The sequence below is a fragment of the Actinia tenebrosa genome, unplaced genomic scaffold, assembly GCF_029948245.1.
Source record: "Actinia tenebrosa isolate PJP-AT-01 unplaced genomic scaffold, QUT_ActTen_1.0 PGA_scaffold7__59_contigs__length_16204524, whole genome shotgun sequence".
Taxonomy (NCBI): domain Eukaryota; kingdom Metazoa; phylum Cnidaria; class Anthozoa; order Actiniaria; family Actiniidae; genus Actinia; species Actinia tenebrosa.
Window position 1 is genome coordinate 8,496,836 of NW_028292584.1, and position 110,375 is coordinate 8,607,210.

At 40.3% G+C, this 110,375-nt stretch overlaps 7 protein-coding genes and 1 long non-coding RNA gene across 9 annotated transcripts; 3 read left to right on the forward strand and 5 right to left on the reverse strand.

Annotated features, from left to right (window-relative positions):
- Positions 1 to 20,069: 20,069 nt before the first annotated feature.
- Positions 20,070 to 29,631, reverse strand: LOC148905499 (uncharacterized). The gene is made up of 2 exons (XR_016121780.1): positions 29,497 to 29,631; positions 20,070 to 20,119 (listed from the first exon to the last, which is right to left on the reverse strand). It is a non-coding gene; the product is annotated as an uncharacterized LOC148905499 (long non-coding RNA).
- A 2,653-nt stretch (positions 29,632 to 32,284) lies between these two features.
- Positions 32,285 to 33,529, forward strand: LOC116305887 (uncharacterized). The gene is made up of 2 exons (XM_031715884.2): positions 32,285 to 32,705; positions 33,051 to 33,529. The coding sequence occupies exons 1-2, from the start codon at positions 32,327 to 32,329 to the stop codon at positions 33,473 to 33,475; spliced, it is 804 nt and encodes a 267-aa protein (XP_031571744.2). The 5' UTR covers positions 32,285 to 32,326; the 3' UTR covers positions 33,476 to 33,529.
- A 1,003-nt stretch (positions 33,530 to 34,532) lies between these two features.
- LOC116305916 (3'-5' RNA nuclease TATDN2-like) lies at positions 34,533 to 37,169 on the reverse strand. Its single transcript, XM_031715918.2, has one exon. It carries the CDS (start codon positions 37,031 to 37,033, stop codon positions 35,990 to 35,992), a length of 1,044 nt encoding a protein of 347 aa, XP_031571778.2. The 5' UTR covers positions 37,034 to 37,169; the 3' UTR covers positions 34,533 to 35,989.
- A 43-nt stretch (positions 37,170 to 37,212) lies between these two features.
- Positions 37,213 to 39,650, forward strand: LOC116305917 (U6 snRNA-associated Sm-like protein LSm8). Its single transcript, XM_031715919.2, has 4 exons — positions 37,213 to 37,267; positions 37,560 to 37,600; positions 38,297 to 38,424; positions 38,905 to 39,650. Exons 1-4 carry the CDS (start codon positions 37,237 to 37,239, stop codon positions 38,993 to 38,995), a joined length of 291 nt encoding a protein of 96 aa, XP_031571779.1. The 5' UTR covers positions 37,213 to 37,236; the 3' UTR covers positions 38,996 to 39,650.
- A 4,329-nt stretch (positions 39,651 to 43,979) lies between these two features.
- LOC116305895 (chymotrypsin-C) lies at positions 43,980 to 48,193 on the forward strand. The gene is made up of 7 exons (XM_031715895.2): positions 43,980 to 44,099; positions 44,848 to 45,060; positions 45,528 to 45,737; positions 45,935 to 46,273; positions 47,076 to 47,114; positions 47,344 to 47,446; positions 48,126 to 48,193. The coding sequence occupies exons 1-7, from the start codon at positions 44,042 to 44,044 to the stop codon at positions 48,136 to 48,138; spliced, it is 975 nt and encodes a 324-aa protein (XP_031571755.1). The 5' UTR covers positions 43,980 to 44,041; the 3' UTR covers positions 48,139 to 48,193.
- A 481-nt stretch (positions 48,194 to 48,674) lies between these two features.
- On the reverse strand, positions 48,675 to 74,718 carry LOC116305894 (uncharacterized). 2 transcript variants are annotated; one of them, XM_031715891.2, is made up of 20 exons: positions 74,540 to 74,718; positions 71,057 to 71,195; positions 70,608 to 70,973; positions 69,377 to 69,489; positions 68,691 to 68,761; positions 67,320 to 67,462; positions 66,109 to 66,281; positions 64,883 to 65,180; positions 63,014 to 63,341; positions 62,318 to 62,472; positions 61,532 to 61,989; positions 60,495 to 60,665; positions 59,919 to 60,044; positions 58,927 to 59,100; positions 58,041 to 58,259; positions 55,917 to 57,641; positions 54,827 to 55,063; positions 52,979 to 54,421; positions 52,329 to 52,503; positions 48,675 to 51,655 (listed from the first exon to the last, which is right to left on the reverse strand). In XM_031715891.2, the coding sequence occupies exons 2-20, from the start codon at positions 71,160 to 71,162 to the stop codon at positions 50,268 to 50,270; spliced, it is 7,869 nt and encodes a 2,622-aa protein (XP_031571751.2). In that variant the 5' UTR covers positions 71,163 to 71,195; positions 74,540 to 74,718; the 3' UTR covers positions 48,675 to 50,267. The 2 variants fall into 2 exon arrangements, with proteins under 2 accessions (XP_031571751.2, XP_031571754.2); XM_031715894.2 differs by lacking the exon at positions 70,608 to 70,973 and having other exon boundaries at positions 74,540 to 74,717.
- Positions 74,719 to 75,949: 1,231 nt separating this feature from the next.
- On the reverse strand, positions 75,950 to 95,448 carry LOC116305929 (gamma-tubulin complex component 6). The gene is made up of 31 exons (XM_031715930.2): positions 95,112 to 95,448; positions 94,873 to 95,036; positions 94,141 to 94,241; positions 93,661 to 93,781; positions 93,048 to 93,175; positions 92,523 to 92,556; positions 92,282 to 92,442; positions 91,376 to 91,577; positions 90,535 to 90,760; positions 89,934 to 89,997; positions 89,480 to 89,552; positions 89,113 to 89,222; positions 88,742 to 88,833; positions 87,938 to 88,077; positions 87,416 to 87,565; positions 86,792 to 86,873; positions 86,186 to 86,274; positions 85,717 to 85,820; positions 83,427 to 85,369; positions 83,256 to 83,348; positions 82,976 to 83,035; positions 82,129 to 82,213; positions 81,358 to 81,499; positions 80,900 to 81,059; positions 80,137 to 80,174; positions 79,585 to 79,641; positions 78,952 to 79,027; positions 78,810 to 78,864; positions 78,473 to 78,572; positions 77,636 to 77,897; positions 75,950 to 77,112 (listed from the first exon to the last, which is right to left on the reverse strand). Exons 1-31 carry the CDS (start codon positions 95,437 to 95,439, stop codon positions 77,021 to 77,023), a joined length of 5,532 nt encoding a protein of 1,843 aa, XP_031571790.2. The 5' UTR covers positions 95,440 to 95,448; the 3' UTR covers positions 75,950 to 77,020.
- A 1,960-nt stretch (positions 95,449 to 97,408) lies between these two features.
- On the reverse strand, positions 97,409 to 99,466 carry LOC116305870 (galanin receptor type 1-like). Its single transcript, XM_031715849.2, has one exon. The coding sequence runs from the start codon at positions 99,130 to 99,132 to the stop codon at positions 97,885 to 97,887; it is 1,248 nt and encodes a 415-aa protein (XP_031571709.2). The 5' UTR covers positions 99,133 to 99,466; the 3' UTR covers positions 97,409 to 97,884.
- Between the last annotated feature and the right edge of the window lie 10,909 nt (positions 99,467 to 110,375).

Sequence of the window (110,375 nt, forward strand, 5' to 3'; positions counted from 1 at the left end):
GATAAGCCTTCATCGAGAACACCTCGTGCGTCTGACGACGACGATAAGCCACCAGTAACGTACCCAGATAAGATTAGCCCTTCATCTTCTTCAGGAGTACCACCCCAATAGCGACAACCAAGATCCAGACGTTATTCCCCACGAACTTCAACAGTTCTCCGCCGGTCCTAAGTGTCAGGCTAAGAACACTACCAAGCAGCCCAGGCAAGCCGGCTGCCATCTTTTTTCCCAAGTCCGTCAGCCCACTGCCTAATTTCTTTACGCCCGCGCCTGTAGCCTTAAGCGTGGATAGGATAACTCCTACTACGGTGCTAATAGCAACCGCAAATACCAGCGGCACTCCATACTTCACCAAAGCTCTTTTTATCTTTTCCTTGGCGGTAAGCCCTAATTCTCTTTCCAGGTTTTCCCTTTGCGCTTGTAATTCCGCAAGGCGTACCTCAAGGGCTTCTACTTCCTTCCTAGCAGCCTCCCTTTCCTCTTCGGAGCGAGTTTGGTCCTCGATTACTTCCTGCTGCCGCTCTATTCGACCCTGCAGGTCTTCGATGGTCTCCTGAAGTTGTCTTATTTCCAGATCCTTTTCAGCCATTTGTGCTATAATACGCCTTTCCCTGTCGTGACTCTCCACTAATTCATTTCCTATGCGTACTAGCTGCTCATCCTTACCAGCCAAGCGGCTAAAGGTATTCTGAAAGTCCTTCACGGCAGTGGTCTTTTCATCTAACAACTTAGATATCCGCTGCCGAAAGTCGGCAACTTCGGCGGCATGACTTTCAACAGTAGCTTGGTTTCCCCTCATGAATTCGTCTTCCATTTCCTTAAGTCTTTCTTCGAGGACGTCGTTTTCCAGCTCTAGATTCTGGAAAGACACCTTAAGAGCCGCCAAATCCTCACTTGCCCTTAAGAGGTCCTCGCGCTCCCTGGTGATTCGTTCTAAGTCGTTATTAACTGCCTCCGTTCGGTTAGTAATCTCGGCCAATTCTCGTTGCGCTTCCGCTAAATCATATGCAGAAGAGGCTTGCTCGGCAAGGCGTGCTGGTAAGGTCCGTATTTTATTTATCTTGGCCTCCAATTCCTGTTTTTGAGAGTTCAGCGTAGCAACTTCCTCTGTCGTGGTTTGGAGTGACTCACTTAGCGTTCCTACTTGCGCCCTTAATTCTTCGTATGTTCCATGGCCGCCTGCAAAGACCGGTAATTTAGCTGCCGCCTCAAAGATCTTACCGAAATCCAGTCGCATTTTCTCCCTAGTCGAGCCTCGCTGCGTGGTTAAGTTGGGTTCCCCTATGGCTTTTCTCAAGGTGGGGGGAATCTTAGGGTCACTAAAGTATCTACCTCTTTCATCTCTAATTACGTAAACTTTAGAGCCGCTCCTAGAAAGTCTGCCTACGATAATTTCCTTACCCCATTCGTTGCTGTCGTCGAATTCCAGCTGGGCTTTGTTGTGATCCCAGTCCGGCAGCAGCTCCACCAGTCGGTCAAAGTCAGGAGCTTCGTCTTCCGACAAGGATTCATCTAAGCGCGCGGTAACCGATTCCGCCCAAGTTTGTGTAGGTGGCTCTGGTACTGGACCTAAGTCTTCCATTCGCAAGTATTCTGGAATGGGTTTGTGTGGATTTTTGCGCGTAAACATACGATTTAAGGCGGCCTTGAACCTCCTCCACCTTCTACCGAACTTGTTTTCTAAGGCTGCGTCGTAAACTAGGGGGTCGGTATCCGCGCCTTTAGTCCATGCGTCGAATTCTTCGTCATTAATGTCGACTTGGCCTTCTTCGGTAAGGGGATCAAAATCCGTTCCTTCTACTTCCATTATATATGATAAGCTCAAAGTTAAATCCCAACGTATTACCTAAGCAGGTTGGCGGACTAAAGGCAGAACGCACCTTTCACCGGGTTACATTCACGCCCAGCAGCGCAAAGCCAGGAGAAACGCTGTATGTGGGCGTGCCCCGTCTAACGGATAACCTAGTATTGGTTCCCGGCACCTTGGCGCTAAGGTTCGACCTAGCGGTGCAGCCCAGCACTGTGGATGAAAGGTGTTGCGTCAATAACGTGGGCCGCAACCTTGTCTCTAAGATGAGAATTAAGTTTGCCGGGGAATCCCTTTTGGACTTAAATAGGTACGATCTGTATACCACCTATAAGGACCTATGGTTAACAGCCTTCGACCGCGCGCAAAGGATAGAACAAGGAATTGGTAGTCTCATCCTGCGTAAAGTCCGCACGCCTGTTAAGACGCAGCCCACGGACTCCAGCGGAGAAACCGCAGTAGCAGATGCGAAGCGAATAAAGACGGCCTATGGTAGCAAGTATATCATCCCGTTGGACTTCGAAGTGATTACGAGTCATGGCGTGTATTACCCAAGGCAGCTAAGTGAGTTACAGTTCGAAGTAACCTTGGCCGATACGACCAACATCCTTGGAGAGATGTCCACCGCAATTAGTGGAGCCGTTCACCCATACTCTATTACCAACTTAGAGCTACAGTACGAAACGGTATACAGCGAAGAGCTGGCCCGTAGCGCTGGCATGGAATACAGCTCCGGAAAGGCATTCCTTTACGACCACGTGGTGATGTATAAGACATTTAGCTTCTTGGATAAGACGGATGAGGTTATCAATCAAAGCATTAACCTCCCCCGAAGACGTCTCACGGGGTTAATGCTGGTGTTTGCCAAACCCTACGAAGCCGGTAAGCGCGACTCCGAAGCGTTCTTTAATCCTAACATTACTAACGTCGGCGTGAATATCAACGGCGTTCCAAACAAGGTCTACTCCCAGGGAATAAAACCTGAAGACGTCTACAGGGAGGCAAAGCGTAAGTTTGGCGACCAAATTAGCCCCGAGGAATTCTTTAATGATAAGTACGCGTTATGGATTGACATGCGCACCATTAACGACGAAGACCTACATGGCCAGGGTTTACGTCTAGTAAATACGCAGGATGGCATAACATTGGAGATCAAACGCACCAAGAACACCAGTGCCGGCGACATCGACAAAATAAACTGCTACGTCTTCGTCGTCTCAGACGCGCAGCTAAGCGTAGAAATGAACCAACTTAAAAGTGTTGCATATTAAGGTTAAAATATTTCTTAGATATACAATGCTACGCGTATTTGAAAACGACGAAACCAAACTGCAATGCATAGTGCAAGGCGAAACTTTGTACTTTAAGGGAAAAGAGGTGGCAGCTGCATTAGGATATGAAAAAACGAGAAACGCAATCAGGGAGCACGTTTCTGAGAAATACCAGAAAAGGTCGAGTGAGTTAGGAAGGGCCCTAAAACAGGGCGCTTCTACTATGCACCCACATTCTGTGTTCATATCTGAGCCAGGTTTGTATGAACTGATATTTAGCTCTAAGTTACCCCAAGCCGTTAAGTTTCGCGATTGGGTCTTCGAAGAAGTCCTTCCCGCGCTAAGGAAGACAGGTAAATATGAAAGGCGCTTTGATGGCCCAAACAAGTTGGTATTTAAAATAGAAAATGAATTTGACCTACATAAAAAGGTGGTGGACTACATCCGCAGGTTTTATCCTAAGATACTTTTAGCACCCGGTCTAGGTGAACTGCAGGATTCGGACGGCAAACGTATAAAGTGCTGGCAGAAAGGATATCAACGCGGCCAACCCGACTTAATGATCTTGAATGCGCACACACATTACCGCGGTTTCTGCATAGAGCTAAAGACCCCAAAAGGCAACGGCAGGTTATCTGAGGATCAGCAACTACTCTTACAGAAGCAGCAGGTAGGGGGACTCGCGATCGATGCCAAAGATATACGGGTTTAACTCGCGGATTTACGAAGACGGGTACAGCAGATTTACGGGATTTCCCGCGGTGTGTCCTTACTGCTGCTGTATTTGGGTACCGCAAACGGAGGTTAAAATTTTCCTTAGATATACATGGCCACCATCAACGACATTCAAAACAAAACTGTGCGCAGGCTCGGAAATCAGGTGATGGATAACTCAGACGCTGACTTTGTCTTCGCTACATTTATGGAGGGAAAGACAGACAAAACTATGAATCACAAAATGACTGAAAAGATAATCAACAGAATGCCGGCCGGCGATTACCGTTTAGAGTTGACATTCGTAAAGTACTTAGACGGCGAATGGATAATAGAAAAGGGTCGTAATCCTATCAGAGCGTCTGGTAAGCAGAACCTGTTCGTTTTGAATAAGCACACACGACCGGGAGCACTTGAGGGAATAGACATGCTCTTCTACGAGGTCGCTTACCCGGTTACCGTGGTCATCTACGGTGCATACGAAATTAAGAAGCCGGACGTTAAGAAGCTTAAACCAATGCGACATCCTGGTAACTGCGTTGGAAAGCTGGTTAGGGAGTTTTTCGAGGATTCCTCTCGGGGTGGTAAGCTTACGCCAAAAAGAAGAGAAGCCATCAGGAAATGGGAGCATTCTACTCGTAAAACTGGAGGAACCATCGAAAACATCAAGAAGTTGGAAACCACGTTAGGAAGGCGAATCCATGTGAAAGATATCACCGACGGCTTTATTTACCCAGGAACGCATAAATACGAAGGCAAAGGTGCTCCCATAGTCATTTACCAACACAACGCGCACGCGTGGAGGGAGTTGAGGTTCCCAAGAAAGAAGGAGACAAAGGTCTATAAGAATTCCCCATTGACAGAATTAGTTCATGAGAATTCTATTTGGTTAATGGATTCAGAAGGATGTCAATTCATGACGCAAGATGGTACTTTATACCGACCAGAAGTGGAACATCAACGCATTAAAAGCGCCTGCGAAACCCTTGGTGAGGACTTTTCAGACGAAGTGCTCAGCTCTCGCAGCTTGGACTTCTTAGCCGCGAAGAAAAGGAACGGCTGGAAACCTACCCCAAAAGAGTTCAAAGATATCTCCAAAGCTTGCGTAGAACACGGTCACGGCGGTCTTTGGAATATGGAGTACAACGAAGACGAGTACGTGTCGTTGGATATGAAACACTGTTACCCCGCCAGTTTCAAAGGCCTTGGGGATTGTAAGGAGTATTATGACCGTTACGGACATCCAGACTCCCAATTCTTTAGGGTGTCACTACCGGGTTACTACGACGCCCCAGCAACGGGGTTCATCAGACTGACCACCTGGGAGTTAGCAAAAGACTTACATCCCATAATTTACGCGTGGTATGGGAAGCACCTGCAGGAGAAAGAATGGATACCCATACCCCTACTGAAGTTCCTCGAAGAGCGCAAGCTTTTAAAATACACAGCGCATGAAGCCATACTCTGCCATAGCGCCTTTACACAATGGCTTCCAGAGCACAACCCCACAGCGCGTGTGGTCATAGGTAAATTCACACAGGGCGCAAAAGAAGGCGAAAAACACATGCAGCGACGCTTAATAACAGACGCCGGTGAGCTAAGCTTCCTCATAAAACGTGCACATGACCAAGGAACAATGGTATCCGTAGAGAAATGGGACTACTTCATAGAAGGTCAAAAAGAACAGAAATGGAATGCGCTGTGTTATTACCAAGACCATCGACCACAGTATTACCATCTGCGTGCCAGCATGCTAGCATATGCGCACATCAATCTCTTAGCAATGCTGCTACGGTTTGACAAAGAGGACATCCCACGCGTAGCCACGGATTCCTTGTATGTAAAGCCAGAAGTGTTAGAGAAGATGCAGGAGTTCTACACTGCCGATGAACTTGCAGAAAGTGGTCAATGGCGCGTTAAAGATGAGGAGATAAAAGCATGGAGAGAACGTGTAGAATATCACGGAGAACATCTTTGCGGTAGCGTGGAACCAACCGGGGAGCCACTGCCTTCAGTTGCTGATCCGATTTCTTACCAACGCTTCTCTTACCTCTATGGTACCGGCGGTAGCGGTAAGACGACGCGTGTGTTAGAACTCTTTCCAAAGATAAAGGTGTTAACGCCAACGCACCGTCTGGAAAGAGAATTAACGGAGATGGGTTACGACGCGCAGACCTACCACAGCTTCTTCCGCTGGAATGGTCAAAAGTGGGTACCAGAAGCCATCCACGACATACCCCCGGTGATACTTTGGGATGAGATTTGCACCGTTCCTTTAGAAATCCTGCAGGAATTTGTAGAATTTCTCCGTGGAAAGTGTCAAGTGATATTCGCCGGAGATCCTTGCCAGCCTCCTCCAATAACCGGAGAGATGCCCCATAAATGGTTAAAAGAAATGGTAGACCACTCCGAAGAAATTAACACCGACTACCGCAGTAAGGATCAAATAAGAAACCTGAAAGCAGAACTTCGGGGCCTTAGTGACGCGGAACAAAACAAGATACTACGCAAGAGGGTACGAGCGAAGAAATACGAGGACTTCCTTCACACATGGCATCCAAAGGATTTGGTGCTAAGCAGCAAACGCGCAGCACAGTCTCGCATACAGAAAGACTTGCTAAATATACACCGAGAGCGCTTTCCTACGCATTTGGTACCTGTTTCTTACAAACCCCACGACACCCGCATGCAAAAAAGAGACGTCTGGGTACCTGGTACCGACATCCAACTACAAAATGCTGTAACACATGATAAAGCCTGGGTACCCATAGAAAAGGTGGAAAAAATTACCTCCCACCCAGATTGGCGCTTAGGTTACTGCATGACAGTCCACAGCGCGCAGGGGCTTACCATAAAAGAAACCTTATGGATCATAGACCAGCGGCTGTGTTGGAGCAACCTTATCTACACCGCTGTAAGCCGTGTGGAGTACGCAAAACAGTTAAAAAGAGCCTGGGGGCCACAAATGCGTTACGACCGCACCCCAGAAGACATAGCAAAGGAGAACATTGCTAAGAAACTCCTTCGCCACAAGCGGCACGACGAAGAAAAGAGCAAAGATCCCCGCTATGCGGGGATAAAGTTTGACCTATGCGTGGACGACGTCTATAAGAAAGGGGCGCGGTGTGCCAAGTGTAACATACCTCTACTATGGAGGTTTGACCCGAATGATGATCAGCAGTTCTCCGTGGATCGTATCAACAACAAACGCGGGCATTGTAGAGGCAACGTAAGACTGACATGCCTAGAGTGTAATCGGGCGCGTGGTGCTGGGCTACTCTGAGTCTTTGGGGACTATGAGCAGCTCTTCCATGACAAATCCGCGACTTAGGCCATTTAGGTAATACAACACGGGTTGCCCTTCCTTGGTGACGGACTTCGAAATCTCATGCGTTTCCAAAGACCAGTTAGGATCTGTGGCTCTCTTACTGCCACCTTCGAGTTCCCCCGGCTGATAGAGGTATCTGACCACTATGTTGCGGGGTAGCTTTTTTTCCTTCAGTCCGACCGCCCTCGAACTTCTGACGTAGGACTTGTGTTCCACGTGTTTCTTCTTCATAGCATCCTTGGGTTTTATCCCCGTAGCCCTGGCCGCCTCGTTGTTCAAAGCCGCGACGACCTGGGGGAGCCTCTGGGTCCATTCCCTGTTGCGTTTGGAGGGATCTTCCAGCTCTTTCCAATACTGGTACCCAAAGAGACGCTCGGCCAGGGTCTTGTTGAATCTTTCGACGATGCTCTGACCCCTGTGGTACTCAGCTTCAGCTCTCCTAATCTTAGTGTCGTGGTCTTTCAGGGTCTTAGTAACGACGCCCATGAACTCCGTCCCCGCATCCACTTGCAGCAGCTTAGGCCATTTCAAGACGCGCTTATAAATCCTACCTAGGGCTTCTGCGACTTCCCCAGAATCCTTGCTGGTTATGGGTTCGGCGTCCTTGTATCTGCTTGCGATATCGACTACGGTCAAAGCGTACCTATAGGTCTTTTTTCTCACCTTGTCATGTGGTAAGAAAAGCAAATCCGCCTGATGAACTTCATTGGGGGCATTTACGGTAAAGCTGGGCCTGGGAATGTACTTAGGCACGGGAAGATAGACCTGCCAGAGGGTTTGTTTTTTCAACCAGTTCTTAGCCGTTTCTTCTGATACCCTGGCCGCGGTCGCGAGTTTCTTGATGGCCGACGCTCCTCTCCAATAGCCTTCAGGCCCATAGTAAATCCTCTTGAGTTTGTCCTCTACGCGGCCCATTATATGAATTCCAAAACAAGATTGATCTTTCGCCCGTTGAAATCCACCGTCTTTCCGTCCACTTTAATGGTGATGTTTATGCTTTCTACCAAATTAGACAAATCATAGCTCAAAGAAATGGGAGTGTATTCTTCTGAGTCAAATGGATTACCTTTGGGCAGAAACTTGGACATAAGAGAAGACTTTTCTCCATTGTTGTAACTATGAACCAAGTCGCAATAGACTTCGTAAGAGGATGCAACTTTCCAACTTACGGGAACTGCCGTGGTGGTAATTGCCTTTTTCGAGACATTTAATAAAGTTCCTAATGGTTCAAACTTTCCTAGGGTTACTGTAAAGTTCGTCATGTTATGTTTGAGGGTCATCTCATGGGGCAACCCTGTGGTGAGAGTATAACCGTGTTTTGCTAATTCCTTAGCAAGGGTGATTGGGGTGTAATGTCCATCGGGCAGCAATACGCCTTGATAATTGCTGCCGCCTTTATGCTCAGTGACCAAGGCATTGACTAAATTATACCAAGAATTGTACAAAGAGCAACTAACCAGCCGAACCTTATGGGCTTTGATGGGGGGATTCAGATAAGTCGTAAAGTTATTTTTATCGCTTTCCAAAAAGACGATCATATATTTCAGGAAACACAGTTTCCTTCTAGTGATCTGAGCGCAGCTCAGAGCAGATACGCCAAAGCTACGCCTCCCGCCAGCCCTGCGACTCCTACAAAGACCAATTCATTGTCTTTTTGTTTCTTAGAAGGCTGGTAGTAATTCTTGAACTGAGGCTTTCTCAATCCCATCGATGCCGCGGGGTGTGCTTGCGCATAAAGTTTAAAGGCGTAGTCTGTATTTTCAAAGTTCTTATCCGCCTGCATTTTGTCTTGGTAGTTCTTATCCAACCAATCCCTGTAAGCTTGTCTTTTTTCATTCCAAGCCGCCACGTCTCGCTGATATTTCTCCAGCGCTAAATCATGCCTCTTCCTCTCAGCGGTTAATTCTCCGCTTTTGTCACCTCTAACTAATCTATCCAAATACTGACCACCATAATTAGCTCCAGTGAATGCTAAAGCTGCAATGACTCCGCCTACGACTACGCTAGCCATATATATTACACCGTAGGCAGGTACTTTTCCTTTCGTAGGTAATCCTTTACCATGATAGCCCCGCCTACGGCAGCGGTCATTTTAGCAAAATTAGCGAAGCTCTTGCTTGGGTCTTCAGTAAAGTCTTCTTTGAGCACTTTCTTACCTACCCAACCAATACCCGCAACGATGGAAGTAATAATAGCTGCTTCTTCAACAGTTTTCAACAACGCGGTCGACATTATATTACAAAGCGAGAAGGAAAATCTAGGTCGCCACGGCACGTGGTGATAAATCTACTCCATTTCAGGGATCTTACTTTTTCTAACAGCCGGTTCCACAGGTGCGTGATATGTTGCGGCCTCCCACTTTACTTTTGGCTTCGTAGCCCGCCATTGTAAGTAGAGGCTGCCTGCTGCTATAGCGACTCCTAACGCGCCAATGACGTATCCCGGATTAATAAAGGATTCCTCTTCTTTTTCCTCCACCTTTTCTTCTTTTTTGGCTTTGTTCTTTTTATTCATCTCCGCGAGCTTCTTTCCGGCAGCGACTCTGCCTGGAGATTTAGCCTTGGTAATCTTGGTATCTTCTACGGGTGGTTGTTCTTCGGTGCCACTCATCTTATATTAAGGGACTTGAAGGACTTGACAAGTAACTTGATGACGACTTGACAATGACTTACGGACGACTTAATAATGACTTGACAACGACTTAACTAAGTACTTAAGGACGACTTGACAACGACTTGACAATGACTTAACTAAGTACTTGAGGACGACTTGACAATGACTTGACTAAGTACTTGAGGCGACTTGATCAGGTACCTCAGCAAGTGCCGCCTGGAAGACCTTTTCGACTTCTCTGTCCTTCTTGAAGTCCTTCCAAGACACCAGTACCTCCTTCAAGTCGACGTGCTGAGCTACGTGAAGTGCCGCAGAGGCGACTGCCATTAACTTACCGCACTTCAAAGACAACCACCCACAGGTTATCTTAAGTTCTTGAGCAATAACGTAGTCCTCGCTTATGTCCTTCCGCAGTTGCTCCACGTCGTCTATGGGCAGCGCAAGTCCAAGCAATTTAGTTGCAAGTCGGATAGCGGAGTCTGCTACGGCGTCCGTGGTCTTACTTGCAAGGGCGGCCTCGTACCTCTTATGGAACTTCTTAGCTTCCTCTTCTGACAACTTATTAACTTGCTCATGGGTAAGTTCCTTGCCTATCATTTCTTTACACTTCCCCGAAGACACAAGGATGTTAAGTTGTTCCTTGAGGTTACTTTCGTCTAACTGCGCGGGGACTTCATCTAAGAGCTGCTCAATGTCCATATACATTAGGAATCATAGATTCCAACCGTGTAGGGAAACCTCAAAGAGAAGATCATCTTGGAATGTTGGTGCGTTTTTAAATGCCGCATGTATTCATGCAACTGTTCCTTGCTTATCTCACCCCCGTAGTCGCTTAAGATGGTTTCCAGATCAGACTTACTGGGAGTATAAAATACGACAAGCGAACCTATGTTTTCCCTGAAGGGCTTGGAGACACTGGTAAGCTGCTGGGAGAGCAACCAAACGCTGATATTGTCGTGTCTACCGCTGAAGGCGAGCTTAACGAGCTCGGAGGTGCGCTTTTTTACGTCGTCCCCGCAGGCAATGTCATCCAGTATGAGTAGTGTCTGTGTATCTTTAGGGAATTGCTCGTGCCAGAACTTAAGATGGCTGGATAACTCGTTAGGGTCTAAGATATCTACAAAGAAGTCGTCGTCTTTCACTCCTATGCCCGTCCAGGTGCGGTTATTCACGTAGGTGGGGCATAATAGCACGATGTAGTCGAAGCGGTATCTAAAGGGTCCTAATAGCTGCTCTACTACGAATTGGGTCTTTCCGCAGCCGGTGGGTCCTACTATCAGAGCATTGCAGGGAATATGGTTCGGATCCATTATATATACGATGGACCCAGTGGACGCAGTAAGAAGGATTGCCGGCGACGCAAAAGATAAAAGAGACACCATAGAAATGCAAAGGGAGGAGATCGATCGGTTAAAAGAGCGCGTGCAGGAGTTGTACGATGAAATGTGTGGTCTGAAGCGCGCAGAAAGGTTTGGTGCGCTTTTGACGATGGCCGGTTGGGCAAAAGAGTCCGTTAAGGACTTCATGCGGTATCCCTTATAAGGGTTAATAAATTCTTATTATATAATGAAGTGTAAGGATTGCGACAGGGAGTTCAGTAGCAAACAGGCTTTGCAATATCACCAAAAAAAGAAGGTATGTTTTAAAGAGGTGGATAACGTCACCACCTGTGGCACTTGCAGCCGGCAGTTTAGCAGTAAACAGGCGCTGCGATATCACGTGGAAGGAAGGGTGTGTTTGAAGTCTAAGGAAAGATGTTGTGCTGATTGCAATCGGCTCTTTAGCACGCCCAAAATGTTGCAATACCACCAAGAAAATAGGGTGTGTTTAAAGGATGTGTGTGCGCGCTGCGGGGAGCTCTTAACCGACGCATGGCATCAACATAGATGTCGTGGTAATTATGATTTGGATGTCGTATGCGAGGAGCATGGCGATATCGCTGCGAGATGTTGCCCAGCGGAAACCATAAGGAAGTTAACTCTTCGTAAGAAAGAAATAGACCAACGCTTTACGGAGTTCGACCGCGCCGAAGGTACGCGCTGGGAGAACGCAGAGTATTGGAGTGCGCCCTGTGACGCGTGTGGCGGCTTAAGGAAAGGAGATGATCATATCTGGCAGTGTTTGTGCCCGCAACATCATCCCCGCGGTTTTAAGGAGTACTTGGATCATTTTGATGATTGGCATGCTCAAAACATGGAGGTAAGGAAAGCCCGTAAGTAAAGTAGGGTTTGCGCAAAGAGTCTCAAAATGCACTCTTATATTTATTAATATTCTTTGATTGTTTATTAAGAAGAAAAGAAGAAACATTAATAAATATAAGGACCCCTTTTGTAGAAGGTATGCAGAACTCAATAAGAAAAGAAGAAACATTAATAAAAATAGGGACCCCTTTTAAGGAAGGTCGTAGGATATATGCTAGCCTACGCAGCTGCCTTTCTGGGAGGCATTCTAATTACCCTTTCAATATATGGACTGTATTACTTGCGAACTACCTGCCGACTGCATTACCCCTCGTAAGCCGCGTAAAAAATACACCTGCCTTCATTGCGACAGGGTATTCTCCGAAGGATCCTTTGTGGGGCATTGGTGCTCCGCGGATTCTAAAGCGCAGCGGACTTTAGCAGACGCGCTTAACTACAAAGAGGAGATGGAGTGACTCTTCTTTCAATGTCAAACTTCCATCGGCCATTTACCTTACCATAGCTGCGTAAGTGGGTGAATTCCTCGCCCTGAATTACGTACCGCACGCAATCCGGCGCCCAAAGGGAATATTCCTTGCCTTCTAAGTCTTTGAGGACTAACCGTAAACGGTCGATGTCTTCGAAGACGACGTAATTTTTTATTTCGTATGCTTTACCGCAAATCAGGTCACGCCAGTGTATTTGGTTGACGATCATTATATCTATGAAATATTCTTAAATGCGTTGCCCTTGTCTCCGTAGTCTTGAAGCGTTTGCAGCACCACCGACAGGGAATACGGATGCCTTCCGCGTAGTTGCTAAGGGCACGACAGATGACGTCATAATCGTTGCTAACCATGGTCAGGTAACCATTCGCGTCATACTGCGAAATTATCTTGCGTTGGTCTGCGGAGAGTATGCCATTTCCTTTCGGCGTCTTTAATTCGATGCAAAGCCCTTCATACCTTAAATGCGCGTTCAGTATTAAGAGGTCGGGTTGACCCCTTTGATAACCCTTCTGCCAGCATTTTATGCGTTTGCTGTCAGAATCCTGCAATTCCCCTAAGCCGGGCGCTATGAGCATCTGTGGGTAGAAGCGGCGTATGTAGTCCACGACTTTCTTATGCAGGTCAAACTCATTTTCCATTTTGAAGACTAACTTGTTAGGACTATCGAACCGCCTTTCTATTTCATACTTACCTGTCTTTCTCAATGAGGGAAGAACGTCCTCGAGGACCCAATCCTGGAATGTCTCTGCCGTTGGCATCTTAGAGCTAAATATTAGTTGATACAACCCAGATTCGGTTACGTACAGGGAATTAGGCTGTGAATACGAGGGGAGGCGATTCACCTCCACTCTAAGTTCGCTAAGCTTTACCTTATACTTTTCACGAACATGCACCTTAATTGCATCTTTTGGGCGTTCGTAACCCAACGCCAGCGCCACTTCCTTTGCTTTGAAGTATAGTTTATCGCCTTGCACTATGCATTGCAGTTTGGTTTCGTTGTTTTCGAATACGCGAAGCATATTATGCGTAAGGGATATTTTTCTTTAGATTGGCTGAGGCAACGAAGTCATTAATAGGCAACGCTCTTTAGCTGATTCATTTCTACGCTCAGTTGCGCGTCAGACACGACGAAGACGTAGCAGTTTATTTTGTCGCCGTCGCCGGCATCGGTGTTCTTGGTGCGCTTGATCTCCAATGTTATACCATCCTGCGTATTTACTAGACGCAAACCCTGCCCATGTAGGTCTTCGTCGTTAATGGTGCGCACGTCAATCCATAACGCATATTTGTCCTTAAAGAATTCCTCGGGGCTAATTTGGTCGCCAAACTTGCGCATGGCCTCTCTGTACACGTCTGCGGGCTTTATCCCCTGGGAGTAAACCTTGTTTGGGACTCCGTTTATGTTGACCCCCACGTTAGTAATGTTGGGGTTGTGAAAGGCCTCGGAGTCGCGCTTGCCGGCCTCGTAGGGTTTGGCAAACACCAGCATCAACCCCGTGAGACTTCTTCGTGGGAGGTTAATGCTTTGGTTGATAACCTCATCCGTCTTATCCAGGAAGCTGAACGTCTTATACATCACTACGTGGTCGTAAAGGAATGCCTTTCCGGCGCTGTATTCCATGCCAGCGCTACGGGCCAGCTCTTCGCTGTACACCGTTTCGTACTGTAGCTCTAAGTTGGTAATAGAGTATGGGTGAACGGCTCCACTAATTGCGCTGTCCATTCCTCCTATGACGTTCCTAGTGTCCGCCAAGGTTACTTCAAACTGTAACTCGGATAACTGCCTGGGGTAGTACACACCATGACTCGTAATTACTTCGAAGTCCAAAGGGATAACGTACTTGCTACCATAGGCGGTCTTTACCCTTGTTGCGTCTGCTACTGCGGTTGCTCCACTGGAGTCCGTAGGCGCGGGGTTAGTATCGCTGCGAAGCTTACGAAGAATAACGCTTCCAATTCCCTGCTCTATCTTTTGTGCACGGTCAAAGGCTGTTAGCCACAGATCCTTATACGTGGTGTACAAATCGTACCTATTCAAATCCAAGAGGGATTCCCCTGCGAACTTGATTCTCATCTTAGAGACGAGGTTCCTGCCCACGTTATTGACGGTATAGCGCTTGTCCTTGGTGCTTGGTTGTATTGCTAGGTCAAACCTCAAAGCCAAGGTACCGGGTATTAGGACTAGGTTATCCGTTAGGCGGGGCACGCCTACGTACAGGGTTTCCCCTGGCTTTGCGCTGGATGGCGTGAATGTGACCCGGTGAAAGGTGCGTTCTGCTTTCAGCCCGCCAACCTGCTTAGGTAATACGTTGGGATTTAACTTTGAGCTTATCATATATAATGGAAGTAGAAGGAACGGATTTTGACCCCCTTACCGAAGAAGGCCAAGTAGACATTAACGACGAAGAATACGAGTCTTTACTTCCTAATGACAACGTAGACTCCCGAGGTCTCTTCGATAAGCTAAGACGCAAATATGGCAGCAGGGCCCGCGAGGCCTGGCGTTCCTTAAAGGACAAGTGGCAATCGAGGAACCCAGGGAGATCTATTCCGGAGTACTTGGAATTGCAAAACTTGGATTCCACGGACCTAAGAACTGAAATGCTAAGGGGGCTTTTAGACGACGTAAGGGAGAAATTTCCAAATGTGGACTTGGCCCGCCTTAATTTCCAAACCGGAGATAAGGGGCAAATTCAAATCCAGTACCAAGGAAGGGATAAGTGGTATAATCTCTACCAAAGGAGAGACTCCGGCAGGCTCACCAGTAATCTCCCAAAAGAAATCAAAGACGCATTAGGAAGACCTAATTTGGTGGAAAGACTAAGAGAAAACGATGAAAACACCAGCGAAGCCCTTGAAAATTTCAAGGCCCTAATGCAGCGGCAACAAAAAGGCATCGAAGCAATAAGGGAAGTCGAAGGACTAAAGGAAACGATGGACGAAAAGGATGCGGATTACGCGAAACAAAGCGAATTACTCTTCGATGCTCAAATGAGAGAACTTGACGACAAGGACAAGTCAATAACGGAACTCGTAGGACAAAGGGACGAAGCCAGGCGCGAAAGAGATCAAGCCCAAGTGGCCTTCGAACTTGCCCTGCGAGACGCAAACCTAAGCGAAGAAGAAGCTAAGGACTTACGTACCACCATTACCAACTCTTTGGAGGAACGGCGGCAGTTGGTTGCCGAAATCAACACCAAGGAAGAACAAATCCGGCAAAGAGATCAGGCTATCGAAGACCTGGAGGGGCAAATAGAGCGGCAGCAAGAAGTAGTTGCGGACCAAACTCGTCCCGAAGAAGAAAGGGAAGCAGCTCAAAGGGAATTAGAGGCTCTTCAGGAAAGACTGGCAGAGTTGCAGGCGCAAAAAGAAGGCCTGGAAAGGGAGCTGGGACTTACCACCAAGGAAAAGGTAAAAAGAGCCCTTTTGAAGTATGGCGTTCCACTGGCATTTGCGGTCGCTATTTCAAGCGTAGTAGGAGTTATCCTATCTACACTTAAGGATACGGGCGCAGGCGTAAAGAAATTAGGCAGTGGGCTAACGGACTTGGGAAAAAAGATGGCAGCCGGTCTTCCTGGGCTGCTTGGTAGCGTTCTTGGCCTGGCACTTAGGGCCGGCGGAGAACTGTTAAAGTTCGTGGGGAATAACATTTGGATCCTCGTAGTAGCTATTGGGGTGGTCCTCCTGAAGAAGATGAAGGGTTAATCTTATCCTTATGTATTATGTCGGGCTTATCGTCGTCGGGTGTCCGAGGTGTTCTCGACTGGGGATAAGTAAAGATAGTATTCGCACCGCCTTGATAATGCGGAACTAGCGGTATGGCAGTCATAGTGCTAATAGGCTTATGGCTCCAAGTAGCATCCGTCGGAGGAGTGTTGGATCCTGAATAAATAGCATTTATCGAAGTGTAAATAGTAAATTTAGTTGACGTACCGGTATTAATCTGAAGCTTTGCGTATTGGCAATTAGCTATCATGTGAAAAGTTACCGGCGTTATGTCTTCTGAGCCCACGCAGGGTTCATATGAAAAATGGGCTGGATCCCTTTTATTTTTTTTCGTCCTGTAAGGCAGCAACGGATGGTTATTCTCATCTACGATCCTAAACCCAATACCGTATTCATCCGCCACGCCAATGTTAATGGTGCATATAATCAATCCTAAACCCCCAACCTTCACCCACAATCCAGTGCCAACCCAATCATTGTTGGGTCCGTACCCCTCTTCCCTTAGGTAATGTAAAAACCAATCTTCCTTCGCGTGTGGGTTCATATATTTAAAGACTAAGCACCGTAAGAGTGCTAATGGTTGCGTGGTTATATTTTTCATCTCTCTGATTTTCTATGCTATTTATACAAACACTCCCCGTATCATCTACACGTATCTGCAGCTTTACCTTCCCATGGCAATCGGCGACCATGTGGAAAGTCCAAACCGATAGATTTTCGGCGCTGGCTGGGTTGGGCTCTACGGAAAAATGTACAGGCTCCCTGTTGTTTGTCTTATTTCTCATAGGCTGCAGTACGCCATTCTCATCCAGGAACCTAAAGCCGACGTTGGCGTGACTACTCGTGCCAATGCAAATACTACAAAGGATTAACTTCTTTCCCGAGTAGTTCAAATTCACGGACATGCCCGTGACATCAACCCAAGAGCTCTGGGTGTATTTTTTCTCGCCTGTGTAAGTCGTATAAACACAATCTACTCCAGCTACGTAGGGGTTGTTCATCGCCATATATAATAGCTCAGACCAATGCTTGCGGTGGCTAAGCCGGCTTTTAGTAAGTTATGGTCATATTCCTCAGGTATCGCAGGCAGGACCTTCTTCGATGGTTTCTTAACTACGGGTAGCTTCGTTTCGTGTGACTTTTTTGGCTTCTCTACGAAGTGAGGAATGTTCCTAAGAGTGTCAGAGTTCACGTCGTTCACCCCAAACTTCATATCCTTAGTAGCTCGTTGAAGTTTGTTGTTGTAACCCACGATGGAATCGGCGTTGATGACCAAATTACTTGGCATTAGCCAACAACCGGGCGACAAGGCGTAATCTAACCGCACTTTAGATTGCTGCACCGCAAGTTGATACCTTTGAACTGACTTAGAGATCTCATTCTCGATAACAGCGCTTTCGAAGAGGACAAGGAATACTTGTTGCGTTTCCTGCGACGCACCACTGGCATCTACGATGGGGCTGCGAGTACTAACCTGCGCTCCTAGAATGCAGTAAACAAAGGCCTCGATGCTTCGATTAATCCTTGCTAGGTTTTTCAGTCCAATGCCCTTTGCGGCAAAGAAAGGCGCCCAAGGATACTTCTCTTTACTTTGAATGAAGTAGATTAGATTACCCTTTGTTCCACTACCTCCTAAGTCTGAGAATTCGTAGAAGCTAGGATATCCCATGCCCGGCGTTTCTATGCTAGCACCAACATACGAAGCATAGGTGTAAGTCTCTCCTAAACCATGGGCGGCACCCTCTTTGTTGCGAAAATCAGGGTTGGTAAGCTTAAACTCATTCCTTAATCGCTCCCATGCGACTTTGTCATATTTGTTATCCTTTGGGTTAAAGACAGTGTCACCAGGAAGCGGCGCTCCTAACTCAAACAATATCCTACGAATAGTAACAGCAACGTGGAATCTTAGGAAAGGAATATGGAACATGTCCGCGGCTATACCACATCCTTTAGTAGCAGCCCAGACAGCAAAGTTTAACTGCTGCGGCCAATACCGCATGTTGGGACCTGATAACCATTCTCTGGATTCTTTCCCTGAGGTATGTTTCATGGCAGTTTCTCTAAAGATGTCTCTGACCTTTGTCTTAAACCTCGCAGGACCCACGGGGATTTCTAAGGAGGTAACCATCTTAGCAAAGTCATCCGCATCTTTGTTGTCGTAAAATGGGTAATCCTCTGTTGTCGGTAATAGATTCTCTGGAAAATTAGGTTGCCTTTCTTTATGCACGGGCTTGGCGGTCACCTTTGGCTCCAAGTCCGCATTGCTGTACATTCTGGAGCCTTGGTAATAAATACCGTCTGGTCTTCGCTCAAACTTACTAGGGTCTGCATGTGGAAACATCTTCCTAAAGGCCCTCCAGTTCGCATAATCCCTGTTGTCATGATGTGGCTGCTCCTCAATATCATTCCCAAAAGCGTCGTACATTAGTATATATAATGGATGTTATACCATCAGCACCTCAGTTGTACCCAGATGTTCCCAATTATCACACTACGGCACCAATAACGGATGCCGAAAACTTCAGGCTCAATAAAGCAAATTTAATCCTGGCTTACTTGGAAGGGCAAACACAACACTACGAAAAAGTCCGAAAAAAGTACGTCAGAGCCCGGAGTACGCTACATAAGATTTCGATAACTTCAGGATCCATATCCGTTGTGTTAACGGGCTCCGGCGTTGCTACTTCGCTTACTGGGCCGGGAATAATCGTTGGAGTTCCTTTGGCCGCCGTTGGGGCAGCCTGTGGTATTATTTCTGCTGTTGCTACGGGCATTATGAAACAGTTGTCAAGCAAAATATCCAAGCATGACACGACAATAGCTCTATCAAGGGCTAAAGTAAATACAATTACCGATCTTGTCTCAAAGGCTTTGCGTGACAGAAAGATAGACGACGTAGAATTCTCGCTTATTCTGACCGAAGAAGACAAATACGAGAAATTAAAGTCGGACATAAGAAATAAAAAAACAGTCGTAAAAGATCTTTCCGAGGAATCTCGCAAAAAGATCTACCAAGGAGCGAAAGAAGAGCTTCAAAGAAAGCTTGCTCAGTAAATATCGTGACAGGATTCTATTTACATATCGAACGTCAGTCTAGAAATTACGCGTAATATAAATTCAGTGAATTATTACGCGTAATATAAATTCAGTGAATTATTACGCGTAATATGAATTATTCAGTGAATTATTACGCGTAATATGAATTATTTGGCGAATTATTACGCGTAATATGAATTATTTGGCGAATTATTACGCGTAATATGAATTATTTGGCGAATTATTACGCGTAATATGAATTATTTACATAACCTTATTTGGCAAATTATTACGCGTAATATAAATTCATCGTATGAATTACGCGTAATATGTTATTGTCGCCTCGGAATCCATCCTAACAGGGGGTGGTTGGAGTCAATTTTGTCAAATATTTCGTAAATTACGTCAGGGTAATAAGGAATATCCTTATCCAGCCGACAAAACATCCACTCGGCTTTTGTCATATCAGAAACCTCAGGAATAGACTTACCGGTAATTTCAGACAAAATGTAAGAGATGTCTTTGTAATATTTCCCTAGCTTTAATTTTTTCAGCGTTTTCCGTAGACTTTGTGGGGTTGGCTCTTCTAAGTGGTCTATGATTTTCTTCTTTACTTCGTCGTTTAAATATACCGGTCGATAACCTTGGATATGGCTCATCCAGTCCCTAAAGTATTTTATTCTTTTGTATGGGGTCTTCTTACGACCTCCATTGGCGTAATACTGCTCTCTGGTAGCATTTGGTACGGCATTACGAATGTTTTTACCACACTCGTAACACTGTGCTGACGTGTCGTCTTCTATTTGCATTTTCTTACCACAACACCAGAAACCCCGAGGCTTGGGTATGTTAACTTTGGATCTTAGGCAAATTATACAGAAGTCATTGGTGAACTTTTTACATTCATGCATCGTATATCCGACAAATATTTTAACCTCCGTTTGCGGTACCCAAATACAGCAGCAGTAAGGACACACCGCGGGAAATCCCGTAAATCTGCTGTACCCGTCTTCGTAAATCCGCGAGTTAAACCCGTATATCTTTGGCATCAATCGCGAGTCCCCCTACCTGCTGCTTACAGAGGTATGAAGAAAACGGCTATAAGGTGCTCATAAGCAGCGACTACGACGAAATCTGCAGGGAGATCACTGCGTATGCTGAACACCTACGAATTCCCTGCAGGTGGTGTTGTAAGGTCTTTAAGACCTCGGAGACTTTGGCAACACACTTAAAGATATTTCATAGATTTGAGACTAGCGTCTGCTAAAGTCCGCTGCGCTTTAGGATCCGCGGAGCACCGATGCCCCACAAAGGATTCTTTGAGAAATGCACTGCCGCAATGAAGGCAGGTGTATTTTTTCTCCTCACGAATTACGGGGGTAATGCAATCGGCTGGTAGTTCACACGTAATACAGTCCATATATTGAAAGGGTGATTAGGAAGGGGTCCTTATTTTTATTGTTGTTTTGATGATACTTAACAAACAACAAGAATGGGATTTGAGACTCTTTGCACAAACCCCATTCTAAAAGGGTCTCAGAATGTTGAGTATAAGGTTGTTATATTGTTAAGGACGTTTATTTGTCGAGGCAGTTGAAGATATGTTCCTCTTCTCTGATGCAACCACAGCGGTCGCACTCTTGCCTCCAATACTCCCTTTTAGTCCACAGGACACCTTCGGCGCGTTCAAAAGAGGGGAAAGTACGGACTATCTTCTTATGGTAATCTATGCGATTCCTTAAGTAATCCTCTTTATGCGGGCAGCGACTCATCATATCCGCACATTGGTAGCAATCCACGCCTTCCAAGTCGTAGCTCCCAAAGAGAAATCGATAGTTGACTTCATGTGTTTTCCGATGCGTCTGTAAACGTTGACGACTGCTTAGTATCTTATTACAGAAACTACACTGTCTGCTTTGTTCACAGACGCCCCTTTTCAGGTGCTCGGAGGTGTTAGGAAATTCCTTATTACAGCCCTTGCAAAGCCCACAAATGCGTTTGTCTTGATGTTGTCGCATCTTTTGAACGGTGCTGAATTCTTTACCACAATCCTTACAAACTTTACTAATTGGTTTCTTTGTGCAAACGCCACGACGAACGTGGTATTGTAGTCTTTGCTTGGTGCTGAACACCTTCTTACACATTGAACAGTTCATTTATACTTAAGTGTACCTTAAGCACAATATAACGTATTTTCAACTTTATTGTTAACATTCTGCAGTGTCTTTTAAAATAGGTCTGCAGGAGCATATGCGTGTGTCGTTTAAAAGATGTCTTAAAATGTTAAGTATAAGGTTGTTAAATTGTTAAAGATATGCATGTTACTTTCAAAAGACACCTTAGAATGTTGAGTATAAGGTTGTTAAATTGTTAAGGATGTCTCGTATGAGTCATTTAAAAGATACATAAGAATGTTGAGTATAAGGTTGTTATATTGTTAAGGATGTCTCGTATGAGTCATTTAAAAGATACATAAGAATGTTGAGTATAAGGTTGTTATATTGTTAAAGATATACGTATGCTGTTTAAAAGACACCTAAGAATGTTAAAGATAAGGTTGTTAAATTGTTAAAGATGTCTTGCATGCTACTTTTAAAAGACACCTAAGAATGTTAAGTATAAGGTTGTTAAAGACTATTACTTTCCTAAGAAGATACCTAAGAATGAGGTTATTTCTTTCTTTAAGAAAAGTAGTATCCTTAACAATTTAACAACCTTATACTTAACATTCTGAAGTGTCTTTTAAAAGACTCACGTAGCATATCTTTAACAATATAACAACCTTATCTTTAACATTCTGAAGTGTCTTTTAAAGCAGCATACGCACACATCCTTAACAATTTAACGACCATACACTTAACATTCTGAAGTGTCTTTTAAACAGCATACGTATATCTTTAACAATTTAACAACCTTATCTTTAACATTCTAAGGTATCTTTTAAATGACTCATGCATATATCCTTAACAATTTAACAACCATACACTTAACATTCTAAGGTATCTTTTAAAGCAGCTCTACAGGGGATATCGCATAAAGTCCTTAACGCTTTCTTTTGCCCAACCGGCCATCGTCAACAAGGCGCCAAACCTTTCCGCGCGCTTCAGACTGCACATTTCATCATACAATTCCTGCACGCGCTCCCGCAGCCGATCGATCTCCTCCCTTTGCATTTCTATGGTGTCTCTTTTATCTTTTGCGTCGCCGGCAATCCTTCTTACTGCGTCCACTGGGTCCATCGTATATATAATGGATCCGAACCATATTCCCTGCAATGCTCTGATAGTAGGACCCACCGGCTGCGGCAAAACGCAGTTCGTAGTGGAGCAGCTATTAGGACCCTTTAGATACCGTTTCGACTACATAGTGCTATTATGCCCCACCTACGTGAATAACCGCACCTGGGAAGGCATAGGAGTGAAAGATGACGACTTCTTTGTGGATATCTTAGATCCTAATGAGTTATCCAGCCATTTGAAGTTTTGGCACAAACAATTCCCCAAGGACACGCAAACCCTCCTCATACTGGATGACATTGCCTGCGGGGACGACGTAAAAAGACGCACTTCCGAATTATTGAAGCTCGCTTTCAGCGGCAGACACGACAATATCAGCGTTTGGTTGCTTTCCCAGCAGCTTACCAGCGTCTCTAAGCCCTTCAGGGAAAACATAGGTTCACTTGTCGTATTTTATACTCCGAGTCGGAGTGACCTGGAAACCATCTTAAGCGACTACGGGGGTGAGATAAGCAAGGAACAGTTACACGAATACATGCGGCATTTAAAGACGCACCAACATTCCAAGATGATCTTCTCTTTGAGGTTTCCCTACACGGTTGGAATCTATGATTCCTAATGTATATGGATATTGAGCAGTTGATGGAAGTCCCCACGCAGCTAGATGAAAGTAACCTTAAGGAACAACTTAACATCCTTGTGTCTTCGGGGAAGTGCAAAGAAATGATAGGTAAGGAACTTACCCATGAGCAGGTTAATAAGTTGTCGGAAGAGGAAGTCAAAAAGTTCCATAAGAGGTATGAGGCCGCCCTTGCAAGTAAGACCACGGACGCCGTCGCAGACTCCGCTATCCGACTTGCCACCAAACTCCTCGGACTTGCACTGCCCATAGACGACGTGGAGCAACTGCGGAAGGACATAAGCGAGGACTATGTCATCGCCCAAGAACTTAAGATAACCTGCGGCTGGTTGTCCTTGAAGTGCGGTAAGTTAATGGCAGTCGCCTCTGTGGCTTTGCACGTAGCTCAGCATGTCGACTTGAAGGAGGTACTGGTGTCTTGGAAGGACTTCAAGAAGGACAGAGAAGTCGAAAAGGTCTTCCAGGCAGCACTTACTGAGGTACCTGATCAAGTCGCCTCAAGTACTTAGTCAAGTTATCCTTAAGTACTTAGTCAAGTCATTCTCAAGTACTTACTCAAGTACTTACTCAAGTCGTTGTCAAGTCACCTCAAGTACTTAGTCAAGTCATTCTCAAGTCACCTCAAGTACTTAGTCAAGTCGCCGTTAAGTCATTGCCAAGTCGTCATCAAGTTACTTGTTAAGTCCTTCAAGTCCTTAGATATAAGATGAGTGGCACCGAAGAACAACCAGAAGATACCAAGATTACCAAGGCTAAATCTCCAGGCAGAGTTGCCGCGGGAAAGAAGCTCGCAGAGATGAATAAAAAGAACAAAGCCAAAAAGGAAGAAAAGGTGGAGGAAGAGGAATCCTTTTGGAATCCCGGCTACGTCATCGGCGCGTTAGGAGTCGCTATAGCAGCAGGCAGCCTCTACTTACAATGGCGGGCAGCAAAAAAGGTAAAACCACCAACATATCACGCGCCCGTGCACACACCTGTGGAACAGGCTGTTAGAAAAAGTAAGATCCCTGAAATGGAATAACCTTCTCGCTTTGTAATATAATGTCGACCGCGTTGTTGAAAACTGTTGAAGAAGCAGCTATTATTACTTCCATCGTTGCGGGTATTGGTTGGGTAGGTAAGAAAGTGCTCAAAGAAGACTTTACTGAAGACCCAAGCAAGAGCTTCGCTAACTTTGCTAAGATGACCGCTGCCGTAGGCGGGGCTATCATGCTAAAGGATTACCTACGTAAGGAAAAGTACCTGCCTACGACATAAGCTTTGCTTGCGTCTAGTATAAATGGCTAGCGTGGTCGTAGGTGGAATTGTTGCAGCTTTAGCATTCACTGGAGCTAATTATGGTGGTCAGTATTTGGATAGATTAGTCAGAGGCGACAAGGCTGCAGAAGCAGCCGCCGAAAGGAAGAGACACGACTTAGCGCTGGAGAAATATCAGCGAGACGTGGCGGCTTGGAATGAAAAAAGACAAGCTTACAGGGATTGGTTGGACAAGAACTACCAAGACAAAATGCAGGCGGATAAGAACTTCGAAAACACAGACTACGCCTTTAAACTTTATGCGCAGGCACACCCCGACTTTAGGTTAAGAAAGCCTCAGTTTAAGGATTACTATCAGCCTTCTAAGAAACAAAAAGACAATGAGCTGGTATTTGTTGGCATCGCAGGGCTGGCGGGAGGCGTGGCTTTGGCGTATCTAATATAATGATCGTCTTTTTGGAAAGCGACAAGAATAACTTTACTACTTATCTGAATCCTCCCATCAAAGCCCATAAAGTTCGGTTGGTTAGTTGCTCTTTGTACAATTCTTGGTATAATTTAGTCAATGGCTTTGTCATGGGAACTTCCGGCACCAAACCAAAAATACCAGATTCCCATTACACCCCCATAACACTGGCTAAGGAGCTAGCAAAGCATGGATATACTCTTACCACAGGATTACCCCATGAAATGACATTCAAGAAAAATAGTGGAAGCGCTAATCTAAAGGACAGTTCATTGGTAGAACTCCTGGGCCTTACTAGTACCACGATAAATAGCGGCAGTACATATGATGTGAAATGGAAAGTCGCATCCTCTTACGAAGTCTATTGCGACTTGGTCCATAGTTACAACAATGGAGAAAAGTCTTCTCTTATGTCCAAGTTTCTGCCCAAAGGTAATCCATTTGACCTGGTAGAATACACTCCCATTTCTTTGAGCTATGACTTGTCTAATTTGGTAGAAAGCATAAACATCACCATTAAAGTGGACGGAAAGACGGTGGATTTTAACGGACGCAAGATTAATCTCGTTTTGGAATTCATATAATGGGCCGCGTAGAGGACAAACTAAAAAGGATTTACTATGAACCTGAAAGCTATTGGAAAGGAGCGTCAGCTATCAAGAAACTCGCGACCGCGGCCAGGGTATCAGAAGAAACGGCTAAGAACTGGCTAAGAAAACAAACCCTCTGGCAGGTTTATCTTCCCGTGCCTAAGTACATTCCCAGGCCCAGCTTCACCGTAAATACCCCTAATGAAGTTCATCAGGCAGATTTGCTCTTCTTGCCGCACGACAAGGTGAGAAAAAAGACCTACAGGTACGCTTTGACCGTAGTCGATATCGCAAGCAGATACAAGGACGCCGAACCCATAACCAGTAAGGATTCTGGGGAAGTCGCAGAAGCCCTAGGTAGGATTTATAAGCGCGTTTTGAAATGGCCTAAGCTGCTGCAAGTGGATGCGGGGACAGAGTTTATGGGCGTGGTTACCAAAACCCTGAAAGACTACGACACCAAAATTAGAAGAGCCGAAGCTGAGTACCACAGGGGTCAGAGCATCGTCGAAAGATTCAATAAGACCTTGGCCGAGTGTCTCTTTGGATACCAGTATTGGAAAGAGCTGGAAGATCCCTCCAAACGCAACAGGGAATGGACTCAGCGGCTCCCCCAGGTCGTCGCGGCTTTGAACAACGAGGCGGCCAGGGCTACGGGAATGACACCCAAGGATGCTATAAAAAAGAAACACGTGGAACACAAATCCTACGTCAGAAGTTCAAGGGCGGTCGGACTGAAGGAAAAAAAGCTACCCCGCGACATAGTGGTCAGATACCTCTATCAGCCGGGGGAACTCGAAGGTGGCAGTAAGAGAGCCACGGATCCTAACTGGTCTTTGGAAACGCATGAGATTTCGAAGTCCGTCACCAAGGAAGGGCAACCCGTGTTGTATTACCTAAATGGCCCAAGTCGCGGATTTGTCAAGGAAGAGCTGCTCATAGTCCCCAAAGACTCAGAGTAGTGCTGCTCCACGCGCCCGATTACACTCTAGGCATGTCAGTCTTACGTTGCCTCTGCAATGGCCGCGCTTGTTGTTGATACGATCCACGGAGAACTGCTGATCGTCATTCGGATCAAACCTCCATAGTAAAGGTATGTTACACTTTGCGCAGCGGGCGCCTTTCTTATAGACGTCGTCCACGCATAGGTCGAACGTCATATCTTTTTCTTCGTCGTGCCGCTTGTAGCGAAGGAGTTTCTTGGCAATGTTTTCCTTAGCTATGTCTTCTGGCGTCTTATCGTAACGCAGTTGCGGCCCCCAGCTTCTTTTCAACTGTTTGGCATACTCCACACGGCTTACGGCAGTGTAGATAAGGTTGCTCCAACACAGCCGCTGGTCTATGATCCATAAGGTTTCTTTTATGGTAAGCCCTTGCGCGCTGTGGACTGTCATGCAATAGCCTAAGCGCCAGTCTGGATGGGAGGTTATTTTTTCCACCTTTTCTATGGGCACCCAGGCTTTATCATGCGTTACTGCGTTCTGCAGTTGGATGTCGGTACCGGGTACCCAGACGTCTCTTTTTTGCATGCGGGTGTCGTGGGGTTTGTAGCAAACAGGTACGGGATGCGTAGGGAAGCGCTCTCGGTGTATATTTAGCAAATCCTTTTGTATGCGAGACTGTGCTGCGCGTTTGCTGCTCAGCACCAGATCCTTTGGATGCCACGTGTAAAGGAAGTCCTCGTAGGACTTCGCTCGTACACGTTTGCGCAGCGTCTTGCATTGCTCGGCGTCACTAAGGCCCCGAAGTTCTGCTTTCAGGTTCCTTATTTGATCCTTGCTGCGGTAATCTGCGTTAATTTCCTCCGCATGGTCTACGAAATCTTTTAGCCATTCGTGGGGCATTTCTCCGGCTATTGGAGGAGGCTGGCATGGATCTCCGGCGAATATTACTTGGCACTTTCCGCGGAGGAAGTCTACGAACTCCTGCAGGATTTCCAAAGGTACGGTGCAAATCTCATCCCAAAGTATCACCGGAGGTATGTCGCGGATGGCTTCCGGCACCCACTTTTGGCCATTCCAGCGAAAGAAGCTGTGGTAGGTTTGTGCGTCGTAACCCTGACTGCATAGTTCCCTTTCTAAACGATGCGTTGGCGTTAGCACTTTTATCTTAGGAAAGAGTTCCAAGACGCGCGTAGTCTTACCGCTGCCTCCCGTACCGTAAAGGTAAGAGAAGCGTTGGTAAGAAATGGGGTCCTTTACGGTTGGCATGGGCCTCATTGTGGGCATTACGACGCCCCAAGTATTTTCTCCGTGATATTCTACACGTTCTCTCCATGCTTTTATCTCCTCATCTTTAACGCGCCATTGACCACTTTCCGCCAACTCATCTTCGGTGTAGAATTCCTTCATCTTCTCTAACACTTCGGGCTTTACGTACGAGGAATCCGTAGCTACGCGCGGGATGTCCTCTTTGTCAAACCGCAGGAGCATCGCAAGTAGGTTAATATGCGCGTAGGCTAACATGCTGGCACGCAGATGATAATACTGCGGTCGATGGTCTTGGTAGTAACACAAAGCATTCCATTTGTGTAGTTTATCATCTACGAGGTAATCCCACTTTTCCACGGATACCATTGTTCCTTCATCATGCGCGCGCTTTATAAGGAAGCTTAGCTCACCTTCGTCTGTTATCAGGCGTCGCTGCATATGTTTTTCGCCTTCTTTTGCGCCCTGCGTGAATTTACCTATAACCACACGCGCTGTGGGGTTATGCTCCGGCAACCATTGCGTAAAGGCGCTATGACAAAGTATGGCTTCATGCGCTGTGTATTTTAAAAGTTTGCGCTCTTCAAAGAACTTCAATAGGGGTATGGATATCCATTCTTTCTCCTGCAGGTGCTTCCCGTACCACGCATAGATTATTGGATGTAAGTTTTTTGTAAATTTCCAGCTGGTTAACCGTACGAACCCCGTTGCTGGGGCGTCGTAGTGACCATCCAACGCAACACGAAAGAACTGTGAATCTGGATGTCCGTAACGGTCGTAATATTCCTTACAATCCCCTAGACCTTTAAAACTTGCAGGGTAACAGTGTTTCATATCCAGCGACACGTATTCGTATTCGTCGTATTCCATGTTCCAAAGACCACCGTGACCATGCTCTACACAAGATTTAGCTATGTCTTTGAACTCCTCCGGTGTGGATTTCCACCCGTTTCTCTTTTTGGCCGCTAAGAAGTCCAAACTGCGGGAGCTGAGGACCTCGTCTGAGAAGTCCTCACCAAGGGATTCACATGCACTTCGTATGCGCAGGTGTTCCATTTCCGGTCGGTATAAAGCACCATCTTGGGTCATAAACTGACACCCCTCCGCATCCATTAACCATATGGAATTCTCATGAACTAATTCTGTCAATGGTGACTTCTTATAGACCTTTGTCTCCTTCTTTTTAGGAAACCTTAACTCTCTCCATGCGTGTGCGTTGTGCTGATAAATGACTATAGGAGCACCTCTGCCTCCGTATTTGTGCGTTCCTGGGTAAATAAAGCCGTCGGTGATATCCTTGACGTGTATGCGCCTTTCTAACGCGGTTTCCAACTTCTTGATGTTTTCGATGGCTCCTCCGGTTTTACGAGTAGCATGCTCCCATTTCCTGATGGCTTCTCTTCTCTTTAAGGTTAATTTACCACCGCGGGAGGAATCTTCGAAGAACTCTCTAACCAGCTTCCCTACGCAGTTACCTGGATGGCGCATTGGTTTTAACTTCTTAACATCCGGCGCCTTTATCTTGTACGCACCGTAAATAACCACGGTAACCGGGTAAGCAACTTCGTAGAACAGCACGTCTATTCCCTCAAGTGCTCCCGGTCGCGTGTCCTTGTTTAAAACAAACAGGTCCTTCCTGCCAGACGCCCGTATTGGATTCCTGCCCTTTTCTATTATCCACTCGCCGTCTAAATACTTTATAAACGTCAACTCCAAACGGTAGTCACCTTCGGGCATCAAATTGATTATCCTTTCTGCTCTTTCCTCGTCCATCGTCTCGTCTGTATCTCCCTCCATAAATGTCGTGAAGGCAAAGTCGGCGTCTAAGCGGTCCAGCACCTGAGTTCTGAGCTTGCGCACAGTTTTATTTCTAATGCTTTTGATGGTATCCATCTATATATAAAGGATATTTTAACCTCCGTTTGCGGTACCCAACACAGCAGCAGTAAGGACTTGTCGCGCGGGAAATCCCGTAAATCTGCTGTACCCGCGTTCGGAATTCCGCGGGTTAAACCCGCAAATATACGGCATCGATCGCGAGTCCCCCTTACTGCTGCTAAACAACCTCCAAAATTCTACAAGCCATTAAAAACACAGCTATAACCGGAAGTGACGTCTACTGATAGCAATCTATATGGATAGTAGGTTTCATACTACTTCAGTAGGGGCAGTCAAAAAGCGGTGATGGTTACATATAGGGGCATTCAAAAAGGGGTGATGATGCACATAGGGGCATTCAAAAAGGGGTGATGATGTATATAGGGGCAGTCAAAAAGGGGTGATGATACATATAGGGGCAGTCAAAAAGGGGTGATGGTACATGTATGGGCAGTCAAAAAGGGGTGATGGTACATGTATGGGCAGTCAAAAAGGGGTGATGATGTATATAGGGGCAGTCAAAAAGGGGTGATGGTACATGTATGGGCAGTCAAAAAGGGGTGATGGTACATGTATGGGCAGTCAAAAAGGGGTGATGATACATATAGGGGCAGTCAAAAAGGGGTGATGGTACATGTATGGGCAGTCAAAAAGGGGTGATGGTACATGTATGGGCAGTCAAAAAGGGGTGATGATACATATAGGGGCATTCAAAAAGGGGTGATGGTACATGTATGGGCAGTCAAAAAGGGGTGATGATACATATAGGGGCAGTCAAAAAGGGGTGATGATACATATAGGGGCAGTCAAAAAGGGGTTATGATACATATAGGGGCAGTCAAAAAGGGGTGATGATACATATAGGGGCAGTCAAAAAGGGGTGATGATACATATAGGGGCAGTCAAAAAGGGGTGATGATACATATAGGGGCAGTCAAAAAGGGGTGATGATACATATAGGGGCAGTCAAAAAGGGTGATAATACAAATATGACAGCAAATAGAGGCAATTCTACGGTTAAGGGCGAAACAGCAACGTGCTTAGATTATCAATTAAGGAACATAAAATGAAAATCGAAATGCCGTACAAGGAAACGCCGCATCTGGGCATTGACAATATTATCAATAAAACGTTTGAAATGGACGTCAATCGAATTGTTTTGAAGACACTGTCGGGAAACGAAAGATTTTAATTAAAGGATATGAGCTTCTGAAATGTCATCTTCGTTACCAAAATGATTAATGGAACCACATTCTATTCCAGACGCAGTGGCGCAGCACGTAAAATTAATTTCATAACGCGTCAGATTTTTTAGCAAATAATAGCGCTCTTAAGAATCGTATAAATAGCTCAATTGTTTCAAATATCGAACCTACCGTTAGGTTTAATGAAATATTAAAATGAATTTAATTTTTAAACTTAAAGCGTTTTTATTAATGTTTGCAACATGAATTCATGCTAATGATAGCATTCGCTCTATCCATTGAAAACTATCGTCGAATATAAGGCAGCTTGAATAAGGTTATTTCGATCACAGATAAAGCTATATTTTAGAAAACCAACAAGGTAACTTCAAACGACGCAGGGTTAGTGTTGATAACCAGTTTTACTGACCTTTTCCATAAGTTGATTTTTCTACCAGAGGTAAGCAAAAATTCAAAATAATTAGATTCAATGAATATACTTACACGTAAATGGATTATGAAACATGCACGAATTTTTTTTTTTTTTTTTTTTTTTTTTTAATGTAATGATACTCATATACTTTTTTTTTATAGAAATTGGGAATATTCCTTCTCTTTAATATTTATGTTTCTTAATGTCAATGAGCTATTTAAGAGAATAATGAGTTATTAATATCTGATAGAACGAGAATCACCAGTGATTTTCCTGCTATTTTATTTAAAAAACAACACAACAACTTTATCCATGAATTTTAATATTACGCAAAACCGAGAAAGAAAAAAAAGCCAGCCCCTTTTGCTGGAAATTTTAGGCTTCTCCCAATGATACGCCTGCAACAAACAGGTTTAATTTTTTCTAACGAATCCTTTTACAAAAAGCAACCGAAAATCTTGTTTGGTTTGGGGATTGACCACAGAAAGAAAGTGTCCTTTTTGCGAGTACATGGGGTGTATTACGTCATGTCGCGATGGAGATCCTCACAGTTGAGATCTAATTCTTAATAATTTTCTCCCTGGTATTATCAAAGACAAACCACTTTTATAAAAGGAGTACATGAATAGGTATTATACTCTGTCGATTAAAACGTTTTGTCTTGTCTTTTATTTTGCGAAATCCTTCGCCCGCCAGTTCTCTTTCCTCAGAAATAGGTAACTCCTAAATTTCGATTCGAACAGCATGAAACGAGGGCCAAAGGCACGTTAGGCTCTGGCTTTTAAGTGCTTGTAAAACAAGGACCGTCTTAAATTTGATTGATGAATTGATTGATCAGTGATTTATTTTTATTTGAACTGAAGCAATGTCTAAATCATTTTTTCTTTTTTCGTTTTGCTACAGGAACTCCTGGTCTTCATGGAGTTGATCACGAACTATACAAATGGCTCACTAGAGATACCCAAACATCAATGGCCAAGAATAGAAACTTGTTCCAAAAAGACCATCAATAACTGGAAACTTTTCCGTCAAAATTCCAGCTTAATTTATGAACCTTTTCCATACCAAAGCGAGACACGAGCCCTAACAACTACATGGATAGTGATTGGAGTTCTCGGCATAATAGAAAACTCTTTCATCATATACGTTACAAGGGCTAGAAAAACGTTTCGTGGCCCAATCACGGACAAGGCCGGCCAAAGAAAGGCGTTGGTCTATTTTTTTATATACAACTTGGCTTATTCAGACATCATGACGTCAGTATCGTCCATTATCTTGGTGGTCCAGTTTCATTTTGATGTGTTTCTTGAAACATGGAGCTGTCGTTTGATCCGCTTTATCGGGTTTTTGTTTACCACCATTACAATGGAAATCCTGTTGGTAATCTCTGTTGAACGTTACTATGCAGTAGTTCATCCTTATCGATCTTTCGACATCGTAACTTCAAGGAGCCTTGTCCGTGGAGCCTGGTGTGTCGGGTTTTTGTTAACAGTTGTTGCCACGGTAACGTATGACGTCAAAAGGGTGTGTGTTACTTCTGTTGTTTACAGCATGGCATGTATTCCAGCCAATACCCCTGTCGCTAACACCCTGTCACTTCTCTTCGTCCTCCTCATCTATCTTATTCCAGGTATGTCTCGTTTCACACTAGCCATTTATAAAAAATAGGGGATACTGTACATGGACGGTGTCTATTCCCTGGACATTTCAAAATTTCAATAGAATGGGGGAGGGGAGGTTGGAAGGGACTGGTTCGATCAGGCGAACTACCAACCAACCCCCCAAAAAATCAAGATGATGTAGTCGGATAGTCTCCGTTGCAGACGTTTTATGTAAAGACGTCTGCAACGGAGGCTACTAGTCAGACGAACCCCTGCATCAAATTGCAGTAACATTGCTTGGGCTGCCTGTGACCCTCAGAGTTGACAGAAATACTAGTTATTTTCATGTTTTCCTTTCAATTACTGTTCTACAGGAGTTATCATAACTTTCACCACGTTATCTACAATCTGTAACATAAAATCCACCAATACTGTCAACATACTACCAAATGCAGCAGAACACCTACAGAAGATCCGAGCTACAAGAATTCTTTCTAGTGTAATTTTTTTCTTCATCGTACCATACTTGGGTCTTGTGGTATATACTGTAGCACTTAAGTATGGGAAACTGAAGAAGCTAGGGCACAAAACGATCCACCTTTTGGGATATGCTACTGCAATAATATGCTTTTCCAACTGTGTAATCAATCCTATTTTGTTGGTTTTCCATATGAAAAGTCTTCAACAGAAGTTAAAAGCCTTTTTTAAATTCAGGGCTGTAAGGATTCCCGAAAGTAGCCAAGGGGCTGATCCTGGGGTGACAATGAGCGCAACTGGTCACCCTCCTTTTGCACAATAAAAAATAAATTTCAAATTTCTCAAATTCCAATTTAAATTCAATTTGATACATTGTTTTCCCACCAATTTATGGGTTTCCTTTGTTCTTAGCACAAGCTACCCTGAAACAGACACCACCCTTTTAAAATGAAAGTTGACTCTGTCAATAGTTCCAAGCAAAAGTGGAGCATAGAAATATTTATATCGATTTTTTACTATTGTGTAGTTCCAGTCGAAATTATTCACACCCTCGATCCCTCTTTCCTACCACCCACAGAAATCCCAATTTTTTTCCATACAAACTCTGTAATTTTGTTCTTTCTCTGACCCCCTTACCCCTCGGAAATTCCAAATTGCTCTGTGGGGGGAGGGATTAAGAATGCTTTATGCAACCACAAGGACCATGGGAGGGGAAGCTATGATCAAGAGATGAAATGTAGCCAACAGTTTTAGAAACCTGACCTTTGGTGTATTGGTATCCTAGGATAATTATGACAAAAACTTTGACAACAGCTCTGAATTCAAAGGAAACAGAGGCACTTGTTCTTTTGGGGAAAAAATGTACTAAAATAATAAATCAAGAACTGGAAACTGGGGTGGTCAGAGGTGGATAGTGCAGTGCTGTAGCTACCCCCAGTTTTCTCCAGAAAAGTAACAATAAGTAATATTTATATCAAAAAAAATTTTTTTTTTGCGATCATGTGTTGTGAAGTAGCTTTGTCCCCTCCCCTTAATCTTGTATTCGTTTTAAAAAAAATTGGCATTGTAATATGATTCTTTGAATCACTTTCAGTAGATGTCACCCTCCTAGAGAGCAAACAAACCAATTTAAAAAGTATGAAAAGACCAAATCTGCTTGGGCATGATGTTTTTCCATAAGGGAAATTACATTATGCACAGGTGGATTCAGTCCATTGGTAAAAACATGTACAATGAATACATGTACAATCCGCCTTATATGTAATGTTCTAGTCATTCTGATACTATATTAATTGGCATAGTGAGGGGGGCAAGCCCCCTCTTCCCCTTCCCAAATTTTTGCTGAACCTCAGTAGATAATTAGAAGGAAACTCTAAAAATGAAATGCATATGGACGTTTTTAATGGAGAATGGTACATTGCTCATCTACAACCGAGACATTGCTAACCTTTTACTATATTGTAAATATGAAAGTCAACTTTTTTACATTACTTTTGATGCAACAAAAAAATCTCAAAACCCAGATTTTTGATATTGTTTAAAATTTGCTAACATTATTAATTATCATATGTAAATATGTAATTGTTCCTAAGGATTAATTTAGACCCCCCCTCCTCCTCCACTTTAAAAGGTTAGTGCCTCTTATAGCAGCCCATCTTTGAAAAAGAAATAAAAATAACTAACAAAAAAATAATTTCTCATTCTCCTTTAACCTACCATTGATAATGAATTAAGTATTTTAAAATCAATTTACTATTATTTTTTCTATATATCAATATGCTTGTTTTTAGTAAAATTAATTATGTCAATTATAATTTAACTTTATCAAGTTAAGTTTAAAACACTTTAGTTTAAAATATTAATTAGGAATTATAGTATACATGTACAAATATTTGAAATATAATGCATATGCTGATTGGCTGGCTACCGTGCTTATATCAGAGGACAGAGACAAATTTGCACAAAGTTCTCCAAAAATATTTAGTTTATGAAAGCAATATAAAATGGCTGCTTAGGTCTCTATATTGTCATATAAACACTGCGGGAGCTGCACAGCACTTGAAAAGCAAGAGAAACACTGGGCTATGCCTTGTATTTCTAAAGCTGTAAGCTTGCTTGTCTTGTGCTCTACAGCTCCCAGTGTGTGTTTATATCACAGTACAGAGACATGAAAGCGTTTTTTATATTCCTTAAATTAAAATGTCTCAGTATTTATCTCTTTAAGTAATATGCATTCAACTGAAAAGTCTTCGATTTTGAGTTGATTCTCAAGTCAGTCCTTTGTTGGACTCAAATAGAAATATAGAAGTGATGAATGACATAAAAAAGTTTTGAATTTTGAGTTGACGCTGAGTTGATTGGGGCAGTCCTTTCTTGGACTAAACTATGAATATAGAATTGCTGAATGACATAAAAACGTTTCGGACAAAAAGTGTAAGTGTATAATTGAATCATTGGAATAAAAGTGAAAAATATTGACATAAAAAATGTAGTTTACTGTATAAATGACATTTCCTGTGATTGTTGTTAGTAAATTAAAAGTTCCATCAATGCGTTAAGAATACAGAGCAATTATTCCTAATGGTGTCAAGATCCAAAATAACTTTTTGTGATAATTTCTACAAGTTCCCTTACTAAAATAATTTGAAAATTGAAGCAAAATGCCTGATTCAATGGAGGGGGCGTGAACCCCCAAGAAATTCATGACAGTATTTGCATATGGAGTAAAAAATGAAATTACAGGGAAAGTTACTGATAAAAAAAGACCTGGATGGCAGGGGAGGGTTGGGATACACATAATTATCGACCACCAATCTATCTCTTATAGATTTCCAAACTAAATACCATACGACTGCCGGGTGTTGCTTCTGGTAGCCTCCAGGACATCATCAATAGGGACCTTTTTGATTTCAGCAATTTTTTCGGCAACATAGATAGCCATTCCAGGATGACTCCACTTGTTGCTATTGGCAACAGCATTAGGTACAAAATAAGGCGCATCAGTTTCTAGAACAATTCTGTTCAGTGGGATGTCAAATGCTAACTCGTGAATTTCAGCAGCTTTAGCAAAGGTAACCAACCCAGCTATCCCAATGAAAAGATTAGGAAAAGCATTCAAGAATTTTGAAGCAAATGCAGAAGTGCCTGTAAAGCAATGTAAATGTATCTTCCAGTGGGCTGGCACTGTTTCCTGAAGAATTTTAAGTGTATCGGCTTCTGCTTCACGACAGTGGACAACCAGTGGTTTCCCCAGAGTGACTGCCCAAGTAGCTTGTTTTTTGAAAACTTCTTTCTGTATTTCTGGTTTTGAGCGAGACCTTTTGGAATAATCCAAACCAGTCTCACCCAGAGCAACAGCCTTGGGATTCTCTAGACACTGGATTATCTTTGCCTCTAAAGACTCTGTATAGTATTCTGCATTATGTGGATGGCAGCCAAATGCTCCCCATACTCTATCCTGAATGATAAGCTCCTCCCACATGCCAAATGCCGAGAAAGCAGCAGGGTCACAGAAAGTTGTCACACACCCTTCAAAGAATTCTGGGAATGGATGAATTGCTCTGAACTCCTCAAAACCCCTACTATGCCTGAATCTATCAAATACACACTCCAGATGACAATGCGTATCAATAAAATTCGTGTGACATTTTGGATAGAGCTGTAGCTTCTTGAATCTCCCTTGAAATTGGGAGCAGCCCTCGCTTGAATCAACTGCCCCTTCGCCTGAAGCAAAACTTGGACATTCCCTCTTCATATGGCCATGTTTTCCACAGGAAAAACATTTGATATTCGAGAGACTAATACGTTGTTTGTTTGGGCAGTCTTTTTTCAAGTGTCCTGTTTTTCCGCAACCAAAGCACTTCCTGGCATGATCGGCCATGTTGGGCTAATTTTCTCTGAACTTCAAACCCTTGAATTAATATCGCTACAAGAGAAAGAAAGAGAAATTGATATGTTTTTAAAAATAAAACGCAAGATTAAAGATAAAAGCAAAGCAGATGTTTTTCTGAGAAAATAAAAATATAAAGTCGGTCAGCTGATGTCCTTTTTGCGCGTGCTCAATACTACACATCATAATCCAAGATGGCGACATCCTTGGAGTCCTATGTGAATCGTATCCTTTGCGTTAATTTAGAAATAATTCTTCAGATCTCGACCTCTGTGCATAAAGAGAGTAGAATTGGCTCAAACTGATGCCCGTTTTATGAATTTGTTACGTAATTATTTACATTTATTACACAATTTAATTTATTAGTTAGGGTAACATGCCTCAACAGTTAAACAAGCTTTTTTCTGAAAGCTAAAGTCTCCTCAAGAGGAGCTATGTTTATAAATATAATAGACTTGATAGTTTAAAATCATGTAAGATTTTATGTATTACGTTGCCACCTTGATGAGTATTCTAGATACTGTAGCTGTTATAACACAGGACGGACGAATGATAGTGGTAAGTTATTTAATTTATTTTTCTATCAGCAATGCTGCGTTCTGATTGGATGATCTACTAGTAGGCTATAAGCTATACCCTACTAGTAGCGAAAAGTGCTTTGAAAATCAAAACTTATTTACATCTATATGTTCAACCGAATAGTTGTATTTGGCTAAGACAATTAGTCCTCTCAACCTCATTGCCTATGTATGAGTCAATAGCCCATTTGGTCTTTGGCCTTTTGGGCTGTTGACTCATAGCCCATTCTCACTCAAGGAAAAGTCTACAGAGTTCACTTGTTTATGAAAATATCAGTTAAGTTCCCAACCTTGGAAAGAACATTCAGAACTTTGTTTTGAACTCCAGTAATTTGATTCAAACTTTGTAACTAATATGCAAAGTTTGTCAGCAAACTTCCGAACTTCCAAACAAACTTCGGGACCTGATTGTCAAAAGTTATGTGAAATCCACTGTAACAGTTGTAAAAAGTCTTGCTAAATTTCTGGATTTTGGATAGCTGTATAACAATCAAAGCCTAGAGTTGGTTGGGATTCATGTAGAGGTCATGTGACCCTCTCCCTTAACTCAGGGAGTTATGTCAAAATGAACATCTCGACTTTAGGTAAAGGTGAAGATTCATAGTAGAATGAAGAAATGAAAAATGCTTATGCATTAGGTCTATTCATTATCTGAAATACCTGTTTTATTTATCAGGGCATCCTTAAAGGTTTTGACCAAACAGTAAATATTATACTGGATGAGAGCCATGAAAGAGTATTTTCCTCAGGCAGTGGAGTTGAACAAGTTCTTTTAGGACTATACATCATCAGAGGAGATAACATGTAAGTTATGTGAATCTACAACAGCCAAACTTCCAAATTACTCATCAAGTACTCTTTGAAATTATATTTTGCACTGATACATGTGTACTCTGCCTCCTCCCCCTCCCCCCTCCCCCCACTTTCACCCACTCACTAGCACTCCAAAATATCTCTTATGTTAAAGATGAAACTAATTTTCTCAAGAAAATAGAAATCGTCTTCGGCTATTCTGCACTGTAACTTTATACTTTATAAATTCCTATGTAATTTAAAGTCCTTCTTTCTATCTAACAGCCTAAGCAGGCTTTAAAAGAATCAGAAATTTGTAAATTTGATAGATAGAATGAGGGTTGTTCTTAATGAGGAATTCAGTATTATTTAAATCAAAGAAGGAAAAGGAGTTGATTTGCCCCCCCCCCCCCCCCCCCCCCCAAAGCTTAACTAGCTTAAAAAACCTTGTTGTCATTGTCATTGCTAATCATTGTCTGTCTTGCTCCTCAGAGCATTAATTGGAGAGATTGACGATGAAGTAGATGCAGCTATGGACTTATCAGATATTCGTGCAGATCCCCTGAACTCTGTTGTTTACTAATGCTAGAGCCAAGCTTAACTTTGTACTGTACATATGCTTGTATTCTCCAAGTTCATATCCACCTCCCTACTTCAGTCCTGATAGATCTTTTGCTCTAATGAAATGAAAATTTCATCCCACTTCAGCCCAACAAGAAGTGGAAAGCACACAAAATATCCTGTCCAATACTAATGGAGTCCTGTCATTGTCTTTGTTACCTGTTTTTTGTTGTTGTTGCTGTTGTCATTCTTTTGTTTGTTTGGCAACTTTATATTTCGAAAAGCAAAATATTGTTGATACTTGTAAAAATCCTGAAGTTAGATTTCATTTTCTAAACCTACAAATTGGCCATAGATCACAGAAGTACATTTTTAATGCTTTTAGGGAAAAAAAGACTTCTTTCTTTACTAAGATTTAGATATTCTAGTTCACACATTTTTATGTCAGAAAAAACTGAGTATCTATTAAGTAATAATAAATCATTATTTATTGTTTATAAAACTTAGGTTGTCAACGAAATTATTATATAAGAGCTATGGAGTATCCAAGGGGAGGGGCCAAATAGATCTCCTCCGCTTTAGGATTGAATTTGCTTGAGTTAAGTTGACCCTGTGGGCACTTCTTGGCTAAGTAGAAACGACAGATGAGAACTTGAATAATAAAAGGACATAGAGTAGATTTTTTTTTTCCTTTCCCTACTGGAGATTCATAGTTTGACAGTATGGAGACGTTTTTCTTGTTTAATTTACGCAAGCTTTAAACTTCACGGTTTTTTGTTTTTTGTTTTTTTTGCTTTGTTTTTGTTTTTTCTTGCTTCCATTGATCAAACTCATGCCAAGCCCAAAATACACTATGGGCGATGTCGAGAATCTAAGTTCAGTTCAGCGACCACGAATAAGCGGTTTACAAGTCGAGGTTGGAGTTATAGTTTCTTTCATATTTTTTATATTTAACTTGTAAAAGTTTCATGTTTATTTTTATATATATTACTAAGGCTAAATTACTGAAGCTTATTAGAATTATCGAATTATCTCTCACTCGTTCGCGTATCCAAGCCTCCATGAAATATTCTGTTTATTATATAATTATCCATAAAATCACCTTAATAAGCTTTTTGTTATTATAAAAAGTTTTTATTTGTAAGCTAATAGCTTAAATAAACAGATTGAACGATATTTTCACATGTGAAATATCAGTTTTTCGAAAAGGAGAAGTATAGGTATTTTATGGATAATTATATGATAAACATTATTATTATTTCATTATTATAACAAAACTTTAACCAACCTTTTTCGAAAATTATTTTTGAAAGATGGCAGCCAACTGAATCTAGAACGGGAAATTTCTTTGCGTCTAGAACTTTCTGGGTCGCGCAGAAAAAGCACTCTAATCTAGAATTGATAACTGAAGTAGTGGCAACACGAGTCAATAGACCACAGGAGTCTGTTAAAGTGCCTATGACACCTAGCTCAATATTTCCACTATTCTACATAAAGTGAATATTTGAATGGTAAAATATTTTGATATGATAGTTTGAGTGGTGCATCTTCATCGGAGATATCAAAGTTTATACTTCCAGTATGTTGATGAGTGTGCTGTCATAGGAGAACTCAATATTGAGTTAGTAGTATAGGCAATTTCATAAGTCTCTTTTAAAAGAGGCTTAACAAGCGTTTTTCCAAAATTCCTCATTTTCATGTTTTTCATTCCTTCATTCATTCATTTCAAAACGTCTAAGTTTGATCTATACTTTTAACTTAGAATTGGCAAATGAATTCTAAATGCGCGATAATTATAGGGTTTGTTTCTGGATTAATTCAGTTCCGTTTGATTGTTTTGGATCCCGCCATCGCGTCGCGGTCCTCGTAGAAATATATAAGCACTCAGTACTGCAAGCTGCTCACCGAGTGATTCACTTGTGAGATAGTTAAGCTCACACTCATCTAGGAGCGCCTGAACTTTATGGTCTAGAATATTGGTATAAACTTTAAAACCTTCAAAAAAAATCAAATCAATTTTTATCGTTATCCTGAAACAACCTCTGGGCTGATCAGGACCGGGCTATTCCACAGACCTATTTGGAATTTAGCTTGTTACGGTTTGTTACGGAGGGAGTAAAACCGAAGAACCTGGAGAAAAACCCTCAAATCGTGAGACCTAACCAGCTCTATATATTCACATGCATGCATATGATGCCCTGAGAGGAACTGAAAATCCGCCAGTATGATTTCGGAAAGACCAGAAGTAAAACTCGATGCCGATTCGTGTATGAATTTAAGTGAGATATACCTTAACAATTTGTCAGATGCTGAAAAGAACGTGTTCTTGGCTGGGCTAGTGCTCAACATTGTTTCGTCAATAGTATCTGTGATAATGAATGCTATGATTTTCTATATACTTTTAAAGATTTCTCAAGTCTATGATGTCGTTCATCCAATCCTTTGCAGTATTTGTGGCGCAGGCTTGTTTGCTGGAATTGTAGTACAGCCCTTACATGCCGTCAACAATTATCTAGATCCCAAAACGTTTCAGTACATCTGGCCATGCCATAAAATTCCAGCCGTTATTTTTGCTGCAGCATTTCATTTAACTGGTTATGGCGTACTAGCAAGTCTTGCTCTGCTAAGTTATTATCACCTACAAGCCGTGTCTGATCCTGCAAGGTTTCGAACAAGATATACCGTAAAGAAGTCTCGAAAGCACGTTGCATACTTGTGGATATCGGAAATCATCGTGACGTTCGGTTCTCAGGGGATTTTCTGGGAAGATACTAGAATTCTTGAAATGGTTTTCTACGTTGGAGCAAGTATACTTGCTTTAACAATAACTGCCTTCCAACTATGGACTTTTTTTGTCACTGAAAATACACAACAGTAATATGCTTAGCCCAGAGACAGATTCACTTCAAGTAGCTTTAGTCGTAAAACGCGCGAAAAAGATGTCTAAAACTAGTGCGATGATCTTCGTGGCATTAGTTCTTTCGTGCTTACCAGTAATAGTAGCATTTGTTAACCTTATCAACTCCAGAAGAGGCATAACTGCAAAGATATCTGCAAGAGAACGAAATACGACCAACAAAACTGTCCTACTTAATATGAAGATCTTAACGTTTCTATTCCCAGCAGTATATCCGTTCATTTTGCTCTTCATGAACAAAGATTTCGCCAAAGCAGCAACAACATTAGTAAAATCTTTTCATTGCGTAAAGACAGTCAGAACGGTTGATATTACAGTTACACCTGCCGGTCAAGTAACTGCTGCAAGTATAGGGGTAATCCCAATGCAAAACCGAAATGTCATTTTGGAACTACCAAAAGATGATGTTCCAAGCAAGCGTCTACAAATTTCCAGGGCGTTGGATGAGAGGAAATCACGATGAGTATTCAATGAAGCCTAATTGCAATTGCCTTGTCATTATGATTGAAATAGGTAAAGCATATGTATATGTGATTGTACTTCATTTTCAAAAAAAACAAACTCAATTCCCCATAAATGTTGCATAATACGGTATACACGAGGGCATAACTAGTGAACGCAAGTGATAATTCAAACAGCTAATAGAGCAGAACAATTTGTAAAATTTACGCCGGGCCCAGCAGTTAAAGATCGATTCCATGGTAATTGCCAATAAATGTAGATAAATTACATAATTTTATCTCGATATTGTCTCAAATGCAAAGAATTAGACAAGAAAAAAAGGAAGTAAGTTGATTCATTGTACCCCATACTGAATGGCAAATCAAACATGCCGAACGAACGTTTCCTAAAACAAGGTGTGTTTTTCATTAATCAACACTGAATACTAAAACCGAATTGAGGCACAAATCGTCGTGGCAACATTTTTTCGCCAAAGGCGAAGTGCATATCTTTGAATAGTTATCGAGACGTAGTCCAGCTATTCGAGGCTGCACATGAGAAGACACATGAATATGGATACAGCTTTAACGAAGGATAACTGATTTTGTCAAGCCGAGAATGACACATGGTGTCATTATGGGAAGGCATTATGCCCAAATAGAGATGTGTCAATAACCCCCCCCCCCCCCCCCCCCAAAGAACGTCTTGCTTTTGATGGAAAATGATTGTCCACCTTCAAAATACACCATTGATAAATAATATAAAATTGAAATCGTTTGATAGGTTTTCAACACAACTAAGGATGCAAATAAATATTTAATCCTGACTCTTTAATTTCCTGAGTGATACGTCTACGAAAAGAATGGTCATCCGATAGGAAACAATGTCAAGATTAGTCACTAAAGCTGAACCAAGAATGACAACTCAGCCATCCTTTACAAGACTTGTCAATATTTACCGTTCTATTGTACCATAACACAGAAGGCAGCTGCTACAAGGCTACAGAAACTAGGTTTGTTCAGTTTTATTGCTTGTACTTCATATTTTTGACTCCAACTAGGAAGGGGGGGAATGGTACTCAGTCTCCCTTAACAAAACTGGGATGAGATGGTGTGAAAGGGAATATAAGAATTAATTAGTGTCTTTGTGTTTCGTAAAACCAAGATTCATGTTAATACGATGATGGGCGTATTTTTGTCTCCATGCGAAACAGTTTCAGTTCAAAAACAATATATAATTTTAATAATATATTTTTCAAAAACAATACAAGTAGTGTTCGATATCTTTCAAAATTCGTGTATAGATTTATCGTGCCTTGAAGGCATTGCACTAGTTGAGTAAAAAATGACCGTCTTAGAATCAAACAGATGGTAGAGAAAATTATTTCGAAACCTTGAAAATATGGTTTACAACAGCCTCAAATTTGCCGGGTGTCCTCGTGTTCGGATAAGATCCCGTTTTTTTTATGTGACGCAGCTTCGGATTTTTAACCTTCTATTTAGGAAATGGAAAAGTCGATGAATGCATGCAAATTGGATTGAGTGGGTCAGTCTCTTAAACCCTGAAGGCACCCCTACTGTTCCGCCTTCTCGGGATGTTATTGATAACCTTGTTTGCCCAGGTTCCCACCTGCTTCTTTTTTGACAAACATCACGTATTCTGAAATAAGTGACTCTCTCGATAATCTGGTCATTCTGAAGAAAAGATTCGATGATGCTGAAGATTGTGATATTGTCGCTGTTTGCATTTGCGCCTGTCTTGATAGAAGGTAATATATAGATATACTTTTTGGCGTCCTTTCTTGAAGGTTTTTGTTAAGTTTACATGAAGTTAAGGAAATTTGATCATAGTGCTTAGCTTATCCCCCTTTACATTAGGATATATCTTACAGTATACTCCGCCCCAAACACGTCATGAGAGATGTTAATTTGTACGATTTGGGAGTAACGCCTTTGAATGTCTCTGTTAAAACCAACACCTATCTATTTCACCAAATTCCGCCATTTTTCCGTGGTATGTTCTCTTATTTAGCACAATTTTCGTCATCTAGCCGTCAAAATGTTGTGGACTCATGAGGCGTAGCCGAGACATACCATGGAAAAATGGAGAAATCTTCATTCCCCCTCGGCATATTTAACGAACTTTCCCTTAGATATTATTTTATACATCAATTTATAAACGAATGCACAATTACCACTATATGATTTGTAATTTGTTTACTTACCATTTACTATTCCATAGAAGTGTCCATATCATGGCAGGCACTGGCTTACATCGCGCTTTTCATTGCATCATATATCCATGCTGCAGGGTGTGATGTTCGTACCGCTGGTTGTCATGTTGTTAGCTCAATATTTCATCCATTATACTGCTCCTCTATCAATTTACATTACGTTACGTCCTATTTTCCGATTCTTGTGGTAATCATCCCGTGCGGGATCTCGTGTAGTTGCTGGCACTGATGCACTACCTAACAAATTGCTGTATTTTCATTGTATTAATTTTAAATTCTTCAGGATGTGGTAATCGTCCCGCGGGATCTCGTGTAGTTGCTGGCACTGATGCTTTACCCAACTCATGGCCCTGGCAAATCTCCCTTCAACGAAAATCCAGATACGGCGGTTTTTTCCACACATGCGGAGGATCTCTTATTACACCTGAACACGTAGTTACTGCTGCCCACTGTGTGTCTTCTGAATCACGCGTCGGCCAATATCGAGTTGTCTTGGGTAAGTAAATTATAAAATAAGAGAGTAAGATTTTTTTGATAATAACGATGCTCCCATTAGTTTTTGTAACCACACTTTGGCAAAAATTAGTCCGACCTTAGCTGCATCGATTTTTATACCAAAACTTAGATTATTACTCTACTAGATACAATGCTCCGCATATGAAATTTGAATAAAAAGTTTCCTCTATAAACTAAGAGGCTGGAACCATTATAGCCGTTCGGCACTGAAACGCTCCCACTCAATTTTAGAAATTCCAGCTTTAGAAGCTTCCTGATCAGTCTGCAATTACCCTGAGATAGCGGGACCGAAATATCCAGCGTAACCAGGTAACTAGTCATGAATGCTTTGCGCTAGCAGTACTTATGATGTTTGTAGGTGTGGGCCTGATTCAAAAACACGCGCAGTCTCCATAGGAGGACCCATTTGTTTGTTTCTTACTGCTAAATACTTTGAATAACTCGTAGGAGAGCACGATCGTAAAAAGCAAGATGGTGAGATAAGTGTGGCAGTTCACTCGATACAAGCACACGAGGGATTCAGCATGAAACATTTGAGAAATGACATCGCAGTGATTCGTCTTGCGAGGCCTGTTGTGTTGAACGGCAAAATAGGAACAGTTTGTCTGCCTCCAAAGGACTCTAGAGTTGTCGAAAACAAAAAATGCTTTATCACAGGTAAACTTCTTATTTCAGTCGTATTTAGTGATGTAATATAAGAGGGTGAGATTGATATTCCCCTGCATACATTGCTTGATGATCTGATGAGCAAGGGTATCTTTCCTTTGATTTATATGTGGTCAAGTCAGCCAATCAGCGTGCTTACTTCCCAAATATTCTGTAATACTTAATGATTACAAAATAATTTTCTCTAGGCTGGGGTCGAACCATTGGAGGAGGTAAGGCAGCAACAATTCTCCAACAAGCTGAGCTTCCAGTTGCCTCACATCAAAAATGCGATCAGGCAAACAGCAACTTGGTTCCTGTACACGAAGAATCTATGTTGTGTGCTGGATACGCTACGACAGGCATCCATGTCAGCGGTTGTCAAGGAGACAGTGGTGGACCCTTTGTTTGTGAGGAGGGTGGTAGGTGGGTGTTGAGAGGGGCGGTAAGCTGGGGGAACCCTAAGTGCCTGGCTGAGAATACGTACACGGTGTTTGCACGAGTGAGTTCGTACATTGACTGGATAAACCAGAGAACTAGTTCAGGAGGTAAGGAAAATATGAAACTGAACATTTTATCATTTAATTAGCTTCTGAAAACATTGCTTTAGAGTCTACAATGCATCTTAAAAGTGTTTTGAATGCGAGGTCGACATGGAAATACAAAAGAAATGCCACAAATTCCATCGAAAAGTGATTGTTTTTGTATTTTCATGTTAGCCTCGCATCCACTTTACTTTTGAGAAGAGTCCTTTCCTTACCTGATACAGTACACAATTTTTGTATGAGCTTGAGAATGAAATATATCGTAAACCATCAAGTCCAAAAAAACGGCTGTGTTAACTGTCAAAGCCGTAGGCTTTGACGGATAAAACAGCCCTTTTTATCGATACGGCAGCCATCTTGAATTTTGCTTGAATCATGACATTATAGGATGCCGAGGTAGCCTCCTTTGCAGACCTTATTCGTGTCTGACTCTTATCCCTAGGGGGGAGATAGAGGAGGAATAAGAGACCGACACGAATAATGAACGTCTGCAAAGGACGCTAATGCCAAGGGGTAAACTATTGGAAAATTTATAGACTGCATAACTGTCAGGGTGTCTTTATATAACTTTACCCTTTTCAATGGGAATCTCATCTGAAGAAAGCAATTAAATTTGCTGGTAGTTGGAAAAGTATCATGCGAAACACCAAGACTTTATATAATTTGAAAATGTAACTCCGCCACTCTATGCTTTATAAGTTTTCTACGTGTTTGCCCCCTCGGCATCCCATAATTCAAGATGGCCGCCATATTAGTACAAGGTCTATTATTGATAACTGATTAATAGTGAAACTTTTCCACACAGGTACTCTTCCACCTCTTCCTCCACCAACTAATCCACCAGGTAAGAAGTAAATAATCTTCATTTAATCAAAGCCTAAAACAACCTCTATGTTGAGTTGATCTAAGTCAGGGCACGGTTAACACGCACGGATCGAACATTAAAACAACCTCTGGGCTGATCAAAGTCAAAGCACGGCTAACTCACAGTTTGAATTAAAATTTAGCGTCTTAGTGTCAAGTGCAGACGATAATTTTTCTGTTTTAAATTTTTTTTTTCTTGTGATGTTTAGCTTGCAAAAACAAGTGGGGTGATGCAACATGTGACATCTACAAAGCGAATTGCAATTTCATTACGGTAAAGCTTGGGTGTCAGAAAATGTGCAACTTTTGTAGGTAAGCCATGTTCTGAATGATATTTTATACTTAATGGCTCTAGAGAAAAATGAAGTCGCCATCTTTGACATACGCCCTAAAACAAATCAAACGGACTGTAATGCCCAACTTGACCCAGTTTTTACCTCATCGAAATGGCTAATACAAAACATGTAGCCACATGTCTTTGGGAGAGCAAGATACTGCTGTAACAAAGAACATGTAATCGAATAGAGAATAGTGATCAAGCACAAAACATTCCAAGGCGAGCTGAGGTTTCATACAAAATAAAGAATAATCCCGATAACATTATTGTTTCCCCGGGGCCTCGGTGTGAAACGTTTTGTGCTTTACCACCCAACCAGAATATCGCCGGAAAGTTGGCCTCATATGTTAAGTTTTAGCATTTTGCGACGTTCTTTTGAATTCGAGTTTGAGGGCCAAAATCTGTATTTTATTAGCACGAAGACGTTTTTTGACGAACTTGAATATACACTACAGGTGGGCAGATGTTTTGCAGTGCTCTTGAGGAAAAATTTATAAACTGAACGAAATAGCAAAAAACTTATATTTGGATTAATAGTCACATGGTTAATAGAAGCCAAGAAAGTGACACTGTGTCGGGCTTACTTTGGTCTATTAATAGATTGATTTGCTCAAATCTAACGTTTGTACTGATTTTTTTCTTCTTAATTTTTAGAACCCAAGGATAGATTTAAGCAACAGGTTGCATTATAACTATGGATTAAAATAAAATAGTCACCATGACTCAGTCGTTTGTTGAATTAGCTGACAAAAATAGAAGAATAGTCTGTGGGAGTCTATGGGGGATTTACTTAGTTTCCGTGCACCATGTTGTACTTCCTACGTAAGAAAAAGAAAAAGAAAAAGAAAAAGAAAAAGAAAAAACCCCACAAAAACGAACCGGTAGTTGTGGAATGGTATAATTCAAAAAAACAAAAATCACTTCCCCTCTCTTAAAAACTTTTTCTTTCGGCAAGTGAAACCTTTACTTATTAAGCGAACATCCTTAAAAAAAGTTGACAACTTCTCTCGAGTGTCTCGGTACTCTAGCTACATGACCTACAAACCTTCCAACTCGCAAGGCATTCCATGTCATACTCTAGAACTTGCAAATTGCGCTTCGATTCCTAAGGGGATCTTGGTATTATACTCAGCACAGTGGCATTAAACTAAAAAAGACGCGCAAAATGATTTCACATAAACTCGCAAACTTATCTATACCAGCTGTCGTTAATGTTGCATTGCTTTATTGTTTTTGATATGGTACATATGCGTAATAATGTTGGATGATAATTACTAAATATTATACAAATATCAGTTTAATAACCCACTCTCGAAATATGCTTCGCTTGTCACGCACAAAGTTTTCAGTACGAGGCTACGTGCTAAATTAAATCTATTCTTTTCTTCTGTCACGAATTACTGAGCATTATGATGCACGAATCCTCACATTGAAACCCTTGTGCGTGACAAGCGAAGCATATCTCGGAAGTGGGCTTCGGGTTAATCGCTTACGGGGAGCGAGGAGCTAATGAGGATCAGTTAGTATAAACAAACTAGTCTTAATAGGAAAGGATAAAAAAAAAAAAACAGATTTCGATAGACTCTTTATCATTTCTTAACTGACAGATGCATAGGATTTTTGTTCAAACGTGGTGTATGAGTATTAGACCAATAGTACCTTAGCCAATTAGAACGCACGGTTTCCAATAGTCCACTACTTTTTTTGTAGAGCGGTATACAATCTATCAGTCTATCTCAATGATACAGTCCATCTCAATAATAATTTTAAAGGAGCACGGGGGCTTAAATAGTTGACCCGTGAAACTGCGACGCCTACTTGGATACTTATGTTGTAATTGACTGTCTGTGATTTATAAACGTGCAGCTCGCAAGAAAAATGTATAATGGTGTATAACTGAAAATCTCAGTGTGATCGGTGAGTGAATTAATACAGACCAGTACTAAAGCATGATGGATGTCATCTTTTGTTATATTTTTTCTTTATATCGCTTACATGCATCTTTGCTTTCTGCCTACATTTAGCAAGTGATTCTCATCCTTATCGTAAATTATTACTTCTCCCTCAGAGAAAAGAAAGCGAGTGATATAGAAAGAAGTGCAAGTAGCTCGGGGATTCATCTCCTTTTCTTCTGCAAATTTTCTTCGTTTTCCCTATGAAGAATTCTCAGAGATGACTGAAGTAAAGAAAGCAAGTGATATAGAAATAAATGCAACTACTTCCTCTTCTTTTGTTCTACGATTTTTTCCTTCGTTTTCGCTAAGAATAATATACTTTTATTAGGATTTCATGCCGATGGAGAAAAAATTCCTGCTTGTTTATTTGTTCAACTTTAGCACTCTGAGGTGGAAAAAACCTTACAGGTCTAGGACCCAAATACAAGGCAACCGATAGATTGGATTAGAATTTGGAAGTTGGTTTTTGCTTATTGTAATCATTATTTTGGACAGATCAATATCTAAAAATGGCACGTCTTTATTATGCCATAATTAAATCAATGGAATCTGGCACATTGGCTAAATAAACATTGGCTCCAGTTTCAGCAGTTCATAGACCAGAAATATTAATAGCTCGAAATCTACCTAAAACAACGACAGTAAGAAATTTTGGCGTTGCACAAATTGTGATTAACATGCCCTGCGGTAATAGATAAGAAACACCTCAAAGGTCCCCAAGTGTAAATATCTCTAATAAGTTGACTTTAACGATTCGTGTATAATCTTGTTTTACATGTTAATGCGAAATGACTCTAAATTAAGAGTGCCTTGCAAGGTGCAATTTTATGGAAGAATCCATTCAATAAAGAAAATAAGACACTTCGTTTTCCAGCTGCTTCAATCTCTTTTCCTCTCTTGTTTTTGCCATTTCCTTCTGACCCTTTAATCTTCTCCCTCTGCCTCTTCCCGGCTTTGATCGCATCTGTTTAAGGTCTCTTGAAATATCTTTCAAGGAGGACTTGAGATAGGCAGACATGAACGCGGCCATAATTGCTTCTTCGTTAGTGTCGTCTTCTATTTTCTTCGAGCCGTCGGCGTACGAATCGTTAAGAATGGAGACGAAGAAGTTCACCAAGAGAATGGTCGTGACGAAAAAGTAGCAAAGGATGAACAATGGTCCCAGTGTCGCTGTTATATCCTTGAGGTCATGAAAGAACAAACCTTTGCCCAAAGCCATCTGGAAAACATTGACGAAAGACCTCATAACGTTAGAATACATTAGGAGTTGTTGGCCAAATATCAAGTTCCCGCACTGCGCAAAGGCAGAAAACGCGACGAAAAAGAAAAATGCATATGAAGTCAGAAACGGTCGCGAAAGTTTCAACACTTGAACAAAAGTAAGAATCTTCTTATTGAAGTTGAGGAGCTTGAGTAGTTTTAGCGTTGCTAGGAAAACAACCAAAGAGGCCATAGTCTTCCAGACGTCTGTTCCATATTTGACATAATCGAAGCTCATCCTCGCGTAGGGGTTGTCCTGGATGGTCTTAATAAGATTTGCTACGTAAACATCCCTTACCAAGGTGAGAACCACCAAACCAATTGTAAATCCAAGCATTAATAGTTGATGTATGTTCCAGGCGTCTTTGAAGTAAGGAATTTTCAGCTTGACCATTTTGATGATTTCTTTAACCAAACATACTAAGATGAAAATGATTAAAATAAATTGAATGGCGAGAATGACAGAGTCCAAAGCCGAACTGCCCGTGCCATACAATGCATAAGGCTCAATAGACTTTGATGAAAAAAATGAACCGATTGATTTCTGTTCAAATATAAACCGAGCGAAGGCATAAAGTTTAGACGTCGGCTCAAATATGACAAATTCAACAAATACCCCCCTGGTTTGCCTTGTAATCCATTGATCTGCTTTGAGATTGACAATCACTTCACTAGCAGTTGAATTATCGTAGCCTAAATCTGCTACCATTCCGCTACCGGAGTATGTTGCGTCATCAGTTACTAGAGGAAGAGTACCCAGTTTGTCTGCGGACTGGACCATGAAGGGCTGCAAGCACATTCTCTCAAAGCCGATTTCCCCACTTAGTATACTATCATTTAGTGTAGACGCCTGTGGATTGGAAGAGGTTAAAGGCGACGATTCGTCTGCTTTCGACATTGAATAATCTGAATAACACTTTGGGAACATCTCATGGAGTTTTGGATAATCTCTGGTTGCAGTACATTCCTCTGTTGAAAAATATGGATGCAGTTCGTTATCAGATCTAAAGACTTTAGTGAAATTTTCAAGGCAACCAACTCAGTTTTGAATTTAAAATATATACCAGAAAGTAAACGACCAATGCATCATGAAAGGTGAAAATCATATTAAGCTATTGAAGAATTACGGATTCAGTAGGTGCTACATACATGGAAGCTTTTCGTTCAAAGAAGGATTATTTGGCACGAACTAAACAATGTCTCAGTATACGATTCGATGAGCTATTTGCAAAGAGCACCATAATTATAATCATCCCTTCAAAGTTTTTCCTTATAGAAAACCAAAAAAAATGAGGCACTGGCATTTGGCAAAATTGGTTACCTTACCGAATTAAAAAAACTGCGGTTTGAATACTCCAGTTTCGAATTCTATATGGAATTACTTTCCATGTCAAGCATTTCAGTGAAGGTCCGTGGAATGTGTTTGTGTTGTCGAAAATGTGCATTCTTTACCTTACCGGTTGGTAATCGTGAATATTTGAAATGAGGCTAGCCCTGTATAAATGAGTATGTGATAAAGGAACACAGCAGTATTTGACTAATTCGACGGCATCGAGAGATCTTATAATTTTCAAGCTAAAATGATAACGAAACCACCTATTGGAAGTTTAGATTTTACCTTGTAATTTTCAATCTGCCTTACCTGCTTTCACTCGTACTTGTCGCATTCTCGGCATGCTAATTAGAAGACCTTTCTTGTTTGAAATAAATCCTCCTCTCTCGTCGGTGAAATTTCGATCGTTATACCAGTCGTTGTCGTAAAGTCCTGGAATAAGAACTGTTTCACACCACGACCAGAATGTATCTGCAGTTGTTACCTGAAAGTACAGAAGACGCATCCAAGGTTAAATTTGTGTCGATGGGCGTTGAGGAAAAACTGGAATAGCAATGGAGAAACAAATAAGCGGAAGGTCATTTCTGCTGCCGTGCACGCTTCTTATTTCTCTCTCGTGCAGAAAGCGCAATGGACCAATTCTCCTTGGGTGTAATGTTTTCCCCATTTCAGACCACGTGTTATTCTGTTGAAAATAAGTTTATTTTTTTGAGTTGAAACCATATTCATGTGTCTTCTCATGGGCAACCGTTAAACGAAGAAATGATACTCTTGGAAATGACACGTGTCTAAACAGGAAAACATTACGTCTGAATGGATTTGGTCCAGTTTTGGTCTTATGCGAAGAACTGATCATACAGAGATGCATTTTTCTCAATGTACAGACATTTGAGCTTGCTGCAACCTTCAACATGACATCCTCTTGTGGAAAGATAACTCTGCAAGAAAATATAAAATACCTGTTCTGTTTTGGAAAAGACTTTATCCAAATGATCATGTAGTTTATAACGATGAGAAGACTGCGAGCCAAACACAGCCACTGACACCAGCAAAATAAACACTAAGTGCCATACGATTTCTTTTATTGTTGATCGTAGTGTATTCCTCTTATTCTGATAATCCTGTGCGTCTTCAACCTTCTCAGAATCTAATGGCTCGTATTGCTCTGGATTAATATCATGAAATTTGAATATATCACTACTGGTGCCAAAATCTTTTGGAGTTTGCTGCTCTGATTTCTGTTGTTGGGTATCCAATTCTTCTTCTGGGTCCTCTTCTGGTGGTTTTCGGAAAATGGCCGAAAGTATCATTGCCAAGATAACGACTTTCAACGGCTGAATTAAAAGTATGTCCTGAATGAGAGAAAGCAGGACAGAGGTAATCCATTCATTGGACTTTTCTGTGCCCCACATCATGCTGTAGAAAAGGACAAAAGTAGCTGAGACGAGAACACTAATGGCGCACAGGAAATATGCAATGTAAATACACCAGTGAGGAAAACCTTTCTTCTTAACTTTCTCTTTCCTTGTCTTATTAGTGTTGTCTGGGTCGCTTTTGCTAGATTTATCATTCCGCTTTTTTCCATCGTTCGGTTGGTCTTTTGGCGATGAATATTTTTCTTTGGTGTCATCCATCTGATCTGCTGCTGCTTTTGTCTTTGGTCGGGCTTTTCTAAACAGAGTTATGATGAGAACATTAACTGGAGCCACGATAAGACCGCTTTCGATTCCTATGATGATTTGTTTCAGGCTCAGCTTAAATGGGCCAACCTTCAAGGTATCTTCAGATCCTCCTCCATTTTGGTAGAACATCGCATTGGCCAACATTGCACAGAGAAGCAATGACAAGCAACATGTTACTCGCTGCACCCGAGTGAAAGGATTTGAGGGTGGCCGAAGAATTACAGAGATCCACAAGTGCTTATCGCTGAAGCTTTTCGCTGTATGGGAATAAAAGAGTGTCTTAAACTTCGACTTTTCGCTTTCACTTGCGGAGTAAATACGTCGATCGATTTTCCCGTCTGCTCTGTCAACAGCAAACCAATCGTTATGTAAGAAAAACCATTTCTTATTTGACACCACATCTCGAATAGTAATTTGCCTCATAAACCAAGCAGGATCGTTCCCTTTGTTATTGTGCCAGATTCGAATGTAGTTAATATCTCCGATATCTTCAGGGGTATTCACCATTAGGTACGCCACATTACCACGTGACAAAAGCTCTTCTGAACTACCAGTTTCATCGACAAGTGGAATTGTCTGACTTGTTCCTTTCTCGCCAATCATTGTAAGGGCTACATTAGCTGTTGTCCCTGACCCTCTGAAAGTTCCTGTGGAAACAGCAATCTCGTAATTCTGGCCTCCACATCTTGGATCTATGGAACCGACTCTTGTTTTGGAAACCTATAAAAAAGAACACTAAGGTTGTTAATTCTGCTTTAAAGTTTTGTTGTATTTTCTTGAATCTTTTTTTAGCTTTTTTAAAGACAGCCATTGAGGCGAGACCACCCTGATATTGAGAACATCGACCTGGTTGGGTATTTCCAGGGTATAAAATTATCACTATTGGCATTTTAAAAGATCTATAGCACGAAATCTGAAAACGAGTCACCACAAAGGGATGGCAATTAGTCATTCAATTAATTCCAATGGTCGAGAAATTTAAATATAACCCTTCACAACAGCCACCTCAACCCGCCTTTCACAGCCTGACGTTTAACAGTGATAGGTGCACAACATCTATCGAAATCGGACAGCTTGGCTAAGGGGGACTCAAATAAGAGGTGAGAAAGCAGTTTGTGTACCTACCAAAAGAACATCTCGCTTGTCTGCCCTTCGAGCCAAAACTACAGCAAGAGCATAGAGTAGAAAAAGACCAATGATGGTGAACATAACGGAGAAGTTGCCAGTTTCACCAAGGTTTGCAAAGTTTGCGAAGACCTCATCAAAGTCGATGGGGTTTGGAGCAACCAGCATGTCGGCGCCAAAGGAGGTCAGATGATTACACATGCATATGAGCAATGTTGGCGTTGAGTTTCTGTGGGGCTTGAGAAAACAATAAATAAATAAATATATAAATGGAACACGTTTGAGAGTATATATACTGCAATGAAATGAACTCTTCGTTCTTCTAATCTATATGGAAGATATATTTTCGAGTAATCGGTCCGGCTTGTATTATATTCCGTGCGACTATATATCGTCGGTATCATTGGATTTGCGAGACGAAACGAAAAATTGCGGCCTAGTTAAGAGTTGAGAAAGAATAACATAAATTATAAGGTAAGTTGTCAGAGCTGGACTTAAGATGACAACAACGGACGAAAATCTAAGTTGCCGTTCCTTTTCCCCCGGATAGTTTAGCATTAAATATCCCATGTTTTCTTTTTTGGAAAAATATATTTCTTGTCTCCAAGGATACGGTGGGAGCACAGTAAATTTGAGAGGACCAATTTCGCCCCAGAAAGCCATTTTGGTTCATTCAAAGTAGTGCTATTTTTTATTTTTTTAAATAGAACAATGCTATTTTGGCCCCACAGAAGTCATTTTGGTAGTGGTCTACTAGTAGTGTTTTGGAACCCTCACCTAGGCCAAATCAGGGGAAAAATCCATATAAGGGGCTAAAACAGTCCCAAAATCAGAGCTAAAAAAATGGCCCCTACCGGTAGTGCCAAAAATAGCCCTACTAGTACTTTAAGGAGGCCAATATAGGGTCAAAAACCGCCCTATCCGATTTCTGTGAGAGGTGATCGTAGATAGAGGAGCTATGTATACCCCCAACACACTCGAGTTTACGTTCGGGCTACTTCCTTGAAAGGTTTGGGCAAATTAAGTTAAGGCGGAGACCATAAAGAAAGAAAGAAAAGACAAAGCCTCAGGCTTTGATGTACCTTCTTACCTGACATCCGTTGGTGCTCCAGGATTCTGTTGTTGCATTCCAGAAGAGACACGTAAAAAGGTTGGTATCGAACGAGTAGTTCAAAGAAGAGCTCGCGTTGAATACTTGTGGCTTCACTGGAGGAAAATCAGTCGGTGGTGGAGGGGTGGTTGGGGCTGGCTTTTCTTCCACAACAGCACATTTTCGCGGCGTCGTTTCGCGGCGAGAGCGAATCAAAACTCTTGGTTCTGTATTCATCCCAAAGGCCCCACCATCATTAGAGTAAAATGCTTCTTCTTCGCTGTCCAGAAAAGCATCGTAATCATAATCTTTTTCTTCACTGAAGGTAGACAATTCTTTTTCTTTCCCATTGGATCTCACTTGGTTTTTAAAAGGCAAATAATTCTTAGTTTTCTCATCGATTGCTTTTATGGAATCATACGAATGCCCATCCAATGAATGTTTTAAAGTGAAATCTATGTCTCTATCAATTTTAAAAACGTCATGTTCAGTTGTGTCTTCTGTAACGTCTACTACATTCCCTTCATACGAATCCAGAATGTCATCCTTCATCCATTTCGTTTGATCTCTATTAAAAGACCTTTTCTTCCGATCCCTTTCCCCTTTCCCACGTCTTCGGCTACCCCCACCCCCACCACCATCACCATCACCATCGGCTTCTGTCGTCGGCACTCGAGTGGTTGGCACTTGAGTGGTTGGCTTTGGGGTCGTAGGTTTTGGAGTCGTTGGTACATGTTTCTGTCGGGCAGGATAACAAATTGATGCATAGTACCAACCCCCTTGTCGAAAAATGTCAAGGCCAAAGAATGTGCGATAAATATTTTCAGAGCAATTGTCGTATTTTCCGTAAATAAGTTTCTTCTTTGTTAAAAGTCCTTTGCATTTTTCGTACTTCTCCATGCTTGCGTTTTTGCAATAAAGAAAATCCTTCACTTTCTGACAAACATCTGTCTTGTTATTGCTCGTAGAGTTGTCGGAAGTATGATTACCATTAGTCAGATTGCCACAAAGACTACTGTGGTTTCCATTAATTGCAGCGATCTGACTGATGTTCTGTCCACTACTATTTCCACTACTGTTAAGATTGCATTCAACAACTGGGCATGTTACCGCATTGTGATAATCTATGCATGTTTCTTGGCCAAGTGTTAGGTTTGTGTTGTTGGAAAAGGGACCGATATTAGGAATTGTGACGTCTCCGCACCTCTCGTCGCTTAATTTCTCTGAAGTTCGGTTAAGACCCATGCATTCTGTAAAATCGAAGACCCCAGTGCAGTTGTCACGCTCGGGAGGCTCAACACACGAAGATAAATTTGGATGATGAAAAACATAATCATATTTTTCTTCAGTTGGTCTCATGTTGTGGCGCACGAAGACAGTCACGAACGTTTCTTCCACGGGATTTATGATCGTCTCAAAAGCAGTGTCATTGTTGGCGATGTAGAATTTATGCATCGCGCAGTCTGTATTCGGTGTCACGAAGTCTGGAAACTCGCTTGTCTTATTTGGTTTCGGAGTTGGCTTTGTTGGAATTGAGAGTTTAAAGTCAGTGTCTAGCCCTCCTACAGGTATTGTATCACCACCGTTCGTGAGATAATCAAGGCTTACCACCGGTGACTTTACCTCAAGGCTGCCGTTACCCCAAGTGTAGGGGTTGCTGTTCGAAAATAACATCTTTGTGCTGACAAAAGTATCAGCAGCCAGGCATATTTCATTTGAAGTACACTAAAGAAGGAAGGATATCACATGATTAAGAAATAATCAATTTATTCATGCATTCGTTCATCCATCCATCCATACATTCATCTATACCTTTCTTCCTTTTTTCAATCGTTTATTCATTGTGTCAGTCCGTCCGTCAGCCAGTCAGCCAGTCAGTCAGCCAGTCAGTCAGTCAGTCCGTCCGTCAGTCCGTCAGTCCGACAGTCCGTCAGTCCCTCATTCCGTCAGTCCGTCAGTCACAGTCAGCCCGTCAGTCAATCAGTCAGTCAGTCAGTCAGTCAGTCAGTTTGTCAGTCAGTCAGCCAGTCAGTCAGTCAGTCAGTCACTCTGCCTGCTTGGGCTAACCACTGAGTTAGTCAATCAGTGAAGCATTCGTTATTCTTAACTACACTTGACTTTTACCTCTGTGGCTTTACCAATCAGTGACTTCATGACTGGAGGAACATCAACACCTCCACCATTAACAGTATAGGTTTCAGGTAGCTTATCTGATTCGGTTTTGGAGATTTCTAGCCCGAGAGATGGAGTAAGAAAAGTTTTTGCTTTTTCTCCTCCCATCATTTTACCAATCAGCATCGAGGAGATGGTGTTGCTTGTATTTAGGGCAGTTTCTCCCAACGCCTTTCAATAAAAACAAAACGGCGCAGTCAGTAAAAAAGAGACATCTTTTTTTTACATTGCTCTACGACCAATTGTTTTTAAACTTGATGTAGCTTTAAGTTCACTCAGCTTCGAAACGCATTATCAATGTTCAGTATATGTGGTTGCAAGGCTTCAAAACCATGACTTTGTCGATGGTTATCTTTTACATCCCGCTCGCTTAATATATCTAACGCAAGGGAAAAACTGAATCCCACATAGGGATGAAGGGTAAGATCATAGTCGTGATACAAGAAATCGTTAATGTGCAGGAAAATAAAGAAAATTATGAGAAATAAATTTGAAATTGAAAAAAAGGGTAACTAATTAAAAAAGCAATATAAAAAATTAATGATGAGAGAAGAATTTTAAAGAAAGTAGAAAGAAAGGGAAAGAAAGGATAAAAAAGAATCCTTTACTCTCTCTAAACACCAAAACCAAAGAAAAGACAAACTCCTAAAGAAGGCATGGCAATGACCGTAATTTTTCCCATTTCAGACCATTTGTCATAACCTTGAACGAAAATAAAAGGCTTTTCTACAGTTTCCATATTCATGTATCTTCTCATGCGCAACCTTTAAACAAAGAAATGATACGGAATGACGTGGTCTAAAATGGGATAATATTATACCCCCAGGTCTAGTCGTACCTTGGCAGCGCCTGATTCTTTAGTGCTGGTGTTGTTCGTTGCTGCTCCATCAAGTACATTACCAGTCAAATGAAGTAAAGTGGTTCCAACTTGCTCGAATATCGCCGGGTCGTCAGTTGAATTGTCATTTTTAAGTGATTCTGACATACCAAAGGCTGCTTGGATGGATTGCATCTGAAACGCGATTTATTCGGAATTTTTAGTCATTATCAGTTTATATTATTTTTGAGTTGTAAAACCTGGTTTGATAAAAAACGCCTTATAAGGAAGTACATGGTATATTGTGGCTTTCAGTTTTGAAAGTTTTGCCATCCCATTCTCGACTTTCACATCCCCATAATGCCTTGCTTTTTTGGGGGTAACCAATCAAAAAACTGTCCCAAATTGAAAGGTTTCTTAATTGAATTTATACTATACCTGCTTTTATCTGTACAATACTGATTATCAGTTTATTCCAAGTTATTTTTGCGTGTACAGATCATCAAAGAGTTTTGTTTTACAAAAAATGTATTGACTTACGAAAAAATGTTTAAAATTTACCTTAAACGTCTTGAAGCTTCTATCTTTTTCTGTTTTTCTGATACCAAACAAGGTATTTTCAACATTGTCTGATCAGCCTTCAACAAAATTAGTGGATTTTTACCCTCTGGTTACCCCCCAAAGACGCAAAAGATTATGGGGATGCGAAAGTCGAGAATTGAGGAAATAAATTTACTACATGGTATTTGATATTTGTTGTCGATTGACGAAAAGGGCTCCGTGAACTGTTAAAGATAAGATGGCAATTGACGGAATTATCTATAGAAATATTTTCAATTACCAACAAATGGGCAAATTCTGGACGGGTACCACCACTTTTTCTGGACTTTTTATCAAGTTGGCGATGCTTCATTATTGTAAGCAGAATCGAGCGAAAATGTGAGCGAAAATATTTCCAAAACATGATAACACTAGGAATTTGTACTTATATATTATCAAAAGCGTCATCTTACTTGTCCTTCCGAGGAAAGCTCGTCTGTTTTCGAGGTTGAATCGATCAGGACCCCGGTGACTTGGCTGATACTTTGAGTGTCGTTTGCAGAAAAATTAGACATCTTGGAGATAATTGAGTTTCTTATCTGAAAACAATATTGCATGGTAAATATATACGATACGCATATATATTGGAACATTTTGGAGACAATGCTTGGAAATGCGAGCATGTTTTGAAAGACACAGGACACATAAACAAGCTTTGTCCACCTTCCGATAATTAATTGTCTATCCATGCATCCCTTCATGCATCCATCCGTCCGTCCATCCGTCCGTCCGTGCGCCTTTCAGTTACATTTGAGCTATCGTAGCTCACGATTGAGAGCGCAGAGAAAGGATCCTGTATTCAATTGTTTCCTCTCTCCCGCGTATAAATATAACCTTTACCGCCCTCGCTCCATGAGCAAAAAAGTAAGATCATTTTAAGCAACAACTTACCAGCTACTTGCCTAGTTTTAATTAAAGGGGAACGAAAAACGTCATTGTGTATTTCATTCGTTTTATCTGTTAAATATTTCAATGAATGTTTTACTTACTAGCGTTTTATTTTCTACTGAAATATTCGAGGCGAAGTTGTTTCCAAGTAAACTGAGAGTAGCGATACTCTTCTGCGCCGTTTCTTGTTCATTTGCATCTTCATCATCACCCTCTTGTCCTACCAAATTGAACATCGCACCGACAGGGTCGTCTACAATTGGTTCAATAACCTGCGAGAGAATATATTATTCATTAGATACAGACCAAGAAACATAAAAATGAATTAACAAAAAATAATAACAGTCCGCCGACTATACCAAACGACTAAAAAAGAGAAAGTAAGAGGATTTTTTGTTTTTCAATAATGAGCAATAATGGCAAAAAGCGCCAAAAACTAGACTTTCGTATGAGTTTTGATCCTTATTTTCGCTTTGGGTTAACACTCAAAAGCTTTTTTGAGCAGTTAGAAACTGATGTACTATGATAAAATGCCTGTTTGAAGCGGTATTTTCAATTGTACAAAAATTTTGTTGCATTTGTGTTAGAAAGTTGCTTTGTCAGGCTTTTTTATAGAAAATATATTGGAAATAAGCAAATGAAGGCCTAAACCTCATTTTCGAATAAAATTTTTGCTTTGGGTTAACTCTTTGATTCCACTTTCATCGGTCATCTCCACTTCCAAACAAGTTAAACTTTCTGAATAACAAGATTTTAGCCTTGTACAACAACCATTCTTCAAGAAAATAGTTTTTGGCGCTCACCGCTTGAATACGAAAAGAATTCTCTCTTAACCTATTAGCCATTCCCTTAGGAAAAACGTGGGTACAGTTGTCATTGCAGTGCATCGTGAGACAGTTTTAAAGTACATATTTCAAGATGACGTCACGTGGTCTATCGTGTCCACTAAAACCGTCACGCAATGCACTGTAATTCCAAATAGATCCAGCCTTTCACTCAAAATCGGAATGGCTAACAAACTGTCTGAAAGACGCATTTCAAAACCCAATGACGAAAATAAAGAAAAACGATCAAACTGACCAATAAGGGTCTCGCAGCCTGGTATAAGAACATTTGGTGTGAAAACTAGTATACTTACTGTGAAGTTCATAAAAAAGCTAGTGCTTTCATAAATGTCAAAGATCTTGATTTCCATCTGCAGTGTGAAATTATTCGCACTATCCCCTAATGGCAACCTCAGCTTGAATGAAGTAGAATTGCCAAAGTATACTAATCTAGGCTCAGTATTATGCGGTACGATCCAGGCTTCATAACTCAAGTAAGGCTGCTCATCAACCCAGTCTCTACAGGTGATATTCACAGTGTCTATTCCCGCTTGTAGTGTGGTTTTATCGGCCTCGCAGGTACCGGAGTGCGGGAAAGTGTTGGTTGTGAAATTGTAATTCGTTACTCGAATGCCACCTTTGTCGTTCTTCACGATATGCTGTGCTCTGTAAGTTTTGTTTTGTTCAAAACTCAGCTTGTCCACAACTATGTAAATGTTGGTGGTTTCAGTTAAAGTTTTCATGGCGTAATATGGTTGCCAGACACGTTCAGCTGCAAAAACAAGCCATTACAAACGTTTGGTTTCTAAGGGGAGTTAGGCGGTTTTTCTAAGTTAGGATGGGGGGAGGGAAGGAGGAAGGGAAGGAGACTGGGGAGGAGGGATTTTTAGGGAGCTGCCTCATAGGGTCGCAGGCTACGGGTTCTCCAGTTTTCCTGCCTCTGTAAAAATCAACATGTGCATAAAATAGTAATTAAATGTAGTGGTGGTGAGTGCGAATGAAAGCAGGCCCACATCAGCGTAAGCTGCCAAAATAAATTAACCTTCTCTTACAAATAAGACATTATTATGATTATGATTATATGAAGTGTAACCACTTACATGTTCCGTCTCCATTGTCTATCTCTCTCTCAGTGTCCACGAAGAACTTCCAGGAATGTACCAATTTAATACTACATCCTGCGGGATCTTCACAAACTGGTTCTAGTCCTATTCTTGCCGTTGTCTTCATCAGAGGGCCACAGTTAAACTTGCATCTGAAATAAAATATATATGATTGCAAATATTTATAGAATATTTGAGATGTAACGCGCGCGCTAATTGGCTGGCTACCGTGTTTATATCGGACAGAGACACGCAAAGACATACGCGCGCGTTTTATATTCCTTAATATATATATTTATTCTTCACTTTTTAACAGCTATTTTCATTAAAAGGAAAAATAGCAAATGAAGCAACAATCAATATTCGATGTCAACAAGCTGTCTTTTCCAATTTCCTGTCTTCCTTACACTTACTGTAGGTACTTCTTTCTGTCAATATGCTGTTACTCATAACAAAATCTATCTACCTGAGGACTATCTATACCCATATCTATCTACTATCCATTAGACCTGAAGTTAAGACTACGTATATCCATATCTATACTATCCATTAGACCTGAGGACTATCTATACCCATATCTATTTTCCCTAGTACTTTTTCAGAGCACTTCCTGTCTTCACTTATTCTCAATCGTCAGATATGTTATACACTAATATCTGTTACACTAGTGGTTACCGCATTAGATTTACCTACCGAACACCAAACTTTTCCGGTGCAGGGGTAATCAAACAGCTTTTAGTGACATAGGCGAAACGTTCACCTTTCTCAATGAACACCCTAAAATACACGTATTCACCAACAGTTAAATGACTGCTTTCAAAGTACGTGGCTCTGGTTGTCACTCTCAATCGACCTGGCCCATATCCAAAACAGCCCCCAGATCTTCCTAATATTGGGACACCGCTTTCAACGAAGGGAAGACTTCGTGCTTTCGTTGGGGTGGTAGCGGTCATTGAATCACCAGTCTTATAACAAACCCATGTATATCGGAGATCATTCGGATACCGGATTGCTTCTAGATCTGAAAGAGAGTAAGAGCCAATCAAAATTCGCAATCGTGCTTTAGGGAAAGTTCATTTAATACAATACAATATACAATTTATTTATTTTGCACCTTATACTTAAGAGTACATGGGTGTTTGGTTCAAAATATATTATAGGTATATATATATATACTATGTATTAGGTATTTTTCTTATTTGGTTTTCATGTATCAGCATACATTGATGAATGTATGCTGATATAGCTTTTTGTAGAGACGCTGATTTTGAATTGATTAAGAACAGAAAACGACTGCCAACGCTCATATTGTTGATATTAATGCTGGTGTTTTTTTCTATGAACTCTCTTAAATCGTTTCTGTGAGAGTCATATAGTGGACACCAAACTAGAAAGTTTTTTTGGCTTTCTACTCCCGACTTACACACTGGGCAAATCCTTTCATCGTAAATTAGATAAGGCCTCTTATACCTCCCCGTTTCTACTTCAAGCTTATGGTTGCTTATTCTTAAGTTTGTAAGCGCCACTCTGTGCTTAATATTGGTGACTTGACTCATATTCTTCAAAGTTACAATCCGTTTTGAACTGACGCAGTTTATTTTTATGTCTGTCGTCTTTCCTTTCATCATTGTGGAGGTTACTCCATAAAATTTGCCTCTCAATGTCATATATTCTTTGGGTTATTATTTTTCCATATTCCGATACCATCTTGAAGAAAGTTCATTTTGTTTCATCCAAATTATCCCCAATCCGAGTTGTTCTAAAGTAGTTTTAATTCTTATGCTCCAAAAGGCTTTTTTAGTTTCATTTTTAATATCTTGGTAGACTTAAGCTGAAAGCTTTTTTGGGTGTAGTTCCGACTTTATAATTTTTTTTAGAATGTAAAGCTTCTACTGCATGCTTTGCATTTTAGCGGAAACCTTCCTAACTCAGCTCTGCATGCAATGTTACAAGCATTTCTTGTCACTTTGTCATTTTGGAGCATTTTGCAAAATTTTAAGATGCCGAGGAAAATTTTAATATGCCGAGGAAAGGTGGTGGGAAGATTTCTGAAGGTTTCTCAGTGCAAAAGATCAGATTGCGTGTGAGTGGGACACTTGGAAACGGCTTCCTGGCGAATAGAGGTTTTGCACCATCACGTGACAGCAGCCATGTTAGATGGCAGGAACAATATAATTGTTTTACATAAGTAAGAATTTAATTCCCAAGAGGCAGTCCTAGCTGTATTATGGGCGTGGGAACATGATGGTACAACGCCTCTATTGTGGCCACCATCCATATGCTTTAACGTGGTCATGGTTACACTCTGTGACTGTATCAAGAAATCTGAAGCATTTTCGATGTTATATATGACATGCTTGGACACGGATACGGTAGCTTAAATGTGTTGAGTACAGTTTCATTTTTTATATGTTTTATATCGTGAAGGTTTTCTTCTTATTCACTTGTAGCTTTAAAACTTGGACTAACACGGCAAGCCAGAGTTTTAGAGGCGATCTGTTCTATTAAAATGACATAGTATCAAGTCTGCTTGTTTCGCACTAACCACAGTAGTTTTCTTACCTGTTGCAAAGGCATTTTTATCGTAGGAACCACTTGCATTGAGGTAGGATAGGATGCCCAGAACATGTACACAGCCAGTAGCCTCGGTTATGTGAGCAAATAACTCCCCCTTTGTAATGTTCATGAAGACGTAATCAAAACCATGCATGCTTGGATCTTGTGGCGTCCTTGCTTCACCGATTACATAATGCAACCCCTCGTTCAGCGAAAGTGGGGGAATTTGGCAAAAATGTGATAATGAGATTAGATTCAATAGCTCTGTACTGCAAAATGTTGTAAAGTTTGAGATGTAGCCGTCCTACGTATAAAAAAATAACAAAAATCCAAATTACATTTATGATATCATATTTGTTCAGCCATAGAGAAATAGCCAATCAGCAGGAAACATATTTTTATGTCTGTCCGTTTTTTTGCACGCAGATCATGTGAGCAATGCAGTCTTTTCACGGTTTTTGAGTTCGAAGGCATAGTTTTGATCCAAGCAGAGCGCGCGAAGCGTAATGACTACATAGGAAAAACGAAATTAAAGTAAAGTACATCTGAGAGACAACGAATACCTTTTACAGATAACATATTGTGTTATTGCTGATGAAAAAAGATTTCGTTTTGACGAGATAAATTGAAATTTAGTTTGCGCAGCTATGTTTGAATTCTGCGGGTGTCACGCAGTCACGCAGTCGCGGCCATGCAATCAGCAAAATTACAATCACACGGTCTCACGTTCACCCTCAACTTATATGTTTCCAATTTTCTAGCTTAGCTGAGGCTGGTTGAAATCGAGGCTCGTAACCGACTTATTCTCAAAGGTAGTTAGTCACGTGTACATAGTTACGCAGTGTCAGATTCACACTCGGTCATATCGTTACTTTCACGATCACCGTTACAGTCCCATAAGCACTTACATTTACAAAGTCAGTCATGCGTTTAATCACATTGAATTACCCAATGGTTCGATCGGATTCGAGAGTTCGGAGAATCCATCTTTAATTGTCATTATTAAAAGTTAAATCGTAAATTTTGTCTTTTGGGGTACAGTACAACTCCATCCATCCATCCATCCTTCCATCCCTCCCTCCCTCCCTCCCTCCCTCCCAACCTCCCTCCCTTCCAACCTCCCTCCCTCCATCCATCCATCACGATTACACAGACAGTTACAGAGGTGTCACACTTATAGTTACGGTCAGAAAATATGGACTGTACAAAGAAATATATGCTATCCAACCTACCTTCGAAATGCTAGCGATTTTTATGGTAACATTTGTACGAAGAGGCGTAACGCAGCTGCTAGAGACGCTATAACGTAGGGGGAAACCACTCCTCTTTTGAACAATAGGTGATGTAATGGAAGTTCCTCCGTTAAGATTTAGATATAACCTCCTATGGTCTTCTTTACAATTACCTGCAAGAAAATAAATGATGTAGATAAAAAAGGAAGAAAAGGGGACACGAAGGAAGGTCAAACAGACGGACGCGCGAATGGAATGAAGGATGGTAAGAAGGAAGGAGAGCACATACTTGAAAGAAATATGGGGCGTGGTAAAACGAGCTCCCTCAATGATTTCACCCCTGCTACGGGCCTGAGGAAGGAAGGAAGGAAGGAAGGAAAGAAAGAGTAAATAAATGAATGAATGAAAGAGAGAAAGAAAGAAAGGAAGAAAAAAAGAAAGGAAGGAAGGATGGAAGGAAGGAAGGAAGGAAGGAAGGAAGGAATGAAGGAAGGAAGGAAGATTAGTTATGTACTGTTGACGTCATATCGTGTTAAATAAGGACATACCACAATAAATCATTGAAAATCCTTTTTTTTTTTTACAAAAAATACAGATCGGTTTCAAACGCGCGCTGGCTATTTGAAGACGTAATTTTTTGGAATGTCCAAGTATTTATTTACATGGTACGATTTGCCACGCGCGACTTGACGTATACGGCAAAATCAGCCCAAAATCGGGTCGTGTAAATGGTCCTACGACAGACGTACGCGGCCTCAAGACTTGTCGTAGCATTTTAAACTTTGGCTTAAAACCCTACGACATGCCGTAGGAAAATGACGTAAAAATGACGTTTTTGACCGAGATTGGGACTGGAGCTAGTTGATTTCAAAACAAAATGGCGGATTTCCATGAAAACGTCTTTACCGGTAATTAAACGCGAAGTGCAAAAATTCTGAATGATCTCATCAAATAACAAGGAAGACATGATTATTTACTGCACTTCTCAACTGTGTATGGTGGCATTTTACAAGAAAATTTTGCTGTAATGACGAATGAAATGCTCGCGTTTTTTTCGTGCCGCGTGCGACAAGTTGTGCTCGTGTAAATGGTACCAACATTTGCCGTATACGTCAAGTCGCGCGCGGCAAATTGTGCCGTCTCTCGACAAATCAGAAAGCGAGAAAATTTACATTTGTGGTATATAACATAATTTATCAATCAACACCTACCACTGATCTGTCGAATGCTAAACTCTGTTACGTTCAACGTATGATAAGGAAAATGTTCCAATTTTTCGCGCACGATCGTTAAATTGAAAAAGGACACCATAAGTTGGAAATGCAACAGAATTGGACCTGGACCGTTCTTTGGTCTGTAACGAAATAAAGTATAATAAATTGATGGCGATGGTATTAGAAACGGTAAGGGTACTGGCAATAACATGCCGATGTGGATGGTGATGACAATTCACCTTTTCGGCGCTAGCCGTCACGTGGTATAAATTGTGTTGGATTGTGTTACGGTCACCAAGAAGTTCGGACTTTGTTCTCGGATTTCCGTAACGAATGTACTGACTTTAAGGCCCCGTCCACACTTACCTGGAAATTTTTGCCTCCGCAAATTTTTTTTGCGGGTACGAAAATAATCGCGTCCACACGCAGCGTATTCGAATCGTTTTCACTATCCACACGTATCCGGAAATTTCTTGATCCGCCCTGATGCACGCTAGTGCCTAGTCCCTTTGACGGATAGTTTTTCTTATTGAGCATGCGCAAAATCGTGTTTACGTCATCGTATTCGAAAATTTGCGGATACGACCGTCCACACGTATCCGTATTCGGAGCGTATTCGAAAATTTCCACTCTGGAGACCGTTTTCGAAAATTTCCGGATACGGATACAAAAATTTCCGGACACGTGTGGACGCAACCCTTATCCGCAAAAACAATTTGCGGATACAAAAATTTCCGGATACGTTTGGACGGGGCCTAAATGAACTATGACAAGGCTAATGGTAATGACTTGGGGATGAGGATGGCGAAGACAATTGTTAATAATGTCAATGACAAGGACAAGGCCAATGGTAATGGTAAGGTGTTATATCGGCCAAGAAAACTTTAGTTGAAAATTGACAAATTTACAGACGTCTGTATGTCTGGGAGTTTATCAATGGTGCTGACAATAACATGGCGATGGTAATGGTATTAGCAATTACAATAATGCTGATAATAACATAGCGATGGCGATGATAAAGGTAATAGCAATGACAATGGTGCTGACAATGACATGGCGATGGTATATATATATATATATGGTATATCATTTTTGGGTGCAAAGCGTATTACAATAGTCCCCTTCACAGTTCCCTGCGCCATTTTGAAAGGTAGCCGTGCTTTTGCATCGAAGAGACTTTTTAACACCTTGGACAATTATTCACATGTCTCTATCATTGCAAGCTCACTGTTCGTCTCGCTTCGATGCAAAGGCACGGCTACCTTTCAAAATGGCGCAGGGAACTGTGAAGGAGACTATTGGGACTTTTATTACACTTTGGGTGCAGTTATTACATTTGTGCCTTCTACGCCCATTTTTAATCCTTACCTGATGAATGCGGGACCAATGTTATTAAGATTAACTCCACATATTTTTGAGTCATTAACATATGCTTTAATCTTTAAAAAGTCAAAAAAGTTATTTCAAAACCTGTCCTAAAAGTTATGCGATCGAATTCAATTAATATCGATAGAAATGCAAAGTGAACCCCCACAAAGGCGGTTTCCACTTCATTCTACTATCAGTGAGCGTAAAACCACAATTAACTTCACAGACTCTTACAAAAGTTGGTTCCAAATCATTTTACTGTCAGTGAGCATAAAGACTTCACAAAATCTCACAAAGGTGGGAACCATGGAACCATCCCTGGTTCGCCACTGCATTACCGAAAGGGAGAAGAACTTAAGGGAATTTACGCTCGCAATAAGTGGGTTTACTCATTTTCGATCGTTTATTCTCCCTAACCCCATTAAATAAAAACCTCGCAAAGCAAACCTTGAAAAAATACTGTTTTTTCACTGTTTTATTGAGAAAGAATTTTGAAACATATGGGAAGGAAAAATATAAAAATGGGAGAGATTAGAAAGCACAGAAGAGAGAAAAGAGAAATAAGGTCAGGGTTAAATGATACTAATGGTACTTCTAAATGGTAATTTCTGACTCCCTTAATGTAATAAAAGGATTTGTGAAACTAGATCGTTTTTGTTTTTCTTTACTAAAATAAAAAGACTGACCGCTGACTTGTAGGTCTTGTACAGATCAATGTATTTTGGAGACGTTGCGTTAAACATCTCTACTGTGTTATTAAACACATCCTCAACTTCCAACCACATGCCTAGATAAGAACCTAGTGAAGATGAGAAAAAACTTTCGATTAGTTCAAGAATACAGTTAACTATATATTCACACATTTGGTAAAGCTGGCGCGTTCTTAGCCGAATGCTTTAGCATGCGAGTAAAACTTTCAATCGACATCTTTATAGTACACTCAACAAAATTACTCGACTGTGATTGGTCGACAGCGTTAATTGTACTCCGTAGGAGTACCGAATTAAGTCGCCATGGAAACACGGCCAAAACAATGTCAACAGCGGCAAAAAAAAAGAAAAGAAAAAAAAAAAAAGCCGTAAAAACTAATAAGAACTACTCTTTTTTATGCATTTCAGTTGCGCGATGGACTGAAAATCGGCCGCCAAATAGACAAAGATGAACGGCGTCGCTTCGCATTTTTTACTGAAATTTTGTTGAGTAAACTATAAACAAAAAATCGCACGACCTTCTCGTACAATTTAAAATTAATAGACACTCGTAATGTTTTGAAAGTTCTTGTAATTGCACGATCCTTTAGGCGAGTGCAATTAAATAACTTTCAAAACATTACTCGTGTCTATTAATTTCCAAATTGTACTCGAGATCGTGCGATTTCCTATACAAATTTGAGTCAAAAGAAGTAAGAAGGAAAAAGGTCAAAAAAATATAAAACATTTTACTTCAAAAACTACTTACTACTACTAATAATAATGTGTTGATGATGATGATGATGATGATAACTGTTATATACATCGGTAAATGATGATAATGATGATGATGATGAAGATTGTTATGACCAGTTTTTTTCATTAGTGGGTTGGATGGATGGATGGATGATTTTATTTATTTTATATTATATTAACATAGAAGAGCCACTACGTGGAAATGTTAATAAAGCCATTATCATTATTATTATTAGTATTATTATTATTATTATTAAACTGATGATGGACGATGGATATCGTCCGAGATATCTACTTAAGAAACTTCTAGTTATTCTTTTCGTTTATAAACTTTTAGCCCAAAGAAACATATTCACATTATCATTATTATTATTATTATTATTACTATTATTATTATTATTATTAATTTCATTACTATTATTATTACTATTACTATTATTATTATTATCATTATTATTATTATTATTATTACCGTAACTGGTGGAGACATGATAACGGTTGTAGTAGTTCGACTTTCCTAATCCACTGCTGGTGCCACATTGGCACGATGTTGTTAAATATCTTATACAAGGATAGGTTGGATTGCTGCAGCTGCCAGAAAATGTGTTATAACTACAACTAAAATAGCTATAAGTGCCGCCCACTTTACAGTTCCCACCATCTTTTAAGGAAAAGGACCGAAACCCTCTTCCTTGTGCCGCCTTGGCACAGAATAGTACTTTCTCAGAAGTCGTTCTCGAAGATAGAGGGTTCATTAAGAGCGGATCTTGACCTTCAAGGGAAATGGTGGTTGCTCCACTGATTAATGTGTAGCAATAAGATAGTCGAGAGGTTGTCACTACAAAAAAGGGACACTCAAAGGTTATATTTATGGTAAACGCCATGATGGTTCCCATAAAAAAATTGTAAAACCGAAGTTACCTGTCCTGTTGTTATAATACTCAGAGCAGTTCCAGTTAGCACTGCTTGAGAGGCACAGCCCTGCCTGACCAGCAATTAGCAATAAAAAGATTGAAAACTGGTGCATTGTATCAAGAGGCACCTATTACCAGCAAAAAACCTGCAAGAAATTAAGTCTTACTTAGTAAACAGTCCTGTTAAGGAGACTGGAAAGTTTTTTCTACTTTCACACAAGCTTACAATAATAACAAGGAAAACCTTATGACCTTAATATGAAGGTAACTCCATAAGCTTTTTCTTTTTATTATTGTTAAAAGCTCGGTAAGCCATAGACAGACATATTTATTTGGCGTTTTGCACATAGTTGCACATCAACTTAGTTCCAAATAAGTTATGTACAAAGTTTTTAAAAAAGTACAAAGTACAAAGTTATTTACAAAGTTTTTACTACTAGGAATGCGAGAAAAAGAGGGGTGGCTTGATGAGGATGATACTTAGAAATTTTTAGATCCACCCCTGCATATATCACAACGAACATTTAAAAAAAATTGAAGTATACATTTTGTCTTAAAAAGTTCCCTCTAACAGAATTTCTCCCCCTTCAATTTACTTAAAGGAAATCGCACCATGCACTCATACAATTTGTGATTACAACAACTTTCGAAACATTACTGCGAGTACTTATTAATTATGAATTGTATGAGAACGTCGTACAATCACTAAGAATTGCATAATGTTGAATGTTGAAGCCAAATAAATTATCTGTCTCTTTTGGCCAACTGTTTTCAAAAGAAAAAGAAAGAAAAAAGACTAATTAAGAACAATTAAAATGTCCAATAAAGGTGTTTTTCTTTTTTCTTTCGTTTTTTTCTCTCTAAATATTGTGTGTCATCGAGAACGAACGGCAAATCAATTGTCAAGCATTTTCGATTATTTTTAGTTCATGTTTGTCGCTATTGGCCGCATTTGCAGGCGTGTTTCTCATGGTAACATATTAGTTGCTCCCGCCTACGAAGCACGATATTATCGGTACCTTGTAATTTGAAACACTGAAAGTTTTAAAGACTTTTTTCTCTTTGTTACTGATATTTTCTTATAGGAAACCACAGTTTTTGTTTTTGAGTTCCTTATATTGTAGTTTTAGCGCTTTTCTTGTTGTTTCAAATACCATGAGGTATATTTTTCTCTCGCGCAATTATCCGGCTGTAATACAACTAGCAGTGTAATAACATCTATTTAAACTTTCATGGCCGTTTTGTCATTGTATGAAGACAAGTGTCATTAAGTTTCATCTGGATTGATAAACAAAGTTTCAATAGCATTTTAGGTTAATAGTAACAGTGAATTAGAAGCCACTGTAATCTTTCAAAAATCCGATCAATGCAGTGAGCTCAATATTATCCAATATGAAAATCATTCAAGACAAGACGGAGTATGCAAAGATAAAGCCCCCGTACGTAAAAGTGCCTGTAATCGAAGTATCGAGAAACACAATCACTGAAAACAACATCTTTATGTCAAACGGTTCACAATTTGTGAAAATTATTAAAACAATAGTCAGATAATTTCCCATTTAATTCATGAATGGGTTTCCCAGTGTGCTGGTCTATAGCAACAGTGATAAATTATGCGTTCGGCGTGTATAATGAAACGGAGAGAATAAGAGAAAAATATCAAATGCCCTTGGCAGGTCTATAGCAACGGCAACCCAGTAGAATATATATTTTTTTGAGTTGATAAGGAAGTCTTGTCCACTGAAACTTAATTTTTAATTTTCATTATTTGTCAGTGAATGGTCAAACTTGTCATAGGAGTTACTTAATAAAGCCTTCCCGTGTCTGTTGTTTTTAGAGTAATTTCTTTTGATCAAAAATAGATAAAAATAATTAGATTTTGGTATCTTACAGTTCGACTATATTAACTCCAAGGCCGACCGAACAAATTTTAAATCCAATTCACAAATAACAGATGAATGGTGAATTTGTATGAAAACTTGTCTGGGTGGCCTTGGTTGGTGTAGTTGCGCTGTAAAGAAAGTTCGCTGAATTGCGTATCTGACAAAGAGAAAATTTTAAAAAGAAAATTATGGAAGCTGATGGGGGAAAATGTGAATTTATGATGTATTATGATGTAACGGCCCATCAACAGATAACCGATTGTTTGTTCACTATAAGCCGCGAGTTTAAAGATTTCCTTATTCACTCACTTATTTTGCCGTTTTCTTTCCTCTCTCTCTCTCTTCTAATAAAACAGTGTAAGTTGTTTAAATACACTTGTTATCGCTAATCATCATCGCAAGTACAGCATTGCGCAGCTCAACGGTGTCGAACTGAAAGCATGTGAAGGTGCCTCTGCCAGCCACTATACAGTCCAAGTATGACCCCAGAGCACAGCTATGACCAGTTTGAAGTAGTAAGGGTTGATTTGAGAGAAAGGAGGAAAACCCGTCTGTAATAAACCCTTGGCGTGATAAAAAGAACCAAACAAATTAGCTCGCATGGATTCGAACCCCGGACCTCAGGGGAGAGAGACGATCGTTTCTCCACGACGTCATCCATGGCTCCACACATCGTTTAACAGTGGAGCTAAACTTCGGAATAGTCTTTCATTAATGAGGACTCAACGCAAAATTAACAATTTGATGTAGCAGTGTTTTTAGTTGTTAAGCCTTTTTTACCATACTCATAGCGATAAATCTATTATACCTATTGTAGTTTTACATTTGAAGTGAGAATGGAATGCAACTACCGTATGAAAATAAAGGAGTCTCTCATTTTTTCTTCCTTTTTTCTTTCTTTCTTTCTTGAAAGTTCAGAAAGTTCAGAAAGAATTTGAAACTATTGAAACTGTTGCCTTTTTCGCCAAGATTAAAGAAATCTAATCTGATCTGTTAATTCAAACCTGAGACTTGTTAAAAAAAACTCTAGCGCCTTGCCATCAAATTAACGTACAAAAACAAACTAATACGAAATTTAAACATTATTTCACGAAATACTAGTGAGATTATCTGAAAGCCTCAAGTGTCCTCGTTTTGCCAGTATTTATTTTTGAAAATAAGCTATTTATGTTCATTCAGTAGCAGTAAACGAAGAAGAAAGCGAAAAAGTGACCCGTTACGATAAAAATAAAAAATATCAACATTCTTGACTACGATTGACTCTTGTTAGATAACCAAGAATGGTCCATTAAAGCCTCAAATTGATTAGGAACTTAGAGCACTCTAAGCGGTATGATTTAAAAATTGTCGGGCAATTAAAACGGAGGATTGAACTAAAAAATTTTTATCGGTATTCTATGCTTATCTATTTTAGTTATTCACAAAAAAAAAAAAAACGTTCGACATTCGGTGAATAAAGGGAATATATCTTGAAATGGAGTTGGAGAAATTCTGCACCACTGCAGGTGATTTGCGTAACATAAAGTTAGTAAAGAATTGGAACCTTTGCTCATATTAATTCAAATTATTGGTGCAAAATAAAAGAAGAAAAAAGCTTAAGTACTTACACTTTACAGGAAAAATTGCTTCCGTCTTTAAACCATCTTGATCTGTATGAGCCCTAAAAAAGACTAGATACAATCGCTCAGAGGCTTTTAGAATACGTTTAGGATATTCTATGGTTATTATCATGAAGAAACCATTGTCTGATAGAGAAATTACAGCATAGCCAATGAAAACGTTCGCCTTTTCCACCAGTATGTTATCAGAATCTATTCTATTAGTTGCCTAGAGCCGGCGATAGCCCTATTCACATAGTGAGTCGGCTTAGAACTGTATCAATAATTAACTTGATCGCGCATACCAGTCAATTCAAAATATAAAAAACAAACGATGCATAGAAACAAAAATAGAAAAAGAAAACATGTCATATTTTGCGTTCGTTTTCCTTGAGGGTGTAGAGAGCTGCCAAAAATAAGTTTTTTTATCGACGCAGCAAAGTAATAATAAAATATAACTATAGTTCAATTTTTTTTAAAATAAATGTTTAACTTACCTTGATCCTAGCAAGAATTGATTGAATTTCTGGAAGCTTCTTAGGGAATTACTGATTGAGATCCAGTCTCTTCAATTGAAATAGTTGCTAATATCCTACTAACGCCAGAATATTGTGGTATATTATATTCTATAATAATGATCTTATCTTTTGAGAATATTGGTATAGATGTAAATTATCGAGCTACCCTTTTAATACATGTTTTCTTCGGAATTTAGATTTAGATTTCTTCCGAGTATAGATGATGTCACAGACTCCGGTAAAAGTTCAAAAAAAAAAAAAATTACTTCCCATCGGAATATAACATTTTTTTTACTGTTATATTTTTTCTCGGAGCGAGAAACGAGCGACAAAATATTACCCCTGGGTTCCAGGGCCGTAACCCGGGGGGAGGGGTGGGGGGGGGGGCACAGGGTGCTTAAGCTTAAGGTCCGCTCATCCATCTCCTTTTTTTTGGTTACCTTTTTTAGTTTTGGTTTTCTGCAAATCATTGCATGTGCACCTCCCTGCAAGATCCCTGGTTCAACACTGAGTTGGTAATAAAAACCGATCAATGGTCCGATTTTATTCGACGTGCACCCTCCTTGTAAAAGTTCTGGTTACGGCCCTGGGGTTCCCGAGGATGTGTTACAAGTTGAGTGAGAGTAAGTAGACTTTGAGTTGTGCAGGAATCTGTAGTAAAGTTAAACGTAGTGCCCTAAGAATTGGCGTATAATCCTATGATTTTTTTGGATTTCGAATAAATATCTCCTAAAATGTAGATAGAACAAATAGAGCTCCTTGGCTCGGATGTTTTCCCATTTCAGACCACGTTTCATTCCCTTGAGGATAAGATTCTTTGTTTGAGTTGCATCAATTTCATGTGCCTTCTCATTTGCAACCGAGCGCAAGCGTTAAACAAAGAAATGATACTCTAGGGAATGAATCGTGGTCTGGTCTGAAATGGGAAAACATTACGCCAGAGCCGAAGAGGTCTATTCAGAAATATTATCAAACAAAAGCATCCGTGTTTTTTTTCTTTTTCTTTTTTCTTTTTCTTTGGGTCGAAAATTAAGAGCTATTTTACAATTAATTTTACATGTCTGCAAATCTACTCGCCATGGCGCCACCAAGGCACAGGAGCCATTCAATGGAAACCTTTGAGAATTTTTTTTAGTTCTCGGAGCAGACGTCTACCTGAATCATTACCTAGTTAACTTACGTTTTTCTCATTACTAATGCATCGGATTTCGCTTCTGAACCTCGAGAGTATTCACGAGGAACCCTTTTGAAAGGTACCTTATTGTTACTTATTCTCGCGGGAATTTAATTTCGCGATTTGACAAGAAAATTACATAAAAGGAGACTAAATTTCGCGAAAACTGTTAAAATACTGATCTGCATTAACAACAGTGTTAGTAAGTGTATGTGAATATATATGAAATATATATTTTTACTGCGGTTGTAATGTATCAAATTGAGCTGATCCTCGGAGTATGTGAAGCAACTTATGGAGTTGCAAATTGAACGACTCGAACGGGACTCGAGTCTTGAACGGGATTTGAACCCGTGCCCTGGCGATTCCTGGCTCCATAAGTTGCCGGTATCGCCAGGGCATGGGTTCAAATCAATTTGCAGCCCCATAAGTTGCTTCACATACTGAGAGGATCAGCTCAATTTGAAACAGTTAGTAAGAGTTAGTAAGGAAAAGGGAAATGATTAACAAAGATTAACTTGTCGTGGCAAGTTACAAGGAGCCAGCTAGGAATTTGGTGTTCGACGACTGCACAAAGGACAATAATTACAATAATTGCAGCGATAAGATGTAAGTAACTAAGAAGAAGAGACTTAGAACGCCGAAAGTTAAATAGAGAAAATGGATAATTAACTATGTAGTAAACTGACGTTAACCTTGAATAAAGAATTATATAGCCATGCAACCCCCTTGGTGACAGCCATGGATCTCGGTACAATAGCGTTTTGACTTATATAATGATACCATGGTTGTTGTTGGTTATACCATCTGGTAAAAGTCATTGAAGTTGAGTCGAAGAAGGAAGTCTTGTAAATGAGACTGATACCCACGGCGAACCAGCTTACTCACGACTATAAAAATACAAATATTGATGAATTTAACTAAATATCCTAACTCTACTATACATGTATTTGTATATGGCGAAATAAATAAACAAATAAATGTAGTGCAATGGGGCAGATTTTATGATCCTGAAAAACCGATATAAAAATGCGCTGCAACCTAGATCGTGACGTGTTTTCGAGCATTTTGGTCAAACAAGCCAATACTCCATTTTACAGTTCCGTTCAGTGAGCATGAATAACAGTTCCAAACCGAGGTTGGAGTTTCCGCGCATAGCAAAACTATACTTTATATCATGCGCGGAAACTCCAGCCTGGACTTGGAACCACTATTCGTGGTCACACGTGGTCATTTGTGAAAGGAGTATTAATCTATAGCTCACTTTTGCTGTAATTGCTGGGCTGAAAAGATGTCGTAGCTTGTGTGCCATGCCGTGTCGTTTCACAGTCTTGCAATTATACTAATTACATATTTGGAAATGGGAATGTCGGTATACGGTGAGTTGTTCAAAGTCATTCTAATTTTGCTCACCTGTAAATAAGAATCCCGAATACTCCTTGAACGCTCTATGAGTTGCACACATGACGTCAAAGCGAGGATGGACCACGTGACCCCCCGCGCTATCCTGTTGCCATGGACACGACATTAACTGTGTGCGGAATTTGAGGACGAGGCTGAAGATATCGTTGATTATTTTCATGACCGGTGCGGCTTTCTTGCTGAGTAGCGACCTGAAGATTGCTTTGTTGAGGTATTCTGTGTGTCGGCGATGAAGGTCGTCTAGATTACGAACCTGGAACATGCACAAGAAATACAAACTCTTTTAGCTTTTCTTTCCTTACTTTTCTTTCCTTTTCTTTCCTTTCCACTCTTTTCACTTCATACAAATATAGTTCCTTAGTAAGGACACCCAAAAATGTCTCTGTCATCCATATTTCCAGTTTATTCGTAACACCTGGGGGGAAGCACCGGTGGCGTGCGCTGCCGATCTCGATGTCGTATTGAGTAGAGTTGTTTGTTGGTTCTCTCCCGTGCTTCGAGGGTTTTTCTCCGGGTTCTCCGGTTTTTTTCCCTCCTCAAAAATCAACACCTAAATTCTAATTTGATCTTTGTGCTTTCACCTAGTTTGGAGCCTAGCTCTGTTGTGATTTTCCAACGCTGTGATACAACAGCGAAAAGCTTTGTAGACCTGGTTCACAGGAAAAAACGCAAATGGAAGACCTTTTTTGTTATGAAGCACTACTGCCGGCACATGCCTACTTAATTTTCTTGAATTTGCGTTTCGAGTGTAAACATTTCTTGCGCATGCGTTATTGGTGTGAACCAGGCTTGAATGAAACACAAGTGTTATGTTCCTTTACTACTCACGTTTGTAGCCAATTCTTGTTGAAATTCAACCCATGTTACGTTAAGTATCTGGTTTGACAGATATCCATCGATATTTTGCAGAAAATGAAGCATTTCATGCCTAAGGAGAAAAAAAGAAGAAGAAAAAAAAAAAAGACACAGAGAGGGAAAAGTGTGAAATATTAGCCTTACCGAGGTTGAGAAAAAAACTGGGTCCAGTTGGCATTGCAGTGCATTGTGGGGCTGTATTAAGGGAAATATTTTCAAGATGGCGTCAGTTTTTTCCCCGACCTCGAATGGCTAATACTTCAAAAAATTTAATAACTTAATATACAGAATAGTTTCAAAAAAGAATTACCTGAATAACTGTAACTGTCTAAGTTGTGGTGATCCTGCAGCACGACGAGAAAACCCTTTGAAAAAAACGCAAAGTAAGAGTGCTGAATTAGTGTTACCATAGTTAGAAGATATAAAAATAAATATATAAATGAAAAACCTACCTATGTGTTTTAAGTGAAACCAAATTTCTCTTAGCACCCAGGCTACTCTCTTAAGTCGCAGCATAAACGAAAACACCTAGAACAGAGAACATGACGTTACAATATCACAGCAGCTTAACTATAAAGACAATATGATGGAGTTTATTTCTCTTGAAGGTTAAATTCTATTGGAAATATACTGTAGGGGGTCTATTGCTTTAGATAAATACTAAGTGAAATTCCTTTTTGAAGATTTGCCGATTCTTTCTTTTTATCTGCTCCCCTGGTTAAAAGCCCACTAGTCTGGTAACGCAAATACCCTTCCAGTTATAAGCTCCCCTGGTTACAAGCCCACTAGTCTGCTAACGCAAATACCCTTCCACCCCCTGTTTATAAGCCCACTAGTCTGCTAATGGAAATATCCTTCCAGTTATAAGCTCCCTGGTTACAAGCCCACTAGCCTGCTAATGGAAATATCCTTCCAGTTATTCCGGTTATACGCACCCCTGGTCATATAATAAGCCCACTAGTCTGCTAACGCAAATACCCTTCCAGTCTTAAGTCCCCCCCTCCCCCCCCCCCCCCCCCCCCCCCCCCGTTTATAAGCCCACTAGTCTGTTAACGCAAATAGTCTTACAGTATACAGTTACTGACTTTATTGTATTTGATGATAGAATTCTCAGTAATCACGACGTTTACTGGCCACTGAACCTAAAGATAACAAATACAAAGGCATAATTTAAGGACTTCTTATGGGTGTTTGACGCTTATGAGAGCACGCCTACGTATTCTGCCATACAAATGCTAATAAATTATTTGATTTTTTTACCATTTCCTTCTACTCTACTACTATCCTTCATCATAAGCCTCTACACCGTCGCTTTCCTACTAATATCTAGGTGTATATTTCACTTATTTCATTTCTGGTATTCATTTAGGCATAACTACCTTGTCTCGGGGATGAGATCATGAGTACTATTACCGCAAAATAACCTATATGCCACAACTTTGGTGAAAACATATCTTTTGTTTTTTGACTGGATGGCAACATTGGGAAGCCATTTCGATGTCACGCCACACCTCATACACAACACCAAAGTCAATATCGTGACATTTGTGCACAATTACAACGACCACTCTGCGCGGAAAGAATGCGCACGAATAATGTTTATGCTCTTCTATGCTATAGCACTGTTTTTTACTTACATGATAGCGTAACTCCAGGAAGTCTAGAGTGCCAATATCTATAAGAAAAAAATGTAAGCCATGCGATTAATCAATTCGAAATTAATTTATTGAACATTTTAATTAATTAAGTTAATTAATCTAATTCTGGGCACGACTAGCTAAGAGACTGAATTGGAATTTAGCTTGTTAGACTTTGCAGAGGGAGGAAAAATGGAAAACCCGGAGAACACTGAGCTCTCGTTTTACAGCCATTCTTAATCACACGCGCCCTCTAGAAATTGTTTATGTCGCGACGAAGAAGGTTTTGGTGGACGTCAATCACAAGGCGTTTCCATAACATTGTCGGAAAACACAAAGCTATAAGGGCACGTGCCTATAGGATGTCATGGAAACGTCTTGATTGACGTCCACCAAAAGCTTCTTCGTCGCAACAGAAACAATCGCTAGAGCGGCGCGTGTGATTGAGAACTCTGCTCGTGTAATGCCAAGTCTCGCCGAGTCTGGGAATGCAAACCGAGACCGTCCCCTGCGTTGAGTTTCGAGTACAGTGCCACTACACAATACTTGTGATAAAGTGGATAATAAAATAAGCTATTTCAATGTTACGGCCATTCTCGTACCCAAACCCTACTTACTTCTGAGTAAGCCTACGATTTGGCTATTGAGTAGGTCTGGGTACGACAATGCTTTAAAGCATGGCGAACCATGTTGTAGTAATCATTACTATGATTCGCAACTCATAACAGTTGTTCTAATAGTAGACATAGTATGTACACCTTACCATTTAGATTAAACATGTCTGGCATCGATTTTAGGGCAAATGAGAGTTGCTGTTCGTAACCAGTCTTATTCGCGAAGACCGAGAGCTGTAAGGCCCTGGTGACTATTCCATTCATCACAGTTGGTGAGCAAAATTCACGCGGGGTAACCCCTGTAGACAACTGTGAAAACACAAAATATCAAAGACTATGACCACAATCCCTTTCGATCTATTGTTCAAACTTCAAGTTCTGGTTAAGGAATTCACGGTAGGAATTGAAAATGAAGATTCCTTTAAAAAGCACGGTGCATTGCACCTATCAGTAGCGGGATCACCGCCTATCAACCTGTAAAAATGATGGCAGCCATACCGTCAAGGCACGGCACGTTCAAACCGTTATACGAAAAAAAGTCAACAAGTCAATAAGTTTTTTTTGCCGGTAACGAAATATAAATGACTTAATTATTAGAGAAGCGTACCCTTTCAAACATTTGGTCCGAAAGAGAGAGAGAAAATTCACCATCCTCCATGAATAAGAATTTCCTAAACACTTCAAATTGTTGCTGTAGCTCTAGTTCCTCCATAAAGTACTTTACTACAGCTGAGTTCACCAGGGAAATTCTGCAATAAAATTATTTCCATCCTGAGAAGAATCGCATAATTAAGATATCTATATAACCAAAGGCGATATACACCTATTAAAATAAAAGTTGTCATCGCCAAAGGCGATAGGCAACAGTCGATAGCCAAAAAGCGATAGGAAATAGGTCATTCCAAGATCCAAGAATAGCTAGAATGACTTGTGATTCTGCTTCTTATTCTCGTCAAGAACATGGACCTTAGTGTTGTGACTGATTCAATGTTTTTTGTATTCAAAGAAACCATTTCAATGTTGGAATGACCTATCGCATTTGGGGATGACAATGATTATTGAAACATGTGTATATTGTGTATCCTTAAGTACACAATGCTGTACAAGGCACACTTTACTGGAACCCACTTATACAGCAGAACCTCTATTAAGTCACCTATTAAGCGACCAACCTGCCCAGTTGTAAAAGTCACATTTTCGGTTTTATCTTTGGAAAATGGCCATAAAATAGAGGTTGCTCATTTAATAGATGGACGTCGTTTAATGGAGGTAGTTTTCAGTGGGAGAGAGAGAGGAATTTGGTTGGATGAAGAGCCACTCTGTGGGACCAGAATTCCCATTCATTTTAAAGGTATATTCTAGTTTGTGTAAGACTTACTGTGCGGTGAGGGGAGCTGTAACAGAACGGCGCATTAATACTGGTAATGACATCAACCGCGCAGCATCAATATCATCATCGTCATCTAAAACAAACGAGAAGTGATAAGTCGTTATTTCTGTCCGGTAAAAAAAACTAATGTTAATGTTACTCGATGACACATGAAAATCTAGTCTTCTATGCAGCCGCTATATAGCATTTTCACTCGTGACAAGGCAGCCATATTGGTGTATCAAACAATAGGAACTTTCTGCACAGTTGTTGGATAAAAATAGAGTTCAATTCCCTGAGGATAGAAAATGTATTGTTTTGGTACACCAACATGGACGTTGTGACGTCACATGGAAACGCTCTATTAGTGTCGTCACGCAACGCTTACTCCCCTAAGTAGCTTCCTACGTGACGACACTCGTAGCCGTTGCGTAGGAGATTACTAAAAATAACTCCAGTATCATATTTGGCAATATCTGAGTAAATTGTTGTATCTCAGTTTTGTGGTAGAGAGTCAACTAATAAAAACAATTGCTATATCTAAGCATGCAAATAATGAAACTTAAAATAAAACGTTTTTAACTAGTAGAACTCTAAATGCTGCTAATGAGAAGAAAGACAGGCACTGTCAAAAGAAACTAAAATATATTGTGACGTGAAAGAGAAAATAAAAAATAAATGAACTCTAGAACTCTAAATGCTGCTAATGAGAAGAAAGACAGGCACTGTCAAAAGAGGCTAAAATAAATTATGAAGTGAAAATAATAATAAAAAATTAACGAAATGACACTGGATAACTGAAAAAAGAAATGAAAAATGGGGGAAATATATCAAGTATTTGATTGGATAGTCTTACCTTGGTCCAGCATTAAAGGGCCAAGCGCACTTTTCAAAAGGTCTGTAGTAGGATGTTGGTCTGTAAAACGAACAGTAAAAAGTAACATCAGTTTACAGAATGCCCTCACATGATTGGAGCACACAAAAAGTCGTGATACGAACAGAAAACCATCATGTTTCAAAGAATACGTATAATTTTTCCTTTAAAACTGTCCCACAGTGCACTGCATTGCCAACTCGACAATTTTTTTTTCCATTGACTTCGGAGTGGCTAACAGAGTGTCAGTTAATATGAATACCTAAAATGTCAAAGTTGTCTTGAAGTGGTTGAACCAGTGATGCAACCCAGATGTCTTCGAATTGTAGAGGCTTCGCTGGTTCAGGTTCGATGTCTTAAAAAAATGAAAAATATAAAAATAAATGAAAGAACTTTTTATTAAAACAAGCAATTGAAACTACGTGCTACAAACCTTTCTCTTGTTCTTTGGGATACATCAGTTTTGTAATTGTCACAGCAGGTTCATGTCCACGAGTAGAGGTCCTTGTCCCCCCTGAAATACCGTCTCCTTCTCCTGGATATAACACACTCTTCGCCGAATCAGGAGGGGGAGCTCCACGGGTCGTTTCTGGATAAAGTATGTCCTGAACAACACTCGCAGGGGGAGTACCCCTAGTACCATGTTGTCCAATATCCGAAAGTGTTGATATATCCCCGAGTAGTTTTTGTACTTTACTATCAGAAGGGTGGCCCCAGTGACCCCTTGATGTATGTGCCAAGATATTCCTACTCGCAACCGAAAAGTTATCAACCAACTGTGAATCAGAAGGATGACCATATGCTGACCGATGTAAATGTGAAGGGGCCGCTATATCATTACCGCGGTACAAGACCTCCTGTGTAGTAGAGTCTGTAGGATGTCCGTGAACAGATTTAGGTGTTCCGTATGGCGTTAGACTATCTTGTTGAGCATATAACAAGTTCTGAGCGCTGGAGTCTGTGGGATGTCCATATATCGATTTTGGAGTCCCACGTGTTGACTGGGTTTCCTGTGTAATGTATAATAAGTTCTGAGCACTCGAATCTGTGGGGTGTCCATATATCGATTTTGGAGTCCCATGTGTTGACTGGGTTTCCTGTGTAATGTATAACACATTTTGAGCGCTGGAGTCAGCCGGATGACCAAACTGCGACCTTTCACGTAGCTCATCAGCGGCTCCTTCGATAGGAAAGAGTATATCTTGAGCGGTTGACTGAGTATGGTGGCCAAAGGGCGATGTCGCTCTTTTAATGCCCAGGCCTTTCTGTTCCTCGTCCGTATACTTTTGAAATGCTGTATTAGAAGGGTGACGAACTGAAGGTGGCTTCGTGACGTCTGTTGAAAGACTCCGAAGAAAATCTTGAATACCTGGATCAATATCTTTCGAAGGAGTGCTTAATTCGGGCAGTTCGGCAGTTTTCTCACCTTCTTTGTCTTCTGTAGAATCTGCGATTACAGATGCAGTGTTCGTTGGAGTAGCCACGCCCTGGCTTGACTCAGGGTATAGAGTGCTCTGTAAACTAGAGTCACTAGGATTTGGAGCAGCAGGAAGAACATTAGGACTAGATTTAATATTTAGTGGCGCATCACCATTCGTACAATCAGATTTTTTATCACCATACATCGCAAATTGAATAGAAGATTCAGATGGGTGTCCATGTGGAAATGGTGACTCTGCTAAATGCACCTCCCCAGCTGTTGGATCCCAAGTACGCCTGGATGTCGTAGTACTACTCTCGGCCTTCACATCATTCGATGTAATACCTTTAGAACTAGACCATTGCTTTCTCCCTCGTCCACTTGCTCCTGATGGAGCTGATATGCTTGAAGAAGCTTCAGAAGTATTAGTTTCATCATAGTCATCATGCTCAAGAGGAGGTACTGATCTAAGGGTGTGGTCATCATCATCTTCATCATTCATGACCCTACTTTCTGGAAAAGCAGTACCAGTAACTTTTGATCCAGGAATAAAACCAGAGTCTGAAGTATCATCAGTGTATTGGTTCACAGATTTTCTTGCCCGTGACTGGACCAGAGCGTCTGTTTTGACACCACTGGCGATAAGGGATACCAAGCTTGGACTAGGTGTAGATGGTGTTATACGTTCAGTGTGTTTTGCCTTAATGTTAGCTAGCGAATCAGTGCTTTTAACTGTGGTATATTCATCTTGCTTTGACCGCCCTTTAGCAGAAGGAAGATTTTCTGACTCTTTTTCTGAGGTTTCCTTGATCATTTGTTCAAGTTGAGCCTTTTCTCGTGCAAAGAACTCAATCCTAGTCTTGTTCAGTTCGTGTCGTTTGATGGTCCACTGAGCACGTTCCTCGCGTCTATCCATTTCTTCTGTTAATTTTTGGTAGTACTCTATAAGTTCTTGTCTGTAGAAAAATAAAATAAAAAATGCATTAGTTGCAGTAGCTCAAACTATAAACTGAATGTATCAGAAATGAAACTTCCTGATTGTAAAGACAGTTTTACTGAACTGTTAAGGCCGGTTTAGACGGTACGATTTTCGCCTACAACTATCGTATACAACACGCTCGCGCCATCCTACAGCTCGAGTCGTAGCGTGTAAATCAAGCCTACAACTCGCCTACAACAGACGCGAGCGTGTTGTATACGATAGTTGTAGGCGAAAATCGTACCGTCTAAACCCGCCTTTAGAATGTTCTATATATAGAAAGATAGCAAAAGAATATTTGACTGCAGGCTCTTGTTCCTTTACCTTGCCCTTTCCCTAACTCCATCTGCTTCATCAAAACGATGCATCGCTTCTTCCATGAATTTTCTGTCTTCATCCATTTCCCTTTCTTTTATGTCTTCTTTTTGCTAAAAATATAGTACGCAGATAGTGTTAGGCATTCATGGAAAAAAATAACAGCATCTCCCAATAGACTTGCAACTAGAGCATCAAAATAGGATTTCCCTGTTTAGTAAACTAAAAGCTAAGACGCACTGCACGGGATGTCGCTTGCAACAAAACTAAGGAGTCCCAGCCCAGATTTTAAAGAAAAATATTTTTTTGCTGTACCAATTTTACAGCAATTGTAAAAGTCGCAGGATGAAACTTGTTGCGTTTAATGTTTTAGATGTAGATACCGATTCCACTTCTACGATGTTGTCAGACATTCCGAGCAACAGTTGCACCTTACCCTGACATTAAGATAAAGAGAGATAAAGATATTTTACTGCACCTTTATGGCATCTTCCATCTGCTTTTTCAGCATTTGTAGATCTTCTTTCTTCTTTACGCTAATAGCTTCCTTTACTTTCTCGATCATTCCTGGAAGGAAAAATAACATGCCTAAACATCAGAATGACACCTGGCAAGTAATTACGGTGTGCGCTGCTAATGCGCTGTTTTTCACAGCTGTAGTCGTTGGTTTGATCATCGTACCACTATCTAAGGGTTAATAGTAGAACCATTTCCTATGTTTTGAAGTTTTTTCTCTGTAAACTCCGATTTTCCTCCCTCCAGACAACTCGTAAGTCCCACGTTTCCGTAATTATAAGACCACCTTGTAGTGAGACCGCAAGTCAAATTTTTGCATCGTGTTTCTTCATTTTGCAGCATATTTCATCTCAGAAAGACAAACAAAGTTTGTCGAACACAAGCTTAAAACGAACTTAATAAAAATACCCATACAGACAACATGCAGCTTATTCCCAGAGCAGCTCAATTCCATTGAAGAAAAAGGCAATAGAGATTTAGAATCCTCGAAAATGAGATTCCTTGTTTATTCCCTCACGTTTGAGCCGCATTATGAATTGCCTAAAGGGGTCTATAATGTTTTTCTCACCATTGATATCAGCTAGTGCTTTCTCAGCACGCTGTTTTTCCTCTAAAAGTGCCTTCTCTTTAGCTTCTGCTACGGCTAATTTCTAAAAACAACATATCATGCAAGAGATATTTAAGTAAAGAAGAACACGCTGTGGTGGTACAGTGAAGCATTTTACTGAATGATGAGAATAAGTGACCGTTGTGATTAGTTCTAAGGAAGTTTTCAATGGTGTACCGCGAGGGTTCCAAGTGCCACGTCCCTTGGCTTTATACAAAATCTGCCGTTTATGTCTTGACGGTTATAGAATCGCGCCAAAGCATTTTCATTGATTGAAAAGTGTTCTTTTGCGCCGTAACTGGTTCAACGACGTTGCAGTGCGCAAAGTAGACTCGCCCCAAGTCAATCTCTCTTGTCTCCCGAGGAGCTTCTTATTCGAGTTTTTTATTTAGTGAGAATTTGTTGAGCGTAGCGAGCGAGCGACGTAGTCGCACCCGAGTTAAGATGCACAAAGGGCGGTGGACTTTGCGAAAGTCTATGCGCAAAGCGACACTATTAAAAGTCTATTCTATGTAAGCAAACAAAACAATTGATGAAAAGAGGCATAAACTGTTGAAACTAGGGAGTCAAGCTATCCTCACGTACCTTCTTTTCTCTTTGTTCATCGATATTTTTCGCAATTGCCTCCATGGAATCGATATAAACACGGCAATTCTGGTCGATAGCTTTTAGTTTAGACATGGAAAATGTAACTTCCATTTTAGGAGGAAGAACACCAGAATCACACAAAAAATGCTGCAAAATAGAAAAATTAGAACACATATGGAATGTAACTCTTTCAAAATTGTCAAATATACGTTTCAATCACGCTGATAGTGATTTGTTTAGTCTCCCGAGCAGTGAGGCTTATGTATGTGAATAAAGCCAAATTTAAATGAAATTTAAAAGCTAATTTTAATGGAGTAAAAGGCGGAGAACTCGGGGAAATCCCCTTGAAGAACAGGAGAAAACAAACTTGTAAGCAAATTTGCTTTCATATGATAGCAGGTCCAGGTATCGAGCCCACGGCCATACAGTGATAGGAAGTGCACACCAACCCTGGTCTTATCTTAGTCGACCCCGAATCAGATATTAGATAAACCCTAGTTATCAAACACTAGTACATACATCAGGACAACATAGCTTTAAAAGGTTGATGGATTTGCCACAAACAAAGATATCATTTGCTAGTTCACTGAGGAAGAGGGGAACACATTCGAGCTTGTCTTTTTCAGCGATTACAAATCCATGACTCCAGAAATGCTTGTCTGAAATAAAAAAAAGCGGAGGATTCATGAAGTTCAGTAAAGTATCTGCAAAGATCTTGAGTCAAATGTTTTCTAATGGCACGACCAATGGCAGTTAAACGTTCCGTAGAGTTTTAAGGCCTATGTCTCTCACTATAGTGACGCAAGCCGTCGAAGACACAAGCACATGTCAACACGGGAGGAACAAAATATTATGTTTTCTTGCGCTCGCACTGCTTCTTTTCACAGAGATAACACGGAGTTGCGTCTGCTTGAGTCGGCCAGAATCGCTAGTGTTGGAAATCCTGGACCTTGTAAAGGAAAACTCTTTGATATGCATGAGGCTTGGGTACTCCTAGTGCTAGGGCAAGCCTTTTGACTCACGCTATTATCCATAGTCTGTACGACACTGAAACTTAGGTTTGGGAGTACCGTGCTGGGATTGGTTCAAATGGTATCGTAAATTTCGTGCCGTAAATGCGCCGTCAAATTAACTCTTTTAATTAGGTGACATTTAAGTCAAAAAGAGTTAGACCCATGCCGTCTAGCAGTAGGAACACCTTACCTACTTTTTCCGCATTAAGCAAGACGGGTGAAATCTGATACATGAGTAAGCAAGATGGGTCTAATTATAACAATTACAATTACAATATTAAAAAAAAGTTATAGTGTATTAATATTTTACCTCGATAAGCAAGGAACTGATCGTCTAGTTCAATGATGAATTCTCCATACAAGTCAATACATTTTCCTTGAAAGACCCATTGCTGGACAAACCTAATGAAATTATAAACATAACGATCAGATTGCAATACCCATTTTCCCCAAAAAGAGTCTGGATTTTAATGAAACAAATTAATCTGCCTTGACACAACGCTGGAATCAGAAGAATAAACGACAATGAACGAACAACTGCACACAATAAAGGAAGGAAGGAAGGAAGGAAGGAAGGGAGGGAGGGAGGGAGGGAGGAAGGAAGGAAGGGAGGGGAAATAGAATCAATAAAACAGGAATCGAATACAAAAAGTTCATGGAGCACTGATCAATATTACTCACGTAATGTATGGTGTACAACTATGCTTGAGTAATGATAGCAGCACCGGGTAGTGCTCTGAACTTGAATAGTCTATAGCCAGCTTGTATAAGTAAGAAAGTAACTTCACACCCTAGACGAAAAATATCAGATACAGCTGTTATTTAAAAACTATTTATAGACGTGATCTGCCAGGGCAGGGCAGGGCAGGGGCAGGGCAGGGGCAGGGTAGGGGCAGGGCAGGGGCAGGGTAGGGGCAAGGCAGGGGCAGGTGCTAGCTAACTGGAATAACCAAGGACAGGGGAGAGAGGAGAAGGAGAAGAGAAGATTACTATAGAGAGGAGGAGATCTATGCACAACTTTGATATAATAACTTCACAGGGAACTTACAGCTGGGAAGCCTTGCTTTGGGCTGGTTGGTGGTCTTGTTGTCTTCGAGCACATGCACATGTTTGATAAGAACCTGACAGAGTAAAACCAAAATCACAAAACTGCTTTCTTAGGTGAATCTGGGATTTGGCATTGAGGGAAATGGCCCCAGAAACAAACATCAAATGCATGTATATTTCCCAGAGATTTCAGAGATTATCAAAAGCATTCCTTTCCCTATGTTCCAGAGGCTCTCTCACTTCATTGCCTCTCATTCCTAAGTTTCATTGTCACCAAAGAACAAAACCTATGACAAAGAAGCAATGGAGAGAGAGAGCCTTTGAAACCCAGAGTAATTATGCATGGGCAAAGGAACACAGTAAAGTCTCTAATATTAAGGAATCATCAGATGTTTCTATTCAATAACAGATCTACAAGTATATAGCATTTTTAAAACATATTTTTATAGCAGTACCTCAATTGTTTACCAAGACTTTGAAATGTAAAGCTAAGCTGGAATGGGCTGTTTACTGTAGATGCTGAAATGAAAATCAAAATGCTGAAAGGTCACAACCTCAACTTAACTATTGCTAACAAAAAAATTTAAGAAGCAAAAACATTAAATACAAAAGTATTATTTTAATTTATTAATTTAGTTTACTGAAACAACCTATGAGCAAATTAGAAATTAATCTTGTTATGTTTTGGGAGGAAAACCAGAGAACCATAAACATTGCACACAAATTTCCCTTCAAATGTGGTAAGTTCCAGGTCAACAGGATTTATCGAAATTATTTGCCAATTGGCTTCTAAATCCATGACACATCACTTGTCAAAACCACGTCTCCGATTTTTTGTTTTTATTTCAAAAGTTATTCCTGTTTTGTTAGGTAGATTGCATTTTTTTGTACCTTCAATTTTAGATGCATATAAAAACTAGAACAAGGCCACAGAAAAATGGGGTATTCTGTATCCTTAAACATGAGAGGAACACAATCATGTTTATCAGTGCTTAGGTTAGCAACTGTTATGGTGTCACCCTCTCTGAATAAAGACAATTGTTGTTATGTTCTCACCATTGACACTTAGAACAGTAGCTCTATAACACTGCAAATAGTTTCTCAATCCTCCAAGAAATGCTTGCAGGACCAAACCTCTAGAGTGGCTCTCTCTATGAATGAACTTGACCAAGCGTACATAATCAGTGCCTATGACTGCTAGTTTACTCAGTACATTCTGTATTAGCTCGGGAGAACAGCCTGATAAACGCACATCAGGACTGACAATGAAACCAAGTGATTCCTGAAATAAGAGTTTGATAACTGGAAGTTTAGAAATATTTCACTAGAACAGGCGTTAAAATAATGGCCTCTCATAGGAAAATGTCCAGCCACGATTAGGGATTTTCCAGTCAAATCTTTTCCTTGCAAGTCATTTTAACAAATAAGATTGAGCCAGAAAGGAGGTATAGCCCAGCTAAAACTAATTTGACCAGTCATCATGACCAACTGTCCATTATTTTAAGGTGTGTAAGATGAAGTTTTGTTTTGTTTTGTTACTGAATGAATAAAATTTATTGAATGTGATAAGTGGATTGATGGATAAGTGCATTGATATATGGGTAAATGGATAGATGGAGAGTAGATGTATAAAAGAATGGATGGATATTGATATTGAATTGTTGCTTGTATTTTCAGATCCAACTGCTCACAAAATCACTAAAATAGAGCAAAAATTGTTCTCAATGATTCATTTTCCATTTTTCAATCTTGTCATGAAGAAAAAGTATAAAAAAATCTTGGTAGAATTGCTTTTTATTCTGGACCCAAAATAGAAGTTGTTTTTCCATTACAATTGACATCACACTTAAAACAAGGTCTATAGATTTATGGATCTAGAACCAATTTAAATACTCACAGTATTGACAAGGTATGTTGCTGAAGGGACACCAATAAGGACATCCAGAGAGTGGGTGACCAGTGTTGTCAAGGATACCATGGTGTAATGGCTGGGTGTCTTCACTAGATATGACAGCTGTCTAGACACCAGGTTATACAGTTCATCAAACACTGCAGGACCAGCTTCAGATATATATGGAAACTCTGTAAGCCCATCTCTCCTATAGATATTCAAAATACTAATCAGCTCAAAATACTACTTACAAGCATGTATAGTGGTTAGTAGTTGGGACTGCTTTAGTGTGTTGAATACTATGAGTGAATAAAAGGAAACTTAAATGGCACATAAAAAATGTTTGTAACAATACTGACACTTTGGACAAAGTCCTTTATCAGAGTCCACTTACTGGACTGCTGCTATGCACAAAATAAAAGCTAAAGAAAAAAAAAAGGAAAAATGAAAATTTTACCAATATTCCTTTCAACCAAACAAAGAGTTACTTAACAGATCAAAAACAGTTTTCGTGTTTGATACTCTGATCAAAACACACAGGATGTTGAGAGAACACAAGAGGAGCGTAGGAAACTATGACACATAGCAGAGTGGTTTCCAGCTTCTCAAGTGTTCTCTCAACATCCCAAGTGTTTTGATCAGAGTATCAAACACAAAACTGCTTTTGATCTGTTTTATAAAATAACAAACACGCCAAAAAACGAAAAAATATTGGATTATTCTGATGTATTTGTAAAGGCACCCTCATCACACATGGTTTTTGACCAATCGTAGCTTGCGTACCATTCCAATTAATTTATAAAAATCAACCAAACTAACATCTTCATTTTTATTATTTCAATTTGGGTTACCAGTGTCACTCCACAGGCAACCCAGCCATCCAGACCCAAATCATGCGATATATTTGCATACCTTCCTCCCATTTCCCATGTATAAAACTTTTGGGGGGGCAGTGCCAAAGCTGCTTCCCAAATATCTTCCCCACTTGTCTGCTGTGATGGAGAGGAGCTTGACGCCCTTGAAGATGTGATAGATGATTCAGTCAGTTCATGGAAGCCCTCATCATCTGGAGACTAAAAAATATTTAAACATCAATGAAAAGTTTAAAAACTATAACTTATATATATTAATTTGTAATAATTTAAGAGTATACCTGTGCTGTTGGCAAAGTTGATATGCCAAATGTTCTGCAAAAGAAAAAGGATTTAAAGAAAATTTAAAAATAGTAATCCTGGGCAGACTAATTCATGGCTGATTTAACATTTTAATTTTGCAATTATTTTTTAACAGGGACAAATTGTTTTGTACAAAAACATGTAGGATTAATCAATGATTTTGTACACTTCAAATGAGCCAAAAAATACTGTATTTGCTAACAGATTGTTACAGGATATGGAATGAGATAAGATATGAGATGAGGATGGGATGAGATAAGATGGTAAAGGAAGATATAAAAAAGAAGAAAATAGATATGATTGCATGAGCTAAAAAGATAAGATAAGATGAGATGAGAAGAGATTAGATGATATTATATGAAATGGGATGAAATGAGACGGGATGAGATTGGATGGGATGGGAAGGAACTAGAATGGGGAAATGCAGCTTTATGACTTCACAAATTAAGCAGCAAATAAAAACAAACTGATTAATCAAACCATTTAATGCAGTTTTTGCTTACTTTTGATGTGGTGATGAAGGCAACTCTGGAAGACCCAGTTTGACTTGCATATCTTCAGTATAACCATGGCTTAATGCTCCAAACACTGTTTTTCTTGTTTCCTTGTCATGTGGTGCTTCTCCTGCTTCCTGTCAACCAAGATGAAATAGTGGTTTAAGAAAAGAAACAATAGCCATTTATCAATATTCTGGATGAGCAATCAAGCAAAAAACAATCCCAGTTGAGGCCAAGGGTAACAACAATGTATTCATACTTATTCTTTTCTTTCCCCAGAGCTCCAACTCAAAATGTTTTGTGCTTGATCACTCAAAAAGAATATCGAAAGTTGGTTATTGCACACTAAACACTATCCTGTACATAGAGATTTTGCATGATTATGTTCCAGTGGTTACATTACATTTAGATTGGCAGAACAATAGAATCCCTTAGAGAATTAAAAATTATTTCTCATTATAATGTATTGTTCCTACCATACAACATGGCTACAATCATGTGTTCGCACAAAACCTCAAGATTGTACTGAAGCTACAGTATAGGTATACCACAATCTTCTTATGTCCTCTATCTCAGAAAACCTCTAGATAAGGACATTTATGTTCTATATTAGGCTAACCTGGAGAGCAAAGAACCTATTTCTTCCTTGTCCAGGACCAGTGACTTGGGAAAACATCTGAAGACTGGTAGTCTGGTTAAGCACATCCTGTCCAATGGTGGGAAGCCTCTCAAAAAGAGCACTGTGTTTGCAAAGGTAAGAAGATACCTTAACACAGCACTATTAGTCATTGCTAATAACTTAACCTACATAAAATACTGGCCAAGGAACAAGTCTTTCATTGTTTTTTTCATATTTTAGATTATGTCATTTCCTTGAGTGTTGTTTCTTTACTTACAAGTAACACTTGATTAGGTACATTATATGTATGGGGGGGGGGGGGAGGAATTTCATTTTCAAGGGAACAACAGGTAAAATCTCATACCCATAAAAGCTGCACTCTATTTTTACTAATTTGAAGGACAAATTTATGTAAATAAAGTCTTAGGTGAGTTAAGATTTGTTTTTTAGATGGCTGCATAATTATATCATTAGTGATACCTGGAATACTGGACATAGTGTTCAGCAAGAAGGGCTTCAGTTTTCAGTTTCAAACTATCAGTATTCAACAGTGGACCTTCTGGTAAATGGCTCTTGAAATCCTTAGAAGAAGTCATGCGTGAGATTTTAATCAGATACAAAATTACTCCATCACAGACATTGATCTCAAAAACTTTAACTTTAGACAAATCTCATCACTGAGTATACAAAACTAAATGAGAGGATGTATGGGTGCATGCTCCCAAAGAAATTCTTAAAATATGGATTCCAGAAATGCTATTTCCTGCACTTCTGATTCACTATTTTGGACAAAAAAGATGAATCCCAAAAAGGGGAAGATGCCCTTAGGAAATTTATAATGTAGTACACAGTCTCTGTATCCTGGTCGACATAATATAATTATTTCCATTATCTCATTTTGCATTTTGAGTATATATAAAAAATTCCATTTAGGAATTCCAAATACTGTATTTTATTTGTTAACTATAATAATATTCCAATAGACCCCTTCACCTTGACTGTAATGTTTTTCCATTTCAGACCATGTGTTATTCCCTTGAGTACCACTTCTTTGTTTAACAGTAGCCATGAGAAGACACATTAAAATGTTGGATACGACTCAAACAAAAAAAATTATTCTCAATAAAATAACACATGGTCTGAAAGTATTACACCCAAGCTAAAGAGGTGTATTTGATTTGACATTCATATTAAAAGCATGTTTATTGGCACCTTGTATTGCATATTATTAGCGAGAGGTTCCTCCTGGTGTCCAAGGGCAGGCAAGGGCTGTAGTGGTCCTGTGCCAGACAGTGCTACAACGAACCTCAATATGGCATCTGGTTCACTTATATAATCCCTAGGGCTTTTTATATCCACTGAATCTGTTGAAGTACCTAGCATTTAAAAATATACAATAAGCTTACATTTTTATTTTGCGTATTCGATTATTTACCACTACCTCCCCCTACCTAGTATAGCCCTCCATTTCGAAGTGCAATACTCCAAAAGGTCCGCTCTATCAAACTTCCGAGCTAATCTTAGCTGAAAAATAATCACTGCAATCTTTTCATATGGGTTTAAGCTTGTATTATCGTCTTTCTTCTCCTCAGACACAGACCAAGGTGCTTGAAGTTCATCAAACAATTTTTCATACAGCACAGTTTGGACTTTGAGTCTCCTGGCTTTTGTATATCGAATTCTCGTATATGCATCTTCTCTTTTGGCCGCCTCATGGAGGAAGGAAAGCTCGCAGAGCTTGTGGAAAAGAAGTGTTATTCCTTCGCTCTTATCATCCATGTTTATAGTCCGCCATGTTTTTCGATTATCCCGCCTGACCACACCCGCGAGGGCTCATGGTTACCTCTAACACAGGAACCCCATCATCATTTTGATAGTCACTTGTTGATAAATATTGATCGTATAACAGATGGCGGTTTTCATTCATTGAAAAGAAAATCTAAAAGGTATTGATATGTCTGTCACTTAGTAATAATCGGTTGATTGCTTTAAAAGTATGGAAGCGCAAGTACTTTCGTTACTCATGGAGTAGAAAAAATTGCGCACAAAAAGGGGCCGTTTGCGGCTTAGTGGGTCAAGTTGCAGTCATTGCTTTTCTTCTTTTTGCTATCAATGACTCAATGTACTGGTGGTGCACTTGATAAGCAACCATTGGATTGCTTTCTAAAGCCAGCTACATTGACCTTGTTATTGACCTTCATTTCACTGGGAAAACGCAACGTAAAAATCATTCTGTTCGCCATCAGAATGGTTCGCCATGATCGACACAAGCCAAATGAATGCGCGAGCTTCGGATAAACAATTTTTGCCAGAATGAGTATTACTAGTATTTTCATATGAGTGTGAAACAGTATGTGAAATTTGTAGCCCTAGGCCTACTGTAGCCGTGCCGTATCTACAATACCATAGCCATAACCACGCGTTATTTATGACTGGAAAATTTAAAAAGAAGATATAATAGAAGCCATTTCAATGTTATTACGCATTGTCTTACCGTGTTTGTACTGTAAGTCAGTATGTATAGTATTTTTCCCACTAATTCTTCGTTTGCACGTTACGTCATCGCGGCCATGTTGGTACCCTTAACAAAAGATTTCTCATTAGCATCCATTGTTAACGGTACCACAATGGCCGCCATGTTTTTGTCTTTTAACTCTCTTGGGAGTGCTTGCAACCTATCAATACGAAAACTCTATGCGTTTGACTCAACATACTTAATATTTAATCCTTCCTTTTTTCCCAGCCGATAGTAAACTCGACGCAAGTTGTTAAGTGGATCGCGCTATACCTCCTTATCAGAATGCCGACTCATTTAGCTTAGTGGACGCCGGAACCTCTCCTTGTGATTTATCGCTGGCGGCAATGTTTTACTATATCGAGGTTATTTTTCTAATACAAACAAAACGAATAATCGATAGTCAACTGCTGACTCGTTGGTAAATCCACTGGACATTTGTATCGTAAATACTGTGCTAGCTTTTGTGCATTGTTGAAGAAAAATACTCATTAGACTTTGTCTAATCAACTACTTCAAATTAAAAATAAGAAATTAAACAATTGGTATAGAGAGTGAGACAACTGAATCAAATGAGGAAGTCAGCCTATGACGTAAGGATGAATATCAAAAAGAACCGACGTACAATATAATCGTCGTTATATATGATTACTTTGTTATATGACCAAACCGCGCGGATGTTTGTTCAATGTTAGGATTATAGAACTTTTGAAAGAAGATCTTATGTTAATAAATAAACAAACATTATTATTTGTCATTAATATTAATAAAAATAAGGTTGGCAAAGTAATATATTTTTAAAAAAGCGTTAAATACATCCCTCCACGCTAAAAACGCTAAACCCACTAGAAACTGACTAAATTTGAAAATTTCGGCCAGCAAAAATGATAAAAATGTATAGTGAAACTTAAATGAATTCTTTTTAAGCCCCGTTTACACAGGCGATTTTTTTGCGGCGATTTTTGCGGCGATTTTTGTGGCAATTTTCGGAAATATGAAATCTTTTGTCTCATCCTTCAAAAGAGACATTCGTCTAGGAAAATCTTGGTATCCTGAATAAAACTTTACAAGTAAATTCTTTACCAATATTTATTATAAACAAAATCGCAAAAAAAAAAAAAAATCGCTACAAAAATCGCTATGTAAACGGGGCTTTACATGGAAATAATATATCAGTCATAAAACAGTTGCGCATCGATTTTATATCGGTATTAATAAGTGATTTCATCGAAATTAAGAAGGATTTTTTATTTATTTTATCGTGAGTATAAGCAATGTCAATCAGTATAAAATATATATGATAAAACTACCTTAGTAGGAGACCATTCCCTGCTGGTAAAGATATTAAATTTACCAAGCCATAACAGTCAAATGCATGCATAAAAACCATTACCAGCCCTTTTGCTAAGAGCAATCATTGAGGTTTCTATTTTTAATTATTAATCCCAACGAGCGTTTTATTTACTGAGCTGTGTCTAATGCGCGATTTCTTCTTCTCTTTTTAAAGTCAAGAAAAAAAAACTAAATGATGACTGGTTAATACCGTTTTCATAAATATGCGAAATCAGTAAAAAAAGAGCTGTACGCTGAAATTTGGCTTTTCCTCTGCCATCAGTCAAAACTAATCAGAACAAATTTCAGTGTGCAGCTCGCAAACTATCGAGTTCGCGCGCATGTTTATGAAAATGACGGTAAGAGATTTGTTTGGATCAGCAGTAGGTAGTTGCCTTATAGCACATCACGGTTAAAGTGTGCCCCGTCACGACATCTGTACTCGCACCACTCGCCAGTTTTATTTGCGTTTTTGTATCATTCGCGCTCGGGGAACGACGCGTCGAATTCCCCCTGTTGAAACTACCAGATGAACCAAGATAGCTACTGTTTGACTTTTTGCATAGCTTCAGAAATCCATACCTAAAGTCTGGACTAAAAAGTGCAAAAATGATGGGGTTACTGACGCAGTTGGCGTAGGTAAAAAGCCAACATGTAATCACTATCATCCCAAAAATGCTGCTTTTGTGACCACCACCAAAGTCTGACCACAACCAAACGACTTGATTCGGAAGCATGAAAATGGCAAATACTATGACGACTGTTATAAACATTTTAGTTGCTCGAATATTCGCATTGGTGCGTTCCTGGACTAGCGACTTGTTGCGAAAACTAACCGATCGCAACAAGGGTCGGGGTTTTTTCGTTGAATTTTTCCAGTGCTTGGGATCGGCGTTATTATTAGTTCTGGCCGATTTGAGTGGATTTGGGGATCTCATTTTTTGAGTTCTCCCAGACGAATGATATAGATTGACCAACGCTAGGGTATACATGACAGTCATGAAGGGCAGTGGAAGAGCGTACTGCACAAGAAAAAGAAACGCAGTATAAGCTTGTCTGTATGCGAACTTTCCCCACACCTCTCTACACTGATCACCATCTAAGCGTAGAACGTAGCTGTATGGAGCCACACATGCCGCTGAGAAAATATGTAAGCCGCCGATCGAGTATAAGATCTGCTTCGACGTCAGACGTGTTTTATATGGGTGCATAATGATTCTGTAGCGATCCAAAGAAATTACAGCCAAGCTCAACGCGGAGGAAGTGACGGTAAACGTCGCTGCTGGATAAATAAACTTACAAAGAAAACCCCTGTAGAACCACTTGTAATTGTTCTCTTCAAGAGCAAAGTCAAACGGGATGCTAAAAATCGGAGTCAAAAAATCGCAGACTGCCAGGTTGAAGATTAAGTAATTGGTGGCAGTTCTCATCTTTCGCGTCGAACAAATAATATAAATCAACATGCCGTTGCCAAAAGTACTCAAGACGAGAATAAGGAAGTAGAATACGATCTTGGCTGTCTTGAAGACACTTGGATTGGTTGTTGTGTCTGTTTCTCGGGTCGAGTTCATTGAAGGCGAAGGTGTTAGCCCACTTGGAAGGGCAGTTGGACCATCGCCATTCATCGTTGATCCAGACTGGCAAAGCACACAAGAAAATGCAAAAAATATATACTGGCGTATTATCTTGTCGTAAGCCGAATCAGGAGGACTGTCACAGCTTGCTTGCACATTCGTCACGTATTCAAAACTCTGTAATTATTTTATGTTTATATATTTGTCCAACGATAAACGATGTCCCACTGCGTTCTGTTCAAACACTCCTCAAGGTAACCGTAAATAATTGAAGAACAACTAACTATTCTACAGTTCAGAAGACAATACCATTAAGGCGCCATTTGCATCTTGTGAGCGTTCACCCGGCTAAAACAAGTGTTCCGCTTTCTCTTGCACATTAATCCGCTTTAACAATCATCTTCAAGTCTTTCCCAGCACGATTAGCCTACCCTTTGAACACCCATTTATTTACTCTTCAAAATATTGTTTTAAGGATATGAATATTCAGAACGCTACAACTATAGAGGGAAGACGCGTTTCCTTTTACGTTACTCTTATTTTTCTGGTGAAAAGGAAATGAAAAAAGATAAGATGGCAATGTTCCTTAATTAATAGAGCCTAACTTATGGCAAACCAAAAGAAAAAAATCTATCTCTTTCTCTCTCGCCCTATATTGTTGTTTTTCAAAAAACATTAATTGTGCAATTTAGATTTAAAAAAAAAAAAAAAAAGCTAATTGATAATTTGAAGTTGAAGCGCGGACACTGAAAAGTCAATTTTGTCTTAAATCATTGAAAGACCCTTTCCTTAATTTAACACACAATGCGAGACACAATGTCCTCACAGAATTTTGTCTTCATCATCAAGGAAGGTTTAATTTTTGAAATAGTAAATATGTGGGTATTAATAGTCGACATCTGTGTTCTTCGTGGTTTTCTAGATTCGACTGATGTGGTTATGTTTATTCAAATCTCGAACAGTTATCTTTTTTCCCATCGAGAATAACCCGTAAGCATGGTAATAATTAACAAAAGCTGACAAAAACTTTATCGATCAATTGAGTAGGCGTAAGAGTCAATTTTGAACCACGACTGATTGGGGTCTGTCTCTTCACTAGATCACGTAGGTCCAATGATCTCAAAACCGCTTGAGAGCAACGATATATCGATTTGGAATCACAAAATTGTACTTATACTATTAATAGGGTATTGCTTTGTTCTTCTAGAGGGAGTGTGAATTGCGTGGGAGTCTCATGCCTCGACATGCATAACATTTGAAATACGTACATGATTGTCAATTCTTGTGTCGGTGATAATAGACTATGGTCACCTATTTCAAAACACGTTCATATGTTTTACATCCAATGGTGGCTAAAGAATAAGTCTGGTTATTCTATATTGAATGCTGAAGATTTTCCCGGCTTCTCTACGAGCCCTCCCTGTGGAATCCCCCTCCCCCACCCCTCCCATCACCTGCGGCAAGATTTCCACTCAGGATTTCTTTTTAAAGAGATCCTAACGCCCACCAGTGCATGGTTTAAACTCATAAACTTAGATGTTGGCCCCAGGGTCTGAAGGAATGACGTCGACTATAGATAAGATATAATTACAAATATATAAAACCTTTTTACATTAAGTCAATAAAAAGAAATTAAAGTTTAAACAGTTTGGCTGTCCATGTTTTATCCCTCTAGTCCCATCTATGTTTCATCCCTCTAGTCCCATCTATGTTTCATCCCTTTAGTCCCATAGATGTTTCATCCCTTTAGTCCCATCTATGTTTCATCCCTCTAGTCCCATCTATGTTTTATCCCTTTAGTCCCATCTATGTTTCATCCCTTTAGTCCCATCTATGTTTCATCCCTTTAGTCCCATCTATGTTTCATCCCTTTAGTCCCATCTATGTTTCATCCCTCTAGTCCCATCTATGTTTCATCCCTCTAGTCCCATCTATGTTTCATCCCTTTAGTCCCATCTATGTTTCATCCCTTTAGTCCCATAGATGTTTCATCCCTTTAGTCCCATCTATGTTTCATCCCTTTAGTCCCATCTATGTTTCATCCCTTTAGTCCCATCTATGTTTCATTCCTCTAGTCCCATCTATGTTTCATCCCTCTAGTCCCGTCTATGTTTCATCCCTTTAGTCCCATAGATGTTTCATCCCTTTAGTCCCATCTATGTTTTATTCCTTTAGTCCCATCTATGTTTCATCCCTCTAGTCCCATCTATGTTTTATCCCTTTAGTCCCATCTATGTTTCATCCCTTTAGTCCCATCTATGTTTCATCCCTTTAGTCCCATCTATGTTTCATCCCTTTAGTCCCATCTATGTTTTATCCCTTTAGTCCCATCTATGTTTTATCCCTTTAGTCCCATCTATGTTTCATCCCTTTAGTCCCATCTATGTTTCATCCCTTTAGTCCCATCTATGTTTCATCCCTTTAGTCCCATCTATGTTTCATCCCTTTAGTCCCATCTATGTTTTATTCCTTTAGTCCCATCTATGTTTCATCCCTTTAGTCCCATCTATGTTTCATCCCTTTAGTCCCATCTATGTTTCATTCCTCTAGTCCCATCTATGTTTCATCCCTCTAGTCCCGTCTATGTTTCATCCCTTTAGTCCCATAGATGTTTCATCCCTTTAGTCCCATCTATGTTTTATTCCTTTAGTCCCATCTATGTTTCATCCCTCTAGTCCCATCTATGTTTTATCCCTTTAGTCCCATCTATGTGTCATCCCTTAGTCCCATCTATGTTTTCATCCCTTTAGTCCCATCTATGTTTCATCCCTTTAGTCCCATCTATGTTTTATCCCTTTAGTCCCATCTATGTTTTATCCCTTTAGTCCCATCTATGTTTAATCCCTTTAGTCCCATCTATGTTTCATCCCTTTAGTCCCATCTATGTTTCATCCCTTTAGTCCCATCTATGTTTCATCCCTTTAGTCCCATCTATGTTTTATTCCTCTAGTCCCATCTATGTTTCATCCCTCTATCCCATCTAGGTTTCAGCCCTTTAGTCCCATCTATGTTTCATCCTTTAGTCCCAGCATGTTTCATGCCCTTTAGTCCCATCTATGTTTCATCCCTTTAGTCCCATCTATGTTCATCCCCCCCCTTTAGTCCCCACTCTATGTTTTCACTTCCCTTTAAGTTCCCATATATTTTTCATACCTCTAGTCCCATCTTATGTTTCATCCCTTTAGTCCCATCTATGTTTCATCCCTTAGTGCCCTATTCTATGTTTTCATCCCTTTAGTTCCCATCTATGTTTTTCATTCCTTTTTAGTCCCATCTATGTTTCATCCCTTTAGTCCCCATCTATGTTTTCTCCCTTTAGTCCACAATCTATGTTTTCATTCCCTTTAGTCCCATCTATTGTTTCATCCCTTTAGTCCCATCTATGTTTCATTCCCTCTAGTCCCATGTCTATGTTTCATCCCTATAGTCCCATCTATGTTCATCCCTTTAGTCCCATCTATGTTTATCCTCTATTACCCCATCTATGTTTCATCCCTATAGTCCCATCTATGTTTCATCCCTCTCAAGTCCCATCCATATGTTTCATTCCCTCTAGCTCCCATCTATGTTTCATCCTTTTAGTCCACATCTATGTTTCATCCCTTTAGTCCCATCAATGTTTTATTCCTTTAGTCCACATCTATGTTTCATCCCTGTCAGTCCCCCGTTCTATGTTTTCATCCCTTTAGTCCCATCTATGTTTTCAGTCCCTTTAGTTCCCATCTATGTTTTCATCCTCCTCTACAGTCCCGTCTAGTCCCATTATGTTTCATCCCTTTAGTCCCCATCTATGTTTCATGTTTCATCATCCCCTTAAGATAGTCCCATCTATGTTTTTCATCCCTGTTTAAGTCCCATCTATGTTTATTCCTTTAGTCCCATCTATGTTTCATCCCTTTAGTCCCATCTATGTTTCATTCCCTTTAGTCCCATCTATGTTTCATCCTTAGTTCCCCCATCTATGTTTTATTCCTTAGTCCCATCTATGTTTGTCATCCCTTTAGTCCAATCTATGTTTCATCCATTTAGTCCCATCTATGTTTCATCCCTTTAGTCCCATAGATGTTTATTTCCTTTAGAGTCCCATCTATGCTTCATCCCTTTAGGCCCATCTATGTTTTCATCCCGTTAGTCTCCATCTATTTTCATCCCTCCTAGTCCCAATCTATGTTTCATCCCTTTAGTCCCATCTAATTTTCATCCCTCTAGTCCCATCTTATGTTTATCCCTAATAGTACTTTTCCCGTCTATGTTTCATCCTCTAGGTTCCCATATATGTTTATTCCTTTGAGGTCCCATCTATGTTTCATCCCTCTAGTCCATCTATGTTTTATTCCTTTAGTCCCTCTATGTTTCTTCCTCTAGTCCCATCTATGTTGTATTCCTTAGTCCCCTCTATGTTTCATCCCTTTAGTCCCACTATGTTTCATCCCTCTAGTCCCATCTATGTTTCATTCCCTTTTAGTCCCGTCTATGTTTCATTCCCTTTAAGGTCCCAATCGATGTTCATCCCTTTAGTCCCCATCTATGTTTCCATCCCTTTAGTCCCATCGATGTTTCATCCCTTTAGTCCCATCTATGTTTCATCTTTAGGCCCATTTAGTCCATCTATGTTTATCCCTTTAGTCCCATCTATGTTTTCATCCCTTTAGTCCCATCTATGTTTCATCCCTTTAGTCCATCGATGTTTCATCCCTCTTTAGTCTTTATCCATAATGTTTTATATCCCCTCTATAGTCCATCTATGTTTCACCCTCCCTTTAGTCCCCTCTATGTTTTATCCCTTTATCCCATCTATGTTCATCCCTTTAGTTCATCTATGTTTTCATTCCTTTGAGTCCCATCTATGTTTCATCCCTTTTAGTCCCATCTATGTTTCATCCCTTTTAGTCCCCTCTATGTCATCCCTCTAGTCCCATCTATGTTTTCATCCCCTCTAGTCCCATCTTGTTTCATCATCCTTTAGTCCCATCTATGTTTCATCCCTTTAATCCCATCCTTTGTTTCATCCCTTTAGTCCATCTATGTTTTCATCCCCCATGTTTCAGTCCCATCTATGGTTCATCCCTTTAGTCCCATCTATGTTTCTATCCCTGTTTCAGTCCCATCTATGTTTCATCCCTCTAGTCCCATCTATGTTTCCCTTAGTCCCTTTAGTCCCATCTAGTTCATCAACCTTTAGTCCCATCTAGTTTTTTTTAGTCCCCATCATGTTTCATCCTTTAAGTACCATCTATGTTTCATCCCTTTAGTCCCATCCTGTTTCATCCCTTTAGTCCCATCTATGGTTCATCCTTTAGTCCCACTCTATGTTTCATCCCGTTAGTTCCCCAATCTATGTTTCATCCCGTAGTCACCATATGTTTCACCTGTATCCCATCTATGTTTCATCACTTTAGTCCCCCCCAATCTTATGTTTCATCCCTTTAGTCCATCTATGTTTATCCCTTTAAGTCCCATCTATGTTTCATCCTCTAGTCATCTATGTTTCCTCTATCCAATTTAGGTCCCTTTTAGTCATCCAGTCCCCATTTTGTTTATCCCTTTTAGTCCCATCTATGTTTCATCCCTTTAGTCCCCATCTATTTTCTCCCTCTAGTCCCATCTATGTTGCATTCCCTTTAGGTCCATAGATTTCATCCCTTTAGAGGTCCCCAATCTTGTTTCAATCCCTCTAGTCCCATCTCATGTTTTCATCCCTTTAGTCCCATCTAGGTTTAACAGAATCCCATTTAGTCCTCAATCTATGTTTCATCCCTTTAAGTTCCCATTCTATTGTTTCATTCCCTTTAGTCCAATAGATGTTTCATCATCCCTTTAGAGGTCCCATCTATGTTTCATCCCTTTAGTCCCATCTATGTTTCATCCTTTTAGTTCCATCCTTATGTTTCATCCCTTAGTACCAACCTAATGTTTCATTACCTTTAGTCCCACTATTTTTCATCCCTTTAGTCCCATCTATGTTTCATCCCCTTTTAGTCCCCTATGTTATCATCCCTTTATTCCCATCTATGTTTCATCCCTTTAGTCCCCATCTATGTTTCATCCCTTAGTCCCATCTAAGTGTTTCATCCTTTAGTCCCGATCTATGTTTCACACCTTTATGTTCCCATCTTGTTTCATCCCTCTAGTCCATGCTATGTTTCAAAATACCCTCTTAGTCCCATCAATATGTTTTTCATCCCTTTAGTCCCATCTATTTTTCCATCCCTTTAGTCCCATCTATGTTCATCCCTCTAGTCCCATCTATGTTTCATCCCCTTTAGTCCCATCTACGTTTTCTCATCCCTTTTAGTCCTCATCTATGTTTCATCCGCTTTAGTCCCATCTCTGTTTCATCCCTTTTAGCCCATCTAATGTTTTCATCCTTTATTAGTCCATCTTGTTTCATCCCTTAGTCCCCATCTATGTTTCATCCCTCTATTCCCATCTATTTTCAATCCCTTTAGTCCCATAGGATGTTGCATCCCTCTAGTCCCATCTATGTTTCATCCCTTAGTCCCCATCTTTGTTTCATTCCCTTTATTCCCATCTAATGTTTTCCATCCAAATCCCTTTAGTCCCCATCGTATATTTATTCTTTAGTAAGAGTCCCAATCTATGTTTCTTCACTCTACTAGTCCCATCATGTTTCATTCCCTTAGTCCCCCATTATGTTACATCCATTTAGGTCCCATCTAGTTTTATTCCTTTAGTGCCCATCTTAATGTTTCATCCCTCTATCCCATCTATGTTTTCAGCCCTTTAGAGCCCCATCTATGTTTCATCCTTTAATCCCATCTATGTTTTCATCCCTTTATTCCCATTCTAGACGTTTCTCCCTTTAGTCCTCACTATGTTTTCATCCCTTTAGCCCCATCTAGTGTTTCATCACCTTTAGTCCCATCTATATGTTTCCATTGCCTTTAGTCCCCCCCCCATCTATAGTTTCCATCCTTTAGTCATCTATTTTTCACCGCATCTGATAAAACCCATCTCATTGTTTCATGCCCTTTTCGTCACCATAATGTTTCATCACCTCTAGTCCCCCTCTAATGTTTTCATCCCCTCTAGCCCATCTATGTTCATCCCTTTAGTCCCATCTATGTTTCATCATCCCGTTAGTCCCATCCTATGTATTTTTATTCCTTTAGTCCCAGCTATTTTCATCCCTCTAGTCCCCCCATCTATGTTTCATCCTCATCCTTTAGGTCCCTCTATGTTTCATCCCTTTAGTCCCATCTAGTTGTTTTATCTTTAGAGTAAGTCCCCCATCTAGTTTTTCATCCTCAGTCCCATCTATGTTTCATCCCTTTAGTCCCATCTAGTTTCATCCCTTTACCCATATATGTTTTTCATCCCTTAGTCCCATCTATGTTTCAATTCCCTTTAGTCCCATCTATGTTTTCATCCCTTTCTTCCCTCTATGTTTTATTCCTTTAGTCCCATCTATGTTTCAGGCAATCCCTCTAGTGCCCATCTATGTTTCATCCCTTTAGTACACACATCTATTTTTCTCCCTTTAGTTCCCCATCTATTTATAAATCCCTCTATGCCATCTATGTTTCACTCATCCCTTCTAGTCCCATCTATTTTTCGATCCCTTAGTCCCCATCTTATGTTTTTCATCCCTTTAGTCCCACTATGTTTCATCAAAGGTCATCACTTTAGTCCCATCTAGGTTTTCATCCACTTTAGTCCCATCTATGTTTCATCCTTTAGTCCCTCTATGTTTTCATCCCTTTTAGTCCCTCTCTGTTTTATCCTTTAGTCCCATCTATGTTTCATCCCTCTAGTCCATGCTAATTTTTTCCTCCATCCCTTTAGTCCATCTATGTTTCATCCCTCTATGATCCCATCTATGTTTCATCATCCCTTTAGTCCCCATATTAATTTTTTTTTATTCCTTTATTCCCCTCTATGTTTCTACATACCCTTTAGTCCCTTCCTATGTTTCATCTCCCTCTAGTCCCCTCATGTTTCTCCCTTTATTCCCCATCTATGGTTTTTAAAATTCCCCTTTAGTCCCCTCTATTTTTTATTCCTTTAGTCCCCATCTATTTTCATCCCCTATTCCCGTCTATGTTTCGTCCCTTTAGGTCCCATCCTCTGTTTTCATCCCTTTATCCTAGTCCCATCTATATTTCAATCCCTTAGTCCCATCTATGTTTGATCCTTTAAGTCCATCTATTTTCCTCCCTTTAGTCCCCAGGGTCTTTTTTTCATCCCTTTAGGTTCCCCATCTATTTTCCATCCCTCTAGTCCCATCTATGTTTTTTCCTTTATTCTCCCAATCTTATGTTTCATCCCTTAGGTCCAATCTATGTGGTCATCATCCCTTTAGGTCCCATCTATGTTTCATCCCTTAGTCCCTAGATGTTTTATCCTTTAGTCCCATCTTGTTTTCATCCCTTTATTGAATCCATTCATCCCTTTAAGTCCCATCTCTGTATTCCTCATCCCTTTAGTACCTCTATGTTCAATCCCTCTAGTACCCCATCTAATGTTTCATCCCTTAAAGTCCCCTCCTATGTTTCATCCACTCTTAGTCCCATCTATGTTTTATCCCTATAGTTACTCCCTCATATGTTGTCATCCCTCTAGTCCCCCTCCTATGTTTAAATTCCTTTAGCTCCCAATCTATTTTTCATCCATCTAGTCCCATCTATGTTTTATGAATTCCTTAGTCCCACTATGTTTCAATCCCCTCTAGTCCCATCTATTTTTATTCCTTTAGGTCCCTCTAATGTTTCATCCCTTTTAGTCCCAACTATGTTTTTCATCCTCTAGTCCCCATCTATGTTTTTTCACACCCTTTAGTCCCATCTATGTTTCATTCCTTTTAGTTCCATCTATGTTTTCCTCCCTTTAGTCCCCATCTACTGTTTCATCCCGTTAGTCCCATCTATGTTTTCAATCCCTTTATCCCATCTATGTTGCCTCCCTTTAGTCCCATCTAGTTTCATCCCTTTAGTCCCGTCTATGTTTCATGCCCTTTAGTCCCCATCCTATTGTTTCATCCCTTTAGTCCCATCTAGGTTTCATTCCATTTAGTCCCCATCTAGTTTCATCCCTTTAGAGTATTCCTCTATGGTTTCATCCCTCTAGTGCTAGTTCCCCATCTATGTTTCATCCCTCTATTCCCATCTATGTTTTCATCCCATGTAGTCCCAATCTTGTTTCACCACTTTAGGTCCATCTATGTTTTCATCCCTCTATCCCATCTATGTTTCATTCATCCTTTAGAGGCCCATCTCGTTTCAAACATCCTTTAGTCCCAATCTATGGTTTCCTCCCTTTTTCCCATCTATGTTTCATCCCTTTGTTAGTCATCTATGTTTTCATTCCCTTATCCCATCTATGTTGTTACATCCCTTTAGTCCCCATCTATTTTTCATCCTCTAGTTCCCATCTATGTTCATATCCCTTTAGTCCCATAGTGCTTCATCCCTCTAGTCCCATCTCTATTTTCATTCCCTCTAGTCCCCATCTATGTTTCATCCCTTTAGTCCCATCTAATGTTTCATCCCTTTCGTCCCATCTATGTTTTAATTTATTTCCTTTAGGTCCCATGTCTATTTTATTCATCCCTCTAGGCCCATCCTAGGTTTCATTGTTTCATCCCGTTAGTCCCACATATGTTTCAAAGCCTTTAGTGTAGTCCCATCTATGTTTCTTTCCTTTTAGTCCCATATATGTTTCATAGCCTCTAGTCCCATCTATGTTTCCCTCCCTTTTTTCGTCCCATCTATGTTCTTACCCTTTAGTCCCATCATATGTTTCACTCCCTTGTAGTCCCCTCTTATTGTTTCATCCCTTTAGTCCCCCTCTATGTTTCATCCCCTTTAGTCCCATCTATGTTTTTTATTCCTTTAGTCCCCACTATGTTTCATCCCTCTAGTCCCATCTATGTTCATCCCTTTAGTCCCATCTATGTTTTCATCCCTTTAGTCCCATCTCAGTTTTGTTATTTCCTTTGTCCCCCTCATGTTTCAATCCCTTAGTCCCGTCTATGTTTATCCCTCTAGTCCCCACTATGGTTTCATCCCTTTAGTCGCATCTAATGTTTTCCTCCCTTTAGTCCCAAGCCTATGTTTTTTATTCTTTAGTCCCATCTATGTTTTCATCACTCTAGTCCCCGTCTATTTTCATCCCTTTAGTTCCCATCTATGTTTCAGGTGCCCTTTAGTCCCATCCATAGTTTCATCCCTTTAGTCCCATCTATGTTTTTATTCCTTTAGTCCCATCTATTTTCCATCATCCCTTTAGTCCCATCTATTTTTTCCTCCCTTTAGGTCCCCGTCGTGTCTGTGTGGTTCGTGCGGCCTCGAGGTCCCCATCTGATGGTTTTATTCTTTAGTCCCTCTATGTTTCATCCCTTTAGTCCAATTCTAGTTTCATCCATTAGTCCCATCTATGTTTCAATCCCTTTAAGTCCCATATATTTGCTGTTCCTTTAGCCCATCTATGTTCATCCCTTTTAGTCCATCTATGTTTCATCCCTTTTAGTCCCATCTATGTTTCATCCCTCTAGTTCCCATCTCTTTTCATCCTTTATGATCCCCATCTATGTTTCATCCCTCTAGTCCCTCTATTGTGATTTAAACATCCTAGTAGTCTCCCCGTCTATGTTCCTCCCCTAGTCCCATCATGTTGTTGATTCCTTTAGTCCCTCTATGTGTCTCAGCCATCTAGTGCCCCATCTATGTTTTTGATTATCTTTAGGTCCCCCATCTATGTTTCATCCCTCTATCTCCCATCTTATGTTGTGTTTTTATCCTCTTTATCCCCCATCTATTTTCATCCCTTTAGTCCATCATATGTTTCATTCCTCTAGTCCGCATCTATGTTTTGCCTCCCTTTAGTCCATCTATGTTTCATTCCTTGAGTTCCATTATGTTTCATCCTTTAAGTCCCCTCTATGTTTTCATCAATCCCTTTATAGTCCCATCTTGTGTCATCATCGATCCCCTTTGTCCCATCATGTTTCTACATCCTTTAGTCCCATCTATATTTTCAGCATCCCTTGAGTCCCGTCTAGTTTTCATCCCTTTGGTCCCCTCTATGTTTCATCCATTTAGTCCCATCTATATTTCATTCCTTGTAGTCCCATTCTATGTTTCTCCCTTTAGTCCATCTATGTTTCATCCCTCTAGTCCCCATTAATGTTTCATCCCCATCCCTCTAGTTCCCATCTAATGTTTCATCCCTTTAAGTCCCAGCTATGTTTTCCCTTTAGCCCTCTCTTGTTTCCAATCCCTCTATTGCCCCATCTATGTTTCATCACTCCCTTTATTCCCATCACAGTTTCATAA

Bases quoted from the DNA above. Each gene is read 5' to 3' on its own strand.
- LOC116305887 (XM_031715884.2), top strand. From the start codon at position 32,327: ATGACGTCAGTATCGTCCATTATCTTGGTGGTCCAGTTTCATTTTGAT. The intron at 32,706-33,050 runs GTATGTCTCGTT...ACTGTTCTACAG, and splicing joins CCTCATCTATCTTATTCCAG to GAGTTATCATAACTTTCACC.
- LOC116305916 (XM_031715918.2), bottom strand. From the start codon at position 37,033: ATGGCCGATCATGCCAGGAAGTGCTTTGGTTGCGGAAAAACAGGACAC.
- LOC116305917 (XM_031715919.2), top strand. From the start codon at position 37,237: ATGGCGACATCCTTGGAGTCCTATGTGAATC. The intron at 37,268-37,559 runs GTATCCTTTGCG...TGAGTATTCTAG, and splicing joins CTTGGAGTCCTATGTGAATC to ATACTGTAGCTGTTATAACA. The intron at 38,425-38,904 runs GTAAGTTATGTG...CTTGCTCCTCAG, and splicing joins ATCATCAGAGGAGATAACAT to AGCATTAATTGGAGAGATTG.
- LOC116305895 (XM_031715895.2), top strand. From the start codon at position 44,042: ATGATGCTGAAGATTGTGATATTGTCGCTGTTTGCATTTGCGCCTGTC. The intron at 45,061-45,527 runs GTAAGTAAATTA...AATAACTCGTAG, and splicing joins CCAATATCGAGTTGTCTTGG to GAGAGCACGATCGTAAAAAG. The intron at 45,738-45,934 runs GTAAACTTCTTA...AATTTTCTCTAG, and splicing joins CAAAAAATGCTTTATCACAG to GCTGGGGTCGAACCATTGGA.
- LOC116305894 (XM_031715891.2), bottom strand. From the start codon at position 71,162: ATGCACCAGTTTTCAATCTTTTTATTGCTAATTGCTGGTCAGGCAGGG. The intron at 66,282-67,319 runs GTAGGTGTTGAT...ATTTTCTTGCAG, and splicing joins TAGCATTCGACAGATCAGTG to GTAATTGTAAAGAAGACCAT. The intron at 57,642-58,040 runs GTAAAAGTCAAG...TTCCTTCTTTAG, and splicing joins TGATTGGTAAAGCCACAGAG to TGTACTTCAAATGAAATATG.
- LOC116305929 (XM_031715930.2), bottom strand. From the start codon at position 95,439: ATGGATGATAAGAGCGAAGGAATAACACTTCTTTTCCACAAGCTCTGC. The intron at 89,998-90,534 runs GTGAGAACATAA...TTTTCATTTCAG, and splicing joins TACTGTTCTAAGTGTCAATG to CATCTACAGTAAACAGCCCA. The intron at 77,898-78,472 runs GTGAGTAGTAAA...TGCATGTTCCAG, and splicing joins AACAAGAATTGGCTACAAAC to GTTCGTAATCTAGACGACCT.
- LOC116305870 (XM_031715849.2), bottom strand. From the start codon at position 99,132: ATGAATGGCGATGGTCCAACTGCCCTTCCAAGTGGGCTAACACCTTCG.